Source organism: Spermophilus citellus (genome assembly GCF_964194105.1).
Source record: "Spermophilus citellus genome assembly, chromosome: 1".
Classification (NCBI taxonomy): Eukaryota; Metazoa; Chordata; class Mammalia; order Rodentia; family Sciuridae; genus Spermophilus; species Spermophilus citellus.
This window is the reverse complement of record NC_138182.1, coordinates 39,356,893-39,478,788: the sequence shown is the minus strand read 5'-3', so window position 1 is coordinate 39,478,788 and position 121,896 is coordinate 39,356,893. Positions and strand designations below refer to the sequence as shown.

Here is a 121,896-nt window from a genome sequence, read left to right as displayed (position 1 = left end):
TAGTGTTCAATTGCAATGTTCCCCATTCACTCACTGAAAACTGTTTGTACAGTTTTTGACTATGGCAAATGAAATCACTCTGATATTCATGTATAGTCTTGTGTGAACATGTTCTTATTTTTTTTTATGGGTTAATATTCTTTTTTTTTTTTGGTCTTTTTTTTTTATTGGTTGTTCACAACATTACAAAGCTCTTGCATGTTCTTATTTTTTCTAGGATAAATAACCAGCAGTGTAATTTCTGTGTGGTAAAATAAGTATATGTTTAAATAGAAACTGTCAAACTGTTATCTAGAGTGGCTGTGCCATTTAATATGATCACCAGTAATGAATGAGACATCCAGTTGCTCTGCTTCCTTTCTAGCATTTGATACTGTCTGTACTTTTGATTTTATCCATTCTAATATGTCGCATTCCGGGACTAAAACACTCAGGGTCACTCCAGGTGAACTGGGATGCATGTAATAATCACACAGAGACAGAAATACTTTTTTCTTTGGGTCCTGTGATGGCTCCTCTGACCTTAGGGGTCTGTGGAAAGAGAGAGAGAGAGAGAGAGAGAGAGAGAGAGAGAATGTGTTGAACCTTTTTTTGGGGAGAAGCCATTCAAATGAGGCAAGGGGTCAGGTTTCAGGGGGTTGAGTCTAGCTTCATGATGTCTGATGTCAGCAGATTGATGAACATCTATGAAGGCCATGCCCATCTCATGAGCTATGTGGGGATCATGGTAGAGCAACTGAAAAGACAACAGCAAGGCTTGCCCAAACAGAGGGTAACGTTGGTTCAGTCCACTTTGTGCCCTCAATGCTCATCATTCACACACACAGACCATGGCTGGCTTGCCACATCTCCACATTCTCATCACTCAAGGCTAAGGGGAACTCAGTTCCTATGTGGCAGCTACCGACACTAATAGGTATGTAGCAGGGTCTCATCATGGTTTTTAAATGCATTTTCCTAATGGCTAATGACAGCGAACGTCTTTTCCTGTACTTATTTGCCATTTTAAAAATCTCTGATGAAGTGACTATTTAAGTCTTTTATCTATTTTTCTAATTGAACTGTTTATTGATTTACTGTTGAGTACAGAGTTCTTTACATATTGGGGATACAATGAGTCCTTTATTGTATATGTGATTTGCAAATATTTCTCCTAGCCCATGGCTTGTTTTTAAAAGCATGGTGTAAACGGCCATGAAGGGACTGTAGAGAAAAGCCAGACTCCAGGAAAGGTGCAGAGTCAAAATGAAGTCCCCGATATAGTCAGTTTATCTGAAGACCTTTACCCTCAGAATAGGCAAACTATTAAAAAAAATTCTACACAGTCAAAGAAATAAGTAGCAAGTTGAAAAATAGATCTGAAGATGTTGACCAGGATGTAGGTCAAAGAAACAGAGAAATGAAAAATTTCTTACATACTGTGGGGTCGGGCTCCAAATTCCTCAATAGGACACCCATAGCGCAAGAGTTAACAACTAGAATCAACAAATGGGACTTACTCAAACTAAAAAGTTTTTTCTCAGCAAAAGAAACAATAAGAGAGATAAACAGGGAGCCTACATCCTGGGAACAAATCTTTACTCCACACACTTCAGATAGAGCCCTAATATCCAGAGTATACAAGGAACTCAAAAAATTAGATAATAAGATAACAAACAACCCAATCAACAAATGGGCCAAGGACCTGAACAGACACTTCTCAGAGGAGGACATACAATCAATTAACAAGTACATGAAAAAATGCTCACCATCGCTAGCAGTCAGAGAAATGCAAATCAAAACCACCCTAAGGTACCATCTCACTCCAGTAAGATTGGCAGCCATTAGGAAGTCCAACAACAACAAGTGCTGGAGAGGATTCGGGGAAAAGGGTACACTTGTTCATTGTTGGTGGGACTGCAAATTGGTGCAGCCAATTTGGAAAGCAGTATGGAGATTTCTTGGAAAGCTGGGAATGGAACTACCATTTGACCCAGCTATTCCCCTTCTCGGTCTATTCCCTAAAGACCTAATAAGAGCATGCTACAGGGACACTGCTACATCGATGTTCATAGCAGCACAATTCACGATAGCAAGATTGTGGAACCAACCTAGATGCCCTTCAATAGATGAATGGATAAAAAAATGTGGCATTTATACACAATGGAGTATTATTCTGCATTAAGAAATGACAAAATCATAGAATTTGGAGGGAAATGGATGGCATTAGAGCAGATTATGCTAAGCGAAGCTAGCCAATCCTTAAAAAACAAATGCCAAATGACTTCTTTGATATAAAGGGAGTAACCAAGGACAGGGTAGGGACGAAGAGCTTGAGAAGAAGATTAACATTAAACAGGGATGATAGGTGGGAGGGAAAGGGAGAGAGAAGGGAAATCGCATGGAATTGGAAGGTGAGCCTCAGGGTCATACACAATTACATATAAGAGGAAAGGAGGGGTAAGAGAAAAATAATACAAGTGAAGAAATGATTTACAGTAGAGGGGGTAGAGAGAGAAAAGGGGAGGGGAGGGGAGGGGAGGGGAAGGGGGATAGTAGAGAATAGGATAAACAGCAGAATACATCAGTCACTAGAATGGCAATATGTAAATCAATGGAAGTGTAACTGATGTGATACAGCAATCTGTATACAGGGTAAAAATGGGAGATCATAACCCACTTGAATCAAATTGTGAAATATGATATATTAAGAACTTTGTAATGTTTTGAACGACTAACAATAAATTAAAAAAAGAAAAAAAGAAAAAAAAAGAAAAGAAAAATTTCTTAACTCAGATGGTTAAACTACATCTAATTAGAGTTCTAGGAGGATAATTTAATGGAACATGTAGCGATTTAAATTAAATTAGTTAAAACCAGATAAAGTTAAAAATTCAGTTCCTCAGTTACACAAGTACTTTCAGGTTCTCAGTAGCCACATATGCTGGTGGCTTCCATCCTGGAAAGTGCATATCACAGAACATTTCCTTTATGGCACAGTTCTATTGAGCAGTGTTGATCTAGACCATAAAACATGTCTGAACAAATTTCAAATAACTGGTGTCATACAGATCATATTCTCTGGTCATAAACTTTACATTAGAAAGCAATAACAGTAACTTTTTTTGAAAAAAAATATGCCCACTTTTCATCTGAAATCTTTAAAAAAAAACATTTCCAAATAACTCATAGGTCAAAGAAATCACTGGGACATTTAATACATTAATACTGATGGATAATGAACTTATGAAATCCTACTTAGATGGAAATTTTATCCTGAAATGCCTATGCAAATAATAACTCTAAAAATTAAGAAAGCTCAGAGATAAAATGATTGGGTTATGGGAGCCTTGACCTAACCAGTGCATTAATCTACCTGAATGGATTAACTGATTGATAACCACAGACAGGTAGGGTGTGGCTGAAGGAGGTAAGTCACTGGAGGTTTGCCTTTAAGGCATATATTTTGTCCCTGATGAGCACAGCTTTCTCTTTCCCTGCTTCCTGGTGGTCATGTCCTGAGCTGCTTTCCTCCACCACACTCTTTTTCCATGATGTTCTGCCTCACCATGGGCCCAGAGCAATGGAGATAGCCTACTGTGGACTGAAACCTCTGAAACAAGTTGTTGAAGCAAGGAGCTGGTCCAAATGTTCCTCCACTCAAATAAATGGTGATACTATATAGTAGTGAAAATCAATGAACCACAGCCACATCCTCAACACTGAAAAGATTCTCACTTTAGATCTTTCAAAATGATGGATTTTCATAATGTTTAACTTTTGCTTTCATAGTTTGAACTCAAGTTTATTTGTGTCTTGCTACACATCAGTATTTCAAATTGTATAACGCGAGATGTTGACAGAAACTGGGCTCTGAGTCACGTCTAGGGCACTAGAATGTTTTGGCATAAAGCCACAATGCCAGGCTACTCCTCAGATTTTCCAGAGACCACTCGTTTCTCCCTCCTCCCTTCACATTTTTTTCCCAGTTGGAGTTCCTCTCGTCTTCATGTTCTGGATAAGAAACAGAACGTCCCCGCTGTGTTCCGTGGCCCTACCGTCCCCAAGGCCCGCCAATCTCTGATCAGAACAACCTCCTGGGACGCCCAACTCCTAATTCCTTTTCACCCGCTCAGGTTCTCAAAAACCAGGACCATGACAAGAGTGGGCTGGTTTCCACTTCAACACTCCTTGGCTCTCTGAGCCAAATTTTCAACTCTGCACAGCCAGTCGCCTCATCGGTCCGCGCAGCCTGGGACCTCGGGCCAAGAAATCCTCGAGTGATTTTATTTCGGCAAAATAAAAAAAAACGAAAACCAATAAGAGACTACAAACACTTTGCAGCCCGGCGCTTCAATTCCACCCGCGGTTCCCGTCCGACCCGCAGCCCAGCGCAGTCGCGGGCCTCGCCCTGACGTCATCAAGGCGCCCGGAAGTAGCCGTCAGGCTGGAGACGTCACCCGGTTGCGCCGAGTAAGATCGCTGCTTACGAGTTGCTGGGAGGAGGCTAGAGGGAAGCTGCTGGGTCAGGATCATGCCTAACAGGGAGAGCTTTCCCGGGCAGCAGAGGCTGGTGGGCTTGGGGTAAAAGAAGCAGGGCAGATGCAAAATCTGGAGAGCGCGGGGGCCGGGCGGTCAGTCAGCACCCAGACTGGCAGCATGACCGGTGAGTGCCGGGGTCCCTGCTTCTGCCACCCCGCCTTTGGCTTTGCCTTGCGTCCCTGCCCGGATTGAACTCCGGTTCCCTGCCTCCGCTGCTCGCCTGCCCCGCCGCTCCCGGGTGTCTCGTCCCCTCCGGATCGGCCGCTCCGGCTTCTCAGAGCAAACAAATTCTAAGTCGCGCTCATTTCCCGCGTCCAGCCTTGTTTTCCTCGAAGGATCAAGAGCTAGGATTCCAGGGGCTGAAAAGCCCGACGCTTTTATTTGGATTCCCAAAATAGCCGCGCGTGATCCGTTGCCATTTTTAGTGCAGTGTTCTGCTCACTGCTCTTGAAGCCACCCCTTATCACTGTCCAGAGAACAGCCCGCTCCACCATCACATTCAAGGACTTGCCCCAACTTTTTTTGGATTGTTCCCATAACTACGTGTATCTGTTGTATTACTTATTTCTGCCGGGCGAGGGAAGAAGAGAATGGGTCCAACTTTGGAAAGTGTCGTGGGAGGTCGCCTCAAGTGAGGTTGTAGCGACTCCTGCCATAAAAGCTCTCCTCTCGTCCGCTAAACCCCTGCTAAAGCTACTAAGCGAATGCTGCTGTATCCAAGTGGCTTTGAGCTTTGTTCCTATTTTCATCTTTAGTAAAATTCTGAAGTGTTTGCCCTCTCCTTTGTAGGTCAAATGCCAAGACTTTCTAAAGTCAACCTTTTCACTCTGCTCAGTCTCTGGATGGAGCTCTTCCCAGGAGTAGAAGCCCAAAAGCAAAAATCTCAGGTATAATTTGTTTCTGTAGATAGTTTTTACCGTTAGAAAAGTGACCGTCTCAAATTGGATTTTATTGCTCCAGTTGCTGTCACGCTTGAAACCAAACTCTAAGTAAGCCTTTAAAACTTCATGATAGTTTGATACTTGTAACTCATAGTGGAAGCAGTTCATCTTTCTGATCTAAAAACAAAATACTCTCTCAGACTGTGCCTTGTTTATCAGGTAATAATATTTATATGTTGGTTTTACCAATATTTTGTCTATAATACATAAATTATCACCCAGTCATATCCTTTTAGTGTTTTGGCTAGTTTTCTCCCACCAAACGGTAAATTGCTTAAAGATGGAGCCCATATCTAATTTTACTTGGCATCTCCTTTAGTTGTTAATCTGTTAATGCATAGTTTATTGTTTCATATAAGTCTCTTTTTTTTTGGATTTTGAGAGATGATCAAAGCAGGATAGGAATATATAGTAAGAATAATCATAAAATCCAATATATTGGAAGCTAGTACAGCCTATATCATTTCCTTCTACTTCCTTTGGGATAACAAGGTTCTAGATTCTCATCATTTGTCTCCATGCTTGGAGTGTTGTGGTGGTAAGTTCTCACTATTTGGTTTGGTAATTTTTGATGTTTAGTGTTGTCATTAATTTTTTAGAGGGCCAAAGCCAACTTATAAAAACAATTTTAGGTTAAGTTAAGCATTTTAAGAGTTTTTAGAAAGCAGTTAAAAAGGGCAGGGGGAGAAAGGGATTGCCTCTATCTTCTCACCATGCTAAAAACATCACTGTTGACATTTCTCTTTTTTTTCAATATTATTTTAGTTGTAGATGGACACAATACCTTTATTTTATTCATTTATTTTTATGTAGTGCTGAGGATCAAACCCAGTGCTTCACATGTGCAAGGCTAGTGCTCTGCCACTGAGCCACAACCCTAACACCACTGTTAACACTTTGATACTGTTAACATTTGGATACTTTTCTTCCAATCTTTTTTTAAGCATAAGATTGTTTTCTACTCTTATAAAATTGTGATTATTTTCTGCATTGATATTTTCAAATTGCCAATAATTCTGCTGAAAATTTGCTCTAGATTTTTTTTTTTTTTTTTTTTTTTTTTACAGAAAAGCTATAAATACTTAAATTTCCACTTTACTCTTAAGAGGCCATTCAACACCACCTTTTTATTTTTTGTTTTGATTGCCTTCTTTATTGTGGCTGAAGTTGTGTGGTTAATGCTAGAGATAAAAAGAAGAAAAAAGGGGCTGGGGTTGTGGATCAGTGGTAGAGTGTTTGCCTAACATGTGAGGCACTGGGTTCGATTCTCAGCACCACATATAAATAAATAAAATAAAGGTCCATCGAGAACTAAAAAAATGTTTAAAAAAGAAGAAAAGATATGGTCCTTATTTTCTAATGTGGAGAATAATCAGGCATTTAAATATTAAGATACAGTTATATGATGGAGCCAAGTACAAAATATAAGCGAAGATGCTAACAAGGTTTAGAACCAGGCACAACATGAGGAAGTGAAGGAAGAATTCCACAATGAAGGTAGGATTTACACTGAGACATAAAGAATGAGTAGGCATTTGCTCAAATTGGAGGTTACCATGTAAGTAAGCTTAGAGGAATGAATTTGTGGTCCTCAGCCTGAGAGTGAAGTTGGGTGGAGGATGAGACTATAAATAAGCTTGGGAAGGTAGGTGGGAATCATATTGTAAAAAATCTATGCATTGGGCTGGGGCTGTGGCTGGGGCTCAGTGATAGAGCACTTGCCTACCATGTGTGAGACACTGGGTTCAATCCTCAGCAACACATAAAAATAAACACATAAAATAAAGGTATTATGTCCATCTACAACTAAGAATTTTTTTTTTTAAAGATGTAGGCATTGCAGAGGAGTTTAGATTTTATTCTGTCAGTATCAGGATTGTATTTAGGAATTTTAATAGGAAGTAAGGGAATTCATCTCATGATAAAATTGTGCTTCCCCCCCCATTCTTATGGGAAATATTTTATAAATAGTAAAACAGTATTTAAAATGTTATACATTGTTATTCTCTATTTCTTAACACCATCCAATACCCACCCTGATTTTATTAATGGTTTTGAGAAACTTCTTCATTTCCTTCATGAATTTGGAAATTCCTTTATTTTTTCTACTTGTTTACAGCTTAATATTATTTTATAGATATAGAAGATTCCCATACTGTTTTAGATCTTTTTTGCAGATAAAATTTGTATTCAAGAGCCACAATATTAGAAGCAAATGTTTAGAGCTTTAAGACTTTAAACAGCACATTTTAGCTGAGCATAGTGGCACACACCTGAAATCCCAGCAACTCAGGAAGGTTGAGGCAGAAGAATTGCAAGTTCAAGGCCAGCCTCAGCAACTCAGGAAGGCCCCATCTCAAGATGAAAATAAAAAGGGCTGAGGATGTAGCTCAGTGATAGGATCCCTTTGGGTTCAGTCCCCTGTATTGCAAAACAAAACAAAATAAAAAAGGTAAATTTTAAAAACTGGACTTGTTAGAGGTTGAATAGTAATTTTAAAGAACCTTTTTTTAAAAAAAAAAATAATATCCAGATTTGATTTTATTTTAATTCTGTTTACACACACATACGCCACAAAATATATCCTGTGCTGAAATTAAGTTCTTTTTCAACAGACAAGCACAAGTTTTATTAAATTAGTGAATAATGATATTTATATTTCTATTAGGAAGGAAGTCATTGGCCAACTAATTACCAAACTTTGTTTGCAAATAATGTACACTCTACCATTTCCTTGTTCTTTATGGAGAAAGCTGTGAAGCCTAAGAAAATAACTGAGATAAGGCTTTCAGTTAGCATTTTGGTAAAAAAAAAAAATAGTAATAATTAAATTCTAGACTTAAGGAACTTCATTAGTACAGGGTTTTATATAACTTTATATCTTAACAAAGGATTGAATTTATATTTCCATGTTTTCCCTAAAAGTTATGACTTCTTCTTTCATCTGCACCATGGGAGTTTTTTAAAGGAAAGAAATCAGTCTTTTAACTATTTTATTTGGAGTCTTGTTTAGAAAACCGACTCGAACAAATACCTAATCTATTTAAGGTTTTTAAATCAAAGGTCAGACATAGGAATAAGTACAAAGGGCAGTGGCATCCAATAAAACAAAACTCATGCTTTAAGAATTCCAGCTGACCTAAAATAGAGTTGACTTGAACATTAGAAAGGTCATCAGTCTTCCATCCTCATTCTGACCCTGCCCTGTGACTATTCACTACATTAGTGTCTTCCCAGCTGTGCTCTAGCACCTGTGTCTCCTTGACCCACAGCTGTTGAGGTGGCCTCCACTTCTATTCCTCGCCTACAGGCTTAGGGACTCAGGTACTTAAACTAAGACATCCTTAGGATTATTCTAGCAGTGATAGTTTGGGTTAAATAAGCTTTTGTATGTTAGCTTGGGAACTTGACTGTCATTTTTAACATTATTTATTTAAGAAAATGTGTCTTAAATTTCAGAGAAGCAAATTTACCAAATGTTTAGAAAATCATTTTGGTTGGTTGTCAACTATTTGTCTATCTAATATCAATAAAGTAGAGGTGTATAGTAATTTCATTAGTTCTAATGTCATGACCATTGCAAAGAAGCAAGAATGACAGCATGGAGAAGGGGTAAAATGAAAGGGAGTACATTGTGCTCCACTTTTTTTTTTTATTGTATAAATATAAACTTAAGTCTTAGTCTACATAAAAAAATTTTTAAATCATGCTTTTTTTTTTTTTTTTTTTTGTACTGGGATTTGAATCCAGGAGTGCTTTACCCCTTAGCTACACACCCAGTCCTTTTTATTTTTTATTTTAAGACAAGGTCTCAATCAGTTGCTGAGACTGGTTTTAGTCTTGCATTCCTGCCTCAGCCTTCCAAGTTGTACATACCACCAAGCACAGCAAAAAATCATAATATTAAAACAATAGGAATATAGCTGAAGTTTATATATCATGAATGTTACCATCAAATTTATACTTGTAGAATGATACCCATTTTTTTTGCCTTATTTATTTATTTATACCTGGGATTGAATCCAGGGTCACTTAACCACTGAGCCATACATATCCCTTTTTTATTTTGTATTTGCTTAGGGCCTTGCTAAATTGCTGAGGCTGACTTTGAACCTGCGATCCTCCTGCCTCAGCTTCCCAAGCAGATTATAGGCGTGCACCACCACAGCCAGCACACCTGATACTTCTTTACCAATTACTATAGTATATTTTATCCATTTGAATTGCACATAGTCTTTATAGGGTTGAGTAAGAACTATTGAGGAAAAAAAGATATTCTTTAAGCTAAAATAATAAGATTATGTTACAAAAGCTCCAAGATACAATTTGACATGTGATTGTATTAGAAATACTGTTTTTGACACTTCTACCAGCCTTTTGTCTTTTTAAAAGTGTTCTTATGAGTTACCAAAGTAATATATGTTCATTATATTATAAAATGGGCAGAAGCAAAAACAGTTCCTCACAGTTCTACCACCTAAAGACTTCTAACTTTTTGTTTTTGTTTTCTGCTTCTCAATCTTTTCTGTTTCCTTTATTCATTTGAAATCATTTAGTTCTGGATTTTTCCCTTTTCATTTAATGTAGGAAAATATGTGTAATATTGCATTGGGGCAGCAACCATGTCTAATATTTTTAAGAGTAGCCAAGGCTTTTGTAGCCAACATGCCTGGGTCCAGATCCTGGCTCCATCTCATACTAGTTGTGTCTTTGGATAAGCTGTTTTTACTTTCCTCATCTATAAAGTGGAATGGTACTTAATACATACTATTTGGGGTTTGTATGGGAAATGAATGAGGTAGTTCAGTGTAAAGCTTTTAGTGCTCGGTACATATTATGTTATGTACTATATGTTTTTATTATGATTTTGATAAATTGCATGTCAGTTATAAATTTTTCCAGCCTTAGTGTATTAACTTACAACCATTTCCACACATAACTGGCGTCTGAGTTTTTCTTTGTTGTCAGATATTTACACCATTTATGGGTACTCCTTAAGAATTGTTTATCGAGATAAACATTGAGTATAAAAACTAAGAATTATGGGCTGCGATTGTGGCTCAGTGGTAGAGCACTTGCCTAGCATGTGTGAGGTACTGGGTTTGTGCTGCAGTCTGGCTGGGCACAAAATAACCGAGCCACCACACAGCCTTGTAGATTCAAACAGCAACTCTTTATTCCCGAACTCTCACCGACACTCTACCCACACTTCCCGTGAACACACTGCCTCTACCCAGCTCTGTGCCCCAATTCTCTCAGAACTCCAAAGGAGCGGGCACCTGAGGCAGCAGGATACACCTTAATCCCAGCAGGATCCACCCTAATCCCTGAGCAGGGTCACCTTTCAACCCAAAATGCCATGCGTCATTCCTACTTGGCTATGGCTCTCAGCAGGTTTGGTCCTTAGCATCACATAAAAATAAATATAAAGGTATTGTGTCTATCCACAACTAAAAAAATTTTTTTAAAAATTACCAGAAGTACAACATTAGTTACTTAGTTGGTTTTTTTGTTTTGTTTTGTTTTGTTTAAGATTCCAGTCCAAATTAAGAAGTGATTGGGAGGGAAAGTAATTGTTTGAGTTGTATGAGGGTAACACAATTAAAAATTATGTAGTAGAAATCAAACACTCTAAAAATGGCTGTTATATAAAAATAATTATTTCTCTCACTGGTTCATAATTTTTCATTTTAGTTCAAGTTATACTTATCTAAATTATTGAAGATTACCTTAAGTATAAGAATTAGAATAAATGCTATGAATTACTCTCAGATTTTGGGCTTCACCTTTCCATTGACTCTTTTTAGCCATAGTTCTTTATTTATGCCCATCTCTTTGTAAGAAGAAATATGTCCATTATGCTATTGGTGGAGCTGAATGTGGATGGCATGTTATCAGAACAAAGGTACCTTGTCAGGTATGAAGTATGAAAAAGCTTTCACTTTTATTCTCAAATAACTCTCTCTCTCTCTCTGGAAAGAAAAAAAAAAAGAAAGAATTAGAATGACTGCAGCCAGCTACAGTTGTCACACACCTGTAATCCCAGCAATTAGGAGGTTGAGGCAGAAAGATCACAAGTTCAAGGCAAGCCTCCCCAATTTAGTAAGACCCTGTCTCAAAATTAAAATAAAAAGGGCTGTGGTTGTAGCTTAGTGGTAAATCAAACCTGAGTTCAATCTTCAGTACCATAAAAATAAATAAATAAGAAATAGAATGATGACATTGTTTTCTCATTTTTTCCCTATATATTTCATATTTCTCTCTCCCAGCTCTTTCCATTGTGTCCTTTGGTCCGTTATTTTTATGCTAAAAAAATACTTTTCCAGAACAGAACAGAGGCAGTATAGCATTATAGATAAGATAGTGGGTTTGGGGCTAGATTCTGGCTTACTCCTTTATTAACTATGTGACTGGAGTTGACTTATTTAATCTCTCAGCCACAATTTCCTCATTTGTAAAGTTGTGAGAATTAAATGAAAAAATTTAGAGACTAGTACATGGTGAATACTCAGTAGATGTTAGGTACCCTTATTATCACTTACATTTTTATCACTGCTACTATCAGCTCCAGCCCACAATTCACTTCCAGCCCCATCCCTTCCTCTGCTTCCTGTTTTGCTTAAACAGAAAACTTATTCCCAGGACTTGTATTTTGGTGGTATGGCATATTGAACCCAGTGGTGCTCTACCACTGAACTATATTCCTAGCCACCCCCACCTTTTTTTTTTTTTTTTTTTTTTTTTTTGGTACCTAGGGATGTTTAACTACTGAATCACATTCCTAGCCCCTTCTTTTTATTTAGAGACAGAGTCTTGCTGAGGCTGGCTTTGAGCTCTCCATCCTCCTGCTTCAGCCTCCCCAGCCACTGGGATTACAGGCATGTGCCACAACGACTGGCCCCTAACCCTTTTTATTTTTTTTTGGGGGGGGGGGATGAATTTTTATTTGGGCTTCTCACAGTGGTTACAGCCACTCTGTCTTCAAAACAGTCACAGCACAGGAAATGCGTCACTGAGACTGCCCAGAAAAATCTGACCAGCTGAATCTTATTGCTTAAAATACACATATTCACAATAACTGGCAAATGGTGATGTGCCTCATACAGGAATGTGTTAGCATTTGCAAATCCTCCGACTGTAGCACCAAACCCTCCACCAATCCTTTCATTCTCATTCATCTGGAAAACCAGACTCAACCTAGTCTCTCTGACCCCCTGACTATTCCTTCAGTTCCCTATCTCCTTCTCTGAGCAGGAAGCCTCCAGCAGCCGTGGCCAACCGCGGCTTACTAGTTAAGCCCAGCTTGTCCACTGTGCTTCTTCTCAGGCCTTCAGGGTAAGATGCTTCAGTGAAGCCAACAGTCAATACTCAGACCAGCTCCCCGCTGGGGAAAGAAACCTAGAGGGTCAGATTCATCATTTGATCAGTTAAATGAAGAAGGATTCATTTTGGTAAAACTTGTTCTCCTTGGAGACACTTCAGTGAGTTGTCTGTGATTTCCAAAGGAAGGTAGAAGGTAGGCATCTGAGGGCTGCTGTGCTGTGGCACCCCTCTGGCCACACGCCAGTCCGCCTGTGTCCACTGAACTCAGCAAAGGAAGGACTGTGCTGTGGCACCGTGGAGTCTGCCAAAGCCTCCTGGCAATTCTGGGCAGGCTGATGTCTGGGCCACAGCAAGGCCAAGCTTGTCACTGAATAACCAATCAAGCTTCAGTCTGGAATTCTACTTTTGCCTTCTGTCCCAAATGGTTGTGGACACCCTCTGGGGGCTGAGACTGAAGGCAAGGAGTAGCGGAGGGAGGCAGACAGGTTCAGAGCACGCTTCCATTAACGGGGACAGGACACGGCCTCTGAGCGTCCACAGAGCAATGTGCAAATTGCAGTGATGAGCAGAGTGGAACCTCTACCTTGAGCGCAGTATCTCAGGCAAACATGGGGGCGCCATCGACAATGCTGCCAAATACACTCGAGTACACAGTCAGATGTTTGTTCGGTAAACAGTAAATGCATAAAATAAATTACCTTGAGAGGGCCATGTTTGCTTCAGACGTGTAGTTAACGTGAGCAAGATGGCTGCCATTCAAAGTATCTTCACAGGAACACGGGGTGTGGGGCTCACACACACGAGACACACACACACACACTACAGGTCATTCAAAGTCATCGTCTACAGACTTCACTTTGTTCGACGTGAATTTTGGTTCTGTGGAATCCAAACAGACACTCATTCACCTCACAGCCTTGGATTTGTCTGTTTATATATATATATATATTTGTTTTGTTTTGTTTTCCTTTTTTACTATAACATCAATGCTTAGCCTGAATATCATCTTTCAAAAGTGGGAGAAGAATCAAACTTTTCATATGAACAGGGATGGATGGGGAATGTTAGTTTCAGCTGATTGCTTTCTCCTTTCAGAGTTTTCCTATCAAAGCTCAACTGGTTGTCCAAAACCAGATGACAGTAATAAGGATCCTGTGGTCCTTCTGGAGGCTGCCTCCACCTCCCACCTAGGCCACCAAAACTCCTTACATAGGTTACAGAAAAGTGAGTCATCAAAAAAAAAAAAGTGAGTCAACCACAGATAACCAAGGGATTTCTTCCAAGTGGTCAGTTTAAAACAAACAAACACACAACAACAAGAGACTTATTCAAAATCAAAGAGAAAATACTGTGTGAGAACCAGACTATGGGGCTGCTTTTCCCAGGACCCACAGCTTCCTCAGACCCTCTGTTCAGAAGAGTACAAGGAGATACAAAGTCCTGCAGACCAGGACTAGGGATAGACAAGGACACTGGTCACCTGTGGGCACAGACCAAAGGGCAGAGATGCAGGAAGCTGCACTTCTCTCCACTCCCAGATTTAGGGCCTACTGCTCAGAGCTAACCCACTCCAAGCCCACACACAAACATCTCCCTCTGGCTCAACTGCAGCCACATTCGTGGAAGGCTAACCTGGGAAAGCACAAACTTCCCTTGTCCAGAAGAGAATTCTTGCAAGCCCATTGGTAAGGTTCTTGTTTCTAGCTGGCTTTTGTTTGTTAAAAGAAAAGGCAGTCTACCCTTCCACACCTGAGCCTACTGGGAAGGAAGGGGCCCCTCTAGGATGCACAGTGGTACATTTTCTTGTCACCTGGAATTTGAGAGATCAACAAGCCTCCTACCAACCTATCCACCAGCTCTCATCCTCCCACAGAATCAGCTCAACTCTGGCTGTGCAGACACTGGCAGCCACAGCTGACAATCCCTAGGCCTCTGGCTTCCTTCTTCAACCAGGGCTAAGAAGGGTTGCTTCTGCTGAACTGAGACACAACAAAGTTCTCTTAAACTAAAACCAGAGCATAAATCCACTACATCACCAAGAATCATCGCAGGACACAGTCCCAGTCCCCTTCTTTGGGGGCTTTAAAACACATCTCTCTGAGCAAAGCAGGTAGGTGAGATATGACTTGAAAGCGGGGAAGAAGGGGATGAGGAATGAGTCATGGAACCAACTTCTCAGCCCTCCACTGCCGCAGTCTGTCTGGGCACAAGATAACCGAGCCACCACACCGCCTTGTAGATTCAAACAGCAGCTCTTTATTCCCGAACTCTCACAGGCACTCTACATGCACGTTCTCGGAAAATACACTCCCTCCACCGGGCTCTGCGTACCAATACTCTCAGAACCCCGAGAGAACTCAACGGGAACTCAAGGAGCAGGCGCCTGAGGCAGCAGGATACGCCCTATTCCCAGCAGTATCCACCCTAAACCAGGAGCCACCCTAATCCAGCAGGAGCCACCCTAATCCAGCAGGATCCACTCTAAACCTGGAGCCACCCTAATCCCTGAGCAGGGTCACCTTTCAACCAAAAATGCCATGCGTCATTCTTACTTGGCTATGGCTCTCAGCACTCCACAATACTGTGCTTTTGTGAGGGAGAGGCACCCACACCCCAAACTGTACTTGGAGATGTAGGAAAAAGCAGGAGAGAAGGGAAAAAAAAGTGGCTGTACCACTTCCTCTGAAAGTCACTTAATGCTTCTCTCGTGAGTCTCCCTTACCCTGGTTGCTTTGCCAAGTTTCCGGGCACAGGCAGAGCCTACTCTAGCTGGGGGAGCTGCTGCTCTGGGAGTTTGGCAAGTCCTGCTCATTGATGATGTTGAGCAGCAGGCATGCAGGCGGCCGAGGCAGGTGGGAATGTCCAGGCTCTGGAGCCTGCTCCTCAGAGGGCTGGCAGAGCCCTTCCTCCTCATCACCAGGAGGCCTCACGTGGCAGCTGTCACAGAAGTCCAGGGGCCCATCCAGAGCATCATCAATGAGTGTGGTGAACTCTTTGAAGTCATCGTCATGATGGCCCCGGTTGCACACACACACCTCAATGCCTGAGTCACCTGTGAAGCGGTGATGTCTGCCAGGTGTCTTGTCTTTGCTATCGGGGAGCACACTGCCATGTTCAGAGCTGGAATCTTTCAGTAGCTCCTCCTTACATTCTGAATCCTTGTCCAAGAAGGCCGCTGGGTCTAGCTCCCCCAGGCCGGCCACTGAGCCACTGGGCTCCATTCCGGGGACTTTGGTGGCTGCTCGGTCAGCTGGCACGTCAGAGGGCTCAGGATCAGCGATGCTTGGGGGTCTTGTGCTGCTTCTGCTGGGCACAGACAAGGGGCTGCTCTGTGCCCCCTGGGAGCCCCTGGTAGGATCAGCACCTGGAGGGCTGCCACCTGCAGGGCCACACTGAGGAGGCAGCTGCTGCTGCTGCTCCTGCTGTAGCTGGAAAGCACTGTACGGCGGGGGAGGAGTTAGAGGTCGGTTCACCACTTCGTCATAAGGAGGTAGTAAATAGTTTGGCAAAAACCTGAAATAAAATGGCAGCGCTGAGTAATTGTGGGCTTCCCGGTAGGCAATCAGGTTGATTTCATGTTGCCGCTGCTGGGCCTGAAGGCGGTGCTTGGCTCGGCGGTGGTGGCAGACACAGCAGCAGCTCAGGATGATGATGATGATGGTCCACACCAGCCAGAACCACCAGAGTTCATAGTAGTAGTTGCAGCACCGAGACTGTCCACAGCAGTGTCCTGTGTCACAGATGTAGCTTTGATTGTTGGTATCCACACAGGCTTCCTTATCCTGCAGGGGTTCAGCCCTGACTGACAGGGGACTGGGCAGTGCCTGGAGGAGCAGGAGCGCCATGCCACCCAGGAGCCTTCTCTCCATCCCCCTCCTGCTCCTGCTCCTGCTCCTCTGCCACAGCATGGCCACCTCCCTTTCTTCTTCCCCCTTTTTATATTTTGTTTTGAGATGGGATCTCACTAAGTTGCCCACGCTGGCCTTGAATTTGTGATCTTCCTATCTCAGCTTTCTGAGTAGCTGGGATTATAGGTGTGTGCCACCACACCCAGAAGGACATAGTTTTTGTTTGATAAACTTATTGGGATTGTTCCATTTCTGTTATCCAGTACTTGTTTCACAAGGCCAAGGTCAGCATTCATCAAGTTCCTGTTCCTACCTCAAAAATTTCCCCCAATTTGTTAACTATCCCATTTTTCGACTCACTGAATTCTACTATATCATCTTGTTTGTGTTTATAAATCATAAGTTCTATGAGGGTTGCATCTTGAGCAAGTAGGTCTATGGTTGACCTTTATCTAAAGTCTTTGGATCCTGCCTCAAAACTTTGTTTCACCTTTAATTTTCACTTTTAGAGGAGACTTAAGGACATCTCTGTATTAGGTTTTTATTGATGCTGTAATGAATTACCACAAAGTTAACTAAAACAAAAATTTATTATTGTACAGTTCCGGAGGTCAGAAGTCCAAAATGGGTCTCATTGTAAAATCAAAATGTCAGCAGGGCTGAATTCCTTCTGGAAGCTCTAGAGGAAGTCTATTTCCTTGCCTCTTATAACTTTGGAGACTACCTGTATTCCTTGGCCCATGGCCCCTTCCATCTTCAAAATGAGCATTGGCCAGTTGACTCTCAGTTGTCTCACTTTGCCTTCCCTGCTTGCCTCATCTGCTTACTACGACCTTTTAGTAACCTTGGACCTACAGGATTATCTCCCCATCTCATGATAAATGATTGGCAGCTTTCATTACATCTGTAACCTTTATTCTCTTTTATCATAAAACATAATATAGTCACAGGCTCCAGGGAGTGGGACAAAAGATCTTCAGGAGCCATTACTCTACTATAATCCATATATAATACCTTTGCTACATATTTCCTTATCTTCTCAACTCTAATGACCTACCTCTATTCCAACTTAGTCATTCATAGCCATGGGCCACCCTTTGGACTTTTCCATTGCTCAAAAGTGCCTCAATTCTGAAATCTTAAACTATAGAATTTTTCTTTCTAGTCACAATTTCTAATATTATATAAAAATAGCCAGGGGAGATTATATAGGCCTTATTTACTATGTTAAGTGTAGTCTGGATTTGATCCTGAACAAAGTGAGAAGTCCGTGCAGAGTTTCATCAAAGAGAAAACAAATGAATGGTCTAAAGTCAAGGAGACCACCTTTTAAATATGGAAATATTGGATTAATCATATTAATTTTTCCCTCTTAATCTGATTTTAATTAGGAAAATGAAGAAGACAAATGTGGACCCTTAGGAGATGATAAAGAGATGGCCAGAGAATCTACTGACAAAAAACAGGTAAACCATTACCATTGTTACAAAAAAAAATTGTTCATAATAACAAAGCAAAAGGAATAATATAAAGAAGGATAAAAGACCCTCTTACACCCAAGTTTGCCATTTCTACTTCCAAGGGGGGTTCTTAATACTCTTCTAAAAATATGTGCATATACAAACCTATATGTCTGTCCTATTTTTAAAAAGTCAAATTTGTGATTTGCTTCTATATCTTGCTTTTTAAAATTTTTCAAATTTTTCTTAATACCGTCGAACATTAATTCATAGAAATATGTTGAAAAATATTCTCCTATGGTTCTCTCAAGTGCCTATATATCTTGGTGGTTGTGTCAAAAATGCAAGGCATCGATTGCTCTTTATGTAGATCATTTCTTAGAGTTGTGTTTACAGCAAGCAAAATTGAGGGTTTAGGTAATGTCCCTCTCAGGGGCAAAGAGCAGATCAGATTACTGTTGGCTGTAAAACATCAGAATCCCCAGGCTCAGTGTCCCCATCCTATAACACAAACTGGCAACTATCTGCATCACCTCCCATGGGACTTGAGGGCAAGATACCATCACAAATAAGATGCTCATACTGCAGTATTGTGAATAGTAAAATCCTTTCTTTCTGACCCAAGAGTTTCATGTCTTCTAAGAGTATATATGAAAGAATAATAGGTTAACATATTAGTTGGTAAGCAGATTAAAATCAAAGGCTAGACTTGAAACATAAACCTTGTTCTTTCTAATATTTCTTAGTATTTTCTTTTTACTTTATTTTTAAGTTTCCCAGAGATTCTGATTCATTGGTGTGGAATAGAGACTAAGCATGTATATGCTGAAAAGAATTACCTGGGTGATTCCGGTGTACATTCTGGAAAAGATTTCCCAATTTGTTCTTTGAGTGAGTCTCTAAAACACCCAAAAAGAATATAGAAATAATTTCTCAGAATATTTAGATGTTTGAGAAACATAAAGGAAAAAATAGTGAATCACTGTTTTAAGTAAATGTAGTAAATATATAAAACAGACTGTCCTCTTTTGCCCATGTTTTAATGTAAAACTCTGACTAGGATTACATAGATGACTTGCCAAGATGTTAGTGAAGTGAAGCAAAATCAAGATCCAGAACAGTGATTCACTGAAAAGATTCAGTCTTCTGGGAGTTGCAGTAAGTGGAAGTGCCCAATGGAATGCAACTTAGGCTTTTATATGTTTTGTTTTTGTTAAGTTTGGGATGGAAAAATCTTTGCCTCAAACTTGAATATTTTGGCCTCAACTAGAAGCAAAATGAAATATATATTCATTCCTCCTGGAGGTACAAAGAATTCTAGTGGGGGGGGGGGAAAGGTGGTAAACTTGGCAGAAAAGATTGTTCTGATAAAAAATAACTTGATGAATATGCTTCCCTTTACTTAAGTAACAATTTTTAAAAACATCTTTTGTGGTCAGAATTTCTGGTTTTATTTCTAATTAACTACTTGACAATTTAAAGTTAACATCATTCAATTCAGTTGCAGCCACTCCCACTGATTGTGTTAATTTGGTTAAACAACATGGGCTCTGGTACCAAGAACTGGGGGACAGTACTGGGGCACTTTACCACTGAACTGCATCCCCAGCCCTTTTAGTTTTTTGAGACAGGATCTCACTAAGTTGCTAAGGCTGGCTTTGAATTTGCAAGTCTCCTTCCTCAGCCTCCTGAGTAGCTAGAATTACAGGCATGGTACACCATGCCTGGTTGGTGCTAAGATTTTTTAATAAGGCATCATAAGTTGTTTTCTAAAGTGACCAGTTTTTAAACAAACTTGATGGAAGTATTCAGAAGTAGACGATAACATACTTTGTATTTAAGGAACATAAGATTCTAAAATAATATGGAAAGGTAAATTTGAAGCTCATTTTAAAAGCTAATACAGACAAATCTTTCATATTTTAGGTGTATTGTTAGATGTAGGTTTTATAAATGTCTTTATAGTTTAGGAGATGGTTGGTTAGCTCAGAAAGGGAATTTCATGAAATCTCTATTCCTTTTTTCCAGGCATTTCACAAAATATCCTTCCTAATTCCGAACGTTTATACTAATAAATCAACTGACACTTGACTATTTTATTTTATAGTACTTTGGTCTTATCCTTAAAGTGATTTCAAATATGTTCTGATAGGGAATCAATATAGAGTAAAATCCTTTTGGAAGGAGGTGGGGAATAAGGGGACATCCTATCTTCAGCCCAAGTTCCTTTCATGTCATGACTACATTCCCAAACCCAAGGATCAAGTTTACATTCCTTACTATAGAATTGTCTTTATTTTTGTTTTGCTGTGAAAACAACATAGACTACTTTGTGCCTTAGGTAGGACTGATTTTGTTTTTTACTTCTCTGTTTTATCTGATTTTTTTTTTTTTTTTGTACTGATGAGGATTGAACCCAGATCCTTATACCTGCTGGGCAAATGCTCTGCAACTGAACTACATCCTCAGCATGCCCCACTGCCACCTTTATTCTGTTTTATTTTGAGGTGGGATCTCCCTGAGTTGCTCAGTCCAGTCTTGAACTTGAGATCTTCCTTCCTCAGTCTCCTATGTAGCTGGGGTTATAGGCACGCACCACCTTGACTAGCTGTTTTATCTAATATTAGTATTTTTACATGAGCTCCTTTTTCACTGATATTTTCATAAGTCAGGGTACTTTAGATTCTAAGTAGCAGAAAGTCTTCACTCAAAGAGTCTCATTAGAACTCTAGAACCCTAGGTAGTGTCTAGCCTTCATGGCTTAATTTCAGGTCAGCCCAGTCTCCTCTGGAATACTGCCAAGGAACTCACTTTGGCTGTCAGTTCTCTTTCCTGACACCTGACAGTATGACTTTTGTTTGTGTGTTATAACTTACCTATATAATTATAGTGAGGGACCCAGATACATGAGTCTAGACTGTCATAGTGTTGAAAAATATTCAGCCAGTTTTTAGGATGTTGAGAATTTTCTTTTTTTTTTCAGTGATGACCTCTCTTTCATTCTGCTTTTTACTATCTGTGAATTCTTTTGGAAAGTTCTCTGGGCTTGATTTATCCATGTGTAAAATGAGAGGGGTTTCCAAATCTTTCCTTTTTAACAACTAGAAGCTTAATACCTAATAGTCCTAGACTTGGTGTAAAAACCAAGTGAAACCAACTTGGCTCCTGCCCTTTACTAGGTTAAATTGTATTTATCTTTCACTAGAATACAATAGTGATAATTTCCACATTTAATTGTTTGGTTAGTAGAGCCTCAGTTTTAAAAATTTCTGATCTAAAGTAAACACAAAATTTCAGAAATTGTTTTGGACCTAATGCAAAATGTACTTTTGTACAAACTATGTTCAGATAAAGAACTAATCAAAATTTTCATTTTATTAATAAATCAAGTATTATGACAATCATGAGTTATAATTAATAACTTCTTGCCGCAGTCTGGCAGGGCACAAAATCACGAGCCACTCACAGCCTTGTAGATTCAAACAGCAATTCTTTATTCCCGAACTCTCACTGGCACTCTACACCCACGGTTCTGGGAAAATACACCCTCCACCGGGCTCTGCGTACCAAATACCATCTGAATCCCCACAATGGGAACTCAAGCAGTGGGCGCCTGAGGCAGCAGGATACGCCCTATTCCCAGCAGGATCCACCCTAAACCCAGATCCACCCTAAACCCTAGGGCGGATCCGCCCTAATCCCTGAGCAAGGTCACCTTTCAAATCAAAACTCTCAAACATTCATGCAATGTCACTGCAAATGACCTGGGTCCAAGGCAAGCCCATTTCCACAACGGAGAGTCCTCCCTCTAAGCAACATTGGGTAGGCTGACAAGGAAATTGCCATGCGTCATTCCTACTTGGCTATGGCTCTCAGCAACTTCTTATTTTGTATCTCACTGTAGGTGAAGAAAACTGGTCTCGTGGTGGTGAAAAACATGAAAATTGTTGGTCTCCATTGTTCTAGTGAAGATCTACATGCTGGGCAAATTGCTCTTATTAAACATGGGTCAAGGCTGAAAAACTGTGATCTTTATTTTTCCAGAAAACCATGTTCTGCTTGTTTGAAAATGATTGTAAATGGTAAGTGCAGATAAGGCTTTGTTGGGGATTAGGAATAGATTTGAGAGCAAACAAGGGAACAAATTGCCTAAATCTCACAGAGATCATTTGGAAATACTGATGTATGTCTGAAGACAGTTTGAGACACTGTGCAAAGAGTCAGAAAACAAAGATGCTGTCCTCAACTCTGTCCACTAGTCAGCCTAATGACCCTCAGTGAATTAGTAGACTAGTGCTACTATCTCTAAGAAACCCTAAGATCTCAGTGGTTTAATATATTGGACATCACTCCTGTCATAGCCCAGGTGTTGCCGAGCAACAGGCAGCTTTTCTCTATGTAGTTGATTCACAGGCCTAGGCATCTTCCATCTTACTACTGTTGTCATACCTGGGGCTTTGAGTCCTCTGAAGCCAGAAGAGGAAGGAAAGAGTAGAGAAGGCATAACTGCTTTTAAAAGCACAGGCCTCAGGAATGTCTGGGGGTACAACTCAGTTGTATAATGTTTGCACAGTATGCACAAGACTCTGTTCAATCCCCAGCGCCACCAAAATGAAAAAAAAAAGTTTTAAAAACAAATAACTAATATGGCTCCTAATTCTTTCCCCTCAGGGTGTTACTTGGAGACCAAAATAACAATTTAATGAATACATCATCTAGTGTTCAATGATTGATATATGCTGTAAGTGATAAAATGATCTCAGAGGTGAAAATGATCCCTGTAGGTTGTTATGTTATGAAAGTTTGGGGCTTAAACTGGATCCTGATAGGTCACTCATACAGGAAGGGGAACTCATGGGTGGTCAGGAACAGCAGTCTTTGTAGCATCACTCAGTTGTAAGAAGAAAAGTCCAGTATTTGAAATGAAAGATTATTCCTAAGAAAATAGTGACAGATGGCTTATAATGGTAGATTGGGGCTTTAGTGGAGAACCTTGAAAAATTACATAGCCTCTGAGCTTTATCTTATGGGACAGAATTCCAGGACCTGTTTTTTAACTGTTTTTATGTACATCCAAGTCTTATAAATACTGATCAGATCTATGTTGAGGTTGGTGCCTTGAACGACACAAGGAAAAACTTCCAGGAGAAAGGTCATGTGGTTAGGAGCTTCCTGGCCTGCAACAAGTATTGCAAGCCTTCAGGTATGTTAAGAGTGACTCTGTAGTCTCTCCACTGTAGTTCCTAATAGAGAAGATAGGTATCACAGTGGTCATGGCTTTTTTTCCTCCTTTGCCCAGTTAACCAGGCAAATTGGACATTCATTTAATCATTTATGTTCAGTTGACTTATGATTCCCATTATAGATGATATGCAGCTATTAAAGGTTTTTGAGCAAGATGAAACATGATTAAATTTTTGTTGTTTTTACAGAATTGGATCAGGGAGAAGTTAGCTTGTTTAGCCGACTGATTAGTTCAGATGGTGACATTGATATAGAAAGGAAAGAATGTGAAAGAACCAAAATATGTTGACTGATGTGTTCTAGAGTCAAGGGAGAAGAATGAATAAAAGAACTGCCTGTTCTAAAAGCACCCCTGATCACCTCAGAGCTAAGGCTTAGAATCGCAGGGGAGTGAGAGTCACTCACTACAGCTTCAGTCTGCCAAGAGAGAGAATAAAGTGTGGAAAGAGACCTAGGATGCATTTATGCTGGTGATAGACCCATAAGTAAATAAAATTGCTCTGTTGGTTTAAGTTTACATATTAGTTATCTTGGGAAGGTGGCATGGTTGAACTTATGCTGTAGCTGAACTCCTTTAGTTCCTATCACTGTTACTTCCGGTTAAACCAAAGCAGTCATTTCCTAGCATGGTGATTCTCCTGATGGTCTACAAGGTCAACATGTTTTCACAGTAATGCTACATTCACACTAAAGTGACCAAAACAGTGGTGAGTAAAACCACTGTTGCTATAGACAAGCAAACTGCCCTAGCAGTCCTTATGCTCTTCACTGCACAAAGAAATAGTTTCACATAAGAAGGGCTTTTATGAAACAGTAAGAGTCATTAATTTCATTAAATTCTAATCCTGAATACACATCTTTTTAATATTCTGTGTAAGGAAAGAGGACTTTGTTATAAAATACTTTTATTACAAACCTAATGTGAAGGTTGCCTTAAGGAAAACCACTTATGTGACTGTTTTGAGTTGCAAACTAAAATGATTCACTTTTTTCATGAAACACCATAATTTGACAGACTATGGTTATTGGCTATTTTGCCTCAAAAATGAAGTGAACCTGTCACTTTCAGGAAACAATTGACATTATTTGCTGCTAATCATAAAATTTGAGCATTCAAAGTGAAAATTAGAATTTTAGAAAACCATATCCACCACTTTGAGCTTGACAACTTCCTGATATTTATACTCTTAGGATGAGATTGGTGGTGATAGTAATGGACTTTTTTTGAGTATTGTAAAATCAATATCACATTTTCCAAATGACCAGTGCACAAAACTACAGAATCATGCATGAGTAAAACAGCCATTCTAAGTACAAGACAGACCAGGGTATAGATACAAAAAGTTTGTTGATATGGTTTCAGATTTCACATTCTAATCTTTTTCTTTCTTTTTTTTTTTTTTTTTTTGGTGGTGGTGGTGATGGTGCAGGCATCAGGGATTGAACCCAGGGCCACCTAACCACTGAGCCACATCCCTACTCTTTATATATTTTTTAATTTTGAGACAGGGTCACACTAAGTTGCTTAGAACCTCACAAAGTTACTGAGGCTAGCTTTGAACTCACAATCCTCCTGCCTCAGCCTCCTAAGCCATTACCTGGGATTACAGGCATGGGTCACAGTGCCTGGTTTGTAACCAGTCTTTAAGAAACTATTTCTTGTCAAATATTTACAATAGTGTCAAAAAAGAATGTTTACAATTATCTAACATGGCTGTTCAAATACTACTTTTTCAACTACATGTCTGTATGAGGCAGAATAATTTTAATATACTTCAGTGTAAACAACCTGTTGGCAACAGATTGAAAGCAGAAGTGAATTTGGGAATCCAGCTGTCTTTCTATTAAGCCACATACTAAATACATTTGTAAAAATTCAATGCCGGGCTGAGGATGTTGCTCAAGTGGTAGCGCGCTCACCTGGCATGCGTGTGGCCCAGGTTCGATCCTCAGCACCACATACAAACAAAGATGTTGTGTCCGCCGAAAACTAAAGAAAATAAATATTAAAAATTCTCTCTCTCTCTCTCTTAAAAAAAAAAAAAAATTCAATGCCATTTTTCTCACTAACTTTGGTTAACTTGGAAAATAGTTTCTTATCATAAAACTGTTATGTATATTAATGACTCTTTTTGTTATTTTAAATGAATTAATAAATATTTTTTAATTTTTAATAAAATAAATATCAAAAGATGCTATCCATACAAACAAAAACTCTTTGGGGTCCTCAATAAAGGGATCCTAAGATCAAAAAATTTGAGAACCTCTACTATAGCACTTACCAGTAGTATTGAACATTTTAAAGGTGATTCATCTTCCCTTCTTGGATTGGGATTACTAGGAGCAACTAAGATTCATAGATGAATGTTTTACCATCGCTGCTAGTCAGGAAATGGATTATGAGAACTTGAACAGGGAAGATGAAATGCAGCAAGGGGAAAGACTGTATCTGAGCTGTGAGGCCTTTGAAATTGCTTTGCAGCTCAAACCACAGTGAGTTAGGAATAGCAGAGAATAGGCAGAAATACACATCTGTTTACTTTTTAGCTCATCTATTACTTTGAAAGATGGGACACCAGAGGGCTATCTGTCTATTCACTTCTGGGCACAATCATAAAAAAAGTCTCTCCAAGCTGAAATTACATGAGACTACCAGCAAGAAAAAAGTCTTTGTTGTAAACTATTCGTTAATTGACAAATATTTGGGTATTTGTGTATAAGGTACCTTCATTGTTCAAGTTCAGATACAAATTAAAATATTTTTTCATATGTTTGTTATCTAGTTATATTTTTCTCTTTTGTAAATTTTTCATATCTTTTGTCTCTCTTGAGATCTCATTCTTTTTGTCAATTCATATGTACTCTCAATGATTTAAAGTCTTTTCTGTGTATTAAAGATTACCAATCTTTCCTCTGCCTCATTGATTGAAAAATGTTCCTTTATTTTCTTGTTTTGTCTTCAGTGTTGTGGCTTAAATGAATTAATATTGCTGACACACCACTACTCTAGCATCACATAAGTAATTTTCATGTTATGAATTCTATGTGGACACTTTTTTATAACTATGAGGAATATATGATTTATCTAACCATTCCCTATGTTGGTTGTCTATTATTTTTAATGTTTTAAAGAATGCTGCATTGACTGTGTATACATGAATTTTTCTTTCCAGAAGAATTCTGAGTCCAAGACAGAATCATTTGTAATGCATTGATGAATTGTTGATTTCTAAATACAAAACTTTAGACATGACCAAATGCTATTTGTAACATTTCTAAAAGCAGCCATGGCACTGTGGAAGGTGCTGGTATACAGTCCCAGTGCTGGGCTTTGGGACCATACTCAGCAAAACCAGTGAATCCACAAATCCTTCCCCTGGGCTCTGTTTGGGGTCAATTAGCTTTGTCTCAAAAAGCAAAAGTGTAAATATTTTAAGTTTATAGGCAATGTCATATCTGTCACAGCTACTCAACTCTGCCATGCAAAGGCAGCCAAAGATTGTATAAATGAATCAATGTGTCTAATTTTGTGTTATGATATAGTCTTGTGTTTTTTCAAATTAGTTAACCTGTGAGCTGTACAAAAATTCTCAATTGACCAGATTTGGCCTATGGATAATTATTTGCCAAACCTCAGATGGATTAATAGGTGACTTCATGATAGACATTTATTGTATTGGGCCCTCTTGATCTACTGCATTGCTAGGATGGGTTTATCAAGAAAATGTATATTCAGCATGTATCAGATAATTATCTTTCATATTTTGTATTTCAGCTGGAGTTAATCGAATTTCATATTGGCCTGCTGATCCAGAAATAAGTTTGCTTACTGAGGCTTCTAGTTCTGAAGATGCAAAGTTAGATGCCAAAGCTGTGGAAAGACTGAAGTCAAACAGTCGGGCCCATGTGTGTGTCTTACTTCAACCTTTGGTGTGTTATATGGTGCAGTTTGTAGAGGAGACTTCCTACAAATGTGACTTTATTCAAAAAATTACAAAGACAGTACCAGATGCTAACATTGACTTTTATTCTGAATGTAAACAAGAAAGAATAAAAGAATATGAAATGATATTTTTGATTTCAAATGAAGAAATGCATAAGCAAATCCTGATGACTATAGGTCTGGAGAACCTGTGTGAAAATCCCTACTTTAGCAATCTGAGGCAAAACATGAAAGACCTTATCCTAATCTTGGCCACAGTAGCTTCCAGTGTGCCCAGCTTTAAACACTTTGGATTTTATTGTAGTAATCCAGAACAGATTAATGAAATTCACAATCAAAGTTTGCCACAAGAAATTGCAAGGCACTGCATGGTTCAGGCCAGGTTATTGGCATATCGGACTGGTGAGTTAAATGCTTAGTTCATAAATTGGGGCAAATTGGTTTGGTTGTATTTGTCTCAGAAGTAAAGTGGTATGCATCTTATCTATGGCAGAGTTCATTTGCTCCTAGATATTAAAGTTTGGCTGTTCATGCTGAAGTTTGTGAGACTCTTGTGTAGGCAGCTCTTCCTATGAGCAGTTTGGGACTTCCTTGTGGCCCTTTATTCAGCACTACATTTATAATTCAGGACCAAATTATCTAATTCGTCTTTCTCCTTGCATTTATGATTTCTGTTTGTCAAGCCTTCCACTAAAAATGGGACAAAGAGAAAACTAAAATCACTCTTGTTAACTCTTCAATATTGTTTGTATTGAGTATTTGATGAAAACTTGGAAATCTGTAAAATTAAAAATATGAATTCAAAATAACTAATACAATGAAAGTAAAGGAATGTTGGTTATTGCAGATTTTCTCAGTTGCCGGTATGTCTTTAATCAGAAAACTGAGAAATTAAACATTTTTACTTTATTATGTTGTGTATGTGGAGAAGGAAAATATTACTTGAGAATATTCTTTATTGTGATAAAATGTATCTGTATTTCCAATTATGGAGCAGTATTTTCAAGAATTACTAGATGTAGTATTTTTTGAAAGAGAATCATGACCACTTTAAAAAATGCAACTTGAAAATAAGTGGGAAAAATGCAGGCAGGGAGAACAGTAGAGTAAGATTAGTTTGTGGAGTGGACTATAATAGGAATTTTAAATTATCCCAAAAAGGAGAAAAGAAGGAAAATCAGAAAAGGTCCATGCCAATGCTATTGGTCAGATTGAAATAAATTCAGTAGAATGGAGGAACTCAACTGACAGCATGTTTTGCAGAATCACCACAGAAACTTTAATAAAAAGTATAGATGCTCAAACTCCTCCCCAGACCCTGTTCAACAATTGCTCTAACCAAGTGTGACCTAGATCTATTTTTTAAAAACTTCTTCAAGGAGCCAGGGATGGTGGCACACTCCTGTAATCCCAACTACTTGGGAGGCTGAGGCAGGAGGATCATAAGTTCAAGGCTAGTCTGGGCAACTTGGCAAGACGCTGTCTCAAAGTTTTAAAAAAGAATAAAAAGGGCTGTGTGTGTAGCTTAAGAGTAAAGTGCCTCTGGGTTCAATAGACCAGTCCAAAACAAAAAGACATGATGAAAATGAATTCCAAAACCTCTGAAGTTCTAAAACAAATTGCAAGTGGGGGTTTAATAATTGCTTTTTAAATGATTAATAATGAGGATCCACAGAGGTGTTGTTAAATGAATGCTTCTTGGATATTAGAGTAGCAAAAAGTGACAAAATGTGTTCAGACTCATGGGGGGAAAGAGTAAAAGGCATCTCATGTTATCTACCTGGTTTAAGTGTTGAGTTATGATCTCCTTTTGTGTCCTAGAAAAAGTGTTTTCCAAAACCATTTTTATATGGATGAAAACTTATCCTATTGGAAAACACACGTAGTAAAGAATATTCTCTTGGTGTAATTGATCTTTGCAAGGCAGCAGAGCTGCATGCTGATGAAAAAAATCACATCTTTCCCTCTCCTAACAAGGTTTAGTCTATCCCCAGACTGAACAGAAAATGTGGATCCTGAGATTAAAAAACATAACATGAAAAAAAAAATGTTGATAGGAAAAGTAGACTCTTAAAATGAAGAATCTCTGTTTTCATTTTTTACTTCTGATTTATGTACATATTAATAGAACTTACCAGTCAAGATTTTGTTTTTGCTCGCAAATATAATCTTATGTTTATAATATTGTCCACTTGCCTCAGAAATGAGCATAAAGCCATTGATTTATATCTTTTTTCCTCATGTTAAGGTCTAGGTCACGTAAAGGTCTAGGAAGAAACAAAATTTTGTTTATGCCATAATCTCCTTTTCCTCCACACTGTAGAAGCCCGTCACCAGACATCCTCTAGACCTCAGTATCCCATTCATCTTCAGGGCACAGCACACATCTATGTCTTTCCTTAGTAAGCCTTCTGCCCAGTCAGCTGTGAGTTGCTGGAGGAACATTCACCATACTTGGAACACAGGCACTCAAAAAATGGAAGCCTTTGTTGTGGAATTCTTAATGGCAAAGAGGGAGGTGGAGGAAAGGCAAATAGATTGGGTCACAAGGGCCGAACTTCATTCACTGAATTTCTCTGCCTGTTTTCTTACTTACAGAAGGGAATCAACTTTTATCTTTAGATGAAAATGAGATGGTGAATAAAAAGTGCTTAACATAAATTACTTAAATCCTTTGTAGTATGATTTTAAAAGCCTGAGTACTTGAACTGGAGATGGGAAATTTTATTGGCATATCATAACTTTTAAAAAATTAGTTATAAGGCATCCTAGTTTTTTAATATAAAGTGGCACAAATTTTCTTTGTGCTTTTACTGAAAAAAGTAGGTATTAAAATATATATTTTAATTGGAAGGATTTTAACTTGTAAGAAATTGTAAGGGGAAGCCATAGTTTCACTCATCAGTATGATAATGAACTTAGGTAAGTTTACAGATAATTCTTATTTTTTCTATGTAAGTATATCATCCAAACTACATTAGTCCTCTAAGATTTTGACAAATACTATGGTTTTCATAATTAGTGTATATTTGTCTTAGGAATTTGAAACTCACCCTATGTGGAAGGAAACTAGATCCTAATATGTGTAGTTTCTTTCTTTCTTTTTTTTTATATTTTTTTAGTTGTAGTTTGATACAATACCTTTATTTTACTTACTTATTTTTATGTGGTGCTGAAGATCGAACCCAGTACCTCACACATGCTAGGCAAGGGCTCTACCGAGGAGCCACAACCCCAGCCCCCTAATATGTGCAATTTCTATTTTGGTTTTTTATTTTTTGTTTCACATTAATGGTTTTAAGAAGGACCACTTATTGCAAAAGTTTTTGTTCTGCAAGAGAATTAAAATTTTATGTTTATAACTTCTGCCACTTGATTCAGAAATGACCATAATATCACTAACATAGCATTCTTTTCCCTCTTAAACTATGCAGGTCAAGAAAATGACAATATTTTGTTTAAATCAAAATTTTCTTCATGTATCTTTCACCAGTATGTAGACATGCAGATATAAAAGTTCATAAAGATTTTATTTTTTATTAGAAGTTTGAAAAAAAAAAAAAGAATTAAAAAAAAAAAAAGAAGTTTGAACTTTTTGCATAGCAAGAACACTTCCATAAAATATATTTTCCATGATTAGAACGTTAAAAAGACTAGAAGACACATTTGATTGTTGTGAGTAGATATTGTACTCACAATTATCAAAAACTACTTTTTTACTCAGTTACATCATCTATTAGAAGTAGTCATTTAGGAACTGAACAGACTGTTCTCAAAATAAGTACAAATGGCCAATAATTATATGAAAAAAGTTTAGCATCTTTAGGGAAATACAAATCCATCAGGGAAATGCAAATCAAAACTACATCGATGGTCTGAGGCTGTAGCTCAGTGGTAGAGCACTTGCCTAGTATGTGTGATGTACTGGGTTTGATCCTCAATACCACATAAAAATAAATAAATAAAATGAAGGTATTGTGTACCTTTACAACTAAAAATATTTTAAAAAAATAAAACTACATTGAAATTCTATTTCATATCAGCACAGTATTGCACACCTGTAATCCCAGTTGCTCAGGGAGCTGAAGCAGGAGGATCACAAGTTCAATGCCAGCCTCAGCAATTTAGCAAGGCCCTAAGCAACTTAGCAAGACCTCATCTCAAAATGAGAAGTAAAAAGGACTGAGAGTGTGGCTTAGTAGTTAGTTTTGATACTGGTTCAATACCCAGTATCCAAAAAAAAAAAAAAAAAAAGAAATTATCTTACTCTAGTTAGAATGGCAATCATCAAGAATACAAATAATAATAAATGGTAGTGAGGATATGGGAACTAGGAACAACTGTACGCTGTTGGTGGGAATTAAATTAGCATGGTCACTATAGAAATAAGGATGTAGATTTCTCAAAAAACTAAAATTAGAATTACCATATGATCCAATTATACCAAAATTCCTTAGTATATTCCAAAAGAATTAAAGTCAACATATCATGGAGATACCTGTATACCTGTTTTTATCATGCACAATTCTGAATACCCAAGCTACAGATCTGCTTGGGTGCCTGTCAACATATGAATGGATAAAGAAAATGTGGTGTATACACACACACAAATACATACAAAGGAGTAGTATTCAGCCATGAATTCATGTCATTCACAGGAAAATTGATGGGACTAGAGATCATCATGTTAAGCAAGAAAGACAAGTACAGCACGTTTTCTCTCATGTGGAATCTACAAAAGAAAGCAACAAAAAGACAGCAATGTAGAAAGGAGACTGTTAGTTGAAGAGTGGGAGAGGGCGAGGTAAGGGCAGGTAACAGTAGAAATGAGCAAAATATGTTATATATAAATACAAATATGAAACCCAAGATTCTGTGCAATTAATATACACTAATAAAGAGAAGTAGTCATTTGGAAACTAACCTGTTAGTGGAGAATCAATGAAGTTGTGCTCAGTTCTGGTTGTAGCTTTGAAGTGATCTGACTGGCCACGGCCATATTAGTGGTCTCCACATGTATATCATGTGTGACTCAGTGAGTAATAACCCAATCTATTTCTTTGCTACCTACCTAGCTCCCATATTTCATACTTTGAAGTCTTTACTTTAATATTTCTCTGTAATTAGTAAAGATGTCAAGAATTGTTAGGATGATCATGAAGAATGTTTCAAAATATATGTTTTTATTATTTTTGGAAAAGTGTATTTCTGAAACTAACAGTCATTGATTTTTACTGAGTTCAATGTCATGTCTTTCAGAGGATCATAAAACAGGAGTTGGAGCAGTCATTTGGGCAGAAGGAAAATCTGTAAGTATGGAAATAAATCTTTAAATATTTAACCTGGATTTTGTTTAAACATAGTTCAGTCTTTAGTGCATTGCATTTTTGGTTTTGTTTTTGCTTTTGCTTTCTGAGACAGACTCTCACCATGTTTTCCAGATTGGCCTTGAATTCCTGAGCTCAAGCTTAGCCTTACCCTCCTGAGTATCTGGCACGACAGGCATGCAACACCGTGTCTGGCAGTGCACTACATTTTATTGACCTGTTGAGCTTAATATTTTTCTATTGGTGCATTGTGAAATTCTGTAAACATTTGCTCATTCCCTCAATAATTTTTCTAGACTCATCAATTTAACATTTATTGAACACTTTCTATAAGTTAAGCACTGTGTCACAGTGTACATCAGGGATTTAAAGATCACATTTTCTGCCTTTCTTGACCTCATAGCTAATGATGGAGACAGAGAGGTAAAAAAAAGAGACTGGCATATATGTGTAATTATAATCAGTATTGTGAGAACATGGAGAAGGACCTTGACTATGCTTGGGGAAACGAGGGGAAATGAGAGAGATTCTTGGAAGTGGTAGCATGCTATTAGTCTTGAATGAGCAGGAGTTCATCAAACAGAAAAAGTTAGAAGGACCAGGAAGATAACATGCAAAGGTAGAGGGCTAGAAAGAGAAGATAGGAAAATGCAAGTGACTTGGGATCCAAAGTCCTTTCTAGAGTGGGCAGAAAATTGGACTGAACTATAAAGAATGTTGTAGACCATGTGAATATCTATAAATATTTATAAATAAATATTAAAATCTATAAATATTTATAAATAAATATTTATTTATTTTGAGTAGTACCGAGATTAAACTCAGGGGCAGTCGGCCACTGAGCCACATCCCCAGCCCTATTTTTTATTTAGAGACAGGGTCTCACTAAGTTGCTTAGCACCTCCCTTTTGCTGAGGCTGGCTTTGAATACTCGATTCTTCTGCCTCAACCTCCTGAGCTGCTGGGATTACAGGTGTGCACCACCGTGCCTGGTGTCTGTGAACTTTAGAACTTTAGTGCATCCCCTAGAATAATACTTATCAGTAGAAATGAAATGTAAGCCACATATATATCTTGAAATTTTCTAGGAAGTGGTGAATTTTAAAAATAGGTGAATTAAGGTAAACAGGCAAAGAAAAGAAATAGATGTAAGGTGAAGAATATATTTTATTGGAAACAATCTAAATGTCCATCTACTGATGACTGGATAAAGAAAATGTAGTATATACACACAATGTAATACTATTCATCCATAGAATGAAATTCTCATTTTCAGCAACATGGATGGAACTGGAGATTATTATGTTAAGTGAAATAAACCAGGCACAGAAAGATAAGTACTGCATGAATTCACTTATATGTGGAATGTTGATCTCATAAAAGTTTAGAGTATAATGGTGGTTATTAGAGACTGGGAGGGGAAAGGTGGTAGAAGCAATGGGGAAAGTTTGCTCAATGGGTAATAAGTTACAGTTAGATGGGAGCAGGAAGTTTTGGTGTGCTGATGCATAGGAGGGTGACTATGGGTAGCAATAGTATACTGTGTGTTTCAAAAAGCTAGAAGAAAGGAGTTTGAATGTTTTGTTTTGTTTGTTTTTTTGTACTGGAGATTGAAACCATGGGTGCTTGACCACTGAGCCACATCCCCACCCTTTTCATTTTTAATTTTGAAGCAGAGTCTCACTAAGTTCCTTAGGGCTTTGCTAAATTGCTGAGGCTGGCTTTGAACTCACAATCCTTCTGCCTCAGCCTCCCTAGCCACTGGGATTATAGGCATGTGCCACCATGCCCTGAAAGGAGTTTGAATATTTTCATCATAAAAAATGTTAGATATTTAATACATATCTGTAATCCTAGCAGCTCAGAGGCTGAGGCAGGAGGATCATGAGTTCAAAGCCAGCCTCAGCAAAAGTGAGCTGCTAAGCAACTTAGTGAGACCCTGTCTCTAAATAAAATACAAAATAGGGCTAAAGATGTGATTCAGTGGCTGAGAGCCCCTGAGTTCAATCCCTGGTACTCAAAAAAAAAAAAAAAAAAAAGTTAGATATTTAAAGTGATAGATATGTTTAATCTGATTTAAATATTACACAATGTATACATGTATCAAAAATCACAATACCCCAGAAATGTTTATAAATTTGACTTTTATGTCAGTTTAAAATATTAAAAGACAAAATAAGGGGCTGTGGCTGGCTCACCGGTAGAGTGCTCGCCTAGCACATACAAGGCCCTGGGTTCGATCCTCAGCACCACATAAAAAATAAATAAATGAAATAAAGGTATTGTGTCCAACTACAACTAAAAAATAAATATTGAAAAAAATAAAATAAAAATAAATAATATATTTAATCTAACATGTCCAAAGATATTATTTTAACATATAATCAATATAAAAATTACTAATAAGCCAGGTGGTTCACACCTTTAATCCCAGTGTCTCTGGAGGCTGAAACAAGAGGATCAATAGTTCAAAGTCAGCCTCAACAACAGCAAGGTGATAAGCAACTCAGTGAGACCCTGTCTGTAAATAAAATACAAAATAGGCCTGGGGATGTGGCTCAGTGGTAGAGTGTCCCTGAGTTCAATCCCTAGTACCTTAAAAAAAAATTACTAATAAAATTTGCATTTTCTTTCATTATTAAATCTTACAAATCTCTGTATTTTACACTTATAACACCTTTCAGTTTAGACTAACCACATGTAGTCAATGGCTACTATATTGGAACTTATAGTCCAATAATCTTTTAAGTGAGAAAATGATATGATCATATTTGCATTATAAAAGAATGAAGTAGAGTGAGATGGGAAATAGGGAGATAGATTAATATAAAAGAGATAATGAGGACTTGATATTATGGGGGGGTGTTTTAGGAGGGCCATGAAATTAGATTTATTTAGGAACTATATACAGCTGATTGAAATACTAGCCTGTTTTGCTTCAATGGACTTTACAAGCAGTTTGACTATTTGCTCCAGTGTTTTCTAAGCCCTTCAAGGTCAACCTAGCCAACAAATCCAGTATCTTCCCTGCTAACCTGATCCTTCACCAATGGTTACCATTTCACTCCCTGGTCCTTCACACGTATAAGTTAGTGCTGTGGAGTCCATCTTCAAAGTACCTCTTAACTCTACTTATCTCAGCCAGAAATCCCAATAGCATTTTGTACAATTTGTATGTAACATTCATCACATTTACAGTTGTGTCCCATCTTGTTTATCCTTTCCAGATTGTAAGATTCATGAGGACAGGGACCTGTCTGCTTTACAGCTATATCAGCAGCACCTCATACAGGTCCAGCCTATGGTTGAAACTCTCATTGTGTTATGTGAATGCTTTAGCAGCCTTTTAACTTAAACATCTGGTTCTCAACTGCTTTGTGGAGAATTTAAGTCCAGTTGTCTCTAGTGTAAGCAGGCTGCTTGGTGAAGTATAAAGACATGGGCTTGGAGTCAAGCAACCTGGGTTCAACTTCTGGTTGTTTTTATTAGCTCTGTAACCTCACATTAGTTATTTAATCTCTTGGCCTCAGTTTCCTTATCTATAAAATTGGAATAATAACAATATTACTTTCTAGGTTTTTTCAAGGATTGAGCCGATGAAATGATTTATATAAAACCAGTTTGACATTTGGTAAATGTTCAATATGAATTTATTAATGAGATAATATTTAATGTTCAAGCTTTTGTTAGCTGATTTTTTATCTTCTTGTTGGCTGATTATAACAGTGATTTTTATTAAGCTTTCTAGAGAATGAGATTGTTGATATGATCACTTGAGTAGTTATAATAGATTGAAATTTAATAAGATTTATAGCATATTCCAAACTGTTATAAACACTTACCATTGATAAAATATCATCCTAATAATTGGTAAAACATTCATATTAACAACTAATATGCCTTTGGTCACGAATAAGAAAGAAGCCAGGCAAAGTGGTGCAGCTTCTTTATAATCCCAGCAGCTCAGGAGGCTAAGGCAGGAGGATCGTGAGTTCAAAGCCAGACTCAGCAAAAGCAAGGTGCTAAGCAACTCAGTGAGACCTGTCTCTAAATAAAATACAAAATAGGCCTGGAAATGTGGCTCAGTGGCTGAGTGCCCCTGAGTTCAATCCCAGGTACCAAAAAAGAAAGGAATAAGAAAGAGCTATTGGAGTAAGAAGCTCTGTGGTTATGTATATAACAACAAAGTCTCAAAAAGTGTTCAAGATTAAAGGAAGTACATTTTTTATTTTCTAACTAAATCACAATAGCACATTTTCAGCAACAGAAATATTCTGTTCAGAGTGTATGTGTTTGTGTGTTGTGTGTGTGTGTGTGTGTGTGTGTGTGTGTGTTTACTGTGGATTGAACCCAAAGGTGCTTTACAGCTGAACTGCATTGCCCATCCCTTTTTTATTTTATTTTGATACAGAGTCTTGCTGAGTAACCCAAACTGGTCTTGAACTTATGAGCCTCCTACCTCAGCCTCCAATTAGCTGGAATTACAGGCATTCACTACTGGCCCAGCTGTTCAAAGTATTTTTTTAAATTTCTGACTGTTAGCACAGAGTGTAAGAAATTAACACTCACTTATTGAGTGCCTGCTATATACATAACAATCTAACGTGTACCTTACGGGATAGAAAAGAAGTATAAAATATGGTTTCTTTTTACTAGAATTTTATAGTTTAATGCCTGAGTCAAGAAAAATAATTTTTGAGTTAAACAAGATAGTATTTAATGGGGAAGAGAGATGGGGGCAGGAAAGATGGTGGAATGAGATGGACATCATTACCCTAGGTACCTGTATTACTGCATATATGGTGTGACACTACATCATGTACAATCAGAGAAATGAAAAGTTGTGCTGCAATTGTGTACAATGAATAAAAATGCATTCTGCTGTCATATATACATAATTTAAATAAATAAATTTTTTAATATTCTTCAGTTTTTCGGTGGACACAACATTTTTATTTTTATGTGGTGCTGAGGATGGAACCCAGCGCCCCATGCATGCCAGGCTTGAGCCACATCCCCAGCCCTAAATAATTTTTTTTAAATATAGTGTTTAATTGACTGATAAAATCAAAGACTACCTTGAGATTATAGACCAGAGAGGTGACTGGACTTCTTGAAATTAAACTTTGGCAAGGCCATAATATAATAGAAGTATTGTTTTATTTTTGTTTCATGGATCATTTTGTCATAGAAATGGAATGAGATGACTGTGGTGGGGCATACCCATAATCCCAGCAGCTCACTAGGATCATAAGTTCACAGCCAGCCTCAGCAATTTAGCAAGGCCCTGAACAACTTAGCAAGACCCTGTCACAAAATTAAAAATTAAAAGGACTGGAGATGTGGCTCAGGGGTAAAGCCTGCTGGGGCTCAATCCCTAGTATAAATGAATAAATAAGAAAAAAGAAATGAAAATTCATTATATAAAATATGAAAGCAAGCTTGTTTAAAAAGATTCTTGAAGAGGGGAAGATGGCGGCGAAGGGAGTGCGTCACTGTGCGGGAGAAAGACGAGGTGAAACAGCTTAAGGCTATCTTGTTGGGAATTTCCAGTGAAATTGAGGTGCTCCAGAATCTAGTGGACCGATTCCCATTGCACGAGGTTCGGCTGCGGGGGCTCGGTCGCGGGCAATTTCTCCGCACGGAGGGTTGCATTGCCTGATCTGCCGACCACCCCGCAGCTGGAGTCTGCGGCGCGCGCTGGGAAGCGGCGAGGTGCCAGAGCGGGAGTGCAACGATGCGGATTCTGGGGGCTCCTGCCAGTGGTGCAATGGCCGTGCTTAGTGCTGAGTTCCGGCTTTGAGACAGAGGAGAGAAGCGGTCCAGTTCGGTTCTCGACACTGGTCGGACCACGAAGGAGGACAGCAGCCGCCATCTTGGAGAGCTGATGTAATCATCCATGTTTTCTACTGATCTCAGCTCATTCAGCTACGGAACAGGTGATTTCAGGCTGGTATTTGCCTGCGTCTGGCAGACAGATGGCTCAGGCTCGGGGCTGGAGAACCTGTGGAGAATACTCCTTGAGGCTCGCTCCTGGCAAGGCGTGCGCCGGGCTCTGAGCGGCCGGATTCTGGTTCCCCTGGCTGCTTTGGCCCAGGGCTGGGGAACCTGCAGAGACTGCGTGTTGAGGCCAGCTCCAAGTGGAGCGAGCGCTGAGCTCGGGGCGGCTGGGCCCTGACTCCCGGAACAGTTTTGGCCCGGGGATGGGGTACCCGCGGGGGTCGCTCCTTGGAGCCTGCTCCTAGAAGAGCGTGGCTGGGATCGGAGAGGCCGGGTTCTGGCTCCCGAAGCTGCTTTGGCCCAGGGCTGGGGAACCTGCGGTGACTGCTTCTCGGTCCGGGTCCTGCTGGGTGCTGTGGGGGCCAGGGGGGCAGAGTGGAGCTGCCGCCTGCGCCCAGAGCAGGCCAAGTGACCCACCAGCGTGGTATCACATCACCCCAACTGCTGCAGCTGGAGCTGAAGAGAGTAGCCGCCCACACCTAGAACAGGACCAGTGACCCTACGGCGTGGTAGCCAAGTCACCCCATTTGGAGTAGGGGCTGTGCAGAGCCGCCGTCTGAGCCTGCAAGGTAGGCAGACCTGCGACCCACTGGCAGGACAGGCCCGGTAGCCTGCCAGCGTGGTGGACAAGTAGCACCTAGGCAGTCACGTCACACTGGTTAGAGTGGGGGTGGAGCAGAGCCGATGCCTGTGTCTGGAAAAGGCCCAGCGACCAGTTGGAGAGGCAGTCAGGTACCCCCACTGGGAGTGGGGGCTGAGCAGAACTGCCGCCCGAGCCCGCAAGGTAGGCAGACCTGCGACCCACCGGCGGAACAGGCCTAGAGGCCTGCCAGCATGGTAGACACGTCACACCAATTGGAGTAGGGGCGGAGCAGAGCTGCCGCCCACATCCGGATCAGGACCAACGACCCGAGGGCGTGGTAGTTACGTCACCACAATTGGAGTGGGGGCAGAGCAGAGCTGCCACCCGCGCCCGCAGGGTGGGCAGACCTGCGACCGACTAGCATGGTAGACAGATCACCCTAATTAGAGGAGGAGCACAGCCACTACCTGCCCTGCAAGGGAGATTTCCCAACTATACAAGAGCAATATAAATAAATAGGGGGAAAATTTCAAAAACACAACAGTTTCACCAAGCAGAAAGAAACGCGAGCAGTATGAAAACACAAGGAAAGAAAGGACCACAAGCAATGCAGGTCAACTCAACTTTAGAAGAGGTAATAGCTGCAACAGATGGAATGTCAGATAAAGAGTTCAGGATATACATGCTTCAGATGATCTGGAGTCTCAAGGAAGACATGAGACAGCAAAATCAGACAATGAAAGATCACTTTGACAAGGAACTACATAAACAAATCCAGGAAGTAAAAGATCAATTTCACAGGGAGATAGAGGTAATAAAAAACAAACAAATAGAAATCCTAGAAATGCAGGAAGCAATAAACCAACTTAAAAACTCAATTGAGAATACTACCAGCAGAGTAGATCACTTAGAAGATAGAACATCAGACAATGAAGACAAAGTATTTCAACTTGAAAAGAACATAGACAGCTCAGCAAGTCTGCTAAAAAACCATGAGCAGAACATCCAAGAAATATGGGATAACATTAAAAGACTAAACTTAAGAGTCATTGGGATACAGGAAGGCACAGAGCTCCAAACCAAAGGAATAAACAATCTATTCAATGAAATAATATGAGAAAACTTCCCAGACTTGAAGAATGAAACAGAATCCCAAATCCTAGAAGCCTACAGGACGCCGAATGTGCAAAATCATAAGAGATCCACACCTAGACACATTATAATGAAGATGTCCAACATACAGAATAAGGAGAGAATTTTAAAAGCTACAAGAGAAAGGAAGCAGATTACATTTAGGGATAAACCAATCAGGATAACAGCTGATCTCTCAACACAGACTCTGAAAGCTAGAAGATCCTGGAATAACATATTTCAAACACTGAAAGAAAATGGGTTCCAACGAAGAATCGTGTATCCAGCGAAATTAAGCTTCAGGATGGAAGATGAAATTAAAACCTTCCACGATAAACAAAAGTTAAAAGAATTCGCAGCTAGAAAACCATCTCTTCAAAAAATCCTTGGCAAAACATTACAGGAAGAGGAAATGGAAAATAACATTAAAAACCAACAGTGGGAGGTAGGACAGTAAAGGGGGGAAAGTAATCAAAGAGGAAAACAAATCAGGTTTAGTAACATTAATAAACAAATATGGCTGGAGGAACAAACCATATCTCAATAATAACCCTAAATGTTAATGGCTTAAACTCACCAATTAAGAGACACAGGCTAGTTGAATGGATCACAAAACAAGACCCAACAATATGCTGCCTACAGGAGATGCATTTGATAGGAAAAGATATACATAGACTGAAGGTGAAAGGCTGGGAACAATCATTCCACTCATATGGACTGTGGAAACAAGCAGGAGTGTCCATACTCATATCTAATAAAATAGATTTCAAGCCAAAGTTAATCAAAAGGGATAAAGAGGGACACTGCATACTGCTCAAGGGAACCATACACCAACAAGACATAACAATCATAAATATATATGCCCCAAACAATGGTGCAGCTATGTTCATCAAGCAAACTCTTCTCAAGTTCAAGAGTCTAATAGACCACCATACAATAATCATGGGAGACTTCAACACACCTCTCTCACCACTGGACAGATCTTCCAAACAAAAGTTTAATAAGGAAACTATAGAACTCAATAACACAATTAACAACCTAGACTTAATTGACATATATAGAATATACCACCCAACATCAAGTAGTTACACTTTTTTCTCAGCAGCACATGGATCCTTCTCAAAAATAGATCATATATTATGTCACAGGGCAACTCTTAGACAATATAAAGGAGTAGAGATAATACCATGCATCTTTTCTGATCATAATGGAATGAAACTGAAAATCAACGATAAAAAAAGGAAGGAAAAATCATGCATCACTTGGAGAATGAACAATAGGTTACTGAATGATCAATGGGTTTTAGAAGACATCAGGGAGTGCTGAGGGCCATTGCCAAGTAGGAATGACGCATCGATATTTCCTTGCCAGCGTACCCCATGTTAAATGGACTTGCCTTGGAAATTTGCTGTGACCTTGCATGTGTGTTTGAGAAAGGTGACCCTGCTCAATGACCAGGGTGGATCCAGGTTTTAGGAAGTATCCGGGTTTAAGATAATTTGGTTTTAAGGCGTTCCCAGTTTAAGACAATAGGGGTTTTAGGGAAGTTGGAGGTTGAAGATTATTGCTGCCGGGATTAGGGCGTTCCTGCTGCCTGAGCTCCCGTTGAGCTCTCGTGAGATTCAGAAGGTAGATTGGAAAAAAGCCTCGTGGAGTAGGTGAATTGGGCGGAGCAGAACTGGGATTTCCCCAGAACGTGTGTGGAGGCTGGTGTGAGTTCGGGAATAAAGAATTGCTGTTTGAATCTACAAAGCTGTGAGTGGCTCTTGATTCTGTGCCAAGCCAAGACATTGGCATTTGGTGGCCCGATCGGGGAGTGTCTGAAACTTGGAGGTAAGTGAAATTGCTCGCCCCTGAGGGAAGGCGAGAGAATGGGTGACCATTTTAAAAAACAATGTGTTCTTGTTTTGATTTATTTCGTTTTTGTTTCAAGCTGCCTGTCCCTAGAAATTTCTCAGGCAAACTGGGAAAAATGGTTGGCTCAAGGTTTGAAGTTTGTCCGCCCTGAGGAAGAGAAATTTGATACAACGATTTTTTATTTAGTTTTTGTTTCATTCAGTTGCGGTTTTGTTTTGTGTTATCTTATTGGGTTGTGTTATCTTTATACAAGATTAGAAATTAGTAAAAAAGAAACTGAAAAGGTGTTAAGTAAATTGTTAGAGATTCAGACCATGGAGAAAGACGTTTTAGATCAAGCAAAAGAGAAGATCTCTCGAGCTAGTCAGAGAGAGGAAGAAAATTTAAAGGAAAAGGGGTTATTAGGAAAAAGGCCACAACAAGAGGCTGTTACTAACTCCATTTTATTACCAGAGGGCGTAATTCAACCAACAGCCCCACCGATGGAAACAGCTGAGTGGCCCTCAAACCCCGTAGTTGATAAGTGGGATCCTGAGACAGGACCTCAAAGATTAGCATGCCCCATACTTGAGAAGGTAGGAGGGCAGCGAATTCACCGTGCTTTAGATTTTAAAACAGTGAAGCAGTTAAAGGAGGCTGTAACAACCTACAGTCCCCAAGCTCCCTTCACGGTAAGCATGGTCGAATCCATTACTAACTTGGACATGACGCCAGCAGATTGGGCTAGCATGTGTAAATCTGTGCTAAATGGAGGACAATATTTGTTATGGAAAGTTGCCAATGAGGAATTTTGCACAGAGACAGCTAGGCGAAATGCAGCAGCCGGTTACCCTCAAAGAAATCTAGATATGCTTTTAGGAAAAGGACCTTATGAGGGTCAACGGCAACAAATTGAATATGATCCTGCTATATATGCACAAATTGCTGCAGACGCAGTTAGGGCATGGAAGACTTTACAAGGACATGGAGATTTACAAGGTCAGCTATCTAAGGTAATACAGAGACCTAATAAACCTTATGCTGACTTTGTAGCTAGGCTTATTCAAACAGCAATTATTTATTCCCGAACTCACACCGGCCTCCACACACGTTCTGGGGAAATCCCAGTTCTGCTCCGCCCAATTCACCTACTCCATGAGGCTTTTTTCCAATCTACCTTCTGAATCTCACGAGAGCTCAACGGGAGCTCAGGCAGCAGGAATGCCCTAATCCCGGCAGCAATAATCTTCAACCTCCAACTTCCCTAAAACCCCTATTGTCTTAAACTGGGAACGCCTTAAAACCAAATTATCTTAAACCCGGATACTTCCTAAAACCTGGATCCACCCTGGTCATTGAGCAGGGTCACCTTTCTCAAACACACATGCAAGGTCACAGCAAATTTCCAAGGCAAGTCCATTTAACATGGGGTACGCTGGCAAGGAAATATCAATGCGTCATTCTTACTTGGCAATGGCCCTCAGCAAAGGAGGAAATTAAAAACTTCTTAGAGTTAAATGAAAACACAGACACAACATATCGGAATCTATGGGACACATTGAAAGCAGTTCTAAGAGGAAAATTCATTGCTTGGAGTTCATTCCTTAAAAAAAGAAAAAAACAACAAATAAATGATCTCATACTTCATCTCAAAATCCTAGAAAAAGAAGAGCAAAACAACAGCAAAAGAAGTAGAAGGCAAGAAATAATTAAAATCAGAGCTGAAATTAATGAAATCGAAACAAAAGAAACAATTGAAAAAATTGACAAAACTAAAAGTTGGTTCTTTGAAAAAATAAATAAAATCGACAGACCCTTAGCCATGCTAACGAAGAGAAGAAGAGAGAGAACCCAAATTACTAGCATACGGGATGAAAAAGGCAATATCACAACAGACACTTCAGAAATACAGAAGATAATCAGAAATTATTTTGAATCCTTATCCTCCAATAAAATAGAAGATAGTGAAGGCATAGATAAATTTCTTAAGTCATATGATCTTCCCAGATTGAGTCAGGAGGATATAGACAACCTAAACAGACCAATAACAATAGAGGAAATAGAAGAAACCATCAAAAGACTACCAACTAAGAAAAGCCCAGGACCAGATGGGTATACAGCAGAGTTTTACAAAACCTTTAAAGAGGAACTAACACCAATACTTTTCAAGCTATTTCAGGAAATAGAAAAAGAGGGAGAACTTCCAAATTCATTCTACAAGGCCAACATCACCCTGATTCCTAAACCAGACAAAGATACTTCAAAGAAAGAAAACTACAGACCAATATCTCTAATGAACCTAGATGCAAAAATCCTCAATAAAATTCTGGCGAATCGGATACAAAAACATATCAAAAAAATTATACACCATGATCAAGTAGGATTCATCCCTGGGATGCAAGGCTGGTTCAATATACAGAAATCAATAAATGTTATTCACCACATCAATAGACTTAAAAATAAGAACCATATGATCATCTTGATAGATGCAGAAAAAGCATTCGACAAAGTACAGCATCCCTTTATGTTCAAAACTCTAGAAAAATTAGGGATAACAGGGTCATACCTCAACATTGTAAAAGCAATCTATGATAAGCCACAGGCCAGCATCATTCTGAATGGAGAAAAATTGAAGGCATTCCCTCTAAGATCTGGTACAAGACAGAGATGCCCTCTCTTACCACTTCTGTTCAACATAGTCCTCGAAACACTGGCCAGAGCAATTAGACGAAAGAAATTAAAGGCATAAAAATAGGAAAAGAAGAACTTAAATTATCACTATTTGCAGATGACATGATTCTATACCTAGCAGACCCAAAAGGGTCTACAAAGAAACTATTAGAGCTAATAAATGAATTCAGCAAAGTGGCAGAATATAAAATCAACACGCATAAATCAAATGCATTCCTGTATATCAGCGACAAATCCTCTGAAACGGAAATGAGGACAACTACTCCATTCACAATATCCCCCCCAAAAATAAAATACTTGGGAATCAACCTAACAAAAGAGGTGAAAGACTTATACAATGAAAACTACAGAACCCTAAAGAGAGATATAGAAGAAGACCTCAGAAGATGGAAAAATATACCCTGTTCATGGATAGGCAGAACTAACATCATCAAAATGGCGATATTACCAAAAGTTCTCTATAAGTTCAATGCAATGCCAATCAAAATCCCAACAGCATTTCTTGTAGAAATAGATAAAACAATCATGAAATTCATATGGAATAATAAAAGACCCAGAATAGCAAAAACAATGCTAAGCAGGAAGTGTGAATCAGGCGGTATAGCGATACCAGACTTCAAACTATACTACAGAGCAATAGTAACAAAAACAGCATGGTACTGGTACCAAAACAGGCGGGTGGACCAATGGTACAGAATAGAGGACACAGTAACCAATCCACAAAACTACAACTATCTTATATTTGATAAAGGGGCTAAAGCATGCAATGGAGGAAGGATAGCATCTTCAACAAATGGTGCTGGGAAAACTGGAAATCCATTTGCATCAAAATGAAACTGAATCCCTTTCTCTCGCCATGCACAAAAGTTAACTCAAAATGGATCAAGGAGCTTGATATTAAATCAGAGACACAGTGTCTGATAGAAGAAAAAGTTGGCTATGATCTACATACTGTGGGGTCGGGCTCCAAATTCCTCAATAGGACACCCATAGTGCAAGAGTTAATAACTAGAATCAACAAATGGGACTTACTCAAACTAAAAAGTTTTTTCTCAGCAAAAGAAACAATAAGAGAGATAAACAGGGAGCCTACATCCTGGGAACAAATCTTTACTCCACACACTTCAGATAGAGCCCTAATATCCAGAGTATACAAAGAACTCAAAAAATTAGACAATAAGATAACAAATAACCCAATCAACAAATGGGCCAAGGACCTGAACAGACACTTCTCAGAGGAGAACATACAATCAATCAATAAGTACATGAAAAAATGCTCACCATCGCTAGCAGTCAGAGAAATGCAAATCAAAACCACCCTAAGATACCATCTCACTCCAGTAAGATTGGCAGCCATTAAGAAGTCCAACAACAACAAGTGCTGGAGAGGATGCGGGGAAAAGGGTACACTTGTTCATTGTTGGTGGGACTGCAAATTGGTGCAGCCAATTTGGAAAGCAGTATGGAGATTTCTTGGAAAGCTGGGAATGGAACCACCATTTGACCCAGCTATTCCCCTTCTCGGTCTATTCCCTAAAGACCTAATAAGAGCATGCTACAGGGACACTGCTACATCGATGTTCATAGCAGCACAATTCACGATAGCAAGATTGTGGAACCAACCTAGATGCCCTTCAATAGATGAATGGATAAAAAAAATGTGGCATTTATACACAATGGAGTATTACTCTGCATTAAAAAATGACAAAATCATAGAATTTGGAGGGAAATGGATGGCATTAGAGCAGATTATACTAAGTGAAGCTAGCCATTCCTTAAAAACAAATGCCAAATGACTTCTTTGATATAAGGGGAGTAACCAAGGACAGGGTAGGGACGAAGAGCTTGAGTAGAAGATTAACATTAAACAGGGATGAGAGGTGGGAGGGAAAGGGAGTGAGAAGGGAAATCGCATGGAAATGGAAGGTGTTCCTCAGGGTTATACAAAATTGCATATAAGAGGAAAGGAGGGGTAAGAGAAGAATAATACAAGTGGAAGAAATGATTTACAGTAGAGGGGGTAGAGAGAGAAAAGGGGAGGGGAGGGGAGGGGAAGGGGGATAGTAGAGAATAGGATAGACAGCAGAATACATCAGTCACTAGAATGGCAATATGTAAATCAATGGAAGTGTAACTGATGTGATACAGCAATCTGTATACGGGGTAAAAATGGGAGTTCATAACGCACTTGAATCAAACTGTGAAATATGATATATTAAGAACTATGTAATGTTTTGAACGACCAACAATAAAAAAAAGAAAAAAAAGATTCTTTAATATCTTTATTTATCTTATTTATTTTTATGTGGTACTGAGGATCAAACCCAGTGCCTCACATGTGCGAGGAAAGCGCTCTGCCATTGAGCTATAACCCCAGCCCCTGAAAGCAAGCTTTAAAGTCACATTGCAAAGTGCCTTTTCTGAATTTTGAAAGTAACCATTGGTCTGCTCGCTTTTGTAGAGAAGCTGTGACGGAACCGGAGCTATGTACTTCATAGGATGTGGCTATAATGCCTTTCCTGTTGGATCTGAGTATGCTGACTTCCCACATATGGATGACAAACAGAAAGACAGAGAAATAAGGAAATTCAGATACATCATACATGCTGAACAAAATGCTTTGACATTTAGGTAGGAAATTTTTTTATTGTGCCTTTAAAATGTAGCAAAGGTCAGTTGAAATAAGTTTTCTTTTAGTTGTGACTTATTTCCACTTTCAAATTCTAGAAAATCTTCTTTCCAGAAATATAGTTTTGGTAAATATTGGTCCTGCTGGACCTGAGGCCATTTTGCCAGATTCTCCAGGCCTTCCAGTTTATTGAGCAAGTCTTGTTTTTCTTCCCTCTCTCTAATAAGAAGTGACTTAAAATTTGTCCTTAATATTTGTTCAAAATACAACCTCTTGTTTTCTCCTTTGTTTTCTAAATTTTGAGTACATAGATTTATGAATGTGTAGACTTTATGATGAACCAAATTGCTTTGAAAAATGTTAGAAATAACAACTATCATCATCTCCTTTTAATGTTCATTTAGGTGATTTCCACAATCACTTGTCAGCTTTTACCATTAAGGGGGTGAGTTTAGGAGATTAAAAACTGAATAAGACATGGCCCCTGTCGTTGGGGAGCTTCTAATGCAGTAAGCATTAAGATCTAAGATGCATACACTTAATGCAATGGACTCTGTGGGAAAGGCAAACAGTGCACAAAGTGCTCTGGGGCTGCTATGGACAAAAACAGGGATGTAAGTGAAAAGCTGTGTGAAAGAAGTTGAGCTTCTCATTAGAGCTGAGCTCTGAATGATTGCCAGGAGATATTCCTTGAAAGGAAGACCTTTCTTGCTTCTAACACAAGGTACGGTCTAGAAGTGGAAAAATGCATTCCACATTTAGGAACATGCATATTCCTGTTAGACTGGAGTGTGGGTTCATGGTAAATGCAGCTCACAGGATAAGCTGGGCCTGGACAACAGAGGACTTCAAGTTTAGACTCCACTTGGTAGGCAGTCGGGAAATGGAATTGCACCGACAGCCACAGTCCATAGACTGCTTAGGTGGCAGAAGCATCGTTTGAGCAGACTAGATGTGTAGAATTCTGTTGCCCTAGTCCAGATGAACAGAAATGAGTTTCAACTAGGGAGATGAATATGGAAGATAATTGAAAACAGCTGGTTCAGAGCAATGTAAACCATAGAACCTAGAATTACAATCCCTGTGACCTCAGGTGAGAGCAGTCCTTGGTCCTAGACTACCCCCAGCATACAGTTTCACCAAAAATCTCCTCAAGTTTTTTTTCCCATCCTCTTCATTACAGGTTACTTGCTTCATTTTATATGGAGGTCTGAAGATGACATAGCCATTTTTTTTTTTTTTTGTACCAGGGATTAAGTGCCCAGGGACACTTATTCACTGAGCCACATCCTTAGCTCTTTTTATTTTTTATTTTGAGACATGGTCTCGCTTGGTTACTTAGGGCCTTGCTAAATTGCTGAGGCTGACTTTGAACTCAAAATCCTTCTGCCTCAATCTACAAGCCACTAGGATTACAGGCATGCACCACACTGGGCTCCAAATGTTTTTTAAGTAGAATTAACCTTTGATAGAGAAGGGGTAAGAGAACTATAACTCAAAACAGAAATTTAATATTAATTTATTTATTTAGTAAGTATTTACTAAGGGTCCTTTAGGTGCCAGTTAGGAATAGGGGGCTAGGTCTTTAAGCTGCCTTGATGATTCAATATTTAATAAATAATAGTTAGTTTTAACCCCAATTTCCATATTTTAAAGAGATCCTTATGTAGAAAATGTGGTTTTCCTTTTTTTTTTTTTTTTTTTTTTTGTAGTTCTGGTTCAAACCCAGGGCTCCAAGAGTGCTAGGCAACCACTCTACCACTGAGCTACATCCTCCGCTTTCTTTTTTCTTTTTCTCTCTTTTTTTATCCTCTCTTTTCTGCATTCTATTCCCTCCCTTCTTCTCCTCCCTCCTTCTTTTTCTGTTTTTATTTATTTTATATTGAACACCTTGCCAACAGCTTAAATGAATTTAAGTTATAGTGATTGTCAGGTTTTTACAGATTTTGAACATTGATTGACTAATTTAACAAGAGTAAGGCTTGATTATTGTTTATAATGTGAATCTATTTTTAAAACAACTCATCATTAAAATTTAAGAATTTCTCTTTAAGAAATAATTTACCCTTTCAGAAATTACCTTTGTAATAATCTGTAAATTTTTTTGTAGGTGTCAAAAAATAAAACCAGAAGAAAGAAGCATGATTTTTGTGACAAAATGCCCATGTGATGAATGTGTACCTTTAATTAAAGGTGCTGGCATAAAACAAATCTATGCAGGAGATGTAGATGTTGGAAAAAAGAAGGCAGACATCTCTTACATGAGGTTTGGGGAACTTGAGGGTGTTAGCAAATTTACCGTAAGTAGATAGATACACTTTTTCTTCAAACTGTATTTCCTGTTATGTTGTTTGATACCCTGTTGTGTATTGTAAATTAGTGATTTCTATCCTTTTAAAGAGTTTCAACAAATTATTATCATTGAGTTTATTTTTTTAAAAAATTTTTTTAGTTGTAGATTGACACAATACCTTTATTTTTTTATTTATATGCCATGTTGAGAATCAAACCTAGTGCCTCTCACATGCTAGGCAAGCGCTCTACCACTGAGGCACAACCTCAGCCCACTTTGAGTTTATTTTTTACATGCAAGCACTTACATACCAAAAAATGTTCACTAAGGATCTCTGCCATAAGAATTTTATAGTTCTGCAAGACACAATGGCATAGGCCTGTAATCTCAATGGCTCAGGAGGCTGAGGCTCGAGGATTGAGAGTTCAAAGCCAGCCTTAGCAACTCAGCAAGACCCTGTCTCTAAATAAATAAAAAAACATACATATTTTAAAAGGGCTGGGAATGAGGCTCAGTGGTTAAGCATCCCTGGGTTCAATCCCTGGTGCTAAAAATAAATAATTTTTTAAATGAAAAAAAAGAGAGAGGGAATTTTACATTTCTGTAGAGTTGTAAGTTGACCTAGAGTTAGCTTGAGGCAGGGAAACCTCTGGTGCCATCATGTGGCTAATAGAAAAGCTCTGACTCGCTTCTTCCCTCACCTGTTTCAGCTTGGAGTGGTAGATAGAGGTGAAAGTAGTTGAAGATTATCCAAAAGACAGGAAGATGCATGCTCTTGTACACACACACACACACACACATACACACACACACACACACACACGTTCCTCATGAGAAAAAGTGCTAACAAAAAGTTACAAAAGCTCTACAAAGAAAAATTTTCCCCAGAAGTTGCTGACCTGCCAAATCATTCTGTTTCTTCAAACAAGGAATAATCACAGAACCACAAAAACCAGGAAATTAGCATTGATATATTACTGCTGTTAATCTATACATTCATCAAGGTTTACTGATTGTTCTAAGAATGTTCTTTTTTTTTTTTTTTTTTGTATTGGGGACTGAACCGAAAGGCACTCTACCACTGAACTAAATCCCAATCCCTTTTTATTTTTTGAGACAAGGTCTTGCTAAATTGCCCAGGCTGACCTTGAACTTGTGATACTTAGCCTTCTGAGTCACTGAGATTACAGGTGGCCAGGGATATAGTGTGATGGTAGGGTGCTTGCCTAGCCGTGTAAGGCCCTGGATTAGATTCCCTGCATCACAAAAACAAAACCAAAAACAAACAAACAAACAAACTTATTCCAATGTTTTACATAGCAAAAGAATCATGTCCTGAATAATAACATATTGCTTTTTATGACATCTAATGATTTAATCGTGGCATTTAATATAACATTTATATACTAGAATTCATGGATATAAAAAGCATAAAATAGAACTGTTTATAATTTTGAACTTTACATTCCTGTTATGTACATCAGTTTCAGTCCAGGGTGCTTGGAACATAAATGTATTCTCTGTGTGTACATATGTATATATGTGTGTGTATATACATGTATATATGTATGTACATACAAGCACATACACTTTAAGCATAGGAAAATACTACCTAGTTTCTGTATGTATATGAAGTGTCAAATGTTTACCATTTTTTATTTTTGGTTTTTAATTATTTTATTTAAAGCCTAACAGTTTTAAAACATAGTGCCGCCTGACGCAGTGGTACATACCTGTAATCCCAGTGGCTCAGGAGGCTGGGGCAGGAGGATATGAGTTCAAAGCCAGCCTCAGCAAGGTGCTAAGCAACTGAGTGAGACCTTGTCTCTAGATAAAGTACAAAATAGGGCTGAGAATGTGGCTCTGTGGTTAAGTGCCTTTGAGTTCAATCCCTTGTACCCTCCCACAAAAGAAAAAGAAAAAGAAAACAGCAGTGCCATGCCAAAAAAAGAGAGAGATGAGAAGTGCTTGTCTTGTAAATAAAAACCTATGTCCAATCAGTCAAAGAAATCCCCAGTTCTGATTGATTGATTGATTGATTGATTGATTGTCTCTTTATTCCTCCTGGAGAGGTAAAGAAATGGGTTTTTTCAAATTTTCTTCATAAAGATTAAGTGACCTAGCTCTTCAGGACTGTGAGTGTTGGCTTATAGCAAACTCTGGAATATCTTGGTTACTGGTAGATTTTAGTAGATTTTTGAATTGTAAAGAGAAAGGAGAGATCAAAAGGGCAATGGAGGAATAACTCAGAAAAGAAAGACAAAGGGAAGCCCAGGGGCAGAGCTGAGAAACCCAACAGAACTGAGAACTCCCACCCAAGAGGTCCCTTGCTCAGGTACACATTCCAGAGAATAAAGAAACTCACAGTTTTTCTCTGTTCTCTTCATGAAGAGTAACTCTCCACTCCTTTATCCTTTCCTCATCTGTGCATAACTGGTTAGCTCTACACCGAATTTTGAAAATACCAGTAATTAACATGAACTAGTATTTGTTCTAAATTTGAATTTCAATAATTTGATTTGCTCAACTGTCAAAAGTATGATGTGTCAATAAATTTGATACTTGTTTTAAGATTAAAGTAAATTAATTTTTATTTGAAACATATTTGCTTTTCTTTTTGAAATGTAACCATATACCTTGAGATAAGTTGTTTTATTCTATGTTGTTGTCAAAAAAGCAGGTTAGAGCTGGGTAAAACTGTTCTCCAGAATAGATTTTATATAGTGTACATTCATGTGCTGTTATTAAAAAAAAAATTTTTCTTGTCTAATGAAGGTGAGTTTTTCTTTATTAAGATGTATTACTTTTTTATTATGAAATATATGCTCATTGTAGAAAGTAGCAAAATAAAAAAGAACATGTATTATTCCTTAACTCATAGATATCACTGTCAACATTACTGTATTTTCTATGTTAAAAATTCCTCAGAAATTATTTTTTGACAATTTATACAATCTTCCAAACCTAGAGACCTAATTTATTTAATCATTCCCCTGTTGTTGGATAGCTAGAGTATTTCTAAGTTTTTACAGTTATAAAGAAACTTTTCATGAATATTCTTAAGTGTAAATTAGAATTATTGGTTTTTACTTTCTCTGCCCAAATAAATAAATAGGTTTTTAACATGTTTCAAAACATAACTCTTTTTTCCCCCCTTACATAACTTCCCACCCCTTGTAAATTCTCTCTTTCTTGGCACTAATTCTAGGCATCTCATCTCTGTAAGTGACCAAAAGTCTAAGGACTTTTAATGCATGGTAAAATGTTTGTCTTGTATCTCATCCCCCCTCAAGGCTCAAGATGTTAACTAGTTAATCTGATGAACTAATTGATGCTTATGGAAGAGGCTCCCAGGTAATTCAAACTTTCCAGAGACAATGGCCCAGCAGGGCCTTTTTGGTTAAGTCATTAGTGATTCGATGGAGATTCCAATTAGGCAAGAAAGGAAGGAAGAGCTGTCCTAGAGATAACGATTACATTCCATTTTTCTTTTCTACTATTTCAGTCTTCTCTATCTAAGAATCTTCAGTCTTCCCTATTTCTTTCTGAGTGGTTGAGATAGAATACTACAACCAGAGGAGATGAATGATATCTGATATTATATATGATAGAAAATAAATAATAGTTTATATGATCTAACTATATTAAAAGGCAAGGTAAAATTGGCCATATTGTTAGCCTTTAATACCTAGGTCTTCTCTACCTATTATAAGACTTAGTAGGTCCTAGAGAAATTATACAATGTAGAAATTCCATGGTTCTGGGCATTGGGCAGGCCTAGGTCTAATCCCATCACTGCCTTTAGTTATTTTGTAACCTGAGACAAATCACAGCAATTCTCTAATCTCCCCCTGTCTTACTTATGAAATTACTATAAAGTATCTTCTCTAAGAGTATTGATTCTGACCCCAGAAGTCATCCCATTTAGGATCACTCAGGTGGTATTGTTAGGACTTTGTTGATATGGACATGCTAACTCCTTTTTCTTGTATTTTTATCAAATTGTTTTGATATTTAAAAGCAGAGTGCTGAAATGCTCTTTATTAAGTCATTTTTAAACATACAAATAAAGTGTTTGTACCCTCTTACAGTGGCAGCTGAATCCATCTGGAGCTTATGATCTTGAACAAAACGAGCCTGAAAGGAGAGAAAGTAAGTATCTCAAGTCCTCTGTGGAGGCTAACTACTGGAGGCCAGCTGCTGAGGAAAATGGGCACTTGGTGAATGTCAAAGGTCAAGTGACGGAGTTGTTTTGTTAATAGATGGATCATATTCTTTATACAGATTAGATGTTTGTCTTTCAATTTATTCAAAAACATTTGCATATCTACTATATGCAAGATGCTGGGGAAAGTACCTATTAATAATTATTCCTGTAGATTCTGCAGTTTAATACAAATAATCATGACAAATTGAATTTATAAATTTATATGAAACAGTAAAGAACAATTCTTGTTTATACCAAAACAAAGGCTTCTTGGGTGTGAGAAATGAAAAATATATATAATTAGTGCAAATGGATCTAGGAAGAAGTGATGAGGACAGCGGTACTTGTATATCCTTCTAGAGTAAAGCCACAGGTGCTCAGGTTGGTCAGAGAATGGACATGTTCTGTTATTTTAATAATCTGATTAAGAATCATCAGAGATACCATAAGTAAATTACTAGTCTTAAAAGTTTTGTTATTTGCACACTAACACAATTATTTTGATAATAGTAATATAATCTTTAGGAGATCCAATTTAAAAATAGTAGCTGTGTTATAATTGTAGAGTCTAGATAAATGGAAGTGTACTATAAATTTTCTTGATAACAATGGATTGATTACCCTGAAACATTAAAAAATATGAAGGTCTCTACGAAAATATGAATGTTTTGATTTTCTATGATCTGAATTAGCTTTATTTTATTCAGACAGTAAATTTATTATTGGCAATCTGAAAAAAATACATATTCATTGTTTTTTCTTTTTAAAAAAATTATCAAGAAAAAAAGTAGTGGAAAAATAAAGGAAAATATAACTGATTAAAGATAGTATTTTTAATGACACTGTTTGAAGCTCAATTAAAAATTTCCTAAGGTAGGAAAAGGAAACAGAAAGATGAACTATATTGTCTGTGTTAAAAGCATCTTTTCATCAGAAGATGCCATCCACGGCATGAAATAGAAAGTATTTACTACTTAGAGTCAACGATAGGCCTTTATCCAGGATAAAAGTCCTGAGATTTGAAGGAGGGGACAGAAGAAGGTATCTGGTTCACTGGCAATGTTTTATTTATCGACCTAGATAATGGCTAAATGTATGTTTACTTTTTGACAGTTCATTAAACTGTATGTTTATGTTTTCATGCATTTTTGAACAAGTGTTTTATGTTAGTAAATAATATCCTTATCGCCTTTTCAATTATATGACAGCTTTATTAAGATATTCATATATCAAAAATTCACCCCTTTTAGAATCTAGAATTCTGTCAATTTTACTATGTTCAGAATTGTGCAGCCATCACCACAACCCAATTTCACAACATTTTCATTGACTTAAAAAGAAACCTTGTACTCATTTCAGTCGCTCTCCCCCAGCCCTAGGCAACCACTGGTCTACTGTTAAGTTTTTATGGATTCATCTAGTCTGGCCATTTCATATAAATGGAATCATACAGTATGTGGCTCCTTTCCAGTTTTTCATTCTGTGGAGAAGCAGACATAAGAATCAAACAGATGAAAGTTGAAATCCCAGCTTTATTGCTGGGCTGAAGCTTGACCTTTGGCCAAATCAATGTGTGGCGCTCTGGGAGGCAGTGGGGGTTGCTGCCTCACGTCCTCTCAAGGCCAGCACCAGGAATGGAAGCCGAAGGCAAGTAGCAGTGCGATGGACTGCTGGCTCTCAGGTGTCCTCCCCGCTAGAGAGCTGGAACCCAAATAACACAACTCAGGCTTTCTTTGCAAAGAATTGTTGGGCTTTCAAGGAAATGAAGGAACTATCTAGGAACGCATCCTCCCTTCCAAAAATAAATAAAAATAAAGAGAGATAAGAGGAATATTTGCCCGAACATAAAAAGCAACAGTAAGCAAACACATAAGCCAATGTCCATAGCAGCTGGTCTCTTGAGAGGAAGTGGGGGGTCTGCTGCAAGATTACAAACTGAACCTCAGATTCCGACATTAAGCTGGGAGTCCTTAAAGGAAGCTAAAAGACCCCCTCTCAGCGGTACCTCCTAACTGCTGGCAGAAGCAAATGCAGATTCTGTTAGAAGGAAAACCTTCCCAGCTGAGGCCCACAGGGTATAATGAGTCCATTAGTTCATTACTGAAAAGTCAACAAATAGAAGATACATCCCCATGATCGAGACTGAACAGAAATGGCAAACAGCACAGTGAGACTCCTGAGGACTTCCTGTTCTGGTGTTATCAACTAGACAGTATAAAATGTTTAAGAAGTAAAATATACTTTTAAAAAAAAAACAATCTAAAATAAACAAGCCATTAAAAAAATCAAATCTGAGCTGGGCATGGTAGCGCTTGCCTGTAATTCCAGAGACTCCTGAGCCAGGAGGATCACAAGTTCAAAGTCAGCCTCAGCAACTTATTGAGGCCCTAAAAAATTTAGTAAGACCCTGTCTCAACATAAAACTCTTTTAAAGGACTGGGGATGTGACTGAGTGGTTAAGTGCTCCTGTGTTAAATCCCTAACATTTAAAAAAAAAATGTTTAGTACAGAGTTGGTAATTTTGAAAAGAATCTGATAGAATTTGAGGAAAAAAAATCCAGACAGCCATATTATATAGGTACTTTAAAAAAAATTTTTTTTGTAGTTGTAAACAGAACACCTTTATTTGTTTATTTTTATGTGGTGCTGAGGATCAAACCCAGTGCTTCACACATGCCAGGCAAGTGCTCTGCCACTGAGCTACAGCCCCAACCCCCTAGATAAGTACTTTTATTAATGCTGCTACATAGATGAGGAACCAAGACTTACAGAGGTCAAGGCTCTAAACCACCAGAAATGAAATTTGAGACCAGGTCTTGAGTTCTAGAAAGTACATCTTGTACATTGCTTTTTGTTAATAACTACCTGGTCCAGCCCCTTTGTTAGAAGTGGTTAGAGGATCAGAGAGGGCAGAGTGACTTGCGCAAGGTCAGTTCCTGACAGGTCCAGTTTTCCAAGATTTTCAGTGTTCTTTCTAACAGGTTGCCCGAGTGTAATCTAGAATTTAAAGAAAAGGCAGTTCAAGATTGGGCACTTGCTATAAGTTGAGAGGCTTGTTTTTTCTTCCATTAATTGCTTTGAGTCCCATTTTACAGGCATTATCATCTTTGGGACCAATATAGTACTTCCATGGGTATATCTTGGCATAAAGTGTCAGGGGAAAGAGAGAGAAACGCTGAAATTGAAGGTAAAGTGCACTTGCTAAGTTCCAGGTGATAATTTTACATGGAGAGCATTTTATGAAACGTGTCTACCAGAGTCATCTCATGGAATCCTCTCATGCTTTGGGGAAGCATCCTCATTTCCTAGGCATGCTGATAATACCTTCTTGTGGATTATTGCAATTTATCTCTGCAGTAACCCTCTATGATAGATGTTATTATCTTCATTAGGCAAATAAAGAAGCTGAAGCTTCTTGAAGTAAAGTAACTAGACCAAAGATCTACACCCCATGAGTGGTAAAGCCAGAATTCAAAGCTCAGTAGTCTATTTCTAGAATCCATGCTCCTCTGCTTTGTCATATCACCACTTTAAACCAGGAAGAAGAATCAGAAATGTCTACCTTGGTGAGGAGAAGTGTCCAGGAAGTGGTGAAGTGTGTCTTGATGTGTTGCGATCATGGGAGTCAACCAAACCACAGAATGTAGAACCAGTGGTGGAAACCACAGCGACACACATCGTGGCTTGACAAAGAGAAAAACTCTCAGTGATAGTCTGAATTGTCCAGAATTGTCCTCCCTCATGAGGCAGTAAGCTCCCTGTCACCATGGAGGTGGGAGCACAAGATGTCACAGGAGGAATATTGATGGGTACCCTCCCTCCATGTAATGCTTTGATTGAGGTGGCATTTAGGAGGCAAGCATCTCTCTCTCTCCCAAGGGATGTTTTGTAAAGAGACTAGAGATATTTCACTTGCACAGAAAGGAGTTTGGGGAAGAAAGAATCCATGTTACCATGGTCCAAGGAACTACATCAGGACCTTCTCTGGTTCTCTTAACTGGAAAAGATCTCTCTCCTGCACATTCCTATATCATGTTATACTCAGACTTCTCTTATAACACTGAAAAAAAAAGTACAGTTGTTAAAAAGTCAGTGGATGAGTTAAGCCACTATGTACTAAAGGGCACACTGTTGGTATTTTGATTGATAAAGCTTTCTAGTACGGGGCATTGCCCCATGGATTATGGGACATTTAGCATCCCTAACAGAGCGGGCCATGCAAATCACAGGCGCGATGATAAACTATTTAATATGTAGTGCTGGAAAATGGTTAATGCATGTAGGAAAAACTGATAATGAATTTTTACCTCACATAATACTCAAAATTCCATATGAATTAAAGAGACAAAGCAAATTTCAAGTTTTAGAAGAAAATACAGAATTTTTTATGACCTGAAATAGGAAGAACAACTTATGCAGAATACAAGTAATGCTGACTATAAAAGAAAAACTTGACAAATTATAGAATACATTCCAGGTAAGGGCTTATCTTCTCCAAAAGACATTATAAAGAAAGTGAAAGGGAGCTGGGGTTGTGGCTCAGTACTTTTGAGGTCCTGGTTTCGATCCTCAGCACCACATAAGATTAAATAAATAAATAAGAAAGAAATTGAAAGGACCAGTCATCCCCTGGAAGAACAGATTTTCCACTAACGTAAAAAAATTCTACTAACTGATAAGGATAAAAATTAATAGAAAAATTTTACTTTTTGGTATTTACATCAGCAGAAATGTAAATGTCTGATAAACATATGAAAGATGATCATACTCAGTAGTGGTCAGAGAAAGGCCAATTAAGATCACATTGAAGCAATGTTTTTATACCTATTGGATTTATATAATTCAAATTTGCCAATACCAACTGCTAGTGAGGATGTAGATTATTAGAAATTTTTATATGTTGCTAGGGAGATTGAAAGTTTTACAGCCACCTTGGAAAATAATTAGACATTATCTTTGTAAAGCTGAACATGCATGTATGTACTCCATGACCCAGTAATTTCAACTTCTAAGAAATCTTGCATCTTGTATAAAAGACCAAAATATAACAAATTCATTGCAATGTTATTCTTAAAAACAAAAACTGAAAATGACACAGATATTTAGCTTGTGAGATTACATTTAAAATATAGTATATTCTCACAATGAACTACAACATAACAGTGAAAATAAGTGAACTATTGCTACATTCTTTGACACAGGTGAATCTCAAAAAGGTAAATGTTGAACAAAAAAATACAGAAGACTATCTTTTGAATTTCTGTATAAAGTTTAAAAAGAAACCAAATAGCATATTGTTTAATGTATGTAGTAAAACCGTTAAGAAACAATAGAAAGATAAACACAAAATTCAAGATAGTGGTTACATCTGAATGGGGAAAAGGGATGAGAAGAGAGAAGAAGGCAACTGATAATGTTGTAGCTATTATTTGGGACAGTAGCTTTTAATTTTTTCTCTTCTATGCAAACAGTTACTGCAAATTTAAGCAAGATAATTATTTGGAGCAGTAGATTCTTAAGTGTTTATTTTATTATTGGGCTTTAGACCTCCCTTCTGTATTACATATATTCTCTTTTTTTATGTTTCAAATATTACATAAAAAGACAATTGAGAGAGGGGGGCTTCCAGATCCACTCTGGAAGGCAAGCCAGAACCTGGTCCAGGTGTCCTTGGGACTGGGAAACAGCAGAGCGGAACACACCGGCTTGGAGGGCAGGCAGATACCTCAAGAGCACAGAAGCAAAGGGCAGAAGGATACTTGCAGGTGACGGGTGTGTTCATTGACTTGACTGTGGTGGCGGTTTCATAGATGTGTACCATGTCAAACTCATCAAACTGAACACTGTAAATATGCTCAGTTTATTGTATACTTTAAACACATACGAGGTTGTTTGGTACCAACAAAGCTAGTAAAAAGAAAAGCCAGGAAGGTGTTAAGGCAGGCTCTTCTCCCAGCCTGCCCTGTTGGATAAGGCCACTTTCCGTACTTAGAGGAATAGGAGTGGGAGAGTCCCCCTGTACTCCTTGCCCCACAGGTGCTGCCATCCTCTCTCTGGAGGATAAGTAAGTGCGTTAATTTTCGAGGTCCTGATTTTGATCCTCAGCACCACATAAGATTAAATAAATAAAAAAAAAAAAAGTGAAAGGACCAGTCATCCCCTGGAAGAACAGATTTTCTACTAACGTTAAAAAAAAAAATTATTTGATACCAGTGTAATCACCAACAGGGATTGATTTCTGTTTCTTCCAGCCTAATAATAGTGCCTTTCCCCCAAAAAAAAAGTTGTATTTAGTATTTGCCGTATACTGTGGAGTGAATCCAGTTTTTTAAAAAATCACCAGACATTGTATTACCTTTGAGTTATCTAGATTCAGTATTGATTGGAGAAACAAACATTTAAGTGGAATATTGAAGCAGTTGAGAATTTGAAGGTAAAATGATTGGTCCTTTACCTGAAGCATTGTTTTGCTTTTCCAACCTGTGTGCCTGCAGCAAGTCCCCATGAGTTTGAAGTGATGTTTTCTGACATGAAGTTGTTCTTGCATGATAGACGGTGTGTTGAGAGCCCTGCCTGGGAGTGAGGAGCAGCACCGCAAGAAGCTGTGTCTGGGAAAGCCCTCGGAGGGCCTCTCCACGCTGCAGTGACGGCCTCAGGAGTTGGTTGTTGCACCTCTAAAGTTCAGCCTTGTTAACTCAGAAAATGAGGATGGATTTCGTGAACCATTGAAAAGTTTGTTAGGATATGAATTATGTTGACGAGGACATTTTTATTTTAGACTTATTTGTGTATTTTTCAGAATATGGCAATGTGTTTAATGATTTAATGAGATCAGTGTCATCACCAACAGTGATGGATTTCTGTTTATCTCAGTTTCTATTTATACAGCCAGTTTGAAAGGGGCTGGCTCACTGGAGTCATATCTCAACAGGGAATTGCATATCTTTTGAGAAGTATTAATTCCTTTGGATTACAAGGGTGACAATTAGTAAATTGTCCAGGGAAATAAGTGATAATCTGTTCATATTTTAAGAATCCATGTATAGATAACCAGAAGGGTCATGTTTATACCTAAAATCATTCTAGCATTCAAAAATTACTTAATTGGGACTGTCTTAAAGTCTCCATTTTGAAACTATATTTTTTAAAATTAGTAATCTCTTGGGCTGGAGGTCTAGCTCAGTGGTAAAGTACTAGCCAGCATGTACGAAGCCCTGTGTTTCATTCCCAGCACTGCAAAAATAAATAAATAAATAAGATGTTAATTTCTCCTAAATTTTTATTTCACAGTGATTGTTGGACTAGAGGCCAGTTACACTACAATTTTGGGTAGCAATAGAAAGAGAATGTTATTCTGAGGCAGTGTTGCTGTTTGATGTCATAAATCTTGAGATTACTGGCAGTAAATCTCAAATTTGGTCATTATGTAAATAGAAAAATATGTGAATGTAGGATATTGAAACCACCATTTTTAGAATTCCATTAATAAATGCTTTCTCCAATATAATTTTCCCCTCCATATGACCAATACAGTGTCTAACTGCAAAAGGGAGGCCTGCTAGGAATATTTGCAAACCTCAAGAGCACTCAAAGCCTTAAAATTAAACACATCCCTTCTGAATTTTTCTCTCTGATTTCTTTTTTCGCAGTGCTGAGGATTTACTCCAGGGCCTTGAACATGCTCGGCATGTGCTCTACCATTGAGTCAGGTCCCCGGCCCACCCCCGCCCCCTTTTTTTTTTTTTAGTTCTCCGTGGACACAACATCTTTATTTTATTTGTATGTGGTGCTGAGGATCAAACCCAGCGCCCCGCGCATGCCAGGCAAGCGCGCTACCGCTTGAGCCACACCCCCAGTCCCTCCCGGCCCCTTTTTAAATTTTATTTTGAGACAGTATCTGGTTAAGTTGCCCAGGCTGGCCTTAAACTTGTAATCCTCCTGCCTCAGCCTCCCAAGTAGCAGGGATTATAGGTGTCAATGTACCTGGCTGATTTCTTCAATTTTTATTTGCTAAGAAACTCAGAAAATTAGTCTGAAGAATCATCATGTTTTAGACTTTCCTGGTGTTAGGAGGAAGGCCAACAGGCCTGGGGAGTGATGCTTCATGAGAAGGCTCAAGGACTGGGAAGAGGTGGTGAGATTTGCCCTTTTTTGTCCCCCTCCTTTCCACAGCAACATGTGGGGCCTCCTACCACTTTTTCAGAGTTAGGCACAGGACAATCCAAGTGTCAACCAGATGCCTGGCTTGCACAGCAGCCTGCTTAGGTCCACTGAGAATTCAAAGTCATCATACCACACAGTTGAGAACTGCCAAAAACATTTTCCATAGACATAGATCATGGAAGATGGAGTGTGTGTATGTGTGTGTGTGGGGGGGGGGTACCTTTAAAGACAACTAATGCTAATTTGAAAAACACTAGTTAAGCTAGTCTTTAATACTTATCAACATAAAAACTCCATTTAATCCCTAGCACCACAAGAAAAAAAATTCTAAGATTGCTCATCCCCCAAATTGCTTTATTATTGTAATACAAGCATAAGTTCTTTGATTTATTGTTTTATACTACTAGTTCATCTGTGCTGAGTAGTTTATACATCAATCAACAAATATTTTGTGAGACTCAAAAGTCAAATATATACTGCCAGAATTATGGATTTTTGTATTGGGGTGGGATATCAGAAAGGAAAGTATATAATCAGGAAACTATGGAAATAAAACATTGATATTTCATGGAAAGAGCCTTGTAGAGGTCACAGTGCTGAGCTGTTTCATTATCCAAACACCAGGGTTGAGGTGAACTGAGAGAAAGCAGAGGAGGTGGAGATCACTCTGTGAGGGGTAAGGGAAAATGATTGGGTTGCCCCCAAGCATTGCAGAGCTGGACCCAGAACCCACCTGGGTTTGCAGAAACTATATGTGGCAGTGTTGACTCAGCTCTGCAAATTCCCAGGCAAGAGATTTCATCCCTCAGCAAGTTGAAGAAGGTAATGGTAAATTCATTCTTAGTAAAGAATAGCCCTACTGGAGGTGGCTAAGCACTCACCTGGTTTACTTCATGTCTGTAATGGGAGTAGATACAGGTTTATGTGTTTTTATTGTATCACTGGTAAAACTTTTTTAATCTGGCTTTTCTATTTTTTCTACCTCAACTTAGTTTGAAAATATGCCATTTACTCATAAGGCTTCCTCTTTTTATTCATGAATGGGTCCGTCCTAGGATTGATCATAACAACCTATTTTTGACACACTTTCGAGTATTCCTTAAGAGTCCTGGTATTGCCTGTAATGGTCACATGGCAATGAGCTGAGCACATTGCTAGTATGCTTTAGAACTAAAGTAAACATCAATGCAGTATTTTTATTTCATGTGTAACATCCCTGAAGTCTTGTTGCTCTTTTGCTATCATTATTATAAAATATTTCAGATACATAAAAAATACAAATAGTTATAACAAATACTTTACTCATGTACTTAATATGCAGAATTAGTATATGTTACCACTTGGGAGTTTAGTCCTGTTTTGAGATCTGAGGTAGAACCTTTCTTTGCATCTTTTCTACATTTGCTTGAGAGCACATTGTGGTTTTCTAAAAGATCATCCATGCTCACTGAAGGGCAACAGGGTTTTAAAATCCACCCTAGAGCCTCCAAGGACTGTTACTTAGACAGCTGAGCTTAAGCCTCCTTTTTTAAAAAAATTTTTTTAAGTTGTCAATGGACCTTTATTTTGTTTTATTTATATGTGGTGCTGAGAATTGAATCCAATGCCTCACACATACTAGGCAAGCACTGTACCATTGAGCTTAGGAGCCCCTAAGCCTCCTTTTAAAACATTCTTTATAGTCTTTCTGCATTTGATTTCTTAATTCTCTAATAATTCTGTGATAGTTTTCCTAAGAGGAAACCAGCTGCCCTTATGTGAGGTAGGGGAGGTCTACTGGGCTAAGGTTTTCTGACTCCTCTGGTGGAGCAGACCCCCTACCAAGTACGCCTGGCCTGCAGCAGGACCTGGTGGCAGAAGTGTCCTCACCCTCACTTGGGATCGGGAGATCTGCCTTACCACCTGGGAAGGAGATTCTGAGTTACAGCCCCTGAAACGCAGGCTTCCTGTTTCTGGCTAACATTTAGATGTTTGGAATCATTTATTTATTCAACTCCTGGGCACCCTACGCTAGGCTCTCAGCTTGAAATGAAAAGTGTAATTTGCTTTGGATACTATTTGAAACAGAAAAAATATAAATCTTAATTCACAAAATGGAATTTTGAAAAATTTGATTCATCCATTAATAGACTACTCTGAAAAAAAATTTTGCTGAAGTTTACACAAAGCAATGAGGTATTCAGAAATTTTTCTCAATTTTGAAACCTTTTATTGATATCCTGAAACCGTTGTGTTGGCTTTGCTACAGTTTTGTTTTTATAACACAAGGAAATCAAGTTGGACCAGGGTTTCTCAGACTTGGCACAATTGACACTTGGGATTCTGATATTCTGTGAAGCTGCTCTGTGCATTGTAGAATGTTAGCCACATCCCTGGCCCCCAGTGAAAACCACTGACATAAAAAAGTTTGTACATAACTGCAAAAACCTACGTTAGGCCTAAGAACATCTCATTTAGTATAACAATTGCACTGGGGGCTTTTTATGATCAGATATCAAAATCTGAGGATAACCAATTCCTCAGAATCATCTTTTAAAAGTCTTTTTAAAAATTATGTTTATGCTGGGCACAGTGGTACATGTCTGTAATCCTAGCAGCTTGGGTGTTGAGGCAGGAGAATTGTAACTTAGCAAGGCTGTAGGCAAACTAGTGAGACCCTGTCTTAAAGTAAAAAATAAAAAGGGCTGGGGATGTGGCTCAGTGGTTAAGCACTTTTGCGTTCAATCCCCAGTACAAAAATACACACCCACACCCATATATATATATATATATGGGTGTGTGTGTGTGTGTGTGTGTGTGTGTGTGTGTGTATATATATATATATATATATATATAACAGAGTAGGTAAAAAATAAGTTTGCATTTTTCTCCAATTTTTACTTTTGTTCCTCCTTCAGTACCAAGGATTGAATGCAGGGCCTCGCACCTACTAGTCAAGTACTCCACCACTTAACCACATCCCAACTCCAATTTTTTAAATTTTTTTTATAGTTGTAGATGGACACAATGCCTTTATTTTGTTTATTTTTATGTGGTGCTGAGGATTGAATCCAGCACCTCACACATGCTAGCAAGCACTCTGCCACTGAGCTATAGCCACAGCCCCAATGTTTTGTTTTTTGTTTTTTGTTTTTTGTTTTTTTTTGTGGGAGGTGTCGGTGTTTTTAGCCCCTCCTGACCTGCTGGAGAGATTGGGGAGAGCATGCCCCGGCCAGGACAAGCCAAGAAAGGAGAGGGCGGACTGACAGCCCCCACCCAGCCCTCCCTCCTGGAGGACAATCAGACGTGCCAGGGAGACCAGTCAAGGCTGGAGCTTGTTTATTGAGGAAGCACACACAGCTAATATAAGGCACAGAAGCCAATCAGGTTAAAGGTCAGCAGGGTGAGGAGAGTTCACCCATCCTACAGGCAGGAAGGGGAGACACGAGCTGTCCACCTGTCCACGAGGGCGGAAGGGTTCTGAGCCTATCCTAGAGGTGGTCCGATTTTTCTTCACAACCCAGGCAACGCCTTCTGGCTGATCACCAGGTGCCGTCTTAACCACGTTCGGGCCCCAAGACCAGGAAGTGAGCATCAGTCTGCAAGTTAGGTTTCCTTTTCTCCATGGTAGGTTTCTATTTCTCTGATGTGACGTGCCCTACACGAGGTACCGGGGATTGAACTCAGGGGCACTCAACAACTGAGCCACCTCCCCACCCCTATTTTTTTAACTTTTTTAAATATATTTATTTTATTTATTTTTATGTGGTGCTGAGAATTGAACCCTCGCATATGTGCAACTCCAGCCCCCACACTCCTATTTTTTGTATTTTATTTAGACACAGTGACTCACTGAGTTGCTTAGTACCTTGCTTTTGCTGAGGCTGGCTTTGAACTCACCATCCTTTTGCCTCAGCCTCCAGAGCAGCTGGGATTACAGGCATGTGCTACCAAGCCCGGCCCCAGACCCCAATTTTAAATTAGGAGGGGAGTAATAATAACCTTAGTTTCTGTCTTGTTTTGCTTGTTTTCCAAGTTACTGATGTATATGAATAAGCCAGACAATTTTGCAAACACTCCTAAACTGCAATAATTTTTCCAACCAATGGAAGACCAAAGGAGTTGCTATACTTAATCACTACATCAATCAATCAGAAATTCAATTAAATTGAATTGGGTAGGGTTCTGGTCATAATAGGGATATCATATAAAGAATCAAGCTTGACTTACTTCTCTCTGGAAAAAATAATTAAATTTATTATTGTTGGGGCTGGGGATGTGGCTCAAGCGGTAGCGCGTTCGCCTGGCATGCGTGCGGCCCGGGTTCGATCCTCAGCACCACATACCAACAAAGATGTTGTGTCCGCAGAACTAAAAAAAAAATAAATATTAAAAATTCTCTCTCTCTCTCTCTCTCTCTCTCTCTCTCTCTCCTCTCTCTCTCTCTCTTTAAAAAAAAAATGAGTCCTATTGGCTTGGGTTGTGGCTCAGTGGTAGAGTGCATGCCTAGCATGTGTGAAGCTCTGCATTCGATTCTCAGCACTGCATATAAATAAATGAATAAAATAAAAGTCCATCAACATCTAAAAAGTAAAATTTTAAAAATGAGGCCTATTAAAAATGGATCAATCTGGGCTGGGGCTATAGTTCATGTAGAGTGTTTTTATAGCATGCACCCATCCCTAGTTTCAGTCCTCAGCAACACACATAATGAAGAAGGAAAAAAAGAAAAAGAACATCGTATTTCTATATAATAATTTAATTCAGAAACTTTGAAATGATAATCTCCCTGTCCTATAGGTCACCCCTCCTCAAAGACATGAGGCTTGCTTATTTATTTACTTTAGATGAGGCCTCAGTGTGCTGCCCAGGCCAGCCTAGAACTCCTGGTCTTACACTATCCTCCTGCCTCAGCCTCTCACGTAGGTGGAACTACAGACTTGAGTCACTCATCTTGAACCAAACTGATATTTTTGGTATTCATTTCCAAATATACAAATCCCGTGCCTGTGTTGTCCCTTAATAGTTTTATTCTTTGGCTTTAGGCATTATCTTATCTACCATGGAAAAGTTTAGTTTCACCTCACCCGCTCTCCATGTACTTCCCTCTTTCCATCCTCCCAATACTGTTAGAATTTTATTGTGGTTGTCCCAAAATTCACTGTTGTGACTATGTAAATACTAGTCAGAGCTTTGTCATGTTGTATTCTATGATTACTTTTTCTCTCCATGTAGAACTCCCTTTCCTGAATTAAAAATTTGGATTTTGGTGGTGGGAGTTGCTTGGTCTTCTATTTAATTACGAATCTGTAGCCAAACTCTTCTCTCAGTTGTACAGTTTCCCAGTATGTTCCAACCCATTAGGTATCCTCAAAAAATCCTTCTAGAAGAAATCCCTCACAGGGCCTTCTGACTACCTCCAGTCTGAACCTATGGCTCCATTGACCTTCTGTTCCCATGTTTTATGGGGCCCTCTCCACAACCATCCTGGAGAGAGCCTTCATCTTTTTCTTTCATCTGATTCCCTCTCTCAATTTGGCGAAGCACGTCTTTCAGAAGATTCCTGAGAAGCACGTCTTTCAGAAGATTCCCTAAGACCACCCACCACTTTTCGTGGAACTTTTCACCTTTCTTATTCTTACAGATAACAGCCCAGGGACTTCACGTTGAAGCTTTGATGATGCTTCCTAAGAAGTTGCAGTTCTAATCCATAAACCCAAATTTTAAGTGGCAAATCTGAGAGGTTTTAGGCAAGTGTGTTTTACTACAAAAGTGTGTGTGTTCCTGAAATTTTAGAGCTTTATCTTCACATGCACTGAGAAGCCACTGTGATAGCCAATCGAATAATACTCAACCCATCTCCCTGTTGTTGGGTGGAAGGCTCACGCGTTCAGATAATTTCCAGCCAGGGAGGCTCTCCCTTTCTTGGCTAACGTTGCTTCCAAAGTGACAAACCTCATTTCTTCCTGCCCACCTGTTTCCTGGGGATTACCCAGAATCGGACACCATCAGGAACTCTCCCAAAAATTCTGAGAATCTTTTTAAGGAGCCATTGCTGGTGGTTTGGTAATTGGTCGACACCTGCAGGCAGACTGAATGGCCCGCCAGCCCTTCTCTGGCCACTTCCTCCTCCTCCTGCCTGCAGATGATGCTGGTTCTGGATAAACTGAAGGGAACAGGGTGACGAGGGTACAGGGCCAAGGTGTCCTTTGCAAAATGTGTCAGAAACTAACAGCAGCAGCAGATATTTGCTGAACTATACTACTCAAGCCCTCAAATCAAGAAAATGTGAATGCTGCTGGCAAAATAGGAAGGCAGTAGTGCAACTGCCTGGCCAGGTTTCTCCAGAAAGAAAACAAAACAGTTTAGTAAATGTGTGCTCTTCGTTTCAGTGAACTTTGTGTTATTGCTGTGTTACTGTTTTTTTTTTAAGGGGGTGGGTCCTAGGGATTGAACCCAGGGGCACTCAACCACTGAGCCACATCCCCAGCCCTATTTTGTACTTTATTTAGAGACAAGGTCTCTAAGTGAGTTGCTTAGCGCCTCACTTTTGTTGAGGCTGGCTTTGAACTCACAATCCTCTGGAACCCCTGGGATTACAGGCCTGTGCTGCTACTTTTATGTGGTGCTGAAGAAGGAACCCAGGGCCTTGCGTGTCCTAGGCAAGCACTCTACCACCGGCCCCATGTGCTGTCTTCAAGCAGGCTCTCTCTACATGATAGAATAATTGATGATTTTATGTTCCTGACAACCTTCTCATAACACTTATACAATCCTCAAATGTATTCATGGTCATTTTTTAAAACTTCGAGTATAATTTTACTATTTAGATTATAAAGTTTTGCTCTTGTATTAGTCATATCGAAGATTTTTCTGAAGTCAATTTATTTTCCAATTAGGATGGCTGTGGACAGCAGGCTGGGCCCTGTGTGGAGTCACTCCATGATGAACAGAACAGCAGTTTTCAGACTGTGCCTAACCATGAATGACTCCATTTTATAAAGCAGTCGTTTGATGTGAGTTCTCCCTTTTGATTTTAAGTGCTGAGGTAGAATGACTTTTTGCCTTTTTTTTTTGTCCAAGTAAATAACCGCCATCTGCCCAGCACAACCATCAGGCACAAACTAATACTTGTACTAACAAAAATGACCACCTGTGAACTAATCGGATTAAATCAAAGCACCTAAGGTGTATTAAACCCATGTCAGAAAAACCAGGCTGGAGAGTTTATCAGACACACCAGATGTAACACAGCTGAAACCCACACAGAAGCACTCTGAGATGGGTTTCAGTGGCACACACCAACTGTTCATCACCTTCAGATGAACGCAACATAAGGTCCACAGGTGACTGAACTTCCAACTCTGTCCCTGGGCCTCGGCCCAGCCTGCTCTCCCTTCTTGACGTGGCCCACTGGAACTGGAACTCTGGAGTCATTAGTCTGGTGTTTATCCACAGGAGCACCATAGGCAGGCTGAGTGCAATCATTCCCCACTGTTTGGGATTGTCCTGAGAATCACTGGAGTTCAGCATCTCTGGCCTGCACCCACCAAATGCCTTTGAATCACCCAGAAAACCTGAGAACAATGGAACGCACCCTGGGAGTTTGGGATGGTGGACTGCCCTTGGTCCAGAGCCTGCTGATCAATCCAGCCACCTGTCCTCAGGGACATTTCTTCTTTAGCTCTTCTCTAAAGAGCAGGTCAGCCAGCCTTGGTGCTAACACTTTAGCAATGAAGAAATTGCCATATTGGCATAACTGATTTCATTATTAAAATGTTATTGTTATGGCCACCTCTTTCCCTCCCTCTGCTCATTTCCATTTCTGGTCCTTTCATAACACAGACTTCTTTGTCTCATCCTCCGACACCACATGAATGCCCTTAGTGCTTGAAAGTGGCCATTGTGTTCCCACTGTCCCATGGCAGCCTCCCACGTCCCTGTGTCATTGAGGTTTGCATGCTGTGGAAGAGCACTTGTCACATTACTTCATCTACTTTTTTTTTTTTAAAGAGAGAGTGAGAGAGGAGAGAGAGAGAGAGAGAATTTTTAATATTTATTTTTTAGTTCTCGGCGGACACAACATCTTTGTTGGTATGTGGTGCTGAGGATCGAACCCGGGCCGCACGCATGCCAGGCGAGCGAGCTACCGCTTGAGCCACATCCCCAGCCCCACTTCATCTACTTTTTCACACCACAAAGTAGAGATTATCATTTTGATCTGGTAGGAGGGAGGGCGAGAGAAGCCAAAACTTTGATCCTTCAATCAATAAGAGATCAAGAGATGAGCCAGGCACAGTGGTGCACATCTATAATCCCAGTGGTTTGGGAGGCTGAGACAGGAGGATCACAGGTTCAAAGCCAGCCTCAGCAAATGCAAAGCACTAAGCAACTCAGACCCTGTCTCTAAATAAAAATACAAAAATAGGGTTGGGGATGTGGCTCAGTGGTTGAATGCTCCTGAGTTCAATCCTCAGTATCCCCCCCCAAAAAAGATCAGGAGATGCAGTCTCCAATTAAATGATTTACCCAAAACTGCACTGCTAGTCATTGGCAGAGCTGGTACATTAACTTATTTTGCTCCAAATTCATAATCTTCACAATACTCATTAAATATGGTCCAATCACTCCCCCTCTGACATCTTCTTTCTTTCCATCCCAAAACTTTGCTTGTCTCCTATGGTAGAGGTTTCAGTGGCCCCAATTTTCCACCTGTTCTTTATTCCCACGCTTCATCAAATGGCTTTGCAAGCTCCTCTGATAGCAGGTAGAGAATGTGTTGCTCCACCCTTGACTTTGGGTTCAGCAAAAACAGCCGAAATGCCCTCCATCCAGTTCTGACATCAGGCCTTAAGGAGCCCGTGTTTCCACTTGTTCTTTTGTGTTTCTGCCACCACCAAATAAATATGTGGGCAGAGCCACCCTGGCCAGCCCTGCCTAGATAGGTGGACACAGCCACTCACAGGCTTGGGAGAAAAAGGAATTGGTTTTCCATTATTGTGCTTCAGGAACTTTCTGCACAGTATTCACCAAGTGATGTGTGTCTCCAACTTTTAAAAAAGCAGACTCCCTAAAGGATATGCCCCCAGAGAGTGTGTGACCTGGGAGGAGGGAGGGCGAGAGAAGCCAAAACTTTGATCCTTCAGTCAATCATCTCCCAGTGACAAGAAAACCCTGGAAAGGAGATAACCATCAATCCAAAAATAGCAGTCCCTGGGAAGAGGGATCCTTTCCCAAGTAAATTCTCTCCCAGTGACAGTGAAAGTACACATCAATCTTCTCCCTGTGTCAATACAATGACCCCTGGAGGTCAGAGGAGCACTGGACCCCGAACTCTGAACCCTCCATCCCTGCCCTGTAAAAACACTGCCTAATAAAAACTGAGGAAAGGGGAGGGGACCCGGGGGTAGGAAAGATGGTGGAATGAGATGGACGTCATTACCCTAGGTACATGTATGACTGCACTTGTGGTGCAACTTTACATCATGTACAACCAGAGAATTGAAAAGTTGTGCTCCACTTATATACAATGAATTGAGAAGCTTTCTGCTGTCATGTATAACTGATTAGAATTAATAAAAAATAAATTAAAAAGAAAACCTGTGTCCAGAAAAAACAAATTCAGATGTTTTCAACCTTTTGCCCACATCCTGTTAAAAGTCTTCAAGGACTGAGTCACCTCTCAATGTAACCTATATAAACCCATACCTTTCCTATAATCGGGGACCATTTTCTGCCTAGACTGTGGGCCCCTTCAATGATTAACTCTGCTACTGAATAATAGGCACAGCTGATCCATGAAGTCTACACCTATCCCAGTTATTTGTGCTTTTATTATGGTGTCAAAACCATTTTGGTTATTTTTGCCTACACTCCCCTTTCCCCACTGTGCGGCTTTTCCTGCCTTATTTGAAAACCTGTACCGGCTCTCTTGGTATCCTCATTTTACATGTATTCCACAAATGACACTATCTTTCTGTCTCCTCCCTGTGGGAAGCTGCTTTCACCCCTAAGGGCTGAGCCCAGGTGCGCCTTGCCGCTCTCCCTTCCTCCTCAGGGTCTCTCTTGTGCAGTTGTTGTTGGGTTTATTTGTTGTTGTTTTGTTTTGTTTTGTTTTTTGGTGCTGGGGATTGAACCCAGGAGTGCTCAACCACAGGCAGTATCCCAGATATACATTTATTCATTTATTTATATTTTATTTAAGTTGCTAAGTCCCTCACTAATGTGCTGAGGCTGGCTTTGAATTTGTGATCCTCCTGCCTCAGCCACCTGAGTGGCTGGGATTACAGGTGAACACCCCCATACCTGGCTCAGACTTTTTATTTTTATTTTGAGACAGGGCCTCGCTAAGTTGCTGAGACTAGCTTTGTGCTTGGATCCTCTTACCTCAGCCTCCCTAATTGCTGGATTTAAAGGCACAAGCCATGTGCCCAGCTTCTTGTGCCCTCTTTGCCTCGATTTGCTTCCCTTTCTTGGAAACCTATCCTCTCCCATGACCTTGAGGACCACTTAATTGCTGACAACATCTCCAATACTACGTTCTTCCCAGTTCCCACTATAGGTTCATGTGCACCTGGTAGCTCCCCAGGGGTCCTGACAGTTTTAGGTAGGGAAAAACTGTCATGGAGGACAGAGCGCGACCAGGGCCCCAGTCAGGAGGGTAATGCAAGAATCCAGACAAGAGGTGATACAGCCTGGCGGGTGATGGGGACAGGTCATTAGGGTCACCAGAAGCCCTTTTCAGAGCACGTGTGCTTCTACTTGCAGAGTTGTGGGTTTTGTTTTATTTTGTGGTGCTGGGGATCAACCCAGGGCCTAGGGAGCACTCTACACTCACTATACCCCCAGCCCCAGGAGTTTTGTTTTTGAACTTCACGGTTATCTATGGTTAAATTTAGCCCAGTTGTACAGCCTGTCGCTCCTTGTTAATTTTGTTATGTCCAATTTGGCATCCCTCTCAGACTCTGTCACTCAGTCATTTGATCAGTGCATTACTTCTGCCCCATCTGTCACTAATGGCAGGTCTAGATGGGCCCAGCAGAAAGAATATAATAAAGACCATTATTTGTATTGGCCACCAGGGGGCAGCATATCCCAGGAAGACGCAGGAGCCTCTTGGAGAAACTGGAATGTGCATTGCTGGATTCTATGGGATTTAGAAATTGAGAAGGAGAAATTGGAGGGGACAGAGGTTGAGTATTGCACAGCCGGGAACTGCAGATGATGTAACATCCAGAGGCAGGAGTAGGTTGGGAAATCCTGAGGGCCTCAGGAGTACTTCTTAGAAGCAATGGGAGCCATAAGGGTTTTAAGCAAAGAAAGGAAGGACACCGTCATATTTGAACCTTAAAACTACCACCCCAGGATCAGTGTGGACAGCCCATCAGTGTGAAGTGAAGGGAGCAAGAGCAGTACTGGCTGGCAGGTGGTTCAAAATGAGGAACGATGCGGGTCCATGCAAGGGTGGCATTCAAAGAATAAAGGATGGGACAGAAGCATATAAGTGAACCAAACAGAAAGAGGGTGGAGTCACGATTGGCAGGAGCCACCCAGGGCAGTGTGCAGGGCAGTGATGGGGCTGCAGCAGAAAGGCCGGAAGTAGGCTGCAGGGTGTGAAGGGGGAAAGTAAGTGAGGTCATAATTCATACAGTATGAATCACTCAGTCAATCAAAGCATCCCTGGGGATATGTTCTTGATGAAAACACACCCTGATTCCCAACCCCCTTTCAGCAAGAGATTTGCACCCTAGTTGATAGCCAGTAAAGTGGGTGGGTCAGGGAAGCCTAGAAAGGACTATTTAAGCTGACAGAGGACAGATGAGAACAAGAAACAGCCACGCAAAGAGTGCTGGGTAGACAGTTCCAGGGAGAAGGAATTGCAGAGGGGAGAGCCCTCAGGCAGGGACTGAAAAGCAGCTAGACTTGCTGGGCCTCACAAGGGAGGGAAGGTGGGAGCCAGATCTGGCCCTGCTTTGAAGACAGTGGGTTTGATTTTGAGTGGCAAGGGAAGCCATTTTGGAAATTGGGGGGCAACAGGGAACCATGGCCAGATCTGACTTATGAACAGAGCTCTTTGGGTGCTGGGGAGATAGGATGCAGTCCAGTCAGAGCAGGGTGAACACAGAGCAGAGCTCAGATCTGGTGCATGTCTCAAAAACAGAAGTGCCCATAGGTTAGGCCTGGGGGCGGGGGGAGGCAGAGAGTAGGTTCTCACACAACTTCTGGTTTCTGGCATGAACAATTGGGGGGATAGCAGATCCATGAGTGGAGTTGGGGACAGAAGTACACAAGGGCAGGAGGCACAGGTGTATTTTGGACTCTACCTTTGAGAGCCTGCGAGACGTCATGAGTTTGGACATGGGCCCAGGAGGTCTAGGTGACCTGCATGCGCACAGATTCTAAATGTAAAGCTGTCGAAGAGGGGGAGATGGAGAGCGGAGGGGAGGAGACAGAGCCCGGCTACCCTGATCCCCAATGTGGGGAAACGGAGGCGAAGGCCTGTGGGAAAGGCCAGGAGGGTGAGTTCCGTGGGAGCTGGGGAGGAGTGCAGTGACACAGCCTGTCTGTCCGCCTGTAGCTGCGAGGGTGAGTCAGATGAGGATGGAATATGGCCCCATGGGTCTGGCACCACTGAGACCTTGGAGGTCCTGGGAAGAGCGTTCTCAGGGGAGGCAGGAAGGCCAGTGGGGTGCTTCAGAGGTGAGGAGGGAAGTGGAGCTGTGGCAGGAAACAGACAGTGGAGAAGCAACAAGTAGCACTCGGAGAGGAGAACGCCAAACTTTATTTTATGCCAGCGTGCCCAGAGGAAATCAAGACTCCAGGTTCTGAGCTCCATCCACAGCTTCTCACAACATTTATAGGCTGCCTAGAGTCATAAATTTTCTAGTCTGCCCAAGATACAGTTGTGCCCAGGGTTTCTAGCAGGAAGCATGTTTACAGAAGCAGAATGTGATAAGGGGAGGGACTGGCTCCTCTGACCAGGCCTTCTGTAAATCTCCAGCCTTGGGCCGAGCCTCCACAAGTGCATTTACACTTCAAAGGGTACTAGTCAGACTCCCCTGCAGAATTATCTATGCTCCAAAAGATAGGGACCCAGGGCCAATCAGGCTTCCTAGAGAAAGGCTGAGAGGGCTGGAGAACTGGCCCCTGCCCCAGGCTTTGGTTTCTTACCATAACATTTTTGTAATTTCATTTCACAACCAGGTTGGGTTTTGCCATCACAGGGCCTGGGCTGGGCAGGTTAGCTGATAAAGGAAAGGTGGTTTGTTTGTTTGTTTATTTGTTTGTTTGTTAGTTGTTGTGTGTGTGTGTGTGTGTGTGTGTGTGTGTTTAATGGCAGGTGACAGTGGGTTCCATGGAGAGCAGAGTTTGGGAGAGGCCTAGTCGTGGTGAGGGGATGTGTATCCTGTGGTGGATACACATCCCCTGAGAGAAGCAGAGCCTTCAGCCAGGGGCATCAGGCTGCTCGATTCCTGGCAGATTGGTTTTCTCAGAGGCACTGAAGGAGGTCAACAGGCCTCAGCGGTTGGTTTGATGGAGGCATTGAAGTTCGCCTCAGTATATGTAACAGAGGGGAATCTGTTTTGGGTGAACCCATTCGGATTAAACCGTGAGTTTGGGATTATGGTCAAGTATGAAAAAGAGAAGTCCAGCCAGCTGTGGTGACACACACCTATCATCCCTGTGACTGAGGAGGTCAAAGCAGGAGGATTCCAAGTTCAAGCCCAGCCTGTGCAATTTAGCAAGACCCTGTCTCAAAAAAAAAAAAAAAAAAAGAAAAGAAAGAAACAGGTTGGGAATGTAGCTCAGTGGTAGAGCACCCCTGGGTTCAATCCCAAGTACTAAAAAAGAAAACAAACAAAAAATATAAAATGCAATGATTTAATGTACAATTCAAAGATTTTATTACATTAATTCATAGGTATGTGCACCCATCACCAGCCAATTCCAAAACATTTTTATCACCTCAAAAAGAAGCACTGTGGGGCTGGGGATGTGGCTCAAGCGGTAGCGCGCTCGCATGGCATGCGTGCGGCCCGGGTTCGATCCTCAGCACCACATACCAACAAAAATGTTGTGTCCGTCGAGAACTAAGAAATAAATATTAAAAATTCTCTCTCACTCTCTCTCTCACTCTCCTCTCTCACTCTCTCTTTAAAAAAAAAAAAAAAGAAGAAGAAGCACTGTACCCACTATGTTACTCCCCATGTTCCTGTCCCCTTGTCCCGAAACCCTAGGCAACCACTAATATTTCTATCTCTCAATTCCCTTTTCTTAACTTTTCATATGAATGGGTTCATATAGTATGTGGTAGCTCTGATTTGAATGTTGACACCCTCTAAATTTAATTGCCAGTGTAACTTGTTAAGAGGTGGGAATGTAAGGAGGTCATGAGGGCTCTGCCTTGTGGGTAGGATTGATGCTGCTAAAAAGGGCAGTTCGGTCCCCTTACTGAAACTCTTGCCCTTTTGCCTTTCGTCATGTGATGATGCAGCACGAAGGCCCTCACCAGATGCCAGCACCTTGATATTGACCATTCCAGCCTCTAGAGCTATGAGCCAATAAATTCCTATTTATTATAAATTACCCCATCTCAGATATAGTTGCAGTGAAGAAAAATAGACCAAGACTTTGTGTTTGTATTCTTTCACTCAGCATCATGTCCTCAAGACCTCAAGATTCGTCCACATAGTAATACATATTAGAGCTTCAATTGTTTTTATGGTTACATAATATTTCATCGTATGGCTACAGCACATTTTATTTATTCATTTATCGATGGAGAATAAGTTTTTATTTGCCAGAAAAATGAAAGAAAAATATTCAAGACAAAAGCAATTGGGTTAGTCTTGGAAAAAGAGGGTGTCTCTTCTCCCAGCTTGGAGAAGAGAAGCAGAGAAGCTGCATGTGTGTGTGTGGAGAGGGAAGAGGAAGAGAGTTGTGTCTGTGGGCTCCACCTCCACAGTGATGTTTGGAAAACACTTTTTTTTTTTTTTTTTTGGTACCAGGGATTGAACCCAGAGGCAATTAACCACTGAGCCACATCCCTAGCCCTTTTTATTTTTATTTGGGGACAGGGTCTTGCTAAGTTGTTTAGGGCCTGCTAAGTTGCTGAGGCTGGCCTCAAACTTTCAATCCTCCTGCCTCAGCCGCCCCATCCTCTGGGATTACAGGCATGAACCATCATTCCTGGCTATTTTCTAAAAGTCATTAATTAGGGCCCGGGATGTGGCACAGTGGCAGAGTGCTTGCCGAGCATGTGTGAGGCACTGGGTTCCATCCTGGCACCACATATAAATAAACAAAATAAAAGTTTTGTGTCCACCTACAACTGAAAAAAATTGTTTTTTAAAAATCGTTAATTAATCTGCAGTGCTAAGGATGGAACCCAGACCCTTAAGCATGCTAGGTAAGGGTTCTACTAGTGACTTACACCCCCAGCCCACCAGCATTATTATATAAAACAGTTGGGCTGAGGGTTTGGAGGAGTGTGGCCATGAAATGTTTGCAAGGAAATCAGCAAAACCAAAGTTATATTAACACCTCCAAGAGCTGTCTCATCAAAATCGTCCTAGCTGCAACTCATTTGTCATATTCTGTGGCTTCGGGTGGAGCTATTCCTCTGAAACACAGACCTTTCTCTCTGCAGCAGGCACTTCCCTCTGAATTAGACTTTGATGGCATTAAGCAGAAGGTATATCTAGCCTAGTCTTGAAAGGTTAGGAGGGTCAGGCTTTGGGCAGGAGTGTGCTGATGCACCTCAGGGCCAAATGCACCCCTCAAGGCAAGACGTGCCCTCACTGTGTACCCAGATGGAGGCAGCAGACAGGGAGCCCCTTGTCCCGTCCACTTCAGGAGATGGGAGTGAATGTCCCTGAGTGTCAGAGAATGTACCTGTTGGAGGTCTGGACCTCATCTCAGTGACCTGGGAGCTGGCCTTGGTGGCTCAGCCTCTTCAGAAGAGAGGACACTCGCAAGCTGGACACACAGGCTTCATTGGGGTGTCAGGTTTTGCTTGGTTGTCTGCAGCTTTTTTTATAATTTATTTTTTAGTTGTTGATGGACCTTTATTTTATTTGCTTATTTATATGTGGTGCTGGGAATCGAACCCAGTGCCTCACATGTATGAGGCAAGTGCTCTACCATTGAGCCACAACTCCAGCCCCTGTCTGCAGCTTTTTGACCTTCACAAGCACTGGCAGGGGTCTTGCTGCCACCCCCAGCACCTCCCCAAGCAGGAGTCCCGTGGATACTTCATTTTATGGCAAGGTGACTTGTTGATTTGCCTCCTGTTCCCCAGAGAGGACCTCCCCTCCTGTGACCTTGAAAAATGGGACACCATCCAGCCCAGGGAGGAGCTGAGACTGCAGGGATGGAGTTTGGCTGCACTGCTGTGTCAGGGCCATCTGAGGCTTTCCTGTGACAGTGGGGGTCCCTCAGCCCTCCCTGCCCTGGCCTTCGTAGATGTGTTTCCTGGCTGCCAATCAAATGCTACACCTGGATTCAGATGGGCACAGCAAATTGACAACCATATAAAACTGATCAGCCAAGGAAGGGTCCTGGTCAAGGTGAAGGGCACAGCTGGTGCTGCCAGACACTGCCGGGCAGCTGTGGGTGGTGCCCTCCTCCTTCCTCCCACACCCTGGGCAGCACAGAGTCTCATTCATTCAGCAGGGCAGGTCACAACCATGTGAATGTCATGCTCAGCATCCGGAGAAAGGCCAGAGTCAGTCTTCCTTTCACAGAAGGGACAACAGTCTGCAGTAAGGGCCTCGCCAACCCCGCCCCCCCCAGCCCTGAGATTGTGAGAGCATCATCTGTCCCTGATGCTGGGGTCCTGATCAGGAAGAGGGGGGGCTAGGACACATAGTGAGGCTTTGACTGGAGGTCAACAGTGAGGAAGGGACCAGCTTCCTCAATTTTGGTGACCCCAAAATTGACACCACTTGATTTGCCTTCCTGTGTCCAGATTCATTTGTCCAACAGCTACCTGGACATCTGCACGTGATGTACCCAGGCACTGGATACTCCCTTGGGCAGTTCCCTATCTGTTGAGCAGGTTACTCCAAGCAACAGGCCTGTCTCCTGTAGAAATGGTGCAGCAGTTGAAGCCAGATTTAAAATTAGGCAGTCAGTGTAGTTAGGTAAATCGGGTCTAATATCGAGTGAAATCTAAAATGGAGGCCATGTTGAGAATGAATTTCTGGAAAAGTTGAACAACTCTTGAAATGTTAATGAAATCCCAAGAAAAGCCCTAGGCCCAAAGTCCATCCCAAAGAAATGTTAATGAACAGCCCCAGCAGATTTGAAGATAGCCCATCCCAAAGAAGTGTTAATGAAGTCCTTCCTGCCCAGATTACTTTTTTGGCCCACCTGTGTCCCACCCCTCGGGCCTTCCCACCTACATTTCATCACTGAAAGAACTATAAAAAGGGGGAACAACCGCACTTCCACGGATTCCACCTCTTGGGTCCCCTTCTTCTGAAAGACCCTCAGACCCTCAAATCCCCCGTCCAAAAGAGAACTAGCGTCACACTGGCTGCAAAAGCAAGAGGCAAGTTTATTAATACACAGGCGCCTGCGGGTGCACAGCAAAACCTCAGCCGAAGCTTTGGTGAACTGGCACACCGGGCCTTGGGGTACAGATCTTTTATAGGGAAAAAGGAGTTGTTTTCCACCTAGCACAATAACAGGTGTTTTTGAATCCAGTATGCATGTCACTTAAAGGGTAAACTTGTTTTTCACTATGATAAACTTGTTTTTCACTATAGGTTCCCGAAAAACTCATAAATCTCACAGGTTTACATTTTGTTTCCTCCCTGTTCCCGCTTATGATCCCAGTTTGCTCAAGCATGTCCTGTGATGTGGGCAGGGTGCCCTTTCTAACAGGTTATGTGGTGAGCTCACCTGTTTACTGCATACTTTCTACTTTTCATAATCGGGCCCTAGGTTATGGGGCTGGGGTCCTTCACTTCCTCTTTAATAAACTTCTAATTTCTACTCTGACCTTGCCTCGGCGTGCTTCTCTGGTGTTATTCTTCAACATTGGGGAAGCAAGGACTCGTCACCGGTCAACAGCGGTAACACAGTGAGCCCAGTCAACACCCCGCCCTCACACACACTCACACTGCCACCTCTGGATCTGGGTTTGAATCCTGAAATATCAACCCCCCTTACTATTCAATCTTAAGCCAGTGACCCTCTCTGGGCCTGTATCTGTAGCCATAAAACTGGGATAATAACAGTATGTGCCTCCCGGGGACTGGATCCAATACTTGTTGAGCATCTCACAGGGCCGGATACAGGCAGGGAGTCCACTTTGGCTGTTTCTAGAAGGTCCTCATCCCCCCCATCCCCTTCATGCATCCCCAGAGCCTTCTGGCTCACACATGCTGGTGTTATATCACTTCCCCTGAAGCTGTTACCAAAAGCTCAGTCCTTGTCCCTGATGTCAATCCAATAATGAGGAAGTGGTTTTGAGATAAAGAGAAAAAAAGGAGAAACATAGGGGGCTTCTGTCCCAAATGCTATGATTCCCACTGTCAGGGGGAACAGAGGGCTTTTAAAGAGGAGAGACTAAGGTTCCATTCCAGAGGATGGCAGGAAAGGTTATCTTGCTTTCCCCAAGGTTAAAGAGGGGCAGAGAGAGAAGAGAAAGGAACCACAAAACAAAACCAAAACGCCATGTCAGTTTTTTATTTTTTTATTTTATTTTTTTTTAGGTTGGGACAAATTTATTGAAACATACAGGGTTATCTGAGAAATCATTCAATGGTATTAAATACATGTCATCACTACCTTGAATATATCATTTAAAAATTATAAATATATATTTCATAACTAAGCTTTTGGCCAATAAATAAATAAATAAATAAATAAATAAAAGGAGAGTCTATGCACATTTGTTGAAGATCACTAAGAAATGGATTTTGAACATTAAAAAGATCAAGTCACTGAATTAAACAGCAGCAACCCTCACTAATCTAGATTCCCAGAGTGCTGAAGGTAGAGGTGTCTGAGGAGCTAGTCACTTCTTACAGCCATCAGAAGAGAGGTGGCGGCAGAGCTGTTGGGCAGGAGGGCTGGGCTGATGGGGTAAGCGCGTCCCAGAGATGGCAGTAACAGAGAGCAGCCCAGCAGGCTGTGAGGCAGGTGGATGAGCCCGGGTCATCTCTTCTCTGGTCTCCTGCCACATACACTGTGGTCTTAGGAGGCTCTTGAGGCCCACCTGCCAGGCTTACTGTGAATATTCTGGGTAGGGTACCCCTGAGGAGGTGGGTAGGGCCCTGCCATAGGCCCCATTGGTTGCGGTGGATAAGGTGGTATGGGGCCCCTGTAAGGTCCTTGCTTAGCATCTGGACAGCCATCTTAAGTGACAACTGCCTTCTGAAGAAAAAGTTTCACTGCCTGCCCAAGGACCTTTCTGAGATAGGCTCACCACTCCCTCATACCAGCCCCACCCTTCACCACCTACTTTAGGACCCTCCTGGCTCTAATCCCTGAGTCTGCCCCATAAGAGTCGAGGAACTCAAGCCTGTATTGTCTCTCTCCACCTATAGAGAGATGGCCTTTATTTGTGTCTCTGCCTGGTCTCTGACTTTCACTTCTCACTCACCCGTCTCCTGGTTCCTTGCGTTCCTTTCATGGGTGCTGAAACCCAGGATCGGGTTCTCCTGGGTGCCCGATCTCCTCTTTGAGGGTCACTGAGCGACCCCGGGCTCTTGATAGACCCAACCTGATCTTTAATTAAAATTGGGAGCCATCTTGCCACAAAGCCATGAAAAGCTAATTTTGGCTTTACTATAAATTACTGCAAATTCTGAACCTGCTTGAAATGCCTACCCGTGCCTTGAACTCACCCATGCCTGGCTCTCTGACCAGATAGCAGCCCTCTCTGAAACTTTAGTGAAACCTCATAGATATTGTCCTTCCCTGGCCAGACAACGACCCTCTCTGAGGCTCTAATGGTCCTCATAAATTCTGATGTTGGGGCCAGCAAAAAAAAAAAAAAAAAGTAAACTACCATTAGTGTGATGCTTGTCAGAGTTCTGTTATCTGTAACCCCCCTTTGTGCAACTTTCTGGGCTATAAAGCTGGGCTATAGGAAAGGTGGGGTTGCTGTCTTGTTCCCGCCGTTTTGGGAGGGAAAGGCAGCCCAGCCGGTCGAAATAATAAGCTTGTGGGGCTGGGGATGTGGCTCAAGCGGTAGCGCGCTCGCCTGGCATGCGTGCGACCCGGGTTCGATCCTCAGCACCACATACCAACAAAGATGTTGTGTCCGCCGAGAACTAAAAAATAAATATTAAAAAAAAAAAGAAATAATAAGCTTGCTTTAGTTTGATTTTAATTGGAGTCAGTGGTCTTTTCTTGCGTCCTGGTCTAACACCCTGATCCAATTCCATTGTGGGACCAAGCCCTCTATTCTGCCGAACACTCTCTCTGCACCCACCATCAGACATTTCAGGTAAGACTCCTGTCTCCGGGTGACCAAAATGACCTACAGGTCTCGGGAAGTGACCATCAATTGTCGGCACTCCCAGGGTTACCATATTATGGGGGTACCCCCAGCCACAGCCTTCACAGCTATGGCTGATCCCCACCGTCGACTGGGACTATAGGTGGTCTTTTATTTGGATCCTGGGTTTGGAGAAAAACCACCGAGGGTGATTGGGAGTTGTTCCGGTGAGACCTCTCGGCCCTGGGTTAATCTGTTAGGCATCGGCCCCTATGTCGTCTCTGCTGGGTGCCCAAGGGCCTCTATGGGCTCCTGCCCCTAGGCTTACCCAGCGGTGGTGACAACCCCCTGAGCATAACTGTCCTCTTGACTGGGTGATACTAGAGACTAGGGGAGGCCCTATCTCTAAACTCACCTCCTACATCTCACCACGGGCGGCTCCTCCTCTGTTTCCTCCCATAGTCCCCTAGGCTGCCTCCTGGCTAAACTAGGTTCTCTCTCTCACCCTGGACCTAAACCGCCCAAAATTTATCCCCTTGTGCTATCAGATCTGGCCTCAATATCCTTTGGACTCTAAATGGCCACTTAACGGCACTCTAGATCCCAATATTATCAGGGATCTTTTCAACTATTGTGAGCATTTGGGAAAAATGGAAAGAGCCATCCATCACACGTTCAGGTCTTCTCTCTACATTCTAAGCCCTCTCTCTGCAACTCTTGCTCTTCTGCACAAGTCTTCTCAGCTCTCACCTCCCCTACGCCTGTTTCCAAAGGGACAGAAGATCCTACCCAGGACTCTTCCTCCTCCAACCCAGCGGATGAGCACTCACCATACCACGATTCTCTTTCTGATGAAGCTGCCCCACCAACTGTCCTCTGGGCTCCTCCACCTTTCTCTCCTCCTGCCACACGGTCACGGGCTGCCACTGCCCACGTGAGGTGGCTGGGGTAGATCGTGTAATCGGGTTCATGTGCCTTTCTCTTTGTCAGATCTTTCACAGATAGAAAAGCAGCTTGGGTCCTATGCTTTAAGCCCCACCACATATATCAAAGAGCTTCAATATGTGACTCAATCATACGATTTGACCTTCCATGATGTCCATATGATCTTGTCTAACACCCTCCTGCCCGAGGAGTGCAGGCGAGTTTGGGAACAAGCTAGAAATTATGCAGATGAGGTACATCAGACCTCCCCTGCCCATCCGATGGGCACTGAAGCCATCCCTGATTGGAACCCCAACTGGGATTATAACTCACCTGGAGGAGTAACTAGTAGGAACCAATTCCTTACTTGCCTCATGGCAGGACTTAGAAAGGCAGCCCATAAGGCTATCAATTATGAAAAGCTCCAGGAAGTCTTCCAAGATAAGAATGAAAACCCTTCAGCATTTTTAGACCGCCTGACAAGGCTTTATTACAATATACTAATCTGGACCCTGAGACTCCAGATGAGAGACAACTACTTATGACCTACTTTTTCTCCCCAGAGTTTCCCCATATTAAGGCCAAACTAAGGTGCCTCAAGAGTGGGGCCCCTAACTCCCCAAGCTGAGGTTCTGGGAGTGGCCTTTAAGGTATATAACGGGAGAGACGAGAAGGCCTAGAAGCAGAAATATCAGATGCTTACTCAAGCCATCCATCCGGCCTCAACATCTAACCCTGGTTCCACTGACCCAAGGAAGGGTCCCTTGGGACTGCCCAGACCCTGTTTTAAATGTGGTCCGCTGAATCACTGGGCTCGTACATATCCCAAGCCTTGAAAGCCTCTGAGCCCTTGTCCTAAATGCCATCAGAAGGGACACTGGGCTGTTGACTGTCCCCGAGCCCATAGCAACCCCTGGCCATTCAGCCCTTCTGGTTCCCCTTTCCAACTCTCAGGATTGGCTGCAGAGGACTGATGAGGCCCAGGTCCCCATCACCCGACCACTACCATCACTCCACGGGAACCCAAGGTAACTCTGCATGTGTCAGGTAGGGCTGTCTCCTTCCTCCTAGACACCGGGCTACACAGTCAGTCCTCAAGGAGCTCTGGGGGCCCACTACTTGTTCTGTGACCTCTGTTGTTGGGGTAGAGGGCGAACCTTACCAACCCTTGTAAATTCCTAGCCTTGTTTGTGCCTTTGGCTCAAACACTCCTTTTCACCCACTCCTTTTTGGTCATTCCAGAGTGCCCTGATCCCCTTATGGGAAGGGACATCCTCACACAGTGGGAGTGACGCTTTCCTTCTCCCCTTGAAAGACTCCAGCCCCATAACCTGAGGCCTTGTTGCGAAAGTAAAAGTATGCAATAAATAGGCACAAGTACCGGATGAGCTTACCATATAACCGGTTGAGAAAGAGCACTGCACCCATATCTCAGGACATGCTTGAGAATGGAACGTAACCCTGTAGGTTTTCCAAGAACGTATAGTGAAAAGCAAGTTTACCCTAATGCTGGATTCAAAAGAACCAATGAGATACCTGTTAGTGTGCTAGGCGGGAAACAGCTCCCCTCTCCCTATAAAAGAACTGTACCCCAAAGCCCGGTGTGCCAGTTCACCAAAGCTTCGGCTGAGGTTTTGCTGTGCACCCGCAGGCGCCTGTGTATTAATAAACTTGCCTCTTGCTTTTGCAGCCAGTGTGACGCGTAGTTCTCTTTTGGACGGGGGATCTGAGGGTCTTTCATTTTGGAGGTCCACACCGAGATTCCCCCTTCCCCTCCGTCCAAACCCCTGTCCGGAGGGACTCTGGGCATCACTGGGAGGTAAGCTGGCCAGCTCGAGCTATTGTGTATTGTGTCGTGTCGTGTCTATGTCTGTGAGGTGGCGCAGCGTCTGTACGATTACGCGTGATCGCTCTGTATTCTGAGGCAGCTTGAGAAGGAGTTGACGAACTCGGACTTCTCCCCTGCCACCCTGGGAGACGTCCCAGGGGTCAGAAGGGTCCATTTTTTGGGGACCCCCGGTGTATCTGAGGGATACACTGTTCTTGTGACTGAAGGAGGAGTGCCTGCTCCCCTTAAGCCATCAGATACTTTTGCTTTGTGTCGGAAACGTGCCGCGCCCTTTCTGTTCAGTCTTCTTTTTGTGTCTGTCTTAACTCTTTATTTCCTCCTTCCGACTGAAACATGGGACAATCAATAACAACTCCCTTGAGCCTCACCCTTGATCATCAGCGGTATGGCGGATCTGTCCTGTCCAGCCCAAGGCGGGTGATAAATTCCATCTAAGGCTAAACACTGAGACTAGGAAAGCAATGTTTTCTTTCCCTCCCGTAATCGGCTTGAATGCCAATAGAAATGCCTGCTGGGGATCTAAGAACTTTGAGGTCTCACTTTAACTTTTCTCAATACCCTGTCCTCATTATTAAATTGACATTAATTGACTTTGGGGATGGGAGCCAAACTTTCAGTCATAAATTCTGTCCCAGACCGAGATTCTACACCGAGGTAAGTGCACGCACCCCATGTCTGTTTGAGGTGCATCTTTCTCTTTCTTTCTGGAGGTAAGGTGGGCACCCGACGGCTACTTAAACGCAATTAGTGCAGCCGCCACTCTTCAAGACTCGGGTGAGAGGTTTCCCGGCCTAGGCAGCTCTCAATCACCTGTTCAATACAGAGCAGGCATGTTGGGTTCTGCCAAAGCCGCTTCCAACTTTTCTGTCTGGGCCCAGAGAGCAATTGGCGTGAGTACACAGTGTCCTGAATCCCGGTCTGCCTCGGATGCGTGGAGGTGGAGGAAAGAGTTTGGAACAACTGCGGAATTCCGGTCTGGGCTACCCTCAGACGTATTCCTAAGGTCCTTTCTCTTGAGCCCCCTCCCGACAGCCCCCAGGGGTATCTAGGGTGATCGGTAGATGAATGGCACTGAGGGAAAGCCCCAATCACATTTGCCTCCTTATGGGCTACGCAACACTCCCAACCCCGCATCCATTCCTCCTGGATGCTCCCCTTCTTTCTCAGGTTAGAAATGTTAGCAATTCAAGTTGTAGGACTGAAAAAGACATAAGATAATTAGTGAACTCTGCCCAGGTTCTCTAAGAAGCATAGATAACTTTCAATAGTCTGTTTTACCGCCCCAATGTTTAAAATGTGCTGTGTTCCTTAAGCTGCTAAGAGAGACATTTTTAGAAGAAAAAAAAAATCAAAAAATATTTTGGGCCGATCAAAGTACAAACCCCCTCCCCCTTCAAGAAAACATCTGGTCCACTCATGGGAAATATAAGGTGCCACTGATAAGAGTCATAATTAAATGAAGTTAAAAACCTGGAGATTTTTCTCTTATCCGGCCTGGTTTAAATGTTATTATAGATTGTTTCTTGGGGATGATCTTGGCTAAATGTGATTTTTTTGTAACAATCTGGTATCTGAATGGGTTTCTAAAGCATTGCACAATCTTACAGTTAAAAGTTGGGTTTAAGTAATTGTTTGAGATTTCAGATAGTTCATGCTAGAAAACTTAAATACTTAGGACAGAAAATTAAAGAACTCTACTTCCAAGTTGGCAAGTAACTCCCAATCATTTAGCTTTATTTTTTCTCATCAATTTTTGAACTGGGTAGCCTAAGGAGATTTCACTAGGTATACAGTGCATTGATTTGGGCAAGGATAGTAAATTATGATTTGGTATCTGTTTCTCTGTGTGTAAGATTTAGGAAAAAAAGTGTTGAATTAAAACGTTGGTCTGGCTTATTGAAATGACATTAATTAGCAACAGTCTTGGGAATTTTCAAAGCTTAATTTCAGATATGCATGGTAGTGTGTGGTTCTTTCTAAAATTTTTTTTAGGCAGATTTAATGTAACTTAATACTACTTTAGAAACTTCAGAACAAAGAAAGTAGCTTAATGATCCTGAAGGAATTTCTTCTGTGGTAGCTCTTATATTATTAAGATCCTATTTTCAGTTTTGTGTGAGCAAGTTTTTCTAGTGTAGGAAGATATAAAGATGAAATTTTGTGAATTGTATCTTAAATTTGTATCATAATTTTCAACATCCAAACCTGGAAATTATGACTTATGGTTAAAATGCCTTAGGCATGATGTTTCTGCTCAGAATTCCAGTTTTCCCAGTTCCTTCTAGACCTCAGCCAGGACTTAAGTTGATATGCAAATAGAAGAAGCCTGGAGCACTTAGTAGGAGACAGATCTGAGGCCCAAGAGAAAAAAAAAAAGTAAAGGTGTCTTTTACCTGAACTCAAACTAGATTAAACCAAAGAGTAAATTGTATGGCATTTACTAATTACTGGCCGGTCAATTTTTTTCTAGGACTTTTGCCTTTTCTTAGATTCTATGTTTTTTTTGAGCTCATGATTTTTATTCTACAGACAAGCTAATGTTTTTCTGATAAGTTCTATTTTTGATCAACTGGAGTTTTTTTAAACATTGCAATGAGATTTCACCTGAGAAAGCTGCAAGGCCTTTTGTGTTATGTGTTACTCTTGTTATGTGTTGTATGTCGGTATGTCTGTATGTGTGTATGTCCATATATCCTGCAGTGATATGACAATTAACAGATGAGGAGCGCTCATAAAAAAAAAATTTTAAAAAAATGGATCCAAATATCTTTGATTCACGTGATTCAAATGGTTCAATTTAGATTGGGTAAACAGATAAAAGTAAAGATGTCTTTAAAATTAAACTTATAAGTTTCTCTAGGTGTTCAAAAAAGGCCCTAATAAAATGTTAACTCTGATTAAATTTAAAAAGTTTACAAGTATTGTTTCAAAATGTGAACAAAAGGAGGTTAGTAGATAAAAAAAAGAGAGAAACTAAAAGGTTCTAGGTATGGAACTAATAGAGAGAAAAAAAATTGTGTTTCTAGATAGGAGAGTCTATGTGACTAAGTAATCAAGAAGGTTTAAGTAAGGGATAAAGGAGGTTTATGTAAATTAGTTATGTGTATAAGTTTTTGAATAAGTTACACAACTATGGTTAAACAACAACTGTTGTTTTTCAATACTTTTCTTGTGCTCTCTTGCTCTGCATAATGAAGTTCCTTCAAATCCGATTACAGAAAGTCTCAAATCAAACTTCCAACCAGCTTCTGCTTAGGCACTACCAGCCTCTGATGGCTGATGGACCCCCAACATCTTCAAGAGAACAATTCACTCAGTGCTGAAGCTCACTACCAGGCACGATGGAATGCAGTGGACATGGGACAGCGGGAAACAACAAGTTCAGAGAACCTCTTAATCTGCCATCCTGGATTCATGAGTCTTTATGTCCTTCTAAGCTTCCTCATGGCCCTTGGTCTCTTTTCTGTCAGCCCCCCAACATGGAACTTCTGCCAGAAATTGATCTTTGCTCTAATTTTTATCTTCATTCTGTTTTTATTCGCTCTGATATTCTTCAGGTGCTGGTGATGATATCTGGAAAAACTTGCCAATAGACGGGCTGCCTGCCATTTATCTAAGCCCAGCCATCTCCCCCTTAGTCATTTCTTTAAAAGCTAAACTTGGTTAATATAAAAACATCAATGTAATTATGGTGTTATTAATGTGTTCATATCTTTCAGGTATACAGGTCTGTAAGGTAGAAGCTTCAAAAGAACATTATATCAAGCTGATGTTCTAAAGTTGTATGGTAATTTTAGGCTTAAAAAGAAAAAAACATGTTGGAAATTTATTTATTATTTGTGTTCTATAACTGGACTTGTTATCAGTAAAATATGTAAAGTTCTATGTTGCTTTCTACACTGAGATACAATTTAAATGTATTTTTAAGTCAATGAGAGCCTAATTTGGGTGAAGGTTTTATTGTAAAACACAGAAATACTTTGCTATTTTCCAACAAGAGGTTAGAAGCTTCCAGCCTTCCTTTAATTCATGTTTTAGATGTGATATTATGTTGTGTTAGCTAATATTCATGTGAACTTGGGCAACAATTTATGTAGGCTTTGTAAAATAATGTCTAAAAACCAAAGATCAGCTTCAGAACTATAGTATTTAAGATTTATGAAGAGCCCCACCTTACTTGAGATAAGGCTCTATGTCCCATCTCATGTGAAAGTGACTATGAAAGAAGTAAGCCAGATTTCAGTACATTTAAAATTGTGTCCAAAAGTTGGTTTTTGTCATGATTGCCAGGATCTCAAACAGGGGATATACTCCACCAAAATTCAAGGTAGCTATTATATGAACTAAATGTTTTTACTCTTGATAATTTTATCTTGTAGTTTTCTTATAAATGATTTAAGAATTGCCTGTTAATGTATTAAAGAGGTACTGCTTTAAGAACTCACAACCTGGGTTAATTTAAGATAATGAGTTATAGAGAGTTGCCACCTACAGGATAGAGAGATAGACATTAAAGCCCATTACCCTTAATATAAGGCTGTTAACTTATTTTGCTGGATGTTTAAGATTAAGTTTTAAAATTAAAAATTTGGCTCTTGCCCTCTGAGTCAGTCTGAATCAGGGAATAGGGACTTCTTCAAAGGGCTCTGCAACTCTAGGCCACATAACCTCCCGATCAGGGAGATTAATGAGACCAGTGGAGGACAGGAAGCCAGTCAGTGCATTTGCTGTGAAGAGGAGGGTCATCAAAAAGGGAGACATCCCTGATGCTTCCGAGGGAAGCCACATGGTCAAGCAAGGCCTGGACCCATCCTAGCGCAAATGGCACTAGCAGAACTGAGAAGCTGCTGTGAAGTTCCCGAGGACTCCCAGAGTAATTCAGCTGACTGTTAACAATAGATTGAAACAAAAGTCAGTTTGACTTGCTTCATCTTAAACACTTAGCAAAGACAGTCAAAGCCAAAACACAGCTATTCCTGGACATTTTAATAATAATGATAGTTAAATGAAACTTCCATAAATAAGTAAACTGGAGGCTACAAAAGAGATTCTCAGACAGGAATGCCTGATAACTATCAAAAGAAACTGCCAGAGTAGTTTTTAGTTTAAGGCCCACAGATATTCCTAACCTACACAGGTAGGCTTGGTGTTTGCTAGTATGAGTATCCAGCCCTAGGTAACAGAATTAAAGATTTCTATTAGACACAGGTCATACTAGTAAAAGGATTTTGCAAGATCAGATGATATTAAATTAAACTATATCTTAAGGGAAGGACAACTGTAACCCTAAATGTTAGTTGTTGTGTTTACATCCCTGACATTTCTGACAATGTGACAAATATCCTTAAAGATTTACATGCTCAGATGGAAGCCATGTCCTCAACAACTTTGTCGTGAAAACAATATCTTAGCTCCTAGTTCCTGGTACTGCCTGATGGAAAACATTGTTAATCTTTGTCTTGGTCATTATACTCATTGGCATATTCCTGTGCTGTGGCATTTATTACTGCATCAATATGGTTCCAGTACTAATGAGTTCTTGTTTCTCTTATAGACCACCTATCATTCGAATGGCCCTCCAGCCTATTACTTCTCAATTGGACTTTTATCATGGACCACTCGATAGACCCAATATTTTTAAGGGGGACTCCAAACTGCTTGCCCCATGCCGTCCCTTTTCAGCCTGAAGAAGCCAGAAAGATTCTCTTCGTCCCCCTTCCTCACAGCAGTAAGGAGTTCCCAAATTGGGGGGGGGGGAATGAAGCCAGATTTAAAGTTAGGTAGTCAGTATAGTTAGAAAAATCGGGGTCTAATATCGAGTGAAATCTAAAATAGGCCATGCTGAAATTGATTCTAGGAAACGCAGGACACTAGTGTTAATAAGTAGGAAAGGAGGTCTTTGTGTGGCTTTAAAAGAGCAATGTTGCTTCTACGCAGACCATACAGGGGTGGTCCGCGAAACTATGGAAAAAGTTACTGAAAGGTTAGTAAAAAGGCAGAAAGAATTTGAAGCACAACAAGGATGGTTCGAACAGTGGTTTAACAAATCCCCATGGCTGACTACTTTGCTATCCACCTTAGCGAGTCCTTTAGTTATTTTACTGTTAATCCTGACATTCGGGCCCTGCATACTTAACAGACTAGTACAGTCCATGAAAGAAAGACTTTCTGTAATTCAAACTATGGTTCTCACTACACTCAACAATATCAGCTACTCCAGCAGCAGGCAGGGTCACAAACAAACTTAGTCCAAGAATCTGAACAGGCGGAACAATGGATATAAGATTCTATCCATGACATAGAAAAAGGGGGGAATGAAAGACTCCAGCCCCATAACCTGAGGCCTTGTTGCGAAAGTAAAAGTATGCAATAAATAGGCACAAGTACCGGATGAGCTTACCATATAACCGGTTGAGAAAGAGCACTGCACCCATATCTCAGGACATGCTTGAGAATGGAACGTAACCCTGTAGGTTTTCCAAGAACGTATAGTGAAAAGCAAGTTTACCCTAATGCTGGATTCAAAAGAACCAATGAGATACCTGTTAGTGTGCTAGGCGGGAAACAGCTCCCCTCTCCCTATAAAAGAACTGTACCCCAAAGCCCGGTGTGCCAGTTCACCAAAGCTTCGGCTGAGGTTTTGCTGTGCACCCGCAGGCGCCTGTGTATTAATAAACTTGCCTCTTGCTTTTGCAGCCAGTGTGACGCGTAGTTCTCTTTTGGACGGGGGATCTGAGGGTCTTTCACCCTCATGTGAGCTTCCATCCAGACTCACCTGCTGCTCTCCTGATCCTCACCCTGACCTTAGGATCATCCCTTATTCTGTCTGCCAGAGACTTCCCCCTTCCAAGATGGACTCTACTGTCTGGGATTGACTCACACCAGGAGCCCATTCACATCCGTCTCAAAAAAAAAAAAACCCTCCATTTTCTGGCCCAATCACAATACCTGCTCTCCCTCCTTGCAGCTGCTTGTCCCTCTCTGCAATAAACCTGCTTCTTACCCTAGGTGGTGTGTGATCAGTCCTGTGCCACTTTTGTTTCATTGATGCCAGTGACTCGATCAAGTTCTCCCATCAGCTTTGCTCTCCCCTCTGGGGACTTGAGCTGCTTTGGGATCCTGGCCTGAGGGCCCAGGACAACAACCACACACCTTCTTCCATTCACCTAGTGCTCTTCTTCACCAACACTCGGCCTCATTTAAGTGACTTTGCCCTTCCCCTCCTCTCCTCCTCACAAGTCAACCTTCAATCTTCATAACTTTTGCAAGTGCTCAGGAAAATGGAAGAAAATCCCTTATGTGCAGGCTTTCTCCTTTCTCCATTTTAAGGAAGGCTTCCCTTTGCTCCTCCTGCTCCCTGGCCCAGCTTCTACCTGCCACTAAAATGCTGGATTCCTCCAGAGACCCTACTTCTAGACAAACAAGGGACCCAGAAGTCTGCTACACTGTAAAGCCCTAGGCTGCAATGTCCCTGGCCAAGGCCACACTGAAGCTAATCTTGAAATACAGAGGAAGACTCAGCAGGCTTGAGAGGCCTAAGGAAAAGAGAAAGAGGGAAAAAAAAAGTGGCAATTTAACTTTTCCCTTGGCTACAACACAGAAGAATGACTGACTTCAAAACTTTCTCTATCTTCCAGATCTCACACACCCATTTCACCTTTAAGGGGCTGAGAAGCAGGAATTTGCTCTAGGGGTCCTCAGACCACATGCTGGGGCCAATCTTTACCCCTGTGACTTATCTATCAAAGGGTCTTGACCCTCCTGGTCAGGGATGGGCCTCTTGCCTAGAACATTGGCCGCAGCCTCTCTACTCATTAAGTCAAAGAAACTCACCTTTGGGGCCCCACTCACCATCCTGGCTCCCCATCACCTAAAGGAACTCGCCACCTACATGGGCTTACATTCCTTACCACCTTTAAACCGTGCTCCTCTCCTCCCCGCTTCTCAGGACTCTTCCACCTCTCCTCCTCTCACCCGTTCATACATAGAAACTCTGGAGGAGTTTCTTCCACATCCCTCCCACATAGGGGAAGGCCCTTGCTTCAGGCAACACACACGGTTCACAGATGGCTCCTCCTTCCTTCAGGAGGGAGTTCATAGGGCAGGTGACACCCACAGGCCCTCTCTAGCTGTGTTTGTCTAAGGTCAGAATCCCCAATCTTCCTTCAGTCTCTGAGAACCATGATTTCTGCGACAGGACTTCCAATCCCTCACCAAAATGGGCCGTCCAGGGTCAGCATCGTCCAGCACCTCCTGACCATCACCAATGCCTTAATGACACAATGCACCCCTACCAAGTGTCCAGACACCACCTCTTCCCAGCAGGAAGAAGCTCCAGACAATTGATCTACTCCTGTTCTCTAAGGGCCCAATAATAAACAAAGAAGGGAGGAATGTAAGGTCCTTGCTTAACATCTGGATGGCCATCTTAAGTGACTGCTACCATCTTAACAAAAAGTTTGGCTTCCCCACCCAAGGACCTTTCTGAGAAAGGCTCACCACTCCCTCATACCGCCCCACCCTTCACCAGCCACATTAGGACCTGCCCAGCTCTAATCCCTGAGCCTGCCCCATAGAAGTTGAAGAACCCCAAGCCTGTATCGCCTCTCCCCGTCTGTGGAGAGATGGCCTCTATTTGTCAGCTCTGGTTTGTGTCTCTGCCTGGTCTTTCACTTCTTGCTGGCCCATCTCCCGGTTCCACACTTTCCTTTCAGTCCTGATATGGTGGAGGGTTCCCCTGATCCCTCAGGGACCTTCAAAGAGCACATCCTTTGAACTGGCTAGGTACTGCTCGGTCCTTGCAGAAGGACACAGGACGACCCTGCGCTGAAGGCGCTGACATCAGGAGCGCCTGGAGCCACCTGATCTCCCTCCTATGTCAGTTTTAAAGTCAGCCGCAGTGCAGAGCAGAAAGGGCTGTGTTCAAAGTATGAAGTGGACGCCTGTTACGACGCCATCAGAACCTCAACTTGGCTTTCAAGGCTCTCGCCCCGCCCCTCCAGGTGTCCACACGCCCTGCACCAAGCTCACACCTCCTTCCTGGCCACGACATGCTTCACAGCCGTGACCTTCACATGGCTCCCGCGCTCACTCTCTCCCTCCTGGTTGGGAGATGCCATAGGCACAGGGGCTGTGAGCCGGGCCTGTCACAGGCTTTATTCTCTTTGATTCCCACTGTAAAGGACCATGGAAAAGCTCCGCAAACTCAACAAGCCAAAACAACCGTTTACCTGTCCGAGATTTTATTAGCAGGATCCTAGTGGCCAGTAGCAGAAGTGAAGGGAGGGGAGGGGGGAGGAAAGGGGGAAGAGGGGGGAGAGGGGGAAGAGGGGGGAGAGAGAGGAGAGGGGGGAGAGAGAGGAGAGGGGGGAGAGAGAGGAGAGAGAGGGGGGAGAGAGAGGAGAGGGGGGAGAGAGGAGAGGGGGGAGAGAGGAGAGGGGGGAGAGGGGGGGAGAGAGGAGGGGGGGAGAGGAGGGGGGGAGAGGAGAGGGGGGAGAGAGGAGAGGGGGGAGAGGGGGGAGAGAGGAGAGGGGGGAGAGAGGAGAGGGGGGAGAGAGGGGGGAGGAGAGAGGAGGGGGGAGAGGAGAGGGGGGGAGAGGAGAGGGGGGAGAGGAGGGGGGGAGAGGAGAGGGGGAGAGAGGAGAGGGGGGAGAGAGGAGAGGGGGGAGAGAGGAGGGGGGGGAGAGAGGAGGGGGGGGAGAGAGTAAGAGTGAGAGGGTAAGAGAGCGAAGATGCACAGGGTGTTGATATTTATAGGCTTAAGGCAGGATGAAGAGGAGCAAGGCGAGTGGGCTGTTACTTCTTCATTGGCTGAGAGTTTGCGCCACTTCAGGGATTGGAGGTGATGGTGGCGGGTCACGGACCTGAGCTCGCGGAAGAGAAGCGCTCAGGGCGCCATCTTTACCAACACCCACAACAATCCTGTGAGGCAGGTCCTTTCTCCACCCCACCCCCTATTTTCCAGGTAGAAAACTGAAGCTCAGAGATTTTTGAGGTCAAATAGGTAGTAGTGGAGCCAGGATTGAAGTCTGGGTGTGGCTGTGGCCCAAGTCCAAGCCATTCTGTTTGCTTAGCATAAATGTCTCATGAGTAGATGTTATTGAAAAGGAAAAAAAAAATGGTCTGAATTCCTTGCAGTGGAAAGGGACAGTAAGAGGACATGCTAACAATCCCCTCTCTCCCCAGAGCACCTGTGGTGGGTTCCCACCACATTGGTTTAGCTGAGCTGCAGCACATTTCCAGAAGTCTCTCTTCTGAATGTAATGGAGCAAGTCAGGTCAGACCTGAAAGGAGAGGTGGGGCTGCTGTGGTCACAGCTGGCCCATGTTGTCACAGACCTGCTGGGTTCCTTTGTGGACAGGGTTTCCTGTTCCCCTCAACCTGCTCTCAGCTGGGGTCCCTGAAGTGAATGGTGCTGCTGTTCTATAGGTCAGCCATTAGTGACCGCTCCACTCCCACCCCACATCTGCCCCCTATGGTAACTTCCGAGTGTCACTCAGTGGCTCTTTTTCTTGGATACATCCCTAACCAGCAGGGAGAAAGAGTTCAACTGGTGTTAGATGAATGAATAGATTTGTGTTTGAGTATTTTGGCTACTTTTTTTTTGAATTAAGTTTTTTTTTTTTTTTTTTGAATTAAGTTTTGAATTTCAGAACTACAATTAGGTAATTTTATTTTTTCCCAACCTTCCCTAAAAGACAAACTATTAGTGTCTATTGCAACATGTTTTCCCAAAAGACTCATATGATCACAGTGCTTTATTAAAAAAAAAAAAATCTCCGAGTACCTCCCCCTTTCCTTCCCCCAATCTTCTACTCTACTAGTCTCCCTTCTATTTTTAAATTGGTGCAGTATAATCATTCATAAAAGTGGATTGATTGTGATATATATTTTTACATGCATATGCACATGCATCGATAATTTGATTGATTTAATTCCCTAGAACCTACCTCCCCTTTTCCTCTTTTCTTTCCTTTTCCTCAATTGCCCTCCTCTACTGGTCTCTCTTCTGTTTTTGTGAGATCCCTTTATTTCTTTGATCTCTCTAGCTTCTGCACATGAGAAAAAAAAATATGGAACACTTTGCAAATTTGCATGTCATCTTTGCACAGGAGCCGTGTTTATCTTCCTTATGAATTTTGGTATCACAGAACCCAGGGGTGCTTAACCACTGAACTACATTCCCACTCCTTATGTTTTGAGACAAAAGCCTCACTAAGTTGCCAAGGCTGTCCTTGAATTTATGATCCTCCTGTCTTGGTCTCCTGACTTCCTGGGATTACACTTGTATGCCTACAGCTGTGTCCTTCCAATTTTTAAGGATATGCATTGCCTAAGTGAGCACTGGTCACAGCATTTTAAAACAACACAGATGGCTCACAATGCAGTGATTAAATGATGTTATATTGAATTAACTGGTGGCAAAGGGTGTGACTTTGTGTTTATGGTGACTTTAAAGTAACTGCACGACCTCCTTCCGGAGGAGGGAGTGATGAGGAAAGGAGGTGGCCCAGGGAGGAATCTGATGTACATTCATCATGACCCTCAGCCTCCAGGCAGCCCCATGGCTCTGGGTCACTGAGGAACGTGAAATGGAGGAATAGTTGACCAGGCGTCAACCGGTCCTATCAGGAAATCTAGGCTACTGTAATGTCCAACTGATGAAGCAAGCCAAGAAGAAAACACAGCAAGTGTAGAATTGCAGTCTGAAATCAATGCCTGCCTCTGTGGAGGACAAGGATTGCTCAAAATGATGGAGAAATTCAAGATCAAATGCCTCTGCCCTACATTGAGGTCTAATTTGATTTTCCAAACATCAGAAAACCAAGTGAAAAGTTCTTGAATGAATCTAACTTCTAACCTCTTTCTGCTGAGTTACCTGGTAGGCCTGGCACCTGGATTCCCTCTTCTTCTTGGGCCATGAGGAAATGAGGTACCTGTTCCAGGTGGGGAGAGCTGAACAGCTGAGGAACTGAATAGGAGACTTGGGCAGCAGCCTGGACAGGTTCCCTGACTTGGACTTTGGGGTCAGACCTGACCTTGACTCTATGTCAGCTGTTTGGGAGCATGCTATTGATGCTCTCTGAGCTCCATGTTCTCTGTAAAGTGGGGACTTGACTGGGCCATCTCAGGGTTGAGTGCAGGCCGGGCTCATAATTGCATTCTGCTTTGCCTTTAATCATGGTGTTGGGTAGTTGCTAGGTGCATGGCAAGGTCACAAGTGTTCTTTAAATTACTTTAGGGTCTTCTTTAAATACTGTAAAAATGGCTGAGAAAGCCAAAGGGTGGGAGTTAATTTGTAGAAAATAAACAGAAGCCAAGGAGCTAATGGGATAATATATCTAAAGAAAAGGATTAATGGGACTAACTCTTGACAGGGGCCATTGAGGTTAGTGTAAAGTTAAGAATTATGGCTATGGGTGTCTCTGTTTGACTAGGAAGGAAGGTTCCTTTAATAGCACAGGCACAGTAAGATAATGTCTGACCGGCTATTGACCCCAATGCCCACACTAACATGGGATTGACTTATAGATAAAGGCCCCCCCCCCCCCCCAACAGGATGGCCACCATGACAGTTCTGGAGAGGACCCACTAAGGTCAAAAACTCTACCACCTGATTGAAGGAGGAGTTGAACACTGATTGGCAAAGAGTACTGAAGGTGGTCCCCAGTTCTCCAGGTAAACATCAAACAGTAATAAATTTGAAGACAGCATTGTCTCCTTTGTTGTTGCTTGGAAATGACCCCCCCCCTCATTCTCTTTGCTTGAGCCTCACTTTGTTTGTACTGTACTTTATTATAAAGTTTTCTTGCATGGCTTTTGGTGTCTGATTAAATTTTCTTTTGTTGGAACACAAGAACCAAGGTTTGGAGTTTCAGCTCTCGGCTTTCCTATGACAATTGTAGCCACAAGCCAGCATTTTTCAAACTTCAAAAACACATCACCTTGCCAGGCATGGTGGCTCATGCCTGTAATCCCAGCAACTCTCAGAGCTGAGACAGGAGGATTGCAAGTTCAAAGCCAGTCTCAGCAGATTAGTGAGGCACTGAGCAATTCAGCAAGACCCTGTCTCTAAATAAATTTTTTTTTTTTTTAAAAAAGGGCTGGGGATGGGGCTCAGTAGTTAAGCACCCCTGGGTTGAATACCTGGTATCAAAAAAACAAACATCACTTCCATGTTCACATCCATCTTCAACCTGTTTTGCTCTTCGAAGGCAGACTGAGTCTAGCTTTTCAAGCTCTCCTTATGGTGTGGGTTTCAAACCTTTATCTGTGAGTACTCCCTTAAGTACCCCGAAACTTCCTGAAAGAACATCTACACAAAGATGGTGACTATTTATGTCAGATGAATAATGTTCTTTTGGATAAAGTAGAAAAAGAAATAAAAGACATAAAATATTAATTTCCTCTAATATAAGAGACTAGCAAGGTCTGTGAATGAAAGATCTATCTTTTCACATTAAAAGCCATTCTAGTTATTTTTTAATTCCATTTCCCTCACTTTTCACAGTCACTTCCAGGTCTTGTGCAATTTCTAGGTCTTGTGTAATTTCCAGACTCCAGTGTGTCTCACAGCAGCTGTGTCTCATGGGAAAGGCGTGTGATGAAGATTTTGAGAGGCGTACAGCCCCTCCCTGGGTGTACATATTGCCCCCACCCCTCCCCAAGCCATCAGAGGATGAGAACCCATGAGGACGGGAATCAGAACCTATTTTACAAGGGGTGTGTGCTGCCCAGTCTTTTCTCCAAGAGCAAGGCTAACCCTTGGGCAGACGCCTGGCTGTAGCTGAGAGCCCTGTCCAAGAACACTGTGATCTCAGTCCCTGCCGGCCTCACTCCAAGACCTCAACACCCTTGGAGCCTTCCAGGCAGCAGAAGGGAGAGCACCATGTAGTCCCCAACACCCTGAGCCTTCTTAGTTCCTAAGGGTCTAGAAGGATGAAGAAGGGAGAAAGAGCAGGAGTTGGGCCTCCAGCCACTTTCCGTCTCTATCTAGCACATTCCATTATGGCTGGGATAGTTAAGCTGCTCAGAACCCCCAAGTCCTCAAATATTTCATGGGAATGAGTCTCAGCCACAGTGAGTATGGATAATGGAATGTGTAGATTTAGTGCCAGGCAGGTGGCACTTGGTTGTGGGCAGTTATTGGCTGATGGAATGTGCACCGGGTCACAGGAGGACGGGGGCAGGGGTCTCAGTGCAGTCTCAGAACCCCACCCAGACTGGTTCAACCTCGAGCCTGGGGCCTTTGCTGTTTGGAGCAATGACAAGAACACAGCGGCATGACCCACATGTAGAGGAATGAGACCGACCAGTGTGTGTGGGATCTTTTTATTTAGTCAGTCTTTATTTAAACATGTGCTTTAGAAATAGATTATTAAATATGACCTTTTCAAAATTCAATTCTCACAATATTTACAGTGATCTTTGTGCAAACAGTTTGACGGTGAGCTTCCTGTTCCCCTTTTGAGTTAATAATTTACAAACTCACATCACAGCAAAACCCCAGCTACTTCATTTACTGTGTGGGAAACTAGTTTTCTTTTTGACAGGTACAGAGTAACGATAAGGGGACACTAGGAAAGAGCTAACTCAAGCCCAGAGAAAATAAAATGTTTTCTTTGTAAAAATAAATTATAATAAAGTTTTACTTTTCAATGAAAAACATGTGTCCCATGATGTTATGTAACACCATTAAGCAACCAAATACATTTCCAATGGTTATTTCACTTTCCTTTAAAAATATTTGCACTCATCTCTTTTAATCAAATAAGCAAACCCAGAAAAGCCAAATTCTAAGGGACTCTGGACTTCTAGGGAGTGTTATTAAAATAATGTGACTTGAGTGACTAGAAAACGCAGGTCCTCAGGAGCTGGCACTGATCCTCTTGCTGGCACATGCCAGAGCTGCTATGAGAAGGTGTGGCAGGTCCCACCCAGACCATCTGCCTCAGGGCTCCTGTACCCCAGCCAGGAAGGGACACAACCTGCCAGGTCATTCTTCAGGTACAAAATCTACCAAGGGCACTGATCCTGGACAACGCATTTCTTTCTCCTCTCTAGGTGGAGAAATCTCTGGCTGAAGGACAGAACACAGCACCCAAGTTTTGTAAAATTTGAGAGTTCCCGTGGAAGGGAACAACTCATGATTTAGAAAACACAGAGTAGCCTTTGTACCCTTCATGTTCTAGAAATAGCTTGAAAATTTCATTTTATATATTTGATGTCTGAAAACAAGTCATAACATTTAAAAAACTTATTTATCTTTAGTTTCTAGACCTTTCAAAGGAATATAGATTAACTCCTTAATTGTCCTGGAATGTAAGAGAGCATTTGGAACCAAAGTTTTTAGATTTACTTTTTCACAGAAGACTTCTTAATAGTGACAGAATATCACAACTGGGGGAAAAAAGAACCTTAAGTCATTTGGATTTTTTTTTTTTTCATGTATGAATCATTTGCCTTTCCATGGGCCATATCGCCTGTTGGTAGAAGTGACCCTCTGGACCTATGGTTTGTACCCACTACAATTCCAATGCAATGATTTCTACTCATTTAAAAATACACTGTCACCACAAACATTCATTCCATAGTGACAATTATGAATGAAATACTCCAATCACTGACCCTCCAGAAGTCAACATGGAACAGCAGTGACTTTGTCTGGAACCACCTGTTTGCAGTTCTCCTGTGAGCAGTCTGCCCTGTGGGTCCTTTATATACATCACAGCCCTTGTTGACCCACCCTGATCCTACTTGGTTGCTCCCTGCTGACCCACTGCAGCTGGAGTAGGTGCCGTGGGTTGGGCATGGGATGGAACGTGGGACAGTGAGCAGAAAGTGAGCTGAGAGGTGGGAAGCCGTTAATTATAGTCAGCATCCTAGGCAGGGAGTGGTATGTAACCAGTGGCAGAGCACTCGCCTAACATCTGCAAGGTCCGGGGTTCAATCCCCAGTCCTGGGTGGGGTGGGGAGATGATGATGATATACCGGGCAGAGACAAAAGCACACCCAGGACTGACACCAGTAGCCTGTCCTCTGGCATCTTCCTGCACCTTAAGAAATCTGCTCAAGTACAGATGGGCAGAAGGATTTCCCACCTCCTGGCCACACCCCTAGTCCCCCCACCCCACCCCAGGACTCAGAGGAGCCTGACATTTGAGCTCCTCTGTGATGACTCATCCATCAACTTCTAATACAATGGCTCTGATTTCACATAAATAATCACAGACTTAATTAAAATGAATATATTATTCTAGATTAATTTTTTCCATTCAAATGTTTATATTCCATCCACCCTGAACAAGTAGTTAAGAAAAAACAGGCACCTCCAAAGCCTCCCCAAGAATGACGACTTTTTGATATGACATTGTACGAACTGGGCAAAGGGGACACATGACCATGGCAGGAAACTGTCTTCAGGGGGCTGGTTTCTTCAAGTCTCGGATCTGTTTAATCAGGTAGTTCTTCTCATCGGTGAACTGCTCGTCATCTGTCCTTTCCTTCTGAAAGCTGCTCAGAAACTCAATGAGTTTGGGTTGATTTTTTAACAGAATCTCCACAATAGGCTGGGTTTTGTGAGGACTGGCCACAAACACCTGAAACACAAGGAGACGAGAACCTAAGACAGGGACCCCATGCCAGGGACCCCGCAGACCCTCCTTAAGTTTCATGTGTTACTTGTGCTATGAACATGAAGAAAGCCCCTGAGGATGCCTCCTTACTGAAGATCAGCACGTCACCCACTGAGCCAGCTCTGGGCAGCTCACCTGGAGCACAGCAGAGCGATCCTGGAATATTTTTGACTTTTACTTTGTTTTCATTTTAAATATTTGCTTTGAACTATGAAATCTTTCAAACGGAAAACAACAGACATTGACATACTCAACTGGACAAAACTGAACAGGTTTTGCCATTTTGCCTTGAATCTTTCTTTTTAATAGACATTAATAAAATATCACAAATGGAACCAAACTCTTGCCCTCCACCTCTCCAACACCCGCCCTCGGTAGTGAGCTACCATTTCCCAGGCACATTTTACTAATTTCCTCTAGACAAACACACATGTGAACATGAGCTACAAACAGTGTTTGAATATGCTCATCATTTTATACTTTATTTTTTGAAGAGATAATGTACTCAGGCAGTCTCCCTGTCTCCTTTCTCCCCTGGAAGTCACCAATGGCACTGGTTTCTTAGAACTTTAAAAGTGACTTGCTGGATGAGGTGGGGCAGGCCTGTAATTCCAGTGGCTGGGGAGACTGAGGCAGGAGAATTGGGAGTTCAAAGCCAGCCTCAGCAACATAACGAGGTGCTCGGCAACTTAGTGGGATCCTGCCTCAAAATTTAAAAATATAACAAGGGCTGGGGATGTATCTCTGAAGTTAAGTGCACCTGGGTTCAATCCCTAATTAAAAAAAAAAAAAGGATCCTATCTCCTAGAGAATCTAAATCAAGCACACCTGGTGCAGGGGAGATCTGACATTCTGTATCTTCATAACATTCCACCAAGATTCTTATGCATACTCCCGGTTGATACCTCAGGTAAGGACTAGGGTTGTAGCTTAGTAGAACAGTGCTTGCCTAATTTGCTTGAGACCCCTGGGTACAATCCTCAGCAACCTCTCCCCCTCAAAAAAAATCCAAACCCAAAATAAACAACTCAGTTACAACACAAAGGAGAGCAACAACCATAATATCAGGACACAATAACTCAAAACTAGTATCAATTGGTGCAGTGGGTAAGCAACTGAGAGGCAGAGTGCTTGTCTAACAAGCATGAGGCCCCAGGTTTAATCCCTAGTACTGCAAATAAATAAACAAACAAAGGTTATCAGTGCACTACTTTGTAACAGACATACTTCCTAGTTACTGTCACATATACAGCTGTTATGGGTTAGATATTAGGTGTCCCTCAAAAGCTCATGTGTGAGACAATGCAAGAAAATTCAGAGGTGAGACGATTGGGTTATGAGAGTTACTCTACTCAGTGTCTTAATGACCAGACAGGGATTAACTGGGTGGTAACTGTAGGCAGGTAGGGTGTGGCTGGAGGAGGCGGGTCATTGGGGCATGCATTTGGAGTATATGTTATCCCTGGAGAGTGGAGCTCTCTCTCTCTCTGCTTCCTGGTACCATGTCCTTGGCTGCTGCTTTCCTCCTCCACACCTTTCTGCCATAATGCTCTGCCTCACCTCAGGGCCAAAGAAATGGAGTTGGCCATCTAGGGACTGAGACCTCTGAAACTATGAGCTCCAAATAGACTTTTCCTCCTCTAAAATTATTGTTGTCAGGTCGTTTCGTCACAATAGTGAAAAAGCTGACTAAAACAATAGCTATATGACTAGAATACAGATCCCAGGTCCCTAACCCAGACAACACGCTGGTGTCTTGTTCTAGGCTCCTGACTCCTCAAAAGGGCCAAGGGCCTCTGAGTGGCCCCTCTGCACCACCCGCCTGCCCTGCAGCCCCAGCAGCACACAAGCTGATGGGGAGCACACTGTGACGGGGCTTGGTTCTAGGGCTGTGGGTGCTGTGAGGTTGAGCCCTAAAGGTTCCCCCACTCTAGCAAGAATGGAGAATAAGGGGGAATAAAAGACTGCAGGAGCTTCCAAGAAACTGGAGATAACATTAGATTTTGCACTTGGAACCGGAGGGCTCATGGTGTTGGTGGCATGTGGGCCAGTTCATGAGTCATGGAGAGAATTTTTACAAGTGGTGGCAACAAGAGGAAGTATTCCAGGAATGGAACTGCACCAGTGGAAAGTGGAGATGGAGGGGATGGAGGCTGCAGGAACAGCAGAGGAGCGAACGTGGGGAGGACGGGGGCTCTGACCATGAGTGTAGTACCCAAGGGCTCTCCCATGTTCAGATCCCACTTCTCCTACTTATTAGCAGTGTTTCCACAAACAAATGCTTTCCCCCGCTAGTACCAGGGACTGAACCCTGAAGAGTCTAACCACTGAGTCACATCCCCCAGTCCTTTTTATGTTTTATTTTGAGACAAGCTCTCGCTAAGTGAAAGAAGCTTTTCATCTCTAAGCCCCAGGCTTCATCACCAGAAGTCAGAGGACCCCCACCTGGTGGGGCTGAGGAGGCAGCAGAGCACCAGCAGCGCCGGGGTGGGTGTCCTGAAGCCTTCTGCAGCACAGGGACTCATGACGGTAGGAATGAAGCTCTAACCTGGACTTAGGACCCTGTCTCTGCCCTATCACCCTCGTTCATGTCAACATATACATGGTGTGGCACTGCCTATGCACAGTCCTACTGGTTATTTTCACTCCCAGGCTTAATGCTTCACACTCTTCAGAACTCTCAATCCACACAACAGCCCTGAAGTATAAAAACTGTCATCCACACCTGATACATGAGGACACAGAGAGGTTTAAGGAAGTTAAGAAGCTGGACCACATAGTGGTATGGTTGAAGGATGGACTCTGGGGCACCCCACCTGGGTCCAAACCCTGGTACCACCACTTAATATCTCTATGATCCTGCAAACTTCCTTTACTTGCCTGCACCTCTGTTTCTTCATCTGTAAAATGGGGATAAAGGACAGGACCTATGTGTTATCAGGCAACAGTGAGGCTTAATGAGAACACCACATGCATTCTCATACACGCGTTAGAAAAGTGCCTGGCACCCAACCAGCATTCAGTGGGCATCAGCAATCGGGATCAGTGCTCCTGCCAGGCTCACAGAGCTCATGAGGCCTAACGCTGGGACCAAAGGATGCTTGTCTCCATTTGTAAAAACTGAGAAAATGTGACATTTTGCCAGGTGAGATTCAAAATTGGAAACCAAATCCTGTAAATCTCTGATAGTTTATTTGGACAATTTCTTTCTTTCTTTTCTTTTTTTTTTTTTTTTTTTTTGTGGAACTGGGGATTGAACTCAGGACCTTGCACATGCCAGGCAAGTGTTCTACCACTGGGCTACGTCCCCAGCCCTGGCCAATTTATTTCTGAAATTGTGTGTTCTCTCTCTCTCTCTCTCTCTCTCTCTCTCCCCCTCCCTCCCCATTCTCTCTCTCATATACATATGCTATGTTAATTCTTTTTTGTTTTTTAACATTTTTTTAGTTGTTGACAGACCTTTATTTTATTTATTTTTATGCGGTGCTGAGAATGGAATCCAGTGCCTCACATATGCTGGGCAAGTGCACTTCCATTGAGCTTCAGCCCCAGCCCCCTCTATGTTAATTCTTGATGTTTCCGTAGTGTCCATCAAAGGCCTTGGGACTCTTGCTCACTCACCAGTTGCTAAGGAGTGCAGAGCACTCTTTGGAAACACTATGCCCCCGTGGTCATTAGTGGCTCACCATGGAACAATCTTTTGGCAGCCCTCATTGCTTATCTAGAGTAAGGCCAACCTTCAGCCTGCTGGGGACTCCTTTGCATACAAAGGAAAAGGATCTCCCTAATTTCCACTTCAAAGGTCACAAGTGACAAGAAGGAGCTGATCTTTGACCTTCTGGGCTATAAAGTACCCTAAGTTCCACTGGGACAAAGAAATCAGAAGAGAAATTAGAAAACACTGAGCCAGGTGTAGTGGAGTACACCTGTAATCCCAGCGACTTGAAAAGCTGAGGCAGAAGGATTTCAAGTGAGAAGCCAGCCTGGGCAACTTAGCAAGACCCTGCTTCAAAAACAAGGGTGGGGGACTGGGTATGTGGCCTGGTGGTAGAGCACCCTTGGGTTTACTCCCAAGTACCATAAAAAAGATAAAATACTTTGAGACAAACAAAAATGAAAATAACATACCAGAACTTAGAAGATGCACTAAAAGCAGTGATCAGCTAGAAATGTATAGACAAAAATGCCTATATGCAAACAGAAAGATTGAAATATTGCAGCTCAATAACCTAATTACACCTTAAGAACTAGAAAAAGGGGCTAGGGCACTTGCCTAGCACTTGTTCAGTGGCAGAGCACTTGCCTAGCATGTGTGAGGCGCTGGGTTCAAGTCTTAGCACCACATAAAAATAAACAAATAAAATAAAGGCATTCTGTCCACCTATAACTCCAAAAAAAAAAAAAAAAAAAAAAACCAGAACTAGAAAAAGAGCTAACTGAACCAAAGCAAGAAAAGATTAGAAGAGAGAAAAACAAAACAGAGAAAAACTACACAGAGAATCAATAAAACCAAAAGTTGGTTCCTTGAAAAGGTCAACAAAATTGACAAGTTGTTAGCTAGAGTGACAAAAAGAAGATTCAAATTATGAAATCAGAAATGAAAGTGAAAACATTAATCACAACCTTATAGAAACAAAAAGGAACATGAAAGAATACAATGAACAATTGCATGCCAACATGTTAGATAACCTAGATGAAACTGTCAAGTTTACAGATATACACAGAGATCAAATCAATAATCCAAATCTCCCAATAAAGAAAACCCAGGACCAGATGAACTCACTGGTAAATTCCACCAGACACAAAGAAAAATGCACACCAATATTTTTCAAATTCTTCCTCAAAGAGGAAGGAACACTTCCTTAATCCGTGAGGTCAAAAATACCTTGATAACAAAAGCAGATAAGAAAACTACAGATCATACCCTTTACGAACAAAAATGAAAAAATCCTATCAAATATTAGCAAACTAAGTCCAGCAGCCTATTTTAAAAAATTACATACCATGACCAATCCCGCTGGGTGAGATGAGGTCAGAGAGGGATGCAGACCCCTGGGGTACTTATAATAAGAAGTGGGAACTTTGGTTCCAGAGACTCCTATGGATGTAGAGAGAACGGCATGTGAAGAGGGAGATAGAAAATGGAGTGACTCGGGGACAGGTCAAGGAATGCCATGGGTGCTGGCAACCAGCAGAAGCTGGCAGAGAAGATGCAAAGATTCCCCCTGAGCGGCTCCTAAAGGCACTCCTGGTGACACTGTGACTGTGGACTTCTGGTCTCCAGACTTGTGAGAGAACAAGTTTCTCAGCCTGTGATGCTCTGTTATGGCAGCCCTAGGAAACTAACATATCACATTAATTGAATGAAGGAAAACCATACAATTGTAAGGGTAAAATTTCTAAGCTGTTTCTAAACTGCAAAGCCTGAGTTAAAGTGTAAAAGACCGGGCATTGTAAAGTTTTGTAAGCTACAAGGCCTGGGTTAAAAAGTAAAAGACCAGGTATTGTTAAAATTCCTCTGCTACCCCCAGAACCTGTAATCCATGTAGCTGTTAGGACAATACCCGAACTGCCCAGTAAATATTCCCACTGACTCCCTGGTTGTATAATGACCTGGGACTCTGTGTAGTTTGTCACGTAGTTATTTAGGCCCTAAAACCAATCAGTTTGAATGTGTACTCCGCTTAGGAGTGACCAATCACCCCTGCCCAGCCTGTTCCCGCCAATGAATGTACTAATCATGTCTCAGAGTAGTTGTTCAATTTTCCCGTGCCTCATGATGATTTGTTTTGATGTATGCAAAGCCCCCCCCCAAAAAAAAAGTGTACTTAAGCACTGCTTGACCTCTGCTCAGGACTCTGGGCTGCTCTCGCTTTTTGAGCAAGCCTGCCTGGGGTCTCAGCGCGCTGAATTGGATCCTCAATAAACCCCTCCTGCTTATTGCATGAAGTCAGTCTCTTGTAGTCTCTTCCTCCGACGCTTCGCCGGACCCTTACACAATCATCTCAATGAATATAAGAAGAGTATTTGATAAAACCCAAAACAATTTCATGACAAAAAAAATCCAACATAGAACAATTGGAAATTCACATAAGGAGGAATGGCATTGGGCCCTCAGCTCACACTCTAAACAAAAATTAATTCAAAACCAATCAAAGACCTAAATATCAAAGCTAATAAAACTTTCAGAGAAAGACATTACGGTTCATGTTTGTGACCTTCAATATGGTCATGGTCTTAGATATGACAATAAAAGTACAAGCAACTAAAGAAAACAGAGTGAATTTCATTAAATTTTAAACCTTTGTGAAAAAAAAGACACTATTAGGAGATAAGTAAAACAGAAAACCCACAGAATGGGAGAAAGTATTTGCAAATCATATATCTGATTAGTGCCTTGCATCTAGAATATATAAAGAACTCTTACAATTCAACAACAAAAAAACCCAATCCATTCAAGGGGTAAAGGACTCGAATAGACATTTCTCCAAAGAAGGTACTTCAATGACCAATAAGCACATGAAAAAATGCTCTAGATCATTAGTCATTAGGGAAATGTGAATCAAAACCACAATGAGAAATCTTTTCATACCCACGAGGATGGTCACAATTAAAAAAATAAAACTGACAATAACAAGCGTGACAAGGATGAAGAGAAATTGGAACCCTACTTTGCTGATGGGAATGTACAATAGTGTAGCTTCTGAGGAAAATAGTATGACATTTCCTCAGGAAGTTAGACATTGAATTACCATATGATGGAACAATTCCATCCCTACAAATGGAAAATATATTTGTTCAAACACAAATTTGCATTCTATTGCCTGAAGCAGCACTATTCACTCTAGCTCAAAGTGGAAACAGAGTACCCATCAGCTGAAGAACTGATATCCACACAATGAAATATTATATGGCCATTAAGAGTAATGAAGGACCGGTTGATCATACAACAACATGGATTTGATTCTATTTATATAAAATACCAGAATAAAGGCAGATCCATAAAGCCAGAAAGCAGATTTGAGGTTGGCAGGGACTGGGGGTAAGGGAAAATGGGAGGCACTGCTTAATGAACACAGGCTTCCTTTTGGAGTGATGGAATGTTCTGGAACTACACAGTGGGGACAGTTGCACAACTTTTGTAAAAATACTAAATGTCACTAAATTGTACACTTTTAAATGGTTAATATACTGAATTTCAAGTTATATAACTTTTACAACAATAAACTAAAATTGTTACATACAAAAAAAAAAAAAAGTCTTCCAGACTTGTTTACACTGTTACATAAAAATGCCTGACGTTTGGAGGAGACCTATTAGTATGTTGGGAAATCACACACTGGAGCCAAACTGTTTGCTTCTTCTGGTCATCATTTGTTTACAAGAGAGTTGCTGTGGCATTTTAGCTAAAAATTGCCTGGCATTTTGTGGTAACTACATAAATAACTCATAACAGTCTTTATTACCTAAGTGGGGGGAAAAGATAAAATACATTGGATGAACTTAAGTTCTGTTTCAAAATGTGGTAGAATTTGCAGACAGGTATCATTGGATCAAGTTCACTTACCCACATCCAGGACCATAAACCTAAGAAAAATGTTCAGTTTGTTTTCAAGTTTTAAAATTCTCCATATTTTTGTTTTTTAATGGCTCCTGAACTCTGTTGCGTCTGAAGGTTTCTACTAACTAGAGGCGACTAGTGCAATCTGCAGGATGATTCCCAGGGGGCTGCCAGACGCCAAGGGGCCCAAGCCAAGGCCTGAGAAGGTGGAACTCTGCTAACTCAGGTGTGGGGAACTGAATCTTTTGACTGTTCTGTCTAGAATATCGTCTTGGTGTTCTCTCTGTTGTCCTCACTTAGATGCATTTTCAAAGTACCCCAAAACAAGTTAAAGAAATGAAAGTATCTATGACTACTTTTTAGAGTGCCATTTTATTGCCTGTGTCCCTTTGTTAATCTAACATATCTCAGAAATGTGCTTTATGGAGTTTACAAGCATGAAAATTTTATGACCACAACTCAAATATTTTCAGTTCAGAAAACTAAAGCTAAAAATATTTTGCTCTCAATTTTAAGCTTGAATGCTTTTTATGAAAACTTAAAAGGTCTATCTCTTGCCAACATACTCATTAATTTCACATACATGCTCCTTTACCAAGAGTGATTTGAGCCAGACAAGAAATCGCAGGGTTCATCTTCTATGTTTCAGGCATGAGCATCAATGGTGCATGCTGTAAGCCTGGAATGCTTTTTACATGTCACCTGAAAGTGACTTAAGTTCCATCCCATGAAAATGTGAAATAAAACAATCCTATTTTGTTTTTTTTGTGGTGCTGGGGATTGAAACCAGGGCCTTGCACATGCTAATAAGCAAGTGCTCTACCACTGAGCCACATCCCCAGCCCTAAAACAACCCTATTTTTACTCAAATGAATACAAATCTGAGTAGTAAATATTTGGAATATTTTGATACAATACTTCTTAGTTTTGATCAGAGACAGGTAACTTCTTTTCCTGTCTTAAGAAAGGACCTGACTCCTGCCTCTGCTACAAGCTAGGTTAGTGTCTGTGAGTGTTGATATACCCACACTAGGACTGGACAGGTCCTCACTGCACAGCAAAGGAGGAATAAGACCCTGTGAGGAAAGTTAGGGTGGTGGCAGGGAAGGATGCTTTAAAAATCTGTAGAATCACCTGAAATCCCCATCCTCATTACCACCTTCTTATCATCGCTGATTATATAAGTGAGATGTGTAGAAAACCAGGGAAATGAAGAAAAGCAAAAAGAAAGTAAAAACATCACTTATAGGGCTGGAGGTGTGGCTCAGTGGCAGAGCACTTGCTTAGCAAGGGGGGAGGCCCCAGGTCCCATCCTCAGCATCTCCCTCTGCAAAATCACTCAATTTCTCTATCCAAAGGTAACCACGTAAATATTTGGTGCATATCTTTCTTTCTTTCTTTCTTTTTCTGTGCATACAGGTATATGTAAATATATCACAAACAAAGTGTACCTAATAGTTTATGACCTATATTTTCACTTAACGATATGGTTTTACCATTTGCAGATTCTTCATATACTAAGTGAGACCACTTGAAAGGCCTAGCTGACTAGGCCACAGATCTGGCCTGGGTCCTTGTGGTGCCCTGGGCCTCGTGCTAACATTTTATAGAGATTGCATTCTTTTGTCCTTACAACAACTCTGGGAGGAAGATCCTTTTTGTCCCTACTCCCTAGGCGAGGCTCAGAATAGTTAAAACAGGATCCCCAGGTGCCAGGCTGAGGACTATGAGCCTCGTCCAGGGCTGCCCACTCTCCACAGAGGCAGAAATGTGCTGTTTGATCCAAAGGTTCTTCATTGCTTGTCTAGAGATGAGGACAAGGAGGAGCAAAACTATAAGCACATTTTTCTCATCCTTTAAAAAAAATTTTTTTTAGTTGTAGTTGGACACAATACTTTTATTTTGTTTATTTTTATGTGGTGCTGAGGATCGAACCCAGGGCCTCAACGTGCGAGGCAAGTGCTCTACTGCGGAGCCACAACCCCAGTCCACATTTTTCTTATCTTTAAAACTTTTGTTTTAAGTAAAACTAGTGGGTCAAAGAGACTACTTTTGAGTCTGTTTTCAGCCTTCTTTCTAAATTTTCTTTAAGCATTTTCAGAATTTTGACAGGCAAATGTATGGTGGAAACTTCCTAAGAGATACAGAATACATTAATTTGTATTAAATAATTCAAGTTTTGTAGGTAGTTTTGTAGGGAGAAGAGAGTCACATGGTCTATATTTCATTGTGGTTTTGAAGCTTTCTTGAGATATCTTTTTTAAATTCTTTGTTATTTTTTAGTTGTAGATGGACACAATATCTTTATATTTATTTATTTATTTTTATATGGTGCTGAGGATCGGACCCAGGGCCTCACGCATGCGAGGCAAGTGCTCTACCACTGAGCTACAACCCCAGCCCTGCTTTCATGAGATATTACAGTCCATGTACCACACAGTTCACCCACTGACAGCGTGTTTCAGTGCTGTTTAGTGGATTCGGAGTTGTGCATCACCACAGGCAACTTCAGGACATTTTTATCATCCCCGAAAGAAACACTGTACCTGTTAGCTGTCACTCCCCACTCCCCATGCAAGCCCCCAGCTCCAGTGGGCACTGATCTACTTTCTGCCTCTGGAGACTTGCCAGTTCTAGACATTTCATACTGATGAATTCATCTCATGTGTGTTCTTTGTGACTGGCTTCTTTCACTTAGCACGGTGTTTTCGAGGTTCATTAGTGTTGTAGCATGAATATAGTACTCATTCTTTTTATTGCCAAAACTTCACTAGGTTTTAAAAGGATTCAAGGATATAATCCCTGTAAATGTTTACCAGACTCCCTAGTACACAGTAAGTAATTACTGTTTAGTTAATTACTTTGTCATCAAATTACTATTGTCATTTCCCCCAATAAATCACCATTAAATCACATATAAAAGTAATCGCTTTCTTAAACATTTGCTATCAAATTTAAACCCAATAACTTGGCTGGGTGTAGTGGTACATGCCTATAATATAAATACTTGAGACGTTGAGGCAGGAGGATCACAAATTTGAGGCTAGTTTAGGCAAGTTAGCAAAACCCTGTCTCAAAAAAAAAAAAAAAAGAAATTAAAGGGATGAGGATGTAGCTCAGTAGTAAAGTGTTCTTGGGTTCCAACCCCAGTACCAATAAACAAACAAACCCAGTGGCTAGCTGGGAATGTGTTCAGTGGTAGAGTACATGCTTAGTGTTTTCAAGGCCCGGTGTTTGATTCCCAGTACCACAGCAAAACAAACCCTAAGAACTCATTTTAACTATTTCAGAGTTTTATTTTGGCTGAAAAGATATTTTTTTGCTTATTATTTCCAATTGTGTTCAATGATAAAAATGATTTTTCCTTCATTATGTAGATACCAATGCAAAGTGAGAAAATCTAAATAACATAACATAATAGGGCTGGAGTTGTAGCTCGGTGGTAGAATGCTTGCCTAGCTTGTGTTAGGCACTGGGTTTGATTCTCAGTGCCATATATAAATAAATAAAGGTTTATCCACAACTAAAGATGATTTAAAAAATAATATAACATAATAATATTGGATAATATGTTAGAAAAATGATATTATCCTCTGACCAAAGAAAGACTGTACTGTTACTTCTTTTAGTAATACTATAAAAGGTCTCCCAGTTTCCTCAGCCACAAAGCGAAGGTGCTCCATCTACCTGACTTCAAGATGGGACGAGGAGTATAGGCCCTTTTCAGGGCAAGTGCACTGGAAACTCCAGAACGTTAAATTGTTAGTTACACTGTTGTTACTGCAATTGCTTTGATATTTTGGAACTCAAGTCTGGAGGATCTATAAATTTCACACAATTGTGGAAATTACATAGGAAGCTATATATTTATTCCAAAATTATGTGGAAAAGCAACTTAATTTTTTTTTTCTAGTGCTGTGGGTGTAGCTCAGTGGGGGAATGCTGCCTAGCATGAGAGGCCCTGGGCTCAATCTCCAGTACCAAAGGAAAAAAAAAAAATTCTTCTTATTCTGGATAGTATTCACAATTATAAAATATAGGCAAAGCTTGGCAAGCACTCTACCACTGAACTATGCCTTCAATTCCTATTTTATGAATTTTTTAAAGAACGTATATTTAAAAATAGAAATGCAAAGTGAGGTTTTAATTAGGTTTTCACTTTTCTCCCCTGCCTGTTTGTTAAATAAGCACAAGGGGCAAAATAAAATAAGATTAAATGAGGACCTGATAAAGCTGGCTATTCTACACTATTTAAAAGTTGTTGATGAAACATTAAGTTGGCAGTTCTTTCTTGAGCTCAAGCCATCCTCCTGTCTCAGCCTGAAAAGCTGGGACAGATGGACACTACTATGCCTTGCACTGTTTAATGACTTGGTACAATCTGGGGGAAAATGATTATTAAGTCATAGTCTATTCCTAAATTTACCGAATCTCAACTACTTCCCCACAAGTAGACTTAGATCTGGTTTATCACAGCCAGAGCAGCTGGTCTGCTAGAAAGTCAGTTCCTAAGGAAATGAGTAATTCATGGTTACTCCTTCACCAGATTTATCTATATTTTGCATTCTTTGCAATAAGACCACATGGAAACCATTATCATTCTAAGATCATTCTTTCTTTTTGGGTGGGGGATACTAGGGATTGAACTCAGGGGCACTTGGCCACTGAGTCATATCCCCAGTCCTATTTTGTATTTTACTTAGAGACAGGGTCTCACTGAGTTGCTTAGTGTCTTGATTTTGCTGAGGCTGGCTTTGAACTCTCGATCTTCGTGCCTCAGCCTCCTGAGCTGCTAGGATCACAGGTGTGTGCCACTGTGCCCGGCTGGCTTTTGAATTTTTATTTATTTATTTTTATGTGGTGCTGAGGATCGAACCCTTTGCCTCACATGTGCTAGGCAAGCGCTCTACCACTGAGCCACAACCCCAGCCCCAACTTTTGTATTTTTAAGAAGCTGGAGCAGGGCTTCTTGTTTTCATGGAAATGGCTGTTGTGGTCAAGTGCTGGGTCAGTGACAGGAGTACACTGAGGACCATTTTTGGCACTGGGCATGCCTGAGTTCCAGCAGCTCTAGGTATGAGCCGGATGCCACAGACCACCTCCTTACATGGTTTGGTGGGAAGTACCAACATGGCCCTTTGGAGGGGGAAAGCCAGCCAATAGCTGTTTCTAAGTTCATTTCTGGGAGAAGCAGGATCACAGAGATACAGGTCTTATGACCTAGCACCTTGGAACTAAACTTTAGACTTTAGCCCTTCTGTTTTGCAAGGAAGGAAACAGATCCAGACAAATATATCCAAAGTCATTGCTAGCAACCGAGCCACAACAAAGACCCAGTACTCTTGACTTGCATCCAGAGCTTTTCTATCACACACACCTTCTGCTGGTCAATATTAGAAAACATGAAATATCATCTCAGTGGAGATACTGATCTTATCAGCAAGCTAATAAAAATGAGCCACTAATCATATGGCAAAGGCATCTGCAGTACAGTGTTCCATACTTTCTGCCCCTATACAGAAGGAGCTTTGAGGGAAAAACTATTAATAAAGAACTGTGAAAAAAAATTCTAGGACTTAGCTGTTACATTTTTTCTAAACAGCAAAATATTATTTTTGGGAAGTAAACAATCAAGTTCATACTTCAGTTGGAAGGAACATAGTTGGGGTCCAGAGTAGGCCCAGTTTACACACACACAAGTAAACAAGTGGTCAACTATTTTTAAATGTACTTATTCTGTCCACTGATTAGATGATCCAAATTCTGATCTGTGGACTGAAGCAGGTTATTTCTATTTTGCCGTCCACTGAACACTTCTATAATACTGCATTTTTAAACAAAATTATATGCAGCTTGTTCTCATCTCCAATGATAGAGTACACTTCTGTGGAAGCCAAATGGCGTGACCACACACAGCCTCCTACAACCCCTATAGTCAATGATTCCCGAGAAAGTCTATCACTTCATACAGCATGGCACTTCCCAGTCCTACAGCACTCTGTTTTTATTTCATCCCATTTCTTTACTTTTAATGAGATAATTCTAACACAAAAAGAGTACAGGGGATAACTTATCAACCGCATGTCTCCACCAGCAGGTCTGTGCAAGTCGAACATTTTTGCCATGCTTGCCTTTTAATCAAAATATTGAAAGCTGTTGAATGCTTTCCACGATATCACTTATGCTCTACCCTACCCCTCTCCTGACATGGCTGCTGTCCTAAATTTGGTGTCATTCCACACAAAATTTTTGACTTTAACTGCATATGTATAACTCTATAATACAGTATTGCTTTCCATGTTTTCAAACTTTAAGTAAATTACTTCTTTTTAATGTTGGCTTCTTCCAACTAATCAAATGTTTCTGAGAGTTAGTCACATCTCAGACCTTACTATCTGGCAGGATGGAGTCCCCTACCTTATTCTTCAAAATTATACTATTTCCACCATAAAGAGTTTAAAATGAGTTTATCAAGTTGTAGGATTCCAAAAGGAACTTATAAACTTAGGCTCTGAATGACTCTAATGGCCTTTTGGACAATAAATATCTGGTGGCTGAAAGACTGACTACATCATTTTTTTTTTTTTACTGCTCAAAGCAACACTTACTTTATAAACTGCCATCTCTCCCATTTATTGACTTACAAATATTATTGACTTAATATATATTAGAGAGACAAAAAAATTCCTGAAACTTTTTGAACCCTTAATCCTTTCCTAGATGTCTAACATGAGAAAATAATTCTTTTAATTCTTTAATTCTTTTTTTTTTTAAAGAGAGAGAGAGATAGGGGGAGAGAGAGAGAGAGAGAGAATTTTTTTTAATATTTATTTTTTAGTTCTCGGTGGACACAACATCTTTGTTGGTATGTGGTGCTGAGGTTCGAACCCGGGCCACACGCATGCCAGGCGAGCGTGCTACCACTTGAGCCACATCCCCAGCCCAATTCTTAATAATAATAATGTGGAAAAAGCAAGTTGGATGCATAAAATGTGCACTGCAGCAATACTGTAGTAAAATATGGAAATAACCTAAATATCAATAACCCAGGACTGTTTAAGTCCACTAGAACAAATACACCCAGTTATAAACTATAATGTTCATAAAACTACTGGCTCTAAAAACTATAATAACAATAATGAAAGTGTTTACTTATAGCATTAAGTGATAAAATTAGTATATGAAATGTTTGTACAATGTGAATACAGCTAGAAAAAAAATGCCCTTAAGTTGGGTGTGGTGGTGCACACCTGTAATCCCAACTGCTCGGGAGGCTGAGGCAGGAGGATTTTGAGTTCAAAGCCAGCCTCAGCAATGGTGAGGCACTAAGCAATTCAGTGAGACCCTGTTTCTAAATAAAATACAAAATAGGGATGTGGCTCAGTGGTCGAGTGCCTCTGATTTCAATCCCCGGTACAAAAAAAAAAAAAAACAAACAAACAAACCCAAACCAACAAATAACCACCACCAAAAAAAAAAAAAAAAAAAAAAAAAAAAAAAAAAAAAAAAAAGCTCTTAAACATGTGCATGGGAAAATAAAATTTACTAAAGTGTTTAGAGTAGTTAGATTAGGAGAATGGGATTACAGAGTAAGTTTCTCCCATCTAATGCATGTACACGTGTGTATATTTTATTGGCATTACCGTTTATCATTTGGGTCTACTTATTCTGTCTGTACTTAAATGTAAAAGTGATGAACATATCACTTTTGGGAAATGTTATCATCTATTTTTTCAGTGGGGAAGAAGATTTGACTTTCTCTTAAGAGAGAAAGCACAGAGGTCCAGAGTGTGGTGACAAGGACCTACATAAAGGCCTAGCTTCATTGGATTTTCTATCTGCGAGGATTTTGGTGAGTACCGCAGAGATTCTCACCAGGAGGGATGAAGCTCATTTATTCCCCAATGGTTTTTAATTTGAAAATGATTGTTTAATTTTACTCCAGGCACTGGGTGGCAGGTCCTCTGAAGTTTGATGTGGCCATGAAACTTCTCTGAATTTATAATGCATGTGTAATTATCTGAGGCAAATTTCCCTCATTGAAGCACCCAAGTAATGATTTCATGCCATTAGACTAATGAGAGAATGCAATTGATCAATATTTTTTAAAAAGAAAATATTTAGAGTATGGATTAGTTAGCAAACCTTTTAGTTAAATAGGCATTCATTAAAATAGTTCTAAAGTCTCATCTAAATCATGCAAAACAAAAAGACTGCCTATTTAATTTTCTTGCAAGAATAAAGGAAGGAAAGTAAAAAGAAGGAGCTTCTTGTTTGAAGCTGGGGGGAGAAAATCCCCACAACATTATTTCTGTAGTTGACACTGTACCTTAAAGACATGAAAGGCTTCAAACTGAATGTTGGGACTTTTATCTCGAAGGAGGTTCATCATCAGCTTCAGGTTCTCTGGCTTGCTGATGTACTTGGTCATAATGGCAAAGTTGTGGCGGTCCAGGATAAGTTCACCGAGCAGCTATGAGAAAACACAAAGCCAATGTTATCATCTATCTAACAGTCCTCTTATTCAAATACACCTTACTCGCTCTCACTGAAAAACAAAGTATAAATGTTATGGAAATCATGCTCTGGGGCTGGAGATGTGGCTCAGCGGTAGCGCGCTCGCCTGGCATGCGTGCGGCCAGGGTTCGATCCTCAGCACCACATACAAACAAAGATGTTGTGTCCGCCGAGAACTAAAAAATAAATATTAAAATTCTCTCTCTCTCTCTCTCTCTCTCTCTCTCTCTCCCTCTCTCTTTTAAAAAAAAAAAAAATCATGCTCTGCAAGAGACTGAGTTGAAGAACTCAGGCTATTTACATCAGTCTGAAGTTCTGTGCCCTGAGCTGAGGTTACACGTGGCTTTAATAGGAAATTTGACATCCTTTTTTAACCATCACAACATTGGTGGGTTTGAATTTTTGGCCTATGTGACCAAAGACCATGCACAGGGAATTTACGATAAGTGGTTCATAGGTGCAGGACAAAAACGGGTAACACACCTGCAAGTATTGTCATCAGGTGGCCTTCACCACAGAGTGTGGTGACAAGACGATTTGAATTTATCTCCCTAAGAGCGATAGTTCTAAGGACTAAGCCTTCAAGGTTATACTTTAGGCAGCAGTTAATTGGCCAAGCAATCGAGTGATGTAGCTACATTTCTACAGAGTTCAGAAAGTTACAAAGCATAGGAAAATAAACCCTTTTCCCAGGCATTGGTTCCTCATCATAATGTTCTTATAATTTCATTTCCAGCCAGTCACTGCTGCAGCTTACCAAGAGATAGCCAGAAATACATTTATTTTCATCATTTACTTTAATCAGCTTGCTTCCCAATAATGTATTGCTCCTAGGCAGTCCAGCAGGACAGGAAAAACCAAAACTCTACAGTTATCCCTCCTTTTCCTGAATAAACGTACTCAAGTACTTTAGCGAAAAGATAGTTTTATGTTAAGCGACTGTTACACTCCCCTTACATCTATTATAAAACCTGATATAAAACTAGAAAGATAAATCATGGACCCTAAATCCATATCAAGCTTTTAAAGTGCAGCAAGTTTTTACAATGAAGTAAAGCAAAACATCTAATGGTGGAAAGTTAATAGTTTCCAAAAGTGCAACATTACTCTGAAACCAAATGGAAATGCCCAAAGTGAAAACAGAAGACCCTCTAACAAATTGCTGGATGCATTGTTGCTCCATCTCAGAAACTTTTGTTTTCACTATAGTGATAGCAATTCCTAAAGGTGGTCATAGAAATGCTGGATCCAAGAATACATTAAACTCAGGGTTAGTTGTCTATCACAACAGAATTTCAGACCTGTAAACTTATATGTGTGTGTATGTGGGTGTGTGTGTGTGCCAGTACACAACTACCTTGCTAATGATGCATCATTTGTCTATTTAACAAATAAGAACAACACACCTGAAAGTTAAATTTTGTGCACAAAAATGTTAAATCTGAAAAAAGAATGACCACTGTTGCATATTAGTTGGTCAGTTATTCTCATGCATTTGGAATAGCAGCTGTAGATAGTAATCTTCATTCTTGGTTTCCCCACAGCATCTAAAGCTAAGGAAACCTGTGGAAACTTTCTTTGCTCCTGGTTTCAAGGTTACTGCATTCTTCTGGTTTCTTAGCTTAGCAGCTTGTTTCCATGCCGACTCTTCCACTTGCTCCCCCGCCATCTGCACTATGTATATAGGAAGTTTCCAGAGAGCACACTGGCTCTTGCCTTTTATCTGCCAACAGTTTCAACTGCACCCATGGGTATAACTATAACATGGAGGAAGATGTCTCCCGGATCTACATTCTAGCAGCCCCCTGCGCGGTCCCTTGGGCATCTTGCTGGTCTCTCACACAGTTAACATTGTTAATACCAATTCCCTCTCCTCTCCTTGTTAATGACAATAGGACCTACCAGTCCCCTAGGGCAGAAAGCTAAAGTCCTCCTCAGCTCCTTTCTTTTCCCTTTCTCCTTCTCACATCAAATCATGCCTGAGATCTGCCTTTTTTTTTTTTGCTTTTAAAGGATGTCTTTTGAATACCCTTCATTCCATTTTCCCTGCCAGTTTCCTCATTCAAACCCTCACTACCTCTTCATCTGGACTTTTCCAACAGTATGCAGGTGCTCTCCCCATCAGTCCCATCACATTAGATCAAAGTAATCTTTCAGAAAGTCAGCTGTGCATAATCGAACACATCCAACTCCTGAGAATGGCATCCACCACCTGAGGGGATCAGGAGTCATTTCTCCTGCTTCTTTTTCTCAATTCCCTTGCTCAGCTTTCCTCATTTTTCTGCTTCCATGGCTTCTCTCCCCTTGCTCAAGAAAAAAAAAAAAAAAAAAAAAAGACACTCAAACAAACAAAACCAAAATTTTTTTTTTTTTTTTTTGGTGGTGAAAGCAAATCCAGAATGCTTTACCACTGAGCTACATCCATACTCTTTTTATTATTATTATTGTTATTTTTAATTTTGAGATGATCTACCTAAGTTGCCCAGGCTGACCTCAAACTTGTGATCCTGCCTCAGCCTCCCAAGTCGTTGAGACTGTAGGCATGAGCCACCACACACTGCATCCCCTGCTCAAGTTCTCTCCAGAAATTTACCTTTACCTCCTGTCTCCCTGTCCAAACCACACCCACTCTCCAGGACTAGCTGAGTCTCCTCCATCACCTTCCTCTCTGCTCCTTATTTGTTCCTCTTTGTACTAACTTTGTCTCTTACTGTTGTGCTATTTGAGAACCTGTCTAGTGTTAGAATATTGTATATGATAGACACAATATTAACTATACCAACAATGACAAAATGCAGCATTCCATTATAACACAAAGCATTATAAAGCAATACTGTACTAAGAAAGTGGAAAAAACCTCACATTTTATTCATTTAATTTTCATATTTAACACACGATGTAGCAGTAAAACCACGCAAGTGTAACTTGAGGTTTTTTTAACTTAATATTTTAATGAAATTGACCAGAGCCAAAAATTCCATCAAGCTTCTTCTGAATTATAATCTTTCTTGCTAGTAATTAAATGCCAGGCCTCTGAAGAAGATAAGAAATAAATTCCTAAGCTCTGTCACATGAGGGAAAGGAATTTCTCTGTTAATTACTTTTTATTGACACCAAGACTCTAAGCACCCTAAGACAGTCTAGGAAATTTTAGAATACGATTAACCAAAGGCAGAAGGTGGAAACCACTTTGAAATCAGATAATCGCCTAGTGCTTAAACCAGTTTATTACTTACAAAATTTAGTATAATCTAGCTTCGCTTGTCTCTTACAACTAACTATAGAATGTCTATGTACAGGGCTGGGGATGTGGCTCAAGTGGTAGCGCGCTCGCCTGGCATGCGTGCGGCCCGGGTTCGATCCTCAGCACCACATACAAACAAAGATGTTGTGCCCGCCGAAAACTAAAAAATAAAGATTAAAAAAATTCAAAAAAAAAAAAAGAATGTCTATGTACAAAATCTTACAAATTCCATATATGTCAATATGGTTAGGTCAGAACAGAATCTACAGCTCCTGCAGATCTAATTCCCAAAAGGAAAAATCAAGATTGCTCCACAGAGCTCTCAGGACAACATTTTTCTATCAGAGAAAAGTACAAACAATGTTTAATGAGCTAACTGTTTGTGGCTTCACCCTTCCACAGTCGTCTACCTTTCTGTTCCCTTGAGCAAGGAGATATAAAACCATTTTAGCAACATCTCTGCCTATAACCTTGCCTTCCAAAAAAGCCAACCTTCATGAACCATCGTAAGGGTTTCTGCATTCTTACAGAGGCTACATCTACCTACTGTCAGGGATTTTTTTTCCTTCTGTCCCAGCTGGAGTCAGTTTCAC

At 40.9% G+C, this 121,896-nt stretch overlaps 3 protein-coding genes across 10 annotated transcripts in view; 1 reads left to right on the top strand and 2 right to left on the bottom strand.

Annotated features, from left to right (window-relative positions):
* Nucleotides 1–3,872: 3,872 nt before the first annotated feature.
* CDADC1 (cytidine and dCMP deaminase domain containing 1) lies at nt 3,873–65,419 on the top strand. Of its 4 annotated transcripts, none has more exons than XM_081282856.1 (10): nt 3,873–4,645; nt 5,311–5,408; nt 18,025–18,099; nt 21,998–22,175; nt 27,113–27,682; nt 32,540–32,589; nt 47,310–47,479; nt 49,588–49,777; nt 53,862–53,922; nt 60,530–65,419. In XM_081282856.1, the coding sequence occupies exons 1-10, from the start codon at nt 4,582–4,584 to the stop codon at nt 60,622–60,624; spliced, it is 1,551 nt and encodes a 516-aa protein (XP_081138982.1). In that variant the 5' UTR covers nt 3,873–4,581; the 3' UTR covers nt 60,625–65,419. The 4 variants fall into 4 exon arrangements, with proteins under 4 accessions (XP_081138982.1, XP_081138985.1, XP_081138984.1 ...); XM_081282859.1 differs by lacking the exon at nt 60,530–65,419 and adding an exon at nt 53,064–53,124; XM_081282858.1 differs by lacking the exon at nt 60,530–65,419 and adding an exon at nt 59,582–59,604 and having other exon boundaries at nt 3,874–4,645.
* Nucleotides 15,377–16,654, bottom strand: LOC308650393 (WW domain binding protein 1-like; the record flags this gene model as incomplete). Its single annotated transcript, XM_081296428.1, has 1 exon — nt 15,377–16,654. One exon carries the CDS (start codon nt 16,652–16,654, stop codon nt 15,551–15,553), a length of 1,104 nt encoding a protein of 367 aa, XP_081152554.1. The 3' UTR covers nt 15,377–15,550.
* Nucleotides 65,420–99,681: 34,262 nt separating the features above from the next.
* Nucleotides 99,682–121,896, bottom strand: part of CAB39L (calcium binding protein 39 like) — a 118,826-nt gene continuing 96,611 nt past the window's right edge. For all 5 annotated transcript variants that reach the window (XM_081306581.1, XM_081306578.1, XM_081306580.1 and 2 more), the window contains 2 exons: nt 117,872–118,015; nt 99,682–101,945 (listed from right to left, as the gene is read on the bottom strand). In XM_081306581.1, coding sequence (XP_081162707.1) covers nt 101,766–101,945; nt 117,872–118,015 — 324 coding nt within the window. In that variant the 3' untranslated portion in view covers nt 99,682–101,765. The remainder of the gene's footprint in view (nt 101,946–117,871; nt 118,016–121,896) is intronic.

What these genes read in the sequence shown, in the direction of transcription:
- CDADC1 (XM_081282856.1), top strand. Translation starts at nt 4,582, where the DNA reads ATGCAAAATCTGGAGAGCGCGGGGGCCGGGCGGTCAGTCAGCACCCAG. An exon ending in TTTGAAAATGATTGTAAATG is followed by an intron (nt 22,176 to 27,112) that starts GTAAGTGCAGAT and finishes TTTGTATTTCAG; the next exon opens with CTGGAGTTAATCGAATTTCA. An exon ending in AGGGTGTTAGCAAATTTACC is followed by an intron (nt 49,778 to 53,861) that starts GTAAGTAGATAG and finishes ACCCTCTTACAG; the next exon opens with TGGCAGCTGAATCCATCTGG.